We start from the raw sequence: 144,179 nt of genomic DNA on the forward strand, positions 1-144,179 counted from the left end.
AGATCAACGCAAGTTTGAGAAAAATCGGACAAATAATGAAAAAGTTATAAGCATTTGAATATTGCGATCACTAATGATATGGAGATCCTCAAATTGGCAATGCGACAAAGATGTGTGATGTCACCACTGAACTAGTAATACGTATTTCTAGTTCAGCTAGTGGATGTCACTAGTGAACAACTCTCCCCATTATTTTAGCATGTGTTTCACTTAAATTGCCTCTTTTATCACATCTATCAGTAGATCATGTGCTCTTTTTACAGGAGGGCATGTAATAAAGATATTTAAAGAATACATCATGGATAAAGAGTTTGTATCACCATAAGATAAGAAAAAGCAAATAGTGTAATTTTCAGGGCATTTTATAGTCCATAATTTGCACATAACTTTCTCATTATTTGTCCGATTTTTCTCAAACTTTCTTTGTTCTTATTCTTTGATTTTTCTGTTTCGACACAAGCCAACTTATTCCAAAGTTTTCATTCCCCTTTAAACCTGTAGCTTCGCACGGGAAAGCTAATAATATTGTACATTGTTAAAAATAATTTATTTATTTATTCATTTATTTATTCACTAATTTAACATTTATTCAAATATTTATTAATTAATTAATTTATTTATTTATTTATTTATTTATTTATTTTGTTTATTGGTTTTCTTTATTTTATACTCCAGGGTTAATCTGTTCAGTTATGCAAACTGCTTTCCAAAGGCGCCCTGCAGTTTAACAAATAACTCAAAATCAATGAAGTAAAAACAGAATACATTATATATACATATAGAGTGAAATCAACAATTACTCATGGAATCATTACATCAAGTTAAATGCAAAAAAGAAAAATATGCTTCAACAGAAATGGTCGTAATTTTCCTATCCCCCTCCCCTCCAAAAAAAAATAATAAGAGGGGGCCCGGGCACATCCCATACCGCCATATACCTGACAGACTAAGGACTTGAGTCTCCGGGGAGGACAGGGGCAAAATAGTAGGGGCATATAGGGGGGGGGGGTGATCATATCCATGGGCCCCCTCCCCTAGTAATTCTGAAAACCCGAAAATCCGAAATAATTGCAATGCAAATAATTGTGAGAATTGGTACACTGTTAAATATTACAATTCAATGACCTTCTACTAATCCAAAAACATTGATCGATGCCCATACTGACAGTCAAGAAAAAAATAAAATTAAATATTTCCAGAAATCAGGGAACATTCTTATATCTTATATTCAATACCACTGGGGGGGGGGGGATGACGAACTTGCACATCACCAGCTTGCTCATTGCATATTCTTACAGAATGCATATAGGCCGGACTGCTTCACCAAAGTATTGTAAAACTTTAAAATTTCACAATTTTATTTTTCCCTGACATGTCTGATTGGGGTCTGATTGTGATATTTTCAGGTTTGTCTGTTCAAATCATTTTATTATCAACCTGTTCAGTTGTACTTATAAGAAAGTTTGGATGTACTTATAAGAAAGTTATGATATTTTAAAGTTTTGCTCAATTCCACAAAACAGTTATATGCACATCCGTGTCGGTTGCAAATGATGGGAGTGATGACATCCCCAACTCACTATTTCTTTTGCATTTTGCATTCATTTGTGGACCAAAATATTTTCTCCATATCCATGCAAAGGTCGTTGATCTACCTCCTGACTTTGGATGAAGCAGAGAAATTCTGCCAGACATACACGGCGCCCTCTACGTGCAAAGGACTTGGAAAGATAATGCTGTAAATTAAGTTATGACATTTTAAAGTTTCGCTTATATTTTTCACAAAACAGTTATATGCACAATTTTATTTAGTCACATGCAAACGAGAGAATCGATGATGTCCCTTACTATTTATTTTGTTTTTTTGTTGCTGTTCGATTTATACATTATTTGATACGACCGTGGCAGATGAAACCTATTGCACTTTTAAGCAAGATGTGACTCTGATAAACTTGTCGTGACTTTCGAAGTTTTTAACCATTATAGGTCAAGTCAACCTTAGCAAAAATGATGATTTGAATCGATAGAGAAAAATCAGAAAAGTATTACGTTGTAAAATAACTGACATTTTAAAGTTTCGCTTATATTTTTCTCAAAAAGTTATATGCACAGTTTTATTTAGTCACATGCAAACGAGAGAATATATTTATTTTGGTTTTTTTTTGTTGCTCGATTTATACATTATTTCTTTTGAAGATTTGACAATGACCAACTTGACTGAACCATAAAATGTTCAGGGACAAATAAAACTTTGTCACAGGACAATGGGAAGAAAATTAGATTATGTCAGATTTCATACAATAAAATGCATAAGAAATAGTAAGTGAGTGAAGTCACAATCTTATTTTGTGTCCGATTTTTGATGAAATTTTTAGTGTTATGCTTGTTGGATTTTGATCTTTTTATTCAACTCAATTTTTGGTAGGGATAAACTCGTCGTTTATACGGGGAAACCACTCGAATCGAAGCAGAAAACAATTACCACATTTAAAAAAGTGTAGATTTATTGTAAAAGTTTGGGAAATCATGCCAAAAATAAGATTCGATTTACAGTAGATTGGTAGTATACATCTAGCAACCTTGCATAAAAGATAAGTATATAGGCTAGCTGGGTACTGTTAACCTGTACATGTAGTTTATACCAGTGGCACCGCCCACAAGGATTGCGGAAATTTCCATGACGGTCGGCTTCTTTGGACTTGGAATTCCGTGTTTGCTAGTCTCTATATTCATACACTTTGCTGTTTTTTTTTTATTTCGTTCGTGGATATACTTCGGCAATTGCTTTATTTGGTTGAGGAAAACATGATGAAAAAATAAGGCTTCAGTTCGAAAAACTCTGTTCAAGATTTTCATTTGAATTTTGGAGCTGCCCTAGGCCTAGTATGGGCAAAAGTGAAATTATTGTTAAAGTCTCTATATTTTATATTTTGATAAATAGAGTAAAATTCGCAGAACAAAGTTATGTGAATAGAACTGTTTTCGAATAATGTATTTTAACAATGATAACTTTGTTATTTGTTATCCGATTTTTATGACATTTTCAGAATTTTGCTCTATGAATAATACTCTGTTTATTTAGATATAAATATTCTCAGCCCGGAGCATCCATTTAAGACAATATCATCCTGCAATGATTAATTTTCCTGATTGAAAAAAAATATCATGTTAAATTCATACTAATTCCTTCAGAAAAGATGCTGATATGATTATTCTCAAAGGGACCAGAATTAGTTTAGTTTACTCCAACGATGTTGTAGGACTAAGCCTGTTCATCGATCAAATTAGAAATGTCTATTGCTGCTCTCCTTCAGACAAAATTAGATGCGCTACTTACATAATATAGACGGCGGAGGGGGGGGCGGAGGGAACAGTCCCCACTAAAATCTAAGTTAATGACTTTTTTTAATGGCTTGCTTGTCAATTTTTTTTACCTGTGTCCATTACAAAATTTCAGTTGGACCAAGGAGCTTCTAAGCTCCTTGGTTGGACCCCCTTTTTTTTTTTGGCTTCCGCCACCAATGGCTACTTATGTTGGCATGGAGCCCGTAGCAGGGGTATCGTAGACAGTGAAAAATTCCATGGACACCCACAAGAATCGAAAACTACTCAAAGTCATAGGCAATCTTCTTCCAATGCTGTGAGCGAAAAGTTTTACCTAAAAACATTTTTTTTTCAACATAAAACAAAATAATAAGTGCGATGTGATCTTCAACTCGATCTCCATTGCACATTTTTTAATCTCAAACGTTTCGGTATAAACGGGACTGCAAATTTACACTACTATTATGACGTTTGTATGTTATGAATATTCATTAGTATAACCAAATACGCGCGCTTTCAGAGTAAGTACGCATGCATGATAATGAGAGCCGCTTACATGCATTTCATTGATAATCACGATGGCTGCTCGGGTGGAAAAGAGCGGAGAGGTAACTTGTTTTTCGATTTATTTTACATTTATGTATTGATGTTGATAAGAAATGGAATAGGTGGATACTATAATGTATTAACATTATCTTTGAAATATTTTCATCACTTGATTATTTGTGTTAAAGGTGAAATTTGATGATGCCGGGTGTTCTTTTTAGTGGTCTCTGCGTTTGTCATGTTCTTCCGCTCTTGGAAGAGGTTGTGTGTGTGTGTGTGTGTGATTATATACACGTTGTATGAATGCATGCCGGCTGGTTTCCAAATGTGCGCCAGCCTTTATGTCGATTGCACATGGTGGAAAATTTCCATTTGGCCAGAGGGAAAATATCGTAGATTTGCACTTTCAGCATCAATCATATCAAAATTATCAATGATTTAATAAAAAGGCGAATGTATGATAATAAATTTGACTATTTCATGTTCATGGCATATGCTCATTCATTATCATGATTATGTAAGATTTCTTGTTCTCGAGATTATGCCTCGATCTAGACCTTTAATGGGCTTCAAATTCAATTTCAAACTCCTTGCTTGTAAAGTCAAACGATTTGAAGCGGATATGATTCATGAATATTTTATTTTTCATGAAAAATGATTTTGATCAGGTTTAACTTTAACGTTACTTTGTCTTCTACTACACAAAACCATGAAAACAGCTTCTCAACTTGAGTATGATGGGGTGTCCAAACTTCGCGCACTTTTCAAAAATATTCATCAGGCTTGATTTTGTCCACATATCATTCATAATACAAATCATTCATAATTTATACAAAACCAATTCAAGAAATAGTAACCACATTGACGGCAAGATCGTAAACTATAAAATCATGGACGAAAATGTAAAGTAGGTCACGGGGTTTCGCCGGTATCGCGATCTCAAAATTCTATTCCGATCGGCGAATGCGGGCTGTGCTGGAAAACCGTTCAGAAAAAGTGTTACCTAACTTCACGCACCAACGCTTTTGTGGAGATTCAAACAAAGACTCAAGCTCAAAAAGTGAAATATTTATATCAGATTGATGGCAAAATGCTATGGAATCGGTTAGTACCACATTTAACTCACATTTTTTATGATTTCTGCTTGTAAAATGGTGATATCGTGATGCTTGTTGCTTTCTTCAAAACGGGCGCTAACGGTGACAAATTTGCCGATCTTTTGCCAATATTTTCATGAAAGCTGGACTAATCCTAAAGAAACTTTCAGCGAAGGGTAATTTTAGGTCGCTTTTCACATTGATGATGTCAGATTTTAAGGATATTGGCTAGTTTTGGAGATAATGACCGTCCGCGAAGTTTGGACACGCGCGAAGTTTGGACTCACTGCCATACATGCAATTTTGGGTCTTATTTTCAACACTTTTAATAATAGCTCGATCAAGCATCTTTTATATATTGTGAAACTAAATAGTGTTATATTTGATAAATATGGTGATTTTGCATGAAAATTTAATCAGGTTTGAAATGAAGTTACTCACCTTGCGAATGAGATGTGATGATCCAACAATTACTAGGCCTTCATTATATAGAGCTTTCTGATCATTAAGATCTATTAACAGATCTAATCACTAAGTTTGAAAGACATTGTCAAACGGCTCAAGGGACCTTTTTTAAGAAAATGTAAAATATTACAGAGGGAGAGTGCTGTTATAAATTAGTATTAATCAAAACTTTTTTCACAAAGAATGAGTCTTTGATTAAAAAAGTAAATAAATTGGCCCAACCATCTCGAAACTCTCTTCATGTTAAATGTAAGATTAGAATGTCGAGTATGATTAATTCATATTGCCCCTTTTCAAAAAGCTCTAGGCCTAAAAGAAAGTAAAAAGTAAGGTTCAAGATCTGAATCATAAGTCAACTCAAATTCTATGGCATTATGTAGCATTTCAGACAAAAGAATTTGTTTGATTTTGATAAGTTTCTCATAATATTTTTGAGTTTGAATGCAATTGCCTGACATTTTTTAATACTGAGCAGATTGATGCAGAACCAACCCACATGACCCAGGCATCAGCCCCAAAGTTAGCCAAAATTTAATTAGGAGAGTCGAATAACATGAGATAGGTAATGGCAAAAAGTCAAGTTAAAAAAATGTTTTTGAATGCTTGGAATGATGGAAATTGAATAGATGACGTCCTACATGTAAGTGATAAAAAAGAAGGGTTCCCGAACGGAAAGAAGTAGGAATAAGGAGAAGAGTGTGAAAAAGAGAAATCTGGGCGATTTTAGTTGTAGATACTCTACAATTGAGAAAATAATATGACATCACCTGTCTGTCCCCCCCCCTCCATTTAAAATATCCTGGTGCCGTTCCTTTCAAAATTTGAAATCGTGATATTTGCATACATGTTCACTTGAAACCACTAGCTAGCTCATAAACACACAACACCACCACCATGATTCCATGAAACAGATGGATATTGAATTACAAAATTAAAAAAAAGAAAATCTTTCAATTGGCAAACGAGTACATAAAGATCTATGCTTGAAAATATTATGCTCAATGGTGCCCCCGGAAGCCTGTTGTGCTGGTAGTGGTACTATATGGACATGTATGCGATGTCAATAGCCCGGTTACAGTGCAACAGCATGAGTGATTTGATACTGTACATGTGATGAGCATTGTGCATCTTCTTGCGTTGCTGTGTGAGAGCACAAGTGTGTTGGAAGCTCCTTGGTCATTAGCATAGCTTGACATTTAGAAGTACATGTAGTGTAAGCTGTGTGCATATTGGAGATTCACTCCTCTGTGAGCGTGTACTATGTGATATACTGTACAGTATAATGCATGCATTGACTAAATACCCATCTTTCTTTTTTCAGCACTTTCAGAATCGTGAAATAAAAAGCTTTGCAAAATGCTTTTAATGCAATTTTTCATCATGAAAAACAAAAATTAGCTTGAAATATCTCAAGACTAATAGAATTTTAAAAAGATATGTAGGTATTTATTTTTAGAGAGTTTAGAACCAGTTCTGATGACGGTAGCTTACACAGTGGAAAAAATCAAATTACATTTCAATTTCATTTATTCTTTGTGTAGAATTCTTTGCAAATGTCTATGCAAATGTTTCTGTAGCTGTGGATAGCAATAGTGCATACACATCCTGTTTTTGTGGTTGAAAGAATTTTGACTCAGTGTTGCGCATTACAGAAAGGAAATAACTGCTTTAGTGCTTTAAAAAGATAGCTATGTAATGTTTCCTCTCTAATGGGGGTACAATAATAATGGAAAAATACTGTGGGAGAAATGTTAACCTTATAAAAAACAACTACTTAAGTTATACTTATTAGCAGAAACAAGAGACCGAGCTAATGAATCGGTATTCGGCAACTTTAGAGCATTTCATCACAGAGAAACCCAAAGAAGTGTATTTTTATTGATATTCCAGATATTCATTGGGCTTTAAAAACAGTGGGAAAGTCAGAAAGTTGATTTGAAAGATGCATCTATGCACCTTTATGTAGGTAGCCTGCCAGTCCTGCTAATGACGCTTTTCTAATTTCATTTAAGATAATTTTGATTCTATGAATCACCATGCTTTTTGAAAAGAGGGTGGGAAGGGTTATCACCTTTTTAATAGGCCCTACATGTATTACAGGATTCCCCCCCCCCCCCAAAAAAAAAAAGAATAGATGAAATGAAACGAAATGCAATTTAAAATAAAATATAAGAACAAAATATGAAATAAAATTTGAAATGAAATGAAATAGAATTTACGATATAATATAAGATAACAAAGTATAAATGAAATAAAGTAATGAATTGAATCATATTAAATCAAATGAAATCAAAATTATTTGATAATAAAGATAGTGAATTGTGCTCTTGTACAACAGGGATTTGTCATTTGTGAGATAACGTTTCTGGCCTCTTAACACAGTACATGTACATGTACACCATCATTTTACAATGATGGTGTGTAAAAAATTTGCATGCAGAGTTAATGGTTGTCTTCCAATTTAATTTATTTGACAAGCCATTGTGTTTTATAGCAAGGTAGGATCGTGGTTCTTGTTTGAATAGTGACAAGAATAGGGTTATTTATCAGTCAATAAGTCCATGTATGGTATTTACTTTTCCTGTAAGCCCTATTAAACCAAGTGAGTTTAAAAGGCTAATGGTTTGATATAGTAGAGTTTGAAGTCCATTGATTGACTTTGATATCAGATGTACGCACATGTTCAGTACATGTATACACATTAAACTCTGTGACCTGGTCATATTAAACTGTAATTCAAGACAAATTATCACTTGGGTGTGTGGGTGCTACAAATTGAGATGCAGTGCAGAATTCTCAAAAAATGAAATTTTTAGAAAAAGAAATCTGCTTATTTTGCACTCTTTTTCGGCCAGATATTTGTTATCTCATCAATATCTACCACTTAATTCTAAGAAGTTGTAAAGAAAACATGTAAAGAAAGAAAATTGTTCAAATCTCTTAATTGGCAATGCTATTTAAATCATTATTCCATGCAAATTGCAGATTTTTTAATTTCTTCAAAGTTCTTTTGAAAATTAATTCTCTTTATTTCTTGTACCTGGAATTTTTCAACTGAATAATGCTCCATACATGTAATTTAGAGTAAAAATAATTTCAAAATTCAAATACTGACTTTGTGGGACCAAGGACCCTTGGTGAGACAGATATTGCACTGATGTGACTTTGCTTTGACCTTTCTTTTACTGGAATTGATAGCCCCTGTCCTGTTTTGGAGCTGAAATATTTCATAAAATCTGCATGGAAGTCAATTTTACAGTACGCATTTTGACCTACATGTACTGTACACATCTCTTAGTATGTTTTATGAACCTTTCTTCCAATAAAGATTTGATGGATACATATACATGTAGGCCTTATTTGTTATCAAGAGGTATACATGTATCTTTAAACCACAGTATAGTATAATTTAACATTGAATTGTGGATTACACTTCAAAAATGTCTTCCATATTTGGATTGTATTTTATTTTGGTGTTGGTTCTGTGAGGTTGTTCCCAGAAACCATGACACTCACCCTATAAAAACCCAGCTTTTAAGACTTGAATCTTCAGCTCAAAAGAATAGGTTTACCTTTTTAATTTGTAAGGTGTGGCTACATTGGGATTAAAAATGCAGACCCAATTTTAATTGCTCAATTCATCTTGGGATTTATTCAGGCACTAATTCGCAGACAAGTAATCCTAATCTACATGAACTCCTCAATATCTTCTATTAATGAAGGATCATGCCTATTCATAAGGGTTTGTGATAGTTTGCAAACATGAAAGAGCTGTTCTGATTGGTTTTTGCTGGGGTTTTGACAAAAAGGGGTCATGCAACAGTGATTTTGATTGGCTTTTGGTAGCATACAATTGATCTTAGGGCCCTAATCTTTTGTATGGGTGCATGTTTTATCTTCTGGTCTGAATGAAAGGCTTTAGACTTTTTGAGACAAATCAGACAATGTCATTTGCTGAATTGCATTGAGCTTCTAAGTCTGTTGAAGCTCCAACTTCAAGACTTTAGATTTGTATTCCATTCCAAATTGAAAAGGGTATCTGCTTGCGTGATTGAATTGTACTTGCTCTTTGGAAATGTCACAATCACAATATAATAAGTATTCTAGAGATTGTATGAAGTGTAATATGTGTACAGTACAGGAGGATTCTGCCTACATATGCAGTTTGTGAGATTAATTGTATTCTCTGATCAAGTATTTGATGATTCCTCATTTTTTGTGTCTCATTACAGATGCTTGTATTTTGTCCATTAATGGTTGTGCCAAATCTCTAGATTTCATTGGAATTGACATTTACCTCTCTTTTCTTGAATGAATTAATGGTTAAAAGAAAAAGAAGAGAGGAGAAAATAAAGAACAAAAATGCAGGGGGTGTATTCCTTTTGCCTTTTTTTATTTTAGGGTTTGAACTTTGATTGATTTTTGTAAGAGATCAGATCAAATATAAGGTCAGAGGAGGGGTGCTAAATTGTGTTTCATGTTTCTGAGCGAGATGCTAATTGACAATGACTACTTGGAATAGACGGTAGCGTGTGATCTGACCTGCATAACAGGCATGTCCACACTTCCTGGAATGTACGTTTCTTCATGTAGTCTTTTTTTGGGGGGGTGGTATATTGCTTTTTTTAGGTCCTTGACATACCATAGAAAGCCCTTAGTCTAATTGAGCACACCATCTAAAATATTCAATGCGTAAATGTTTAGCAAATTTCCTGCATTTTCACCTTTGACCCTTTTAAGTGTTTTAGGACCAGTGATAGAAAGGCAAAAGTGTACTGACTTCTTGTGGAGTATTCAAGCTTGTGAGGCATGACACTAAGTACATGAGCTATTTCTGGTGAACTCTGGATATTGATAGCAATATGAGAAAATGGAAAGAAAAAAATCTCCATGATAATCAGACAGTACAATTATTTAAAATGAAGATATGTATAAAGAAAAAACTGGAATTGAACTTGAGTGAGTCTGAACAATTTAGCATGACCTGTCTATCACCCCAATGACTCAAAATCCCCCTTCTTCCCTTGCTAACAACTGCCACCTCAACCGACCAATCAGAGCCTCTCCCTGTTCCCTTGTTAATAACCACCTCCTGTAATCGACCAATCACAAGCCAGGAACAATAGGAAGTTCAATTAAAGATTTTCCATGAGTAAGCATCCCCCCATGAAGAGTATGTAACGATGTGCCTTACTTTCTTTGGTGGGGTTCACTGTGTAAGGAGTTGATTTGGGGGCAGCTTGGAGGGAGTTCTTGGTCAAGTTTTGTGGAAAAATCAAGCTCAAATATGAGCACCAAGAAGGAAAAAGTAAGTAGTTTTTGAAATTTAGGATTTTTTTATATACAGGCTTACTACTTTTTAAAAAATGAAAGTAAGAATTCTTCATTTTTCTACAATTCTTAAAAAAGAGCCCATTCTTGAGGAATTCCCTTTTTAACACAGGCCATCCTAAATTAGTTTTGATTTAAATCTCAAATGAATTTATGTCTCTTTTGATGGTGACTTTGCACTGTGAAATGAAGTATTTTCTATCCATTGCCAAATCAATGTTGATATTCAGATCACGCAACTTCCTCTTTATTTCACAGTACGATATCTGTATAATTTTGTACAATGTGTGATGCTGCTGCTGTATGTGAGGTGCTGAACAGTTTTTAAAAATCCTGCCCCCCCATTTATTGCCTAAATGTAGCACAGTAGCAACCAACTTCAAATTTACAATTTTACTTGTATCTGAAACTGTAGGCCTATAGTAGCCTACTTGGTGATTTTTAGAACAAGGGGATTAATTAATCTGCAAAAGGCTGCAATGCCCCTTTAGATATCAATACTGGTTGGTTGTTTTATAATTTGGAAGGGTTTCTGACATTCATTTGTGTACTGTACTTCAGCTTTGTGAAAAGGTTTTACTGTACATTCTGAAGCCACATGGTCTTTGGGATACGCCCACCAGCTAATCTCTAGCCATGAGCCCAGGGTTGTTGTTTGTTCCACATATCTTCCATTATCTGCTTCCTATTGTTAAGTAGTCTGACTTCAAGCCAAAGATTATCCTTTCTGTCTCACTGATTTTTTCCATTCCAATTCCATGTTAATTTTGATTGGAATGCTGTTGATTTTCCCTAAAATCTGTAACTGCATTTACAATACACAGTGTAGGCCTACATTGGTTGTGGAAGAAGACTATCTTCTAAAATATTCTGTTGAAAAAAAACAAATATTTCCTGCCCCATTTTATGAATATATGAAGAGGCTACCTGGGATTGAGACTATTTCATTGTTGATGAACAAATAGAAAGGCATGCTGTGCAAAGTTCGAGCATTGTATCTTCTTACATACTGGCAAAATCTCTTTCTCCCCAAAACCTTTGTACTGTACTGATGAATAAGGATGAAAGATTAGCTTGCAGAGGTGTAGTACATGTATTATCATGCATGAGAGTACAGCTGAGAGGGGGAATCCACTTCATGAATTGATGAATATGATTGTATGGTTTTGTGAAATCAGCAAAATTGCAAAAAAATCCTTAAAAAAAAGAGAAACAGGACAAATGAAGCCAAATTGCTGATTTCACTGAATAATTGAACATGTAGATTGTGATGTTGAAATGGTAGATGTTTGGGGTCATTCTCAATATTTTTTTCATGTCAACCATCTTTCGCCCACAGACGTTTCCTAATCTGAATTAGCAAGCCGATAACCAATATTGCGTTTTTCAACTTTTAATAAATTAAGTAATGTTACAGATTTTACAGTCTAATTTGCATTATCACTGGCCGCCAAGCACAGAAGCGGTGCAGTGGCTATCCATTAATGCTATTGTCCCGACTCCCAACAAAATATCAGATAGACCCTGAGAGGTTGCAAGGCTACCTACAGGCTAAAAAGATATACAGGGTAATAAATTGTTTTTTCCTGTATCTCTCTCTCTCTGAGAGTGATATTGAATTCAAGCTTTTGCTCAAGTTGTACTACCAGCTTTGTCAAATCCAATTCTCAAACCTTGACCCGAAAATGAATCGTCTCGAATGGCAATCAGAGCAATCTGAATTCACGATGGTGTCATGTTGGAATGACAGCTCTCTGTCTTCTTCAAAGTGTTGAAGAGGATTCTATCTTCTAAAGTGGCTATGGCTCAATTCAAAATGTCATGTATTTTATTTATTTTGTTTTCTCTCTTTTGACAGGGCCGTGGCGAAAGCTACCGTGTTGCTGTTCAGACGGAGGTCCCTGACGATGGCCGCAATGCATCTGGCCACCCCAAGAAGGGGAAGAAACAAAAGAAGAAGGATTTGGAGGAGCTCAAGAAGGAAATGGAATTTGTAAGTACAGTTCAACCTTTCAAATCCACCATCTGTACATACCTGTACAGCTTATGCAATTTCATAAGTTACGTGACCACCCAACCCCCCCGCCCTCCAAAAAGATGAATGAATGAATAAATAAATAAATTAAATTAAAAAGAAACAAAACTCTCAGGATATAATGAGTTGCATTGAATCCCCCCCCCCAAAAAAAAAAAAAATCCTACAAACTGTACCTTTGAATGTGCACTTTTATCTTCAGTTGTAAAACATGTTTCAGAATGCACTGTATTCTGTGTGCTTTACTGCCTAAAGCATGCTAAGTAATCAGAGTATCAACGCAAAAAAATTCATACATGCACATGATTAGAAGAGGTTTAATAGCAATGAATATTTCCCTGTATGATGATACTGTTCAAGTACATGCAAAAGAAGCCACTGATCCTAAAATTAGTGACACATGATTAGTCTTGTCTTGCTGTATAAAAGGATCCAAGAAAAAAGAACAGGCGTGATTTGGAAGACTTGAAACAAGAAGTTGAGATGGTAAGAAGAAGAGATTGCTCGAGTTACTGCTTTGCCTGTTGCAGTCATTTCAAGTTGACAAAAGTTACTTTTATATGATAATTCCTGGTTTGAAGGTTCAATTTTCATATTATTTTCCTGCTATTGATGTTTTCCTTGATATTGAAGTTTCAGATATAAACTGGATTGTAAGATCCTTATTGGACTTTACATGTTTGAAGACCGATTGGACACCCCATAGAAATTTGTTCCTTCTATGGGTTTTTGTGTCTGATTCAATTTTGAATTATGCTACATCATTTATCTTGTAATTCAAACTAAACCGAGTTCCTTTTGCTTTTGCCTCTATTATCATGTTTTCTTTTACTAACTAACCATTTAGCCTTCCTTTACATGTTCAATGTTGACAGTTTAAAAATTAGGGTTTCCCCTTGGGGCAAGCTTTACCAAAAATTAATGTCATGCATAAATTAAGTTTTCTTATTTATTTGAAAGGTGTTTTTTTTTTACATCCAATACCAGTGCAGGAAATACATGAGGGCAACAGATGATTTCGCCCTTGGGGTTGATCATTCTTTTATGAGAAGATCTGTCATAAACAATATTCAAGAGTATGGCAGAATGATATTTGCATAAATTAAGGTCTGCTGCATAAATAATTGTTGCCTCTAAAATTTAGTCCTTTAAAATGAAATAAATAGCCCCCAGAATTCTGCAATCGTCCCGATGTCGAGAAAGAGATAGAGTAGCCCCTAAAGAATAAAAATTTCTTCCTATCCTGTCCAAAATATTCTATTTAGATTATTTTGCTTTTCTTATTAAATTTATTACAAAAAAAAGGCAATTTTCAATGCGGATCTTGCACCCTCCCCCAATAAATTAAAAATTAAAAATGAATAAAGATAATATTGTGCAAGCTAGATAACATTTTTATTTTAATGAAAAGGGCTTGACCTGGACTCCAGAGTTGTCGTTCCACTATTTATTGATTGAAAAGTTGAATGTAAAACTCATGAATTTGAAATCAGCCCTCTCCCCAATTGAAATTGTTCCAAAATCCCAAAACAGAAAATTGAATTTGATTATACCTTGGTGTCTTTGGCTAGCCATTCATGTACTTTTGCCACTCTTCACCCAGTTGTTCCAAATACAATTCCATTATTAATATAGGATGTTGCTGAGCAATATCAGTGGAGATGAAAATATTAAGACAGCAGCTATCAGACAGACTACAGAAAACAATGTAAAGATATGTATTTTTTCAGGGGTTGATTACACGACATGAATCATTCTTTATCTTTTCTTTTCATCATCCTTCCTCTTTTTAGTTATCTCCTATTTGTTCACTACGTTTTTGCTTCCAATGATTTGCCCCTCTTATATGTACTAATGAAACGCTGTTGATTGATGGATAATTATTTCTTTTTCCCCAAGATCTGAGCCCTTATGTTTCCATGACCTCTTCTTAATTATTAATGTCTTCATTATTTTTTTTGTTGTAGGATGATCACAAGATCCCCATGGATGACCTGATTGCACGTTTGAAATCCAACATCAACCGAGTAAGTTCAATCTTTGTAATTATGTACCAGAAAGTTAATGACATAGAATTGGGTGCGAAGTTGCCCCCAAAAGCCCTTAAAAACTTAATAGAATCCCAAGAAATTCTTATTGGGTTCAATGTTAACTGTGACACAATGTAGCAGATCTAGGCTCTTGGGCCTGTATGTAAGGTTAGCGTAGATAGTTGCTGCAAACTGGTTTCGTGTGAAAGCCTTTAAAATTATTTTCAATTTTCACCATGTCATGGATGATCTATGTGATCTGGTACATTGGGAAGTGGAACCTAAATCCTGAAATATAAGAATAATGATCACTTTGACGATATCCAACACAGATAGGCACATGTGGGACAGTGATATTTCTATAAATGTTGCATATTATCATTATTATTATATTTGTTCCATTATCCAGGGTTTGACTCAAGATCAGGCTGCAGCTGTCCTTGCTCGCGATGGACCCAATGCTTTGACCCCACCACCTAAGACCCCTGAATGGGTGAAGTTCTGCCAGCAGTTGTTTGGTGGTTTCGCTACTCTGTTGTGGATTGGATCTATCCTCTGTTTCTTGGCCTATGGTATCGAGGCCGGCACAAAGGATGAACCGAGCAGTGACAATGTAAGACATCAATTTCTTCCATAATTTTTCTTTGACATCGTTTATTTCAATTTAATTACAGTTAAATTCAATTAGCTTGTTGTACACTTGCAAATGAGAGGCTGACTGTCAAAATATACCATTGCACGACTTTAGGTGACGTCACAATACCATTTAATTCATTGCGCTCAGTAAAAAATTAGATTCAAGAGTCTGTCTGAAAATGCATGAATACAGCTCAGCAGTCTTTGAGGAGAAAGAAATAAGTAGGGTGGATGTCCACAAAAGTATAAATGCATGATAACCAGCCAAGTGTTCTTATAAAGTAGGAATATTCCTATTTTGGGGAGGGGGGGAAGGAGGGTGGAAGACAATTTACATTTAACCTATCTCAGTGCAATTTTGTTGTGTAGTATTGAATAGGAAATTTTAAAATGTTCCTATTTCTGGAAATTTCTTTGTAATATGTTCATATTTCTTGGCTTTCGGGGTTGACTGGTATGTGTTGATGATGATAGAAATGTTATCTCGATTGTTTTATTGATTGTCTTTCTGTTCTTGTTGCAGTTGTACCTGGGTATTGTGCTTGCTAGTGTGGTTATCATCACCGGATGTTTCTCCTACTATCAAGAAGCTAAGAGTTCTAAGATCATGGAATCCTTCAAGAACATGGTTCCACAGGTATGATCACTTCCTCCGTCCCATTAATGAACAGTGTTTCTAATAGTGTGTTTAGTGTGGTGCGCAATGGGTGATTTCAAGTTCAGTGTTGACCTTTTGGTGTTGGTGTTGGGTCAATTTTTACACGATTATAACACCAAAAATAAAATGAGGATGGTCCCAAAAAGTCGCTCACTAGTTGTTGAGATGTCAATAATGTGATCTGGATCAGTTTTACAAACTCTGAATAAGTTTTGGAGCTAGGGGAAGCAACCAAAATTTCAACACTAACACCAACACCAAGGCCACCACCGAACTTGAAATCACCCAATGTGGTATCACCATTTATTTTGAGCATTTTGATGGTGTGAATCAGTTTCGCATTGTCCACTATGTGAACACTATGGCCTGAATTCACAAAGGTGGTTTTGAAAACCCACAGTTGAGTCCATGGTTTATGCAGACTTCCTGTATAAATTGCGCTTATTTTACTGCGTATATTATTACTAGTATCTTATTCACGAGTCCAATGTTTTCAATTAATGAGTCCACTCTTCAAACAGTGGTCTCATGAATGAGATAGGATATCTAACTATGGTAACAGGCGTCAATTTGGCGCACTGAGACAAAAGCGTGCTTCAGCATTGGACATATATATGCGCGCTAAATTAAGTGTAATTTGTGATAGCATTTTCACCTGAGAAGTAAAGAATTCAAATTTTCCCTTTTGATTTACCAGTGATTAAAAAAATCACTGTCTCTCCATTAGCTAACACTGATTTTCTGTTTGTATCATAACAGGAAGCCCTTGTGTTGCGTGGTGGCGAATGGCACTCTATCAATGCTATTCACGTCGTTCGTGGTGACATCGTCGAAGTGAAGGGCGGAGACAGGATCCCAGCCGACATCAGAGTCATTGAATCCAAGTCATTCAAGGTAAGGGAGGCTTGATTGAAATCTTGTATGAGTTCTGAGGGTAGCAGAGTAAATAGCATTACAACTACAGGACTTCTACAAAACTAAAAATAAAAAGGTTTTGTTTTCTATTCATTAACTCTTCATGCAATGTCATATGGAATGTGTCTCAATAATCTTCATTGAATTTAAAAAAAGGTGGCAGCCCCCAAATGATTGTACACGGTATGTGCTACTGTGTATTATAATTATTCTTAGGCCACTTTCCTCCTCTCTTAAGACATGTCCCCCTCCGTTTTAAAAGACAACCACAAACAAATGAACAAAAAGAAAATCTTCCTCATTGGAACAATTATTTTTCACAGAAATATTATGGATATCTTTTTATTTTGTATTACATATATTTTTTTCTTCAGTCCCATATGCTTGTATTGATGTACCCATTTTCTTACTATTTAGGTTGACAACTCCTCCCTAACTGGAGAATCTGAGCCCCAATCTCGCAGCCCTGACTTCACAAGTGACAACCCTCTGGAAACCAGGAACATTGCTTTCTTCTCCACCAATGCCGTCGAAGGTAACATCCCCATATCACTCCTAGGTCCCATTTCATCATACCTTAAATCTGATTTGAACACCAAGTTGAGAAATTAGGTGGTTTTCTTCTCAAAACCAGTGTCAATGAGGTACTTCAGGGGACCGTTTCATCAACATTTTTGTCTGGCAAGTTGTCAGATCTGACATCTTTCCTTGATTCTGATTGGCTGAGAGGCACTGTTACTATAGTACCTGTCGAATAAAATGGAACTTGTCGGATAAAAAACGTCCAAATCCTTTTATGAAACGCTCCCCAGATGCCCTCTTTATTTGGTCATGTGCTTCGAACTTGTTTATTGTCTGAGCAAGTTAGACCACTTTTGATCAATTTCCAGGATATTTCAGAACTCCTGTTCTCTACATAGGAAAACAAGTAATGATTTTCATCAAGTCGAGTAAATTTCATAACCAATTACCACCTTTCATATAAAGATACTTGAATCAAAACATTCCAATGATATTACTCTTCATTGTTTCAATATGAAGCGCTTGTGGTGTCAGCACTGGACATAACACTGCTTATAATTTCTTGTTAATAAGAACTGCTCGTGATGTTTTCATCAACACTAATAACACCATTCATTGTTTCCTGTAAATAAGAACTGCTCGTGATGTTTTCATCAACACTAATAACACCATTCATTGTTTCCTGTTAATAGGTACTGCTCGTGGTGTTGTCATCAGCACCGGTGATAACACTGTCATGGGTCGCATTGCTAACCTTGCCTCTGGATTGGACGTCGGTGAGACACCCATCGCCAAGGAGATTGAGCATTTCATCCACATCATCACCGCCGTTGCCGTCTTCTTGGGCGTGTCTTTCTTCATCCTCTCATTCCCTCTTGGTTACAATTGGCTTGAAGCTTGCGTGTTCCTCATCGGTATCATCGTAGCTAACGTACCCGAGGGTCTCTTGGCTACCGTCACTGTAAGTTATTCTTCAAGGATTATGTTCTGAGTCAGGATCTGATTTAAGTTCTAGAGCCCGTAACACAAAGCTTAGCAATGATCGTAGAACTCATTTTCATGATTGATTTATTGTATGGACTATAATGTACAATCAATCCCTTATCAGGAATAATAACTGAAGTTTTTTTCTTCACCATTAATGCATGGGGGGGGGGTAGGAAAATAAACATAAGAAACAAACTATGTAAAAATATTTTGGTATGTTCAGCTTCCCATAATTTTAGCATAGAGGTAAACCATGGTTTAGGTTAAAGTTCAGAATGTAGACCAAAGTGATTGTTTTACTTCAATCAGGATGTAACACATTTTCTCTAACAGCTAATGCTGTAATCATTACAACCTTCAGGTCAAGACAGAAATCACCAGACAGTTTAAAGCTGATTGGTCACTTAACAGTCAAAAGCGTCCATATGGGGGCTTGAGACTATATGCTATGGAGGGAAATTGATCAACTCCGCACTTTTTTACGAAGCATGTGATGATTTTCTCTCATAAAATGGCTCTCTCTGCTCCTGTCCTTAGGGACTGGATGGGTAACCCCCTTTCTCATCCATACAGCTGTAGTACACATACATAATTGAAATCCTGTTTGGATGTTGTTCCAATCACTTGTACTTTATTTTTGAAGGGACAAAATGATTTCTGGATGCAATTTTGTTCAGGGCTGCATTGTACATTATCTAGGGACAGGTACCAAATAGGACCTTCGATGTTGAATTATTGTTCGCCAACGTCTTTATAAGTCCATTGTATTTGTTCCCACCCGCAGGTGTGTCTGACTTTGACTGCCAAGCGTATGGCCAGCAAGAACTGCCTTGTGAAGAATCTGGAGGCTGTAGAAACCCTTGGTAGTACCTCAACCATCTGCTCAGATAAGACTGGTACCCTGACACAGAACAGGATGACCGTTGCCCACATGTGGTTTGACAACACCATTGTAGAGGCCGACACCACGGAAGACCAAAGTGGTAAGAATTGATTACAATCTCCTCTCATTTCTTTCAACAGACAGTCTTTCTCATAGTTAGAAAAATAAATCTAGGATCACGAAAAAAGCTCCAGATAAAAAAAAATGTGTGGGACATATATTTTTGTCAGTGGCCATATAGTCCTCTCATTGGTGAATAAAATAGAAGTTTGGCCTTGTCTTCTTACAACCATTTGTAAATGCTCATGACAGTTTTACAAATGCGAGCAACTGTCTGGAGAAAATAATTAACCATGAACTTGTGGACATGTTCAGTCTTCCTTGCACCAAGATAAACTGCTTGTGGCCAGATTGCCCTTCAAAGTGACCAGCAAAGGCAGAGTTTTATACTTACATTTCTTTTTCTTTGTTCATGTCATTTTTATAGGGCTGTACAATCTGAGAGCAGTAAATTTACATGTGATTTGATCAATTTTTTTTGTCAGGTGGTCAATTCGACAAGTCATCACCGACCTGGATGGCCCTTGCTCGCATCGCTTGTCTCTGTAACCGATCCGAGTTCAAGGCTGGACAAGAAAATGTACCCATTCTGAAGCGGTAAGTCAGTTTCAAGATTCTTTGTTTTTTCCTTCATTTGCTAAACACGAGATTTCATAAAAAGCAATGTCATAATTCAGCGTCTTTATTCCTCTGACATGCTTTCTTCAAGCCATGAACTACTCAAGCCATGATATTTTAGAATGTTAAATTGAACTGTTGAAAAAGACTACTCACTTCAAGGAGGTCCTACATGTACACTGTAGAAGGTCATATGTACATATTTTATTGAATGCTACAAAATTCCAAATTTCTTATGAAAGATCATGAATTGAATTAAATATATCCTTATTTATGTTGGTAGTTTCACATTTGCACTTTATGTATTTTGATCAATATCCGTGTGTGTGAGATAATCAGAGCTTTTCATGAAGTATGTGCAGTTATTGGCATTTGCTGTTTATAAAATGTCTTAAATCATTTGACTTTGAAAGAAAAACAACGAAAGATTATGGTTTTCTCTTATTCTGGGCAGCAGAGTTTAGTTACAGCTTGTCTAATATTTCCACATAGCCTACTGGAGGCTCTTCAATATTTGTTTTGTTACAAAGTAATAATTCATGTCCATGCAGTATATTTGATGATTATGCAACATTTGACCTTTGACAGAGATACAACTGGAGACGCCTCTGAATCTGCCCTGGTAAAGTGCGTTGAACTTTGTATGTTCAATGTGACAGAATACCGTAAGAAGAACAAGAAAGTCTGCGAGATTCCTTTCAACTCCACCAACAAATACCAGGTATGAATGAATACCCTCTGCTTTGTTGTTCTACCATTTTTTTAAGGGGTGAACTGTGTGTGATCTCTCATTGACTATACATGTATGTTATAAATACAGTCTTCAAATATACATTTTCAGATATCTACTAATATTACAGACAATGAATTGACCTGTAATTGTATTTGTATAGAGAAACTAAAATGTTTTTACAGGAAAAGTAGTTGTTTTGCTACGTGGTAACATAATTATTGTGGTATAAATGTATTGAGTAGTTAATTAACATGTTATCATTCAAGTGGGTCTATATTACTAGACTACACTAGCATTATGGGTCAGGAAACTGGCCAGGTATGAATAGCTGAAGACTCAATATGGCGCTATTGGTTTGTATCTGCTTTAATGTTTCTATTTCTGGAATGGTATTTCCTGTTGGAACTCGGTAGGGAAGCTCTTTGTGTGATAATTACCAATTACATGGGAAACATGGAACTTCTAAGTTAATCAGGCATAGTTGGTCCCAGGTTATATGGTTGAATAAAAGTTGAAAAAAAAAATGCAAATAGCTCTTGTTTTAAACATCAAATTCCATGTACAAACTGTAGTATGATAGAGAAATTGTAAATTGTGAAAATCTTAGGAAAACAAAAGTTTCAATTATAAAAATGCTCTGCAATATGTAGTTCATTATTATCATCAATCATCACCATCACAATTATTTTCATTATGACTATTTTGGCTGTCATTGTTTTTGTTATTTTGATAGGTGTCCATCCATGAGGCTGATGGTGATGACCGTAACCTCCTGGTCATGAAGGGTGCCCCCGAACGTATCTTGGACCGTTGTACAACAATCCTCATCAATGGCAAAGAAGAGCCGATGTCAGAAGAAATGCAGACTGCTTTCAACAATGCCTATCTTGAACTGGGAGGTCTCGGAGAACGTGTTCTCGGTATGTTCATAGTATGTACTAATACACATCTGCAAGGGCGTTAGTGAGAATTATACACTCACGATACCTATGAAACAGTTACAAGCTTGGACTGATTCAAAGGTGTTGAATGAGGGTAATTATTTCTAATACCAGAGCAAAATGATGTGTAGGATATGTCTTATGAGATAGTGATTTACTCCATGATTTCATAAACCATTCTCATTTAAAAACATGATGTGTCAATAGAACAAGTCATTACTAACAGTCATTAGGGTTTTTTTTCAATTAGCTAAGAAATTAAAATGACTGGTCATGTTATATATTTCTGCCAATCATTTGATTTTGAACCATATCACCATGAGGGGCATCAAGTGTTATACTTTGGTCTTGCAAAATTCTGTGACTCTTGAGAACTTGGTCTATTTCCTGACGGTTTTGTATTTCTTGGTATTTTGGAGCATGTGGTGGTCATTCATCTCAGAAATTCATCTTTACATTATACCATACCATGTAGGCCCAAGCATCTCTCATTTTACATTGATCCACAGAATCACTTTTAACCCTAAAAAGACTGGGGGGGGCTGATTCAGCCCCCCCCCTCGACATTTTTCGCGATAAATCCGCTGCGCAAAATTTTTTGACCGCGTCGCTTGCTGACTTTTTACTTTCAAGTCTCGCGCAACTTTTGAGACCAAAATTGTGACGCCCGGGTATGCGGTTCCAAAATTACGCAACATTTCGTAAGTGCATGCAGACCCAAAATTACTCAAAAACGTGAATTTGTGTACAAATCCAATGCAAATAGTGTTCTTAGCCAAAATTCATAAATGTTTCATTATTTTTCCTTTTACTGCTTAAAATCAATTGATTTTATCTTGTTTATGGTCAAAATAAAGTCCCCGACAATTTCCATTGAAAAAACAATAAAAAACAAAAAGTCGAAAAACAAAGAAATACATAAGAAATTTAGAAAACAATAGAATACATAAGAAAATAAATTTGATTTTGAAATTTTTTTAAAATCAATTTGATCAGATGCCTATCTAGAGTATGTGAAACAAAAATTAGCATTTCAGGGGCATTATTTTATTAATTAGAGCAAACTTATGTTTTTACGCATAAATTAGCATAATTAATGAGACATGAGATTTTTTGCCGAATTTGATGTTATAGTTTTGTAGATAATGCCATGGGTAATGCGTGTGCCAATTTTCGTCGCGATCGCGCGATCAACGGCCGAGATCATAAGGGGGGGCTGAATCAGCCCCCCCCCCCAGTCTTTTTAGGCGTCGAAATAGCCCAGTCTATTTAGGGTTAAAGAATTCTCTGTATCATATTCTCACTGTTGTACAGGTTTCTGTCACCTCTACCTGCCTGCTGACCAGTTCCCTCGTGGCTTTGCCTTCGATGCCGATGAAGTCAACTTCCCGTTGGAGAAACTCTGCTTCGTTGGTCTCATGTCTATGATTGATCCTCCACGTGCTGCTGTACCCGATGCCGTAGGAAAGTGCCGATCTGCAGGAATCAAGGTTGGTAGAGTATCTTGGTGGAGTGATGGTGATGACGGTAGTGATTAGGATGGTGATGATGGTGATGGTGGTGATGGTGATGGTAATGATGGTGTTGATGATATGGTGATGATAGTGATGGTGGTGATGGTGATGGTAATGATGTTGATGATATGGTGATGATGGTGATGATGGTGATGGTGGTGATGATGATGATGATGATGCTGATGATGATGATGATGGTGATGGTGATGGTGATGATGACGGTGGTGGTGGTGCTGGTGGTGGTGATGGTGATGATGACGGTGGTGGTGGAGGTGGTGGTGGTGGTGATGATCATGATGATGGTGATGATGATGATTAAGGAATAATTATGTGATGGTGATGATGCAAATGATGACGAGGAGGGGAGTCGCTTTGAAAAAAACACATCACATTTACGAAGGAAAGGATTGTGCTTTTGCAAATTTTCCAAAGTTTACGATGCATCTTTTTAATTGTAAATCTTCTGGACCAATTATAGTTTGACATTCATTTCTCAATTATCAGGTTATCATGGTTACTGGTGACCATCCCATCACAGCTAAGGCTATTGCCAAGGGTGTCGGAATCATCTCCGAAGGTAATGAGACTCGTGATGACATCGCTCAACGTCTTGGAATCCCCATCGATGAGGTCAACCCCAAGTAAGTGTCTGAAAAACAACTTTTGACAGTAGTGCTTTAATGCAGCACATAACCTGCTTTATTCAAATACAGTCAAACCTGTGTTAGTGGCCACCTGTCTATAGTGGCCACCTATAGTGACCACTAAAACCGATTCCCATGGAGGCAGATTGTGTGTATAAGAACCTGTCTATAGCAGCCACCTGTCTATAAAGGCCACATTTTGTGTTTCCCTTGGGTAGTCACCATAGACAGGTTTCACTGTATTCGGTTCTACAAACTAGAACAGTTTGATCACATTAGTTAACTGAATTACCCCCCCTACATACCTCAATGTGTTTGTATTTGCACTATGAATTTTTCGCTGTTTTTGCTGATATCACAAATGAATAGATGAGCTGTAAAAGTCTATCTTTATTTGCAGAACTTCACATGATATTGTTGAAGATAAAATCATAATGAAATTATTACTGTGATTGTATGTTTTTTTCTTTAAATACTTCTTGCAGGAAACAGTGTCAGCTTTTCATCTTTTCACTAGATGACTTTGTACCCAGTATAGCTATTGCACTTGTTCTTTTCCACATTTCGTAGTGTTTATCTGATGACTTGTCACAAGATTAATGATATTTAAATTTTTGTTGCTTCCATAGGGATGCTAAAGCCATTGTTGTCCACGGCTCTGAACTCAAAGACCTCGCTCGTGACGACCTTGATGCTATCCTGAGGGATCACCCCGAGATTGTCTTCGCCCGTACCTCGCCCCAGCAGAAACTGATCATCGTTGAAGGTTGCCAGCGTGCTGGTGCTATCGTAGCTGTGACCGGTGATGGTGTCAACGACTCACCTGCCCTGAAGAAGGCCGACATTGGTGTTGCTATGGGTATCGCTGGCAGTGACGTCAGCAAACAGGCTGCCGATATGATCTTGCTCGATGACAACTTTGCTTCTATCGTCACCGGTGTTGAAGAAGGTACTTTACCCTTTTTTTTGATCAGTTGATTCTATTGATACTTATAATGATGATGATGGTGGTAATGGAATTTGTGCAAGATGATGACCTATTGTTTTATGATCATGCATTTTTATATTGTGATCTAAGGTGAAACCCCCAAAGAAGAGCTTACATCCCAACTAGAAGGGGATGGGAAGAGAATGCAATATCAAATTTGGCTGCCAATTAGCAATGATTAGCAATTAGCAAAGGGGAACAGTGCTGGTGGTTTCATGTGGTACTTCCTTAAAAATACTGATTTTTAGCTTTAAAAGATACTGAAATGTTCTTGTTCAGGTTGGCATCTCTGGCTCTGAGCGGAGCCATAGTGGTCCCCCCATATTCATGCACTCACAAGATAATTATAACCACTATCCAACCAGGTGAAGTAAATGGATACACGTTGGAAAAGAATACCGTAATTGCTCGAGCACCTGATCAGGGAAGCCATGCTAAAGCCTGGATAAAAGTATGCAGAGTTTCAGAAACAGCACTATATGATGTATTTTCATAATCCCTATGTGAAACCTTTGCTTTCTTTTTATCTTCTCAGGTCGTCTGATCTTCGACAACTTGAAGAAGTCAATTGCCTACACTCTGACCAGTAACATCCCTGAAATCAGTCCCTTCCTCATCTTCATCTTGGCTTCTATCCCTCTACCATTGGGTGTCGTCACTATCCTCTGTATCGATCTTGGTACCGATCTGGTAAGTACAAACCCAACATGAAATCCAACATATTGGACTGACCCATTGGCAAACCTCCATACATGGAAGACAACACATTGGACCAACTAGTTTGCCAACCTCACGACATGAAAGGCAACATACTGATACGGGACTCACTAATTGGACGACCCCCCCCCCCCAATATGATATGGGACTAACCCATTTTTCTGACCACCCAAATCATTTTTAATTTGGAAGAAACCATCTCAATATTTACTCTATACTACTATGGAAAATGCCTTCAAATTTTTTGTGCAAAATCCTACCTATTTCTTTAGTGGAAGATGATGTTTAGCAACTTCTAATGCCACGTCATTTATTCTTCATTATTACCTTCAGGTCCCTGCCATCTCTCTTGCCTATGAAGAGGCCGAGTCTGACATCATGAAGCGTCGTCCCCGTGATCCTCAGAACGACAAACTGGTTAACGAGCGTCTCATCAGTGTATCTTACGGACAGATTGGTGAGCATACCTCTTAACTACTGAACTCATAATAGACTTGTTACTAGGCCTATCCAGGATGTTTGATGTGTAATATATTCTTGGTCTGGCAATGACATGCTGTTTAAAAAAGCCATTGAGTTGCCATTGGCTACCAGTAATATGAGAGTCTGACCCTGGCTTTGAGGTATACCAGGGCCTTGTAACATCAAGCTTGGGAATTGATCTTGGGGCTGGTTTTAATGGTTGATCATCCACATGAACTCAATCACATCTAGAAATCAACCCTACAATCGTTCAGCTTCTTATGATGTGTCCCATGTTTCAGAATTCAGTCCCGTGAAGCAATCCTTTTTCTTATAAATACAACTGCTCTCTGAACTTTCCTTACTGATCCTTGGAATCCCTCTATTTGTAATCACATTCCACTCGGCCCCTCAGGACAGTGTAAGATTTTAACCATGTTCCAACTGTATGTTATCTTCAGTTATGATCCAAGATCTGGAGAGAGTTTCATCTACATTTTTGGTGACAAGTTCTCAGATCTGTAATTTTCTTAGATTTTAATTGGCTGTGAAGCTCTGCACTATGGTAACCATCTTAAAAATCTTTTCAGATAAAATGTCTAACAACCCCTTTTATGAAATGCTCCCTGAGCCAATCATTTGCAAGGATTTCAGGAGCATATGTAATAGTTGTCAAAGTCTATATCTGTTCAAAGTTTTCTCATCTTAACTGTGTTCCAACTCAATATTTTCCTTAGGTATGATCCAAGCTTCTGCCGGTTTCTTTGCCTACTTCGTCATCATGGGTGAGAATGGATTCCTTCCCAATGATCTGGTCATGTTGCGTAGCAGGTGGGACGACAAGGCTGTACTCAACGTAGAGGACTCCTACGGTCAACAATGGGTGAGTAGCACTGGGAATGATGTATTGACATTGGGCTGAAGAGACATGGGACGGGAGGGTTTCATGAAGCACCTCATCAGTGATTTTTGACTGACGGACTTGTGAGCCAATCAGATCCAAGGATTTCTGTACCCTAAGATAGTTGTTTGTGAAAATCACTCATTATTTATTGGAATGTTCCCCTTGTATCTCAAAATGAGTTTGGACAAGGGGCCCGTTTCATAAAGGACTTGCAACTGTTGTAACTTTGCCATTATGGCAATTACCATGGCAACCTTGATTTTGATTGGCTGCTGTGCCCTGTCACCATGGTAGTTGCCATAATGGCAAAGTTACAACAGTTGCAAGTCCTTTATGAAACGGGCCCTAGAACTCAACAAAATGTCCACCAAGTGTTTGTGTTGTATGCATTAATGAACAAAAATATGTGCCTGTATTTGGAAAGGAGGGGTGGTCACATAATTGTTATAAATTAATGATGCTTATTTATGCCTGGAATCTAAAATGTTCTCTTACGCAGTTGGGGTCCTGAAACTCTTTGTGGGATTCTTTTAATATGTACTTAAAACATCAATTTTATTGTTAAAAATATGTAATTTATGTCGGATAATACTGTACATCTTCTTCATTATCAGTCTTTCTTTTCCTATTTAACAGGGTTTCAACCAGCGTAAGCAACTGGAGTACACCTGCCACACTGCTTTCTTTGTATCCATTGTGGTTGTACAATGGGCTGATGTCATCATCTGTAAGACTCGCCGCAACTCCCTCATCCACCAGGGAATGAAGTAAGTAAACCACCTCCCAGGGTGGTGTTTCGTAAAGTTATGCACAACTTGGGACACGACTGGAACATTTTCCTAGTGATAAGTCAGTTATATAGGGATGTATCATTTCGCAAAAGAGGGTCACCAGTCATTAAAGTTTATGAAATGGTCCCTGAGTCCGGAATATCATGAATACTTAATACAGAGCTGCTAACTGTTTGAAATGATATCGTATTCAAATTTTTACAGGAATGCAATTAAGAATTAGAAGTCGAAAAGTGGAAGAGAAAAGAGGGGCTTCTTTTATAGGAATACACTGTAAGAATTCAAAATCTAAAATAGTCATATGTAAACCACATTGTAGCTTGTCAAACAAAATGGTTGTGCCTTAGAGCTGCATGGAAAGGGTCTATAAATTATGATGAAAAAGTTATAGGATGGGTCATTTGAGAAAATACTGATTATGGAGGTTCAAACTACATGCACATACGAAGGTTTACAACAATCAAGTAACGTAAATTCTCAATGCAGTCTTAAAAAAGTCACTCCTTGTTATAGCTTCCTTGAAACGTATTTGTTATGGCAATTTGGCAATAATGTGATATCAATTTTTTTTGAAGTGCAGAAAGATGGTTTTGAAAAATTTGTGTGATAACAAATGTTTGTTTTCATCTCTTTTCAGCAACTGGGTCTTGAACTTTGGTCTGTTCTTCGAGACTGCTTTGGCCGCATTCCTCTCATACTGTCCTGGTCTTGAGAACGGTCTCCGTATGTACCCACTTAGGATCGGATGGTGGTTCGTCGCTATGCCATTCTCTCTTCTCATCTTCGTCTACGACGAGTGTCGTCGGTTCATCCTTCGTCATAACCCCGGTGGTTGGGTCGAAATGGAGACATACTACTGACTTCTTCAATCCCAATGCTCCTACCCCGTATCTGTATCCCCCTGTGATACTGTCACTCCTCCCCTCAAAGCTCCAACTAAGATCCCCGCCAAGCCGAAGCTAATCTCCAAGTCCCTCAGCAAGCCCAATTCTAATCAGGGCCCATCAACCGCTGCCCATTCAACAAACTTCCACCCGTATACTGCAAGTCAGCGATCATACCTCCATGCACACCGCCCTCTGCAGTCTCCGATCACTACAGTCCTTCTCCAATCACTACCCCCTCCTGAACTCCTTGCTCCCAAACCTGATCTCCCCTCTCACCCCGTCAAGGAAGATCGACTTGAAATGTCTGCTGCTCAATCTCTTATTCTCAAGTTCTTTGATAACCTCTGCAGACAAACTCAGCGTTGCCCCGGGAAGACGTTTTCTCGTATTCTCCACGGCACGCTAATCTTTTTACGATACCCAAGCTTCGTGAGGTTATGAAACGTCAAGCTCAGAGTATTTTATTCACAATACATTCAATTTTTTGTTGATGGTACTATTTTTTAAAACTTGAAATTTCTATTGTATATTGATTCAAATAACTAAAAATATGAAACTTATTGAAAAGTCGAGTATTCTATTTGAAATCTATATTAATTTAAAAATATTGATCTATGTATACTGCAACATGTATGCACCAAATGACAGTTAAATGTTTGAAAGGTCATTTGTCTGGTATGCATCTGGAAGTGAGAATGGGATATATTCTAAGGGTTATCAATGAGCTTGAGAGAAAGAAGAACTTCTACGAGGTAGTAGCGTTGGGTTCAGTGATCTTCATATCCTCCTAATTGGTGAATTATTCTGTGAAATTGTGATTTAGAAGCATTAACCTATAAAATGCAGGCTTAGTTTGCGTTGGTGTTCATTAATCATATATTAGTCAGTATTGACTTTTTAAAGTGAGGTACAAGGTTTCAAAATCACTTATCTTTTTGGTTGAAATGTTTGGATATAAGAAATTGAATAGTTTAGTATGTCAGCTGATGTATAATACTGCTGAATTCATGTATGTTTTGATTCATTAAATGTACAGGACATCTGAGTGGGTTGATGCGTAGATCATCCAAAACTGCATCCATGCCAGTTACAATGAGAACTTTTCAAACTTCAGTTTTGTTCATGAAATTTACATATTACTGCATACATGTCTGCAGTTAACTCAATGAAAAATACATTGTTTCAAATAATGGAGTAATTGCCATGAATTTGCTCTTGGTTTCCTGTACTTAATGATATTAATATAGACCCTCTGCCAAAATCAGTGATTTAATATCTCTCCTTTGTGAGTTGGATATTACCATTGGTTCACCTATGGTGCCATGATCCAACTTGGGCAATATATCTCTGCTAGGCTAGTCTATGTTTAATATTTAATCATTATTATACTTCACTGTTTTTGGTGTATTATGCTTTAACTGCCATAAAAACCTGTACCTCTAGGTCCCCAAGGAAAGAAAAAAGAAGTTTTTAATGTTTTACTTTTAAGAATTTATTTTAAAGCTTGTGAAAATTGTGATTGTCAAATGAATTTTGAGTGTTTTGGTTGTCCATGAATATTAAATTGGTTTTTATCATTCCCCTGAGCAATTTTGTTGATTTCTTTTTTTTTCCTTGTCAGAAGTTGATCAGTCTGTGATAATTTAGTTTGTGATTTTTTGAAGAATTAGATGAGTAGTGAGACGTGGATTAAAGTCTGGAGCGTTGCAAGGAACTTGCAGTCAATAACAAGTAATTTCAGGTTCCAAAATCAGTCAAGTCTTGCAATCAATCTCACATTTGCAATTGATCGCTGATGTACGTTTTGTATCAACAACAATAAATTGATCTGCGTTCTATTACTTGTAAATTTACAAGCAATACCGTATTTGCAATTGATCGCAAATCTGTTCTTGCAACACTCCCTGTGATAGTAAGGCAAGCCAAGAAAATGCAGTGAAAGAATAACTGAAGGAGTATTGTGACTGAAGAATGAGAGGTATGGTAATTATCCCAATAACCAGTTAAAAAATTCTAATAGCATTTCATAAAATGAGTGATTTTCCCCTTGTGTAAGCCGCTGAGATTCTTGCAGCAGATTGGCTTGGAGCATAATTTTCGGTGAAAATCATTGTAGAATTAGAGACAGTATGGTAATTATCCCAATATCAATTTAAAATGCTAATAGCATTTCAGATAACAAGTGATTTTACCGACTAAAAGCTACAAAGACTCTTGCAGCCGATTGGCTTGGAGCAAATTTGTCAGAAATATTTTATGAAATGCCGTAAAATGAGATTGGATAGTAGTTATCCCAATATCGGCAATCCTAATAGCATTTCATAAAACTGGTGATTTTCACCGACTATATGAGCTACTGAGATCCTTGCACCTGATAGGCTCAGAGCAAAATAGGCAATGAAAATCAGTTTCACGAAATGCTATGGGGTCTATTACTTATACCCTTTCTCCAATATTTGTGATCCGACTCTACTTTCAATATGGGAAACTGCCTCAGGCACCTTACCAAAAGTGGGCCATTCGTCTTTCATGCGGGGTCTTTCAACATTAATGTTCACATTTACCATAAACAAATGGAAATGTGAGAAAGGCACTGTGAAATGCGCATAATGCTTAGCCTGTATCGCCAGGGTCCTGTAACTAGAAGTTACAAGACAAATTGTCAGGATTCTCAGTGTTAGTTGGTTTTCCTGATTAAAAGATGCAGCTCTGACTTTTCGCAAGTCAAATCTTTTTGATCCATAGAAGTGTAATCAACTCGAAAATTGTGACCATTTTTGCAGAATGAGGCCTGAAAAGGGCGCTTATTTGATTGCTTGGAGGTGTAATCGGACAGACTCAACTTGCTCTCTTGAATATAAATAACAAGAAAAATTCATTGAACACTCTGGTAAAGAATAATTAATGGGTCATAAAATTTGTCTTTAATTAAATACATAATTATCAAAATTGCAGGTAATTATAAAACTATGTACAATCCATTTAAAAGCACACACATTACTGCATAAGAACATGAAATACTGAAATTACACACAATAAATTGGCAATACACATTAAACGTGTACTCTATCCATGGAGCTATTAATAGCTCCATGCTTTATCTTTGGTGGAAAATTAATTCAAATTGTATGACCATCGTTCAGTCCCCATCAAACGTAACACTTAAGAATTGATTGCAGGGCCAATTTTAATGATTAATCACATTTATTGAATACGATTGATCAAACAAATCAGTCCAACTATAATTCTCTTAGCTTTAAAGGGGAAGTTCCCCCTGGCAAAAAGTTCATTTTATTAATAGCAGAAAAAATGACAAAAAATGTTGAAGGTTTGATAAAAATCCACTGAATTAAAAAGTTATTAGAATTTTGATTATTTGATTTGTGACGTCATATGCGAACAACATTCCTACATATTAGCGAATGGTAAAAAGCAATGAAATGTCAATATCTCAGCAAAGTGAAGTGGATTTTACTGTACATCTTGTATAGCAATAGACAAATCATTCCACATCCGATCATGAAAAGAAAACAAAGATCAGTCATCAGAGAAAACTAAAAAAGTGAAATTTATGCATTTTATATTACATAGCATATGGGGCAGCTGCTCTTTCATGATGTCACGAATCCAAAACTTAAAATTCTAATAACTTAATCCTAAACAGATTTTCCTCAAACCTTCACCAATATTTTTTTAAATTAATTTTTCTGCTATTTTTACAACTTTTCTTCAGAGTGAACTTCCCCTTTTAGTTACAGGGACCCAAATGACACTATCTACATGAATGATTCCTTGGTAAATATCATATCACATAAATGCATAATGCATGCAAGAATCCCCAGTTATTTTGTGATAACAGAAAACAGGAGAAAATTGCAAATCATACGTGTAGGTTTTACATCCGTAGCTCAATAAATTCACTTCTTTTAAAATAAATTATATGTGATAAGATTTAGATATAAAAGAAGATTGAAAAGTTCAATTGAAAAAAAGGCAGCTACACAAATATGATATCTGAACATCTAATGCAAAGTATATAAAACCTTTTCAAGGTCAAACTAATATGTACGCTTCATCTGCTTGAATAGCTGATAAAATTTAACTTTTTTATGGTCAACAATTTTTGCTTTGTTTTTGTTTGCACAGATTTACAATGCTCATCAGAAGGCATTATTCAAAGGAGACATTGTTAGGAATGCATGCTCCAACAGTCATATCGTCAAGAGATTTGAAGACATTAATAATACCTTACTCCCTTCAGTTGCGATTTCATTTTATGAAAGTCTAATGACAAATATGTAAGGCACAATAGGTAGCACTCTGCTACTACAAGGCCCCTAATTTCCTTCACTGGAAATCAATTTGTAATTAAACAGTCAAACAACTTTTATTCCATCTGAGTGTATGAACAGACCAATGTATTATTGAAAGCTCTCAATATAATTTTTCATTCAGTATTCATGCATGCGTGTCAATCATTGCAGAACCTAAACTGTGCAGCTGTTATATTTTTAAAAATGGGATCTGTGCATGATTACCTTTATAAGAAATTGTACTCCCACCCATCCTCCCTTCTCAGCTATACAATAAGTGCAATAAAAGCTCTTTATATATATATCCCTCCATGTTTTACATGGAAATAGATGACATTGGATGAAACATTACATCTAGCAAGACTTGTTGGCCGGCATTCTAAAGCAGGGTTCTACTTACGCCATGAAGGTCCAACTCTGTGCTAAAATTATCGAAGCTAAACAATGTCAAAATCTTGATATGTTTCGTGTATTCAGACTATTATTTTGTAATGCTCTCTAATAATATAGGATTTGTATAGCGCACATATCAACCTTGTAAGGTGCTCAAGGCACTCTTATATTACCCGAGCTAAGCTAGTCTACTGATTCTGGTGTGCACAGCTTTTTTAAGAATTATTTCCTGCCGGTACCCATTTACCTCACCTGGGTCAAGTGCAGCACAGTGTGGATAAATTTCTTGCTGAAGGAAAACACGCCATGGCTAGGATTCGAACCCATGACCCGGTTTTAAAGGCGAGAGTCAAAACAACTAGACCACAACGCGCCTAATGGCAAAGGTAAACTAATTCAAGTATTATTACCACTCTCTCAGACTGTTTAGAATGATCTGAGAGTAACAGATTAACTATACATCAAACCTGGGCCCCGACTTACAAAGAGTTGCCATTGATCCAATCAATTGCAACTATGGAAAACCAGCAAAGTCAACATCTAAAATGCATGTTTGTTTGTTTTTTGAATGAGATATAATGCATATTCATAAATTCATTGATTTCTTGACAATTTGGTGTGTTCTCCTTTCTTTACAAGGGACATTTTGCAAATTTCCTGTAGAAAAAATGATGACACTGATGGATTTCCATTAGAGTTACGATTGATCAATCTTAACTCTTTGTGAGACAGGGTCCTGTACTGTTGGAGATTTGTGTCACAAGCTATCCATAGTTAAACCCGGCACAATTTTAGACCAGAGTTCAGATTATGGGCCACTGAATCTGTGAAACACATGCATGACTCATACAGACTGAACTTTACTTTGGATGATAAAGAACTCATATCAAAATGAAATGTTTAAATATCTTGGCAAAGTACTTGGCATTGAATGGCAAATATTTCTGTTCATGGCAGATATACAATGTGCACAGTGATAAATTCATATAAATGTAGATACAAAAGATCACCCCTCATCACATCATAAAGAAAAAATATATACTCCAATTATCCACCCCACATGTACATAAAACCTTTTTATTATGCCTAAGAATCTGAGTTAACTCCGAATCATGTTTTATCTGTAATGTACCTTGGACCTAAAGCCAGGTAACTAAAAGCATGGCGATTGATCATAGCAATGATTAATATGATTGATTGAAGCATATCAAATAATTCTATGATTAATCAACAGGCTTTGTGGTCCAGGGCCCAGGCCCACAAAAATTAATGAGATGGCAAGATGGAGATAAACTAAGAGCTGTAAATTCTATCATGTGGTTCACATAAAAAAATAACAGTATTCTTAAGTAAAATATATCGTAGCTCTTAATACTTCATCAATCTCATAGAATCCTTCATACACGTCATGTAGACTATTGACTGATTTGGCTTCGAGAACGTCATATTTTGATTTGCATATTGGTTAATGGGTGTGAGTTCAAACAGTTCAAAGCAATCATCAGCATACCTTCAAAATCTCTTTAATGAAAATGTGAAAAATCTCAACAAGATAAAAGGTTTAGTGTCATTCGGGAAAAAATCTTGTATCGCAAAATGGGAAAATATCATTTCATGGGTTTAATGGCCAAATACATGTACTATATCAATTGATATCCTCTTGAATCCAAGCTATCTAGTTCAACAAATAAAAGCCACTACTGAAGGCGGAATGTCAGGAGGCTGTATTATAACAGCCATACAATCTCACTCTACTGTGAATGTATCATAAAGCTGTTCATACAAAGTGCCCAACTTTACACATGACTTGTGACCACTTCTAGTGTTTTAACCTAAAAGGCTGTTTCAAAAGCTGAAATACACAGTATTATACTTGACTTTACAAACAATGGGTAACCATTTCTTGGGCTTAATTTGAGGGCTGTTTCATAAAACTGTTCATACAGTAATATAGACCCATCTTTATGCACGGCTAGTGACACTTCCTTCTCCTATATTAGATTATAATGTAAATTTTTTTTTGCAGATTAAAATTCTTGTTCTTAACAAGCACTTGAATGCAAAATTCTAAATGTTATCAAGATTTGAAGAGAACTACACAAAATATTCACTTCCTTATGATAAGGGAATCTGGGAGGAACTCATAAAAAGCAGAAGAAATGATCACCGATCACACATATCATATGAACAACATTCTGGATTGGCTCCAAGATGTAGCAGGGAAAGGGGTCAGCAGCTGTAACTTAATAACAGGTTTATGAAACTGCTCTTGGATATAGTACCTGAAAGGATCAGTAATGAAGCTGTTCTGTAACTTAGGAACTTCTTCATGAATAATCAGCCAATTCAACTCTTTTTGAGATACAAGGTATCCTCACCCCTAGCATATTCACATACTTTTCAGAACTTTTGGTCCTGATAATACCTCGGTCACATTTGATCAAAGGTGGCCGTACGACGAGTCAAAAACAGCCGTTTTTTGTAATAGCCGCATATGGGTAGTTTGAATAAAACGGCTGTTTTCGGCTTGCCATATAGCAAATGTGACCAAGGTAATAGCGGTTAAGGCTTTATGAAACTGCTCTTGGATTTAGCACCAGAAAGCGTTTCCAGTAGTCCTAACTTAGGGACAGCATGGTCACCTCTTTAACTCTTTTGAGGTACCAGGTTTCCTCACCTCTACATTGTTATGTCCTATTCAGAACGGATTATTTTTAATTGGTCTAATACCAGTTTGTCCAATTACCAACTCGTCTACTATCATTTGGTCTATCATCAGTTCGTCCACTATCCACATGGTCTAATCGCCGTTTCGTCCACTCAACATTTCGCCTAATAACCAGTCGGTCAAATAGCCATTAGTCCATATACCATTTGGTCTGATTGGACCAAAATTGGAGTGTAAACTGCCCAAAATGAATCAAAATGAAATGGATATTAGACCAACTGGTTATGAGACGAAATGGTCACAGACGAATTGGTGATAGACAAAGTGATGATTGGACCAAATGGTTGTGAGACGAAATGTTGATGGACGGAATGGCATTAGACTAAAGGAAGATAGACCATGTGATGAGTGGACGAGTGAGCAGTAGATGATTTGGCAATTTACCTTCAGAACACTGTCCTTGATAAGCAATTAATGCATATACCCTATGACGGGCACTCAATGAGAAAAGTATCACCATCGCTAATCTTGTAATTATGTAAAAGCCTATTAGGGTATCTAAACCAGTCGTTATTATACAAGTGGGATGGGTCGGTGGATGCGAAGTACACGCGGAACTTGTTTGGTGGGAGACCGATGATGGCGCTGATTTGCTTGATGAGTTGTCGAACGTTGTCCTTGACGTTGATGGTGATGTCGTAGGATTTGTTATCGTAGGAGATCTTACAGTCGTATGTAGTGCGTGGGGACAGATCCACCTTGGCTAGCTCTTGGATGTTCCCGTGTTTAGCGATCAGTTCATCATACCTGTCAAAGGATTGAAGAGAGCATGAAACGATCTATCATAAAAAAATATAATCATCTGACGACTTCTATTATCGTAATTTAAAGATTTTTTTGTCAGTAATGCCATACCATGACGGATTGATTTATTGTTTGATAGACTGATTAATTGACTAAGGTTTAACAATACTGCCAGTAAAATGTCATATTTGTGTCTGAATATCAATCTGGAAATTTCAGTTAAATGTAAAGACTTGTTTTCTCAATGGATTAAATTACAAGTAAATGGAATAAATATAAATGACAAACGGAAGCAATTCTGTGGAATGAATTTTTAATAGTCGGATGAGGAATTGTGTCATTGTGCTATGTGAAAATACACAGAATACATAGAATTATTTGCTGTTGAAATGTCTACATTTCAGAAATTGGGGGCTATGTGATTCCAATTCCTTTAGTGTCACGTAGAGCGAATAGAAAAAAAAGTCAATTTTAAAGGAAATCAGAGTTGCTGCCTTTTGTCAAGGGATGGCAGTTTAGACATTCTACTGCCTAGTCAGCTTGAAGGAAAGTAACTAAATGTATTGATAATATAGATTGAGAATTACTAGCAGTCGTTTGAGCAAAATTGGATCAGATATCTGAAATTATTAGAATTTGTAAAATGCAGACAATTGGAGTGAGCTTATTGTTAAAAGGAGGGTCCTTGGAAAGGGCTTCGGAACTACAATTTTGTGAAAACTGGGGTCCTTAGAACGGATCGCCAGCGTGTGAGTACGTGTGTATGCACCCCTAAGGAACGGGCATGCGTGCATGATGCAGCTAGCTCGGCCTCCGCCAGGTGCGCTCGCACAGCAGAGACGATGGTCGGACAGCGCTCGGCGGCTGCTTCTCACCAAAATTGCAGCAGATCAACGAGACCGGAACAGCGTAAAGAAAAATATGCGAAGCTTTGGAGCGGATTTCTTTTTTCTTTTTTCTGGTGAGAACAAAATGCTATGCCTTGGAGCGGCTTTCTTTGTGTTTTTTCTCAATAAGACAAAAATGCTATGCCTTGGAACAGAAATTTTGGTGTAAAAATGGGGTCCCCTCCGCGGCACATACCCACTATGCATTATATACTGAGTGCCCCCCCCCCCCGGTTCAATATCAGACTTGAACTTACCTTGTAGGTCTTTCATCACCATCTCTAAACTTCCTAATGAACATTCTCTCCGCTTGCTCCCTCTCCGTCTCTGTAATAACGCTCCTATTCAGTCGCTCCAGCTTGCCCAACCTAGCGACAACCAGCTGCCTAATCTGCTTCTCTGCCTTATCCCCCTTCCCCGTCACACACAGCAATGGGATGCCCTTGACCAGGGCTTCCGTCAGAGAGGGAAATTCATTCAACTTATCCAGTTCGTCCCACGAATCGACTAACGTCTCGCTGAGGCATAAAACCTTGAGGTTTGGGAATGCATCTCCGGGATTACTGCCTAATGTCGTGATAGGGTTTTCCATGAGGATAAGTGTTTCAAGTTCGGGGAACATAGTACCTAGTTTCTCAACATCCTGCCAGTCTCTGACTTGATTGTTATTGAATTGAAGGAGTTTCAGGTTCCCGTGAGTGCAGTCTCCTGGAGTGACGTTGCTCAACTCGTTCAGACTTAGATGAAGCTCCTTTAATCTGAAAAAAATTTAAACCAGTAAATTAACAAAATCCTTTACATAGTACTGTATATCATAATCAATGAGTTACTAGAAAAATAGGGAGAGAGTTTGGACGAGCGACCTAGTGTCAAGAAATTATAACGTTAGAAAAGAAAATATCTCAGATTTTTAAAATCAATTGCAACATCACTTCATGACTCAAATATCAAGTTTTTTATTTTCATAGTATTCATAAATGTACCTCCAAATTGATTTTTACGGACTACTTTTTGATTGGACAGCCTCCGACCAACTCATTCATTCATTCATTACAGCTATTCCAATACTACAGTGATACGGGTATAGACTTTTCAATTGATTGAACAAATAAAATTGGTGTACAAACTGGATTTTGACATGAATACTGAAAAATGAAAGAGAAACGGTAGCATTCCAAAGAACTTCACACAAAAAATTTGTATTGAATACGGGTGTTATGAGAAACAGTCCCACCGAATCTAGAATGCAAACATGTGACTAAACAACTGAGGCCAAGGTTTGTAAACTTTGGCCTCGAGACCAGCCTCACTCAATTCCATCTCTACAGTCTAGTTATATGTGCCTACCTCTGCATAACAGTGAGAAGACTATGTATAGATTCCCAACATAGTTTGGTATTATTCAAAACCAGTCGCTGTACATTATCCATATTGACTAGACTTCTTGTGTTTGCTAAGGGGGTTTCTAGGGGTGGGGCCAGGTGTAATGGATTTGAGCTGAGGTTGATGAACTCTAGACTCGGGAGCTTACTGGTGATATTCACAACCTATTCAGAGAAATTCACAAAAATGACATAATGAATCAAATTATTTTTCCATTTTTGCATGTCCATCGACTGAAATATCATGCAAGAAAACCAAACACATATTAACATTTTTTTAATCCAGTGTTGTCCCCAAGGGCGGCTACTGGCCAGAATTACATCACACTCAAAGAAATTGTGCATACCAACTCGACAATCCCCCGCCCCTCGAAACTGTCGGCTAATTATTTTATCCCTTTTCCAATATCACTTAACTCTCAAAACGCTTTCTTCTGCTTACAGCTAAACCAACAAAACCAACTCCAAACCGACCATAAAAGCTATGTCATAGGTTATGGTAATGTATTTGGTCTATCAGTGGCCCGTAACACAAAGCTTAGCAGTCATCATAGAACATTTTTCTACGATTGATTATCTTGACTCCAATGTACAATCAATCGTTAAAGGTAAATGCTAGTTTTGGTAACGATATCAAAATGAGTTCGTACAGAATCCAATGAAATGACCACTAAAGTGTCTGTTTGTATAAATAAAACGCATGTGCCAAAGGATTCTGGAAGAAATTGTGTAATTGCTGAGAAATCAGCAAATAAGCACGGGATTCGGGTAGGGGGTCGGGCCCGACGCCCTGAGCAATAATTATACATTGTCCCACGTGCGCTTATCTGTGTTGGGGATTTTCGGTGTGAACATTTTTCAGCGTAGATTTCAAGATTTCACAAAGTCCAGTTAATGTAACTGTACCAGATCTAGATCCTCGATGATATACTTGCAATTAAGCCTTGTTTTACAGACTTTCTCATGAAATCAGTGTTAACTGCAACTACTGGAATTTCTCTTTAACCTTTGTTTTACAGACCCTGGAGTTTGTTTCACCAGTGTGTCTATGGTATTCATAAAAAGACTAACTTACCTCTTGCCAGTTATCTAGAGCATTCTCAGCCAAGTCAAGCTCTTGAACACATTTACAGAGCTCAGCCAGCTTTTCTTCATCTCCAGCTCTCTGGATCTTGCATCTATTCAGGACCAAGATATTAGGAAGCTTTAGATCTCTTGTGTCATCTGATGGAGGTCAAACAGAGAGAGAGGAAGAGAATATGTTTGATTCAAAGGGAACGATACAAAGTGAGGAAGAGAACAAAATCAGCGAAATAGAATACCCTTTAAATCTCTCCGAATTGGTATTCTGAGAACAATTTTATCTTCATTTTATCTCTATAAGACACACCTAGTTTTCATCAATATCCAATTAGAAACACACTTTTATAGCTCTCTCATATCACTCAACCCATTCCGCTCGGAGGTGTGGCGAAAAAGCGAGACACCATCAATTTATTGACTTCAAATACGCTTGTACTATAGGCTTGTGCGTCTTAACAGAGATTGCTTTTAGTCTATATCGCATCTTTTCAAGCATCATTTCAAAGACAATATTAGTCAAGAAAATAATACTTCCTGATTGTACAGGAATAATGTTAAGGTGTTGTTCTCAATAAATACATGTATATCATTTTTCTTCATTTTCAATGTCAATATTTGGAGTTAATTCACCTAGAGATATCAACGAAATCAATACCGGGAAGAAAAAATAGCCCCTAGCCCCCTACCCTCTTTTAAATTTATTTCATTTTGTTCTTCAAAGTAACTTGGCGCAAGCACATCACTCGTGTTGCAATGGCCAGATACGCGATAGGTATGTCTATGCAGCCACTGCTCTGTTGCGTACCACCATAGATACGCAAGATAAAATTTATACGCAAGATAAATCTTTTTATTTATCTGAGAGATAAAGTGTTTTCTCAGAATACCAATTTCATTTTAAGAGATGAATTTAAATATTATAAAGACAAAATGACCTCAGAATACCGCCCCTGGGAGCAGGACTACTTTTTTAGCTCACCAGCCAAAGTTGCAATATAATATCACAGTTTACATTGAATCCTGTGAAAATTTCAGGGGTGCATTTTCATAAGTTAACCTGTTGCCAACTGGAACAAGGGTTTTTTTTCATTTCAATTAAATTCTTTCATTTCATTTCTATTCAAAACATAATACAAAGTACCGGTAATATAAAGCAATACAAATAGAGTACAATTTTATAGGGCATTCTTACTTCGTAAAACAGAAAAAAAAAACAGTATAATATAGAGCATGAATGAAAATGAGGGGGATCCACTAAAAAGCAAAGCTTGTAAAGGTTATATCTGTACAAAGTCTATGGGAATGACAGAGTTCAGTATTGAACAGATTAAGAGTCTCCCAGGCAATTGGGAGGGGTAAGTCAAATTAGCACAGAGCCCAATTTACTTTTTTCCTTGAGGAGATATTATCATCAATGTTATCCTAATCAACATTAAAATCAATCATCATCATCTTAATTACTACCATCATCGTATACCAGTTATGATGATCACCATTATATTAATATTGATAAATTATTTGTTTTTATCACCATCATTTTTATTTTCACTAATAAATAGTTAAAATAATCAGGGGAAAAAGATAAAGGCATCGATATAAAAGGATTACGATATAAACAATCATAACAGCAATGTTTACACATAGGTAATTACAGGTATTTCCAATATTGTCATCATTATTATTGAGTCTTTTTTTTCTTTGAAGTAGAAAGAGTAGTAGTACTACCTTGCGTTGGTTGTGATTTCTTTGCAGGAGCACTGAAATAGACCTTTACATCTCCCATATCATGAAGACCAGATTCCATGTTTCCATATTTGGTCAATATGGCATCGATCAATGAGTTATATTCTCCTTCCTTTTCAGCCATCGTCCCTCACATACATACTGAAAGAACAAACAAAATTATAAATCAAAATTAGGTCACAGTTGACCACACCAAAAATTGTCTAAATTGTTGCAATTGCATTAAAGCGGTCAAGGCAGGGATTTGCTGATTCCCTGGTAAAAAAAAGGAGATGGTGAATCAGCTATGCTTTTAAAAGTTACATTTGAACAGCAATGGAACGTTTTGACTCGACCCTATTCGTTCCTTTTCTGGCCTTCCAACAAAATAAGTGACAGTTGCAGTTTAGGCCAGGGCCAGGAAAAAAAGTTTTCAGTGAGGGTACCGGTAATACATTTTATATTCTTTTTTTTTTCATTTTAGCTTTCTCACAATATTGACATTGAAATTAAAGTCTTGCATAGTTGAAATTTATCATGTAATATTTCTTCATCTTGCCTCTAAAGGAGAGGATGGCATCGGGTATGTAAAATGTCTTCAATTTATCATGTGAGTAGTCAGTGATTGCAATTTTTATCCACACTTTTTTGCTGCAGCAAGTGCAAGTGATCTCCATGCAGTCAATTGTGATGACTTCATTGTGGAGATAGCAAAAATGGTAGAAGCCCTTTCTGTGTCCAGTAGGTCTACAACAGATATTCTAATTTAATTCAAATATTTCCAAATCCTGTAAGCTTTTATTTTCTTTTTACTACATGTAGCACTGCAGCTCTACCCATGCCACTCAACACCAAATCACTTTTAGGTATGATGGAGTGACCATAATTTGCGCACATTTTAAACATTATCATGAATTTGAATTTCCATCAAAAATTTCTCACAGTTCACACAAAAGTAATCAAAATCATAAATACCGAACAGAAGGCACTATCCCAAAGTCAAATTTGCTATCTAGACAGAATTGTAAAGTAGATCACAGGTTTCGTTGGTATCGCAATCTCAAAATTTTATGACGATCGACTAGTGCATGCTCAGCTAAAAAAGTGTCATTAAAAAGTGTGACCTTAATTTGCTCATGATCGTTTTGCAAAGCTTTAGAAAAGAAATCAAGCAGAAAAAGGTTAGATAATGTTATCAGATGAAGTTTAAAATGCCATAATTCTGGTTTGTATCAAATTTTACTGAGCACTCTGCTTGCAAACTGGTAATTTCTTGAAGCTTGTCAAGAAGTTCCAATTTTCTCGGAGTGGATGCAAAATGTAACAAAATTTGCAGAAGTTTTGCCAATATTTTCACAAATTGAGGCCTTAACTTCCAGAAAATTATTTATTATACTGAGTAATTTTGGGTCACTTTTTCTTTTCTTGGCCTGGCTACGATTGAAAATGAAGAAAAAACAGAAACAATGAAAGAGTGAAGCCTACATTGTAACTTTTGTTGAATTTTGGAATGAAAAAATAATAAATGCAATCAATCAATCAGCAATGAAAAAAAGGAATTATAAAAAAGGGAGAACTAGAAAAAAGTAGAATAGATCTAACCTCTAATGAAGAACACAGTACATGTCCATGATATTCAGTAGAAATAACTGACTTTAGGTTTGCCCCATCCCCAGTCATGCCAGTCAGTGATTGAACTTTTTCCGAGTTTTTGACTTGAGTGAACTTCTTCGGATCAAAATTTATTCTAACAAGCACACAGCGAAAATTCATGTAGCAACTCACCCAGACCTTTGGCATCAACAACTCTCAGCCCTCCGCTGCAAGCCGCTAGCAACACAGTCTACGTCCTTGAGCTGAAAGTCCTGAAGCTGAAAGAAAAGGAAAAGTGTTTTAGTCTAGAGCATAGAGATCGATCTAGACTACATGCAAGATTTATCCAAAATGAAGATTACCTTTACTTAGCTTAGCTAATCAAAACGAAAAAAAAACATTACCGATTCGAGGTCGACTGCAACAACAGCTCGGGTTCTCCAATCTCTAGCTTCCTTTATTGCGCACGCGCGGCGGCCAGAAATAAATAGACTATTACGTCACAATGATCGTTAAAATGACATCACCTTCCACGTGTCACACAAAGTTTGTAAACAAACACAAAATGTGATATATTTGGGTCCTCCCCCTATGCAGCTACAAACAAAATCAAGAAGAAAGAAATTAATAGAAAGACTTAAAGGGATGGAGGAAGAAAAATATATTAAATTTACTTCACAATGATGGTGAAAAGAAGATGAGGAAAAAATGAGCCTACAATGCAACTAATAAGCAGAAATGAGAGTCAGAAAGGGAGCATGGCGCCAAGTTAGAATAAGGAATATAATCAAAGCAAGAAGAAAATTTCGAGCAAGAGAGAGGGAAAATGGAAGGGATGCAGATGAATCGAATGAAAGGTAACACAATATGACATTAATGGGCAAAATTCAGTTAATTAAAACATTTGTACTATCTAAATTGATATACCGTAAGGGCACTAGTATTCAACCCGGCATAATTCAAAGATTTTGAAATATTTCCAAAAATATTTAGAAATATGGAAACTATCTTAATTTCATACCTTTGTTATTTCCAGGGTAATCTGTTGTCGGTATTTTCTTTATCAATCTGTCGACTGTATGAGCGTAGGATCGAATTATGCCCCGATGGCCTTTTGCACTGAATTGCAATAGTATTCAACCTAGTGAGGATAGATAGCAAATCTCAAAAGGGTTTATATTGGTAAATTAGATCTAGGTAAGTCTCTGGCTTTGATTAATTCCCTGTTTGGTCTCATCTCAAATGGTCTAGTCCATATATAGTCGGATGGGACAAGGGCAGATTGAGAGACAGGACCATCTTTCATCGCTAGGTTGAATATGAGTGCAGACGGGTTGAATACTAGTGCAAAAAAACGTCGCCCTATAATTCGATCGCCCGCGCACACAGTCGACTGGTTGAAGAAAGAATAACCAGCATTTGCTCTTAGAAATAAGACGGGTCTGAAATTCAGGTAAATTCTATGTTTCTATATATTTGAGGAAACTCTCCAAACGGGTTGAATACTAGTGCCCTTACGGTACATTTCTTCTCTTACCATTGTACCGACATGGGTAATAGAGGATCTTAATACACTGATCTTTGGATTTTTATGGGGTGGTAAAGATAAAATTCAAAGAGACATTTTTTATATATTTATGATCATGCTGGTCTAAAAATGACAGATTATTAGTTATTCATATAATACACACAAAATTATGTGGATTAAAAGACTCATGATGGGAGAGCCCAAAATGAAATGGAAACAATATTTCAGATACTTAGCACACGATATGGGAGGATTGCTAATTTATTTTAGTAACCTCACAATTAATGATAGGAATTGAACTGCCAGAATGTTATACAGAAATGTTAGATGTATGGTTCTTTAAGAAATTGTTTTTACTTAATGAAGAGAAGAATAACAGAAATGAGATCATTTTCAATAATAGGTTCATCCGTTTGAAAGGACAAACATAATTATGATAAGCTGTTTTTGAAGAAAATTTATAAACTCCATCATATTGTAGATAAAGATGGGAAGATGAAGTCTCAGTCTCGACCTTTCAAAAAATGGGTTTCGATCGTTTTGAAATAGAAAAGATACTCGAAATTTTTGATAACATTCCATACTTTTGGAAGGACTCGCTGAAAAAAGAGGGTCAAAGTTCCATATAGATAGTGAGTTAATTTTGGATTTTCAATTACCGGTAAAAGGCAGGACTTTTGATTTGCAAGACATCACATCATAACGAAGTATGATACTCTTGTAACTATGAAATCGGATATACCCCAAGCATTTAAAAAGCTTGAGAAAAAATATACTATAACCCAAAAAATATTTCTGATATTTTTCTAAGACCACGAAAATCGACTATAGACAGTATAGGCTCAGAGAATTTTAATATAAAATATTACACAATTTATATTCATTTAAAATAACAACAGACATGACAGATGATTTACGTTCATTCTGCAGTAAAGAAGAAGAAACATAATCATATATTCTTTACATGTGATAAGATAAAAACTATATGGAAGAATGTGGGAACATGCTTCAACTCCCTATCATTACAAATATAGATAAAAAAAGGGTGTACACGTAGGCGTGGAAGATTCTACTAAAGGAGAGGCTCAATTACTAAATCACATAATAATCCTAAAAAAGTATATAATTTTAAAGAAAAGTAGTAACACAAAAGATCCACCGACCCTTAACCATATTAAGGAAAAAATACAAGAAGATAGACTTGTAGAAAGAAAACTAGCTGAACAAAGAGGTCTATTAACAAACCATTTCAGAAAATGGGACAAGTTTCAAGGGATGCTGGGGCTAAGAAAGTTCAAGCGTATACAGTTATTAAACACTCTAATTGCGAGGGAGATGGTCTGGTTCTATACGGTCGCACTCCTCTTGGAGGGGTTCGGGGCAGTCATGTTGGGGTGGGCTTTGTATCTTTGGGGTGCATAGAGGTTCCTTCTGGAGTGAAAATTAAAAAATAAAATATAAACATGTGTTTGTTCGCTCCAGAGGGAGCTATGGCGCGCTCTCGGGGATATGGATTACGCTTCTGGAGTGACGAGTCTCTTATCTCTCTCTGGGAGGGGTGTGATTGGGGGCCGGAGTGGCTCTTTTGCATTTGGAGTGAAGATTCAGGTACACAAGTTAGATCATGCTTGTGGCTCAGAATGTAGATTGAAATGGAGGGTAGCTAGGGTTGAGGGGAGGGAAGCAGGCTGCGCTTCCTGGGCATGGATGGGATGTGGGGGCAGTTGGGTTGGGAGGTTTTTTTTTTTTTTTACTTCGTTTACTCATTCAGTTCAATTGCGTCGCTATAAATTCTTTTGTTGTTATATCTGTTTTTTTTCTTTCTACAGACCTAAGTATTTACTTTGTTCTTGACGGCTCGAATGTTATATTCTGTATTTTTTTGTATTTTGAATAATTATTTATTTGACTTTGTGAACAGTGTTTTGTTAATATACTATTGTTTGTATGATTTTGAACTGATTACTATTAAAAAAAAAAACAATACTGGCTCCACTGTATAGCACCCTGCCCCTTTGTATTGGTTCCAAAATTAAGAAGCACACGTTTTTTAAGTGAATTTTTAGAGAGCGTGTATTTAAAAAAAAAAGAGAGAGAGAAAGAGATAGACGGAGAGAAATGGGGAGGAGGGGGGGGGGGGCGTATTCAAACTTATCTGATGTCATATAGGGTTATATACCAATCATGCAATGACCCAGACCGCTCTTTTTATGCTAACCTTCCCGTTTCTCCCTTTCAACTAACTCCCATTTTCTGTATACTTGGGGGGAAAATCATCGGGGCGCGGCCGGGTTCCCCCACTGATCCTGTACGGTAGCCCCTATAATACAAGGACCCCCAATGGTTTCTATGCGTCTTTTGATATTTCAATGTAGACCCTAGTAAGATTAAAGGGGAATCCAGCCTTGGCCATAAAATGTTATGTTGGGAAGGAGAAAAAAAATTAAACAGAATGGTGAAAGTTAGAAATAAATCGGACAAGCAATGAGAAAGTTATGGCTGCTTTAAAATTGAGATCACTAATACTATGTAGATTTCAAATTGGCAACTGTGTAAGTAGATTATGACAAGGGGCAAGGACAACTTTCCCATAGGCCATGTACTTTATTATCAGGGATTTGTGGTTTTCTCCTAACCATTCCCCTGGGGCAGTAATCTGAGTATAATCCAGGTAGTATATTGTAGTATGTCCTCATGAAAGAAAAATATAATTTGAAATAAAACTTTTGGGAAAAATGACATTTTAGCCATAATATGTATTGGAGTACATGGAAGAGTAGTCCTTGCCTTACATCACTATGACATCCCATATGCGGCCAATTTGAAGTCTCCATGGGTATAGTGATTACCAATATTTACAACTTTTAAAAATTCATAACTTTCTTGTTGTTTGTCCAATATTGTTCAAACTTTCACCTATCAACTTGTCTGATTTTTCTTTTCCTTATAAAAACAAGTTTTTATTTGGGTTGGATTCCCCTTTAAAACTCTGAGCATAAAATATCACTTGAAAAATATCATGAGTGAAATTACGAGGAAGGCCTTAAACATGTTAAAGTTACTTTGCCATAATGGCATATTTCTACATTACAATAGAGCATAAAATATTCAAACAATATAAATAGAAAGTGAGTCTTTAGCAGTCTTGGAATTTGATGGCATCGGATTGGTTTAAGCTATGATAACATTTTTTAGAAAAGTATTGTGCGATCTACTTCATTCTGCAAAAGACCTTATGAATGAAAAAAAATGTAAAAATAATCCTACGTGCCTTAAAGTTTCATGAGTCATGTAAGTGGGGGTAGATAAGTCTTTTTTTTAACAGTGTTTTAAGATCATGGCCGCACGCATGGGGGGGGCAGGAGTCCATTGCCCCCCCCCCCTCCCTTAATTTTGAAAACTCAATTTTTATTGCAAATTTTGAAGAAAAAAAAACACCAAAAGTATGCACAAAATCCATCAATATTATTCAACAAAATGCAAATAAAAAGCACGTCAATCATAATTTTAGTCACTTTGCTCCCTCACTTTTATTTTTTCTCCCTAAAAGTTTGCGCCATGATGCTGCCCCCTCCCAGCTAAAATTTTCTGCATACGGCCATATTAAATAGTGCCCTTTTTTGGTGCCCCCACTTTCAAATTCGCTCTGCCGCCCCTTTTTGAATTATTATAGGCCTATCTGTTTAGTGTAAAATACAGGGTATACAAATAAGATGGCAAAAAAGAGCACCGTTGCAAACGGTATAAAACGGATCCTTCTCAGCTAGATGAAAGGGGCACAGGACATGTTCAAGAGGGGGCATTTTTTTTTTTGGGGGGGGGGGAAGTAGCGCTTATTCGAGAAAGGCACTTGAGGTACCTAAAACGGGTCCTCTTCCGATAAAAGGGGCACAATAATAATCGTGAGGGGGGGGTAGAAATCTTTAGAATTGAAATGAATTTTAATGGATCTAAATCTAATAATCTATGAAAATGAATAGATAGATAGATAGACAGACAGACAGACAGATAGACAGATAGATAGATACATGTAGATAAATGAATAAATAAAAACAAAATTTAATGAACAGATCGAGTGTGCAGAAAGACCGATAAAATTACAGCATTAGCGCCATCTAGCATCAAATTTTATATAGTTTTCAAATACTTAGCTTGGTTCCGGGACAGCCCGACCACCGGACAGCCCGACCCTGGACAGCCCGACCCGCTGCCCTGGACAACTCGTCCCGGTCGAGTTGTCCAGGGTTGGCTCTGAATCGGACAACTCGACCACTTGAATTCTTCTTCAAAATTTCATTAAATAAAATTTCAAACTTTACTTCAAAAGTATTTTCCCGCATAATCCATGTTTCTTCAATATATTCTCGACAGAAAAATTGACATTTCAGTGCATTTTGAGCTATTTTGAAAGAAAATAAAGCGAGTTCCCTTGCAACGAGAAAAATCCGATACCGCCGGCGAACTGTGTTCATTCAACTTACAAATTTGAGTTGATTTTTCCGTCACTTTACATATGTTAATGGTGAGTGTGTGCTATTTTGTATTTTCATATTCCATTTTCACATTTCCTATACTTATTTAAAGTTATTGCATTTCACAAAACTGATACTTAATGCAAACTTTTTGAGATAGTTCACCTGGAAAGGACACCGATACGGTGCTTCGCCGGCCGGCCAGCTGGCCCGGCTGTGCTGTGACTGAGTGGGTACCGACTGAGTGAGGCAGTCAGCTCAACTAGCTAGCTATGGCTATGCGAGGTCAACTTGCTTATTTTAGTTAATTTTCCGTCTCTTGACATATTGCTCATTTTCCAGTGGCGAGAGTGTGCTATTTTTGTATTTTTACGCTTCTTCCACTTATTAAAAAGGTTTTTTTTAATGTCACTAACTAAAAGGAAATAGATTTGTAGCCGGGACATGTACATGTAACTAGTTATGAAGTTTACAATTTTTGTAGGAAAGTGTCATTGTTTATTTTTTTTCTTAAATAACTACAATTTTTTTATTGTTTTCGAAGTTTTGAAGGGCAGTGGGGGGGGGGTAAACAACTGACAATAGATTGGGTATTTATAATTATCAAAATTGAATAGTTTATTGAAAAATGAAATGTATTCTGCCGAAATTGAAAAACTTAACTTTTTATCAAAATCTAAAAACTTGCTTTTCGTTATCGATTACTGTCGCAGCTTTTTTTAATGCAACTTCCATTGGTAACAGTGGGTCTTCTGGAGGATACAAGCACTTGGGCTGTACCAGGGATGAGGAGAAGAGGTTTCATACTCGACAAGCGATGGCCTTTCCATTTCTTTCACGAGCAGAAATATTACCGAGTTCCAATGACTTGGGCATCAGAGCGGCAGTCCCCTGATCGATGAGGTAAATACAGCTTTATAGATACAATAAATCAATTTTTGCGCACTTCATGCAGGCATATCAAAGTGAAATTTATTTTTTTTTTGTATTTTCCAATTTTTTAAAGGAAAGAATGGACAATTGAATTGAATATAAATTAATTTACTTTTTTTCTTTATACATTGTTTGAATTCAACAAAAAAATTACTTATAGGTTTCGTAGAAGTTGTAACATTTCAAATTAATTTTTGGGTATGGTAATGCGAAATTTATGTGGATCCTTTATGTTATGTAAATCTTCCAGAAGATAACAGGTATGGTTCTAGTGTGTTTAGCAAATTAACTTAACTTTGATATATTAAACTTGTATTTGCTTCTAAATTGTTCAAGACAAGTTGAAGATTAAAAATGGTCTAATTTCTTTTATTATCAAGAGGTGCAGACTGCAGATCTTCAAATATTGGAAATTACAATAATTTTGTCAATAATTCATTTCATACTTCATTTCATCTTTCCAGCTGTTTGACTTAGTTGAGACAACATGGATTGCAAACCGTACTTAGCTTGTTTTTATTTATAAAACAAAATTGTAAGGAAGTGCTGAAAGGACAAGTCCACTCTAACAAAAAGTTGATTTGAATAAAAAGAGAAATCCAACAAGCATAACACTGAAAATTTCATCAAAGTCGGATGTAAAATTAGAAAGTCTTGACATTTTAAAGTTTCGCTTAATTTCACAAAACAGTTATCTGAAAATCCTGGCTGTTATGCAAATGAGGAGACTGTGACGTTATCCACTCATTATCAAAGTTCTTTTGTATTCTATTGTGTGAAATATTCTAATTTTCTCCTCATTGTCAAATGATACAACGATTAATTCCTCCCTGAACATGTGGAATTATCATTGTTTAATGCTAATATGGTTCAGTCAAGTTAGTCCTTATTGTCAAATCAGATCTATTTAAAAAAATGAAATATTTATTATTCAAACAATAAAAAATGGAGAAATAGTGAGTTATGGGCATCATCAACTTACCTATTTGTGCATATCACTGTTTTACGAAAAATAAGCGAAAATTTAAAATGTCATAACTTATTTTAAATCCGATTTTGATGAAATTTTTAGCACTATAGTTTGATTTTCTCTATGTATTCAAGTTAGCATTTTTCTGGGGTGGACTTAATTAACCTTGAAAGAGCCCTCTACGTAAGTTAGGGTTAAGTTAGTTGTCATGGTAATCAAATATATATGCAATAAATTTTGAAATGTATATTCTTAAACCAAAAGGGGCAATTAATTATTACATGTTAATTTGTATGGTTACTATTGTAGTTTTAAGATTGTCTATATTGTTACATTTCAGTGCATTTTGAGCTATTTTGAAAGAAAATAAAGCGAGTTCACTTGCAACGAGAAAAATCCGATACCGCCGGCGAACTGTGTTCATTCAACTTGCAAATTTGAGTTGATTTTTCCGTCACTTTACATATGTTAATGGTGAGTGTGTGCTATTTTGTATTTTCATATTCCATTTTCACATTTCCTATACTTATTTAAAGTTATTGCATTTCATAAAACTGATACTTAATGCAAACTTTTTGAGATAGTTCACCTGGAAAGGACACCGATACGGTGCTTAGCCGGCCGGCCGGCTGGCCCGGCTGTGCTGTGACTGAGTGGGTACCGACTGAGTGAGGCAGTCAGCTCAACTAGCTAGCTATGGCTATGCGAGGTCAACTTGCTTATTTTAGTTAATTTTCCGTCTCTTGACATATTGCTCATTTTCCAGTGGCGAGAGTGTGCTATTTTTGTATTCTTACGCTTCTTCCACTTATTAAAAAGGTTTTTTTTAATGTCACTAACTAAAAGGAAATAGATTTGTAGCCGGGACATGTACATGTAACTAGTTATGAAGTTTACAATTTTTGTAGGAAAGTGTCATTATTTTTTTTCTTAAATAACTATAATTTTTTTATTGTTTTCGAAGTTTTGAAGGGCAGTGGGGGTGGGTAAACAACTGACAATAGATTGGGTATTTATAATTATCAAAATTGAATAGTTTATTGAAAAATGAAATGTATTCTGCCGAAATTGAAAAACTTAACTTTTTATCAAAATCTAAAAACTTGCTTTTCGTTATCGATTACTGTCGCAGCTTTTTTTAATGCAACTTCCATTGGTAACAGTGGGTCTTCTGGAGGATACAAGCACTTGGGCTGTACCAGGGATGAGGAGAAGAGGTTTCATACTCGACTTATAAGCGATGGCCTTTCCATTTCTTTCACGAGCAGAAATATTACCGAGTTCCAATGACTTGGGCATCAGAGCGGCAGTCCCCTGATCGATGAGGTAAATACAGCTTTATAGATACAATAAATCAATTTTTGCGCACTTCATGCAGGCATATCAAAGTGAAATTTATTTTTTTTTTGTATTTTCCAATTTTTTAAAGGAAAGAATGGACAATTGAATTGAATATAAATTAATTTACTTTTTTTCTTTATACATTGTTTGAATTCAACAAAAAAATTACTTATAGGTTTCGTAGAAGTTGTAACATTTCAAATTAATTTTTGGGTATGGTAATGCGAAATTTATGTGGATCCTTTATGTTATGTAAATCTTCCAGAAGATAACAGGCATGGTTCTAGTGTGTTTAGCAAATTAACTTAACTTTGATATATTAAACTTGTATTTGCTTCTAAATTGTTCAAGACAAGTTGAAGATTAAAAATGGTCTAATTTCTTTTATTATCAAGAGGTGCAGACTGCAGATCTTCAAATATTGGAAATTACAATAATTTTGTCAATAATTCATTTCATACTTCATTTCATCTTTCCAGCTGTTTGACTTAGTTGAGACAACATGGATTGCAAACCGTACTTAGCTTGTTTTTATTTATAAAACAAAATTGTAAGGAAGTGCTGAAAGGACAAGTCCACTCTAACAAAAAGTTGATTTGAATAAAAAGAGAAATCCAACAAGCATAACACTGAAAATTTCATCAAAGTCGGATGTAAAATTAGAAAGTCTTGACATTTTAAAGTTTCGCTTAATTTCACAAAACAGTTATCTGAAAATCCTGGCTGTTATGCAAATGAGGAGACTGTGACGTTATCCACTCATTATCAAAGTTCTTTTGTATTCTATTGTGTGAAATATTCTAATTTTCTCCTCATTGTCTAATACAACGATTAATTCCTCCCTGAACATGTGGAATTATCATTGTTTAATGCTAATATGGTTCAGTCAAGTTAGTCCTTATTGTCAAATCAGATCTATTTAAAAAAATGAAATATTTATTATTCAAACAATAAAAAATGGAGAAATAGTGAGTTATGGGCATCATCAACTTACCTATTTGTGCATATCACTGTTTTACGAAAAATAAGCGAAAATTTAAAATGTCATAACTTATTTTAAATCCGATTTTGATGAAATTTTTAGCACTATAGTTTGATTTTCTCTATGTATTCAAGTTAGCATTTTTCTGGGGTGGACTTAATTAACCTTGAAAGAGCCCTCTACGTAAGTTAGGGTTAAGTTAGTTGTCATGGTAATCAAATATATATGCAATAAATTTTGAAATGTATATTCTTAAACCAAAAGGGGCAATTAATTATTACATGTTAATTTGTATGGTTACTATTGTAGTTTTAAGATTGTCTATATTGTTACATTCGCACCCAAAGCAGAGGATATTGTTCTCAATCAGAGTTACAAATCAACAAATATAGTATGGGCACACATGAATATGTGAATATGCACAAATAGTATACAAATATAGCAGGCTTTAAGGAAGTATAGCAGGAATTATTTGTCTGAAGTTGGACTGGCAATTGCTTTTTATACTAAGAGGCAAAAGTATGACTGGGCACACATGAATTTGTGAATATATAAATAGTAAACAAATATACCAGGAATGGTGCACTATTTGATTTTCTCTATGTATGTTTTTTTTTTCAACAGCATAACAAGACCATGTTTTGTTATGCTATACTGTTTGTAAGATATAACAGAAAATTATGTGTTACTTAGTAATTTTAGTTGTGATCAAGTTTATCACATTGTTACATAGAAAATAAAGAGTCTACTAAAAAGTATTGTGAATATTGGGTTCTATTACTCCCATGTATTTTTTTCTGCTGAACATTTCACTGTTAAGTGCTGTGGTGATCAGGTGGACATTTTGAGAGAGATGAAGTTGAAATTGGAGGGATGGAGACGGTGAAGTGAAAAGGATGGTAATGAAAAGTGGGTTGGAGATGAGAAGAAGGATGGAGATGATGAGAGGAGGGATGGAGATGAGAGGGATAGAGATGATGAGAGGAGGCATGGAGATGAAAGGAAGGATGGAGATGAGAGGAATAGATGATGAGAGGAGGGATTGAAATTATGAGGGAAAGGATGGAGGGGATGACGATGAGAGATGAAGCTGAGAGGAGCAGAGATGAGGAGGCGATGGAGATGAGGGGATGTAGAGGAGGAATGGAACATCATCAACAGTTCACCACCAACATCATCTCTATCATCGCCACCACGATCGTCACAATCATTGCCATCACCACCATCATCATCACCACCAAATCACTATGCTATTATCATCGCCATCATTATCATCACCATTATCTTAATTATCATCATCATCACCACAATCGTTATCGCTATATTCATCGCCATCATTATCACCACTTATCATCATCACCATAATCACTATCGCTATCATCATCACCATCATCATTCAACATCATCACCAACATCATCGTCTCTATCATCGCCACCATCAATATCACAATTATTGCCATCACCACCATCATCATCACACCAACATCATCATCACCACCAACATCATTCTCATCCATCATCATCATAATCATCGCCATCACCACTATCATCATCGCCATCATTATTATCACCATAATCTTCATCACATCACCATCATCGCCACCATCACCACAACATCCATCATTATTGTCATCGTATCACCAGTATAATCGCCATCATCATCATCATGATCACCAATATCATCATCACCACCTGTCGTCACCGTCATCACCAATGTTCATCATTATCATCACCATCGCCACCAACATCCTTTTCATCATCTCAGGAATATTATTGAGAACCTCTTGGAAATGATGCAATCCATTGACTCGATCTCATCAGTGCATGAAGTAGCTGGGTTTATTCAGCTTTGGGTGCACTGGGGGCCTTGAACTTTTGTAGGGGCACCAAGATAAATATGTTGTGGGGATAATCCTGCAGACCAAAGTTTAAGAAAATCATAATTTCATTCTCAAAAACACGATTAGGTTATCTCAAAAGGCCTAAAGTTGGACCGTCACTCTCTTCCCCTCTTCTCTCGCTTTTTCTGTTTTTTTTTTCCTTTTTCCTCTTCTTTTTCCTTACTCCCCCATTCCACTGTTTCATTCGCTCTGTCTTTCCACTTTTTCTCTTCTTCTTTCCCTCCCTTTTGCTCTTCAGGTGCGTTTTTTTTTGGGGGGGATTAAAGCCCCCCTTCCCCCAAAAAAATCGCTCAAGCCCTACCAAGTTTTTTCGACCACAAAGAAAAATAATCGCTATATATGTGGGCCATATTATGTATTAATGTACTATTTCATTCATGTCATCAATTTGCTCTAGAATCAACTAAGTTTTTACTATTCAAATTCTTCAAAGATTTTCTCCCCGGTCACCACATTCCCTCATAACATTTTTAAGGGTGTCATTGATATTAAAACCTTATCCGCTGCCATGTTCTATCCATGTAGGAGTGCAAAATTGATGTTTGAACTAAGGGGGGGGGGGGATTGATGTTTGAACTAGGGGGTGCCAAATGATTACCAAGAAATTGACTGATTAGGCCGATGATGATTTATTAAATAATTTATTGAAAAAATGAATGTTTGATCAAGCATATTGCACATTGAGTTGATTTATTGATAAATTTTTGACAGAAGGATTGATAGGTAAAAGTTGATGCCCCAATTTTCGGAACTTATCATTAAATTCCGAAAATTCTGCTCTGGACTTCATACGTACATGTAAGAGCAATCAGTCTCTCAACAGAAGGGGAGGGCGGGTGAGAGGGAGTTTTTTTTTTTTTTTTTGGGGGGGCTAAATGTTCTGTTGAACCTTATTCCATCAACCTACTTTTCCCACTTAAGTTCCATCTCACCCTCTATTCTCCCGACTCCCATGAACACATTGCTGAGATCCACATAATAAAGTTAAAATGCTGCCCCAAAAAATGCAATGTGTGTTGAACTTCACTCATGCATTAAAGTTCAATTTAATAATTTATGAAATTTGCTTTAACAACCAAAACTGGCCACGATTGATCATTAATTTATCACCCTTAACTTTGGAGGTTCTAACGGATTTGCCTATCAAAAACTGACTGAAATTGGAAGGCTATTTCCTGCCCAGCCTAATTTTCATATACCCTTTGTTTAAGTGGGAAGTGCTCGCTCAACACATTTTGGTGTCATTTGAAAGTTGGCTTTATCATATATGTAGGCCCCCCCCCCCAAAGTGATATATTTTTTATTCGGCAGCCATGTCAAAAGTTGATAGATTTTGGGGAGCTACCATCAAGTAGATAAAAATAGTATTTTACCCAGGTCAGTCAGGGTCGTATCTAGGGGGCACATTCAGGGGGCGCAAATAAAGAAAGGAAAAAATAATGCAAAGGAATAAAAGTGCAGAAAAGGGATACCACTGAACTGAAGGAAATTAATACCCCGTCTTGTTATTCCCATGGTAATGCCGTTTCCAACACATTACCATCTCCATCCCTATTTCATTTCAATCTCTCATCTCCACCCCCTACTCCTGTCAACCCTTCTACATCATCTCCATTCACCTCATCATCTCTACTCGATCCTCTCACCATCTCCACCACTCCTCACCATCTCCATCCTCATCTCAATCCCTCCCTGCATCATCTCCATCCATCCTTGCATCATCCCCATCCCTCCTCTCATCATCTCCATCCACACCCCTCTCAACTCCATCACTCCTCATCATGGCCATCCCACCTTTCACCATCTTCATCCCCCCCCCCCATCTTCATCTCTCCAATCATCTCCATCTGATTACCATGTGACACAACATTTGCTCCTGCGACAATTGCCCCAGGCTTAATTTTGTCTAAAGCCCCTTTCACAATTGGCTGCGCAACTACTTACGACCCTTCACCGTTGCAATTCTGTGCAACATATCCTAGCTCGTATATTGTGACCAAGTGATCGCAAACAATCGCACGAGCAATTGTGAAAGCCCCTTAAGATAGAGGTTCAGGGTTGCAATATGGTTTTAAGTTAGGTTTAGACCTTACTGGTTGAAGCTGTTCATAAGATTATGGTGTGGAATTTGCCAGAGCAAATGTCATGGAACCCGTCACCGCAGCTCTCAATAAAAGGTAAATATTCAGCGAGAAAAGAGATACAAAATAGTGCAAGAACCAAATATTCAAAATACTTCTTTGGAGTTAAGTGGGTTTTATTAAGTAACATTAAGGTAAACTTGATCAGATCTAAAATTACATAGTAACAAATATTGAACTTCAGTGTATATAAAACATATCCCACATAAAATAAATACTGGTTGAAAATTTCAAATAGGATTACATTACCACAATTATGATAATACTATTATGATAATAAATATGACACAATTCCAACTGGGAACAATATTCTCTGCTTTTGGTGTTTATGTAAAGCTAAAAATAAGGACAATCTTAAAATTACATTAGTGCCAATATAAATTAACATTTATCCAACAATTGCACTTTCAGGAATATACAACCTGTTATACATTACTATATTTGGTTTCCATGGCAATTACATGATCCCTAACTTAGCTGGAGGGATTTTCAACCCTTCCTCATCTTTTATTTTGTCACACAAAAACTGGCCATACAGAGCTTGCAATTCAGGTGGTCTCAAAGAGCTGGAAAGATAGAAATAAAATAAAGTAATTTCAACTATTTGAAGCTCTGCACCTCTTTTGCTACTGAAACAAATCAAATCATTTCAACCTTCAGTTTAGAAGCAAATACTTTTAAATATATTAAAGTTAAATTAATTGCAACTAATTCAATATCATAAAGGGAAAGTTCACTCTGAAAAAAAGTTGGTTGTAAAAACAGCAGAAAAGTAATACCAAAAAAATATTGGTGAATGTATGAGGAAGTTTCAAAACGTTATTCGAATTTTAAGTTTTAGATTTGTGGCGTCATGAATGAGCAGCTGCCCCATATGTTTTGTAATATAAAATTAATGAATTCAATTTTTTTCAATGGTTCCTGATGACTTATTTTTGTTTTCTTTTCATGTTTGGGTGTGAAATGTTTTGTCTTTTGAATATATACAAAAGGAATAGTAAAACCAGTTTCAATTTTCTTAGAAAATTACAATTTCTTGACTTTTTACCATTTATTATGCAGAAATGCTGCTCGCACATGACATCACAAATCCAATAATTGAAATTCTAATAACTTTTCAATTCTTTGATGGATTTTCCTCAAACCTTTGTCAATATTTTTTATTATTTTTTCTGCTGTTTTTACAATTAACTTTTTGTCAGGGTGAACTTCCCCTTCAAGCTCACTTGAACGATACTTTTTATCGCATACATTCGTAATTCCGAAGCTTCGTAATTCCGAAGGTTCGGTTATTCCGAAGGTTCGTATTTCCGAAGGTTCGTAATTCCGAAGGTTCGTTAATCCGAAAATTCGTTCGGCCGCCCTTGCCTTCCCATCCTCATAATAATTGAACGGCAAAAGTGTCCCCCGCCCCCCTCCCCTTGCCCCTGCCTCTGCTTTCCCGGTTTTCATTTTTCGGATTAACCAACCTTATTTTGTTTTCAGATTAATGAACATCGAGGTAAAGGCAATATACGTGTTTCGGAAATTTTTACGAACCTTTGGAATAAAGAACCTTCGGAATTACGAAGCTTCGGAATTACGAAGTGTAACCCTTTTTATCATCTAGATGTGTATGACATAAATGTTCCTCAAGAATTAAGCATAACCCCTACATACCCCAAATTAATTTAGAATTTTACAACTTCTACTTAACCTAAACATGTAGTAGTTACTCACATTTTTAAGAAGCAATTTTGAATTTTTATGAATACAATGTATATATATATAAAAAAAAGTTAAATTTTTGTTCAATTCAAACAATGTATAAAAGAAATAATAAGTAAATGTTCAATTCAATTGTTCTTTCTTTCATTTAAAGAATTTGAAAATACCAAAAAATAAAAATTGAAATTTGATATGCCTGCATGAAGTGCACAAATTTGATATTATCTAAGAAGCTGTACTTACCTCATCGATCAAGGGACTGCTGCTCTGATGCCCTGGGGTGGTATTCTGAGGTCATTTTATCTTTAAAATATTTTATTTTATCTCTTAAAATGAAATTGGTATTCTGAGATGAGATTTTATCTCTCAGATAAAATTTTAGATTTTATCTTGCGTATCTACAGATGATACGCAACAGAACAATGCCTGCGTACACATACCCATCGCGTATCTGGCCATTGCAACGCAGATGATGTGCTTGCGCCCATTACTTTGAAGAAAAAATAAAATAAACTTAAGAGGGTAGAGGCTATTTTATCTCTGCGACGTTGATTTCACCAGTATTTCTAGGTGAATTAACCCCAAATGGTGACATGAAAATGAAGAAAAATTATATACTTATTGAGAATAACACCTTAACGTTGTTCCTGTACAATCAGAGAGTATTTCATAAGACTTTTCTTTACTAATATTGTCTTTGAAAAGATGTTTGAAAAGATGCGATATAGACTTCGAAAAAAGATGAGAGTATTGTCCTTTTTGTTAAAAAGAAATCTCCGTAAAGACGCGCAAGCGTATAGTGCAAGCGTATTTGAAGTCAAAAAATTGATGCAATCTGGCCCCTTTGCCATGTTTGCCACACCTCCTGGCGGAATGGATTTTAATTGGTTGAGTGATATGAGAGAGCTATAAAAGCGCGTTTCTAATTGGATATTGATTAAAAAATAGGTGTGTCTTACAGAGATAAAATGAAGATAAAATGGTTCTCAGAATACCAATTCGGAGAGATTTTAAGGGTATTTTATCTCACTGATTTTAACTGAGATAAAATATTTTATTTTATCTGAGATAAAATGGATCTCAGAATACCACCCCAAGTCATTGGAACTCGGTATCATTTCTGCTCGTGAAAGAAATGGAAAGGCCATCGCTTGTCGAGTATGAAACCTCTTCTCCTCATCCCGGGTGTAGGTGGTTGGGACCAGCCCAAGTGCTTGTATCCTCCAGAAGACCCGTTGTTTCCAGTGGAATTTGCATTTAAAACAGCTGTGACAGATACTGACAGGTAAACCGAAAAAAAATAAGAGACGTGTTTTTCGATAAGGAAAATCAAGTTTTAAAATTTAGATTTTGATAAAAACAAATTTTTCAATTTCGGTACAATACATTTTTTTCAATAAACTATTCCATATTGTAAACTTCATAACTTACAAATGTATTTCCTTAATTGGTTTAGATGTTGGTTGGAAGCACCCCCCCCCCCCGCGGCCTGAAGGCCTCCAAAAAGGGGCGTCAAGGATGGTTACTTTAATTGGGAAGCGCATTCTCAGACCACGCAGTCACTGTCCTAATGATAATCAGCTTAGTGATATTAAAAAAACTTTTTAATAAGTAGAAGTGTAAAAATACAAAAATAGCACACTCTCGCCATTGGAAAATGGGAAATATGTCAAGAGACGGAAAAATTAACTAAAATAAGTAAGTTGACTTCGCATAGCTAGTTGAGCCGACTGCCTCACTCAGTCACAATCACAGCACAGCCGGTCGCCCAGCTGGCTGGCCGGCGAGGCGAAGCACCGCATCGGTGTCCTTTCCAGGTGAACTATCTCAAAAAGTTTGCATTAAGTATCAGTTTTGTGAAATGCAATAACTTTAAATAAGTACAGGAAATGTGAAAATGGAATATGAAAATACAAAATAGCACACACTCACCATTAAAATATGTAAAGTGACGGAAAAATCAACTCAAATTTGCAAGTTGTAAGTTGAATGAACACGGCTAGCCGGCGGTATCGGATTATTCTCGTTGCAAGGGAACTCGCTATATTTTCTTTCAAAATAGCTCAAAATGCACTGAAATGTCAATTTTTCTGTCGAGAATGTATTGAAGAAACATGGATTATGCGGGAAAATACTTTTGAAGTAAAGTTTGAAATTTTATTTAATGAAATTTTGAAGAAGAATTCAAGTGGTCGAGTTGTCCGATTCAGAGCCAACCCTGGACAACTCGACCGGGACGAGTTGTCCAGGGCAGCGGGTCGGGCTGTCCAGGGTCGGGCTGTCTGGTGGTCGGGCTGTCCGGACCGCGCGTTTCCGTTTTACACCCTGGCGAAGGCATTTTCCGGAAAAGTAGCCAAAAAGCGACTAGTGAAGAGTCTACGTCTACGTTTGTTTACATTATCAGCTGGGCGCGCGATCCAAAGTCCGCACCGAAGTTATCCGCAGAACATACCGTATAAATGCAGCTGAGCTTATACTTTCCAGGTTCAATACGAATGTTTGCCTTGATCATTTGCCTTGCCGATTTGCTGAATTTCTCTCTATCTGTCTATATATCTATCTCTCAAATTCTATCTCTATCTATCTATGTAACTGCAGTATCTATCTATCTAATAATCTTCTCTGTCTCTCTCATTCTTTATCTAACATCTATCTATCTCAAATTCTCTCTCTCTATCCATCCATCTGTCTGTCTTTCTCTATTTCTCTCCCTCTACCTACCTATGTAACTACAGTATCTATCTGTTAATTTGTCGCTCTTCTCTCTCATTCTCGATCTATTTGACATCTATCTATCTCTCAAATTCTCTATCTATCTCTCTATCCATCTATCCATATGTCTGTCTTTCTCTATTTCTCTCTATCTATATATCTATCTGTATTTGTCTTGTTAATCTTCTCTGTCTCTCTCATTCTTTATCTTTCTATCTATCTAACATCTATCTATCTATCTGTCTCTCAAATTATCTATCTCGCTCCTTCTCTAGCATCTGTCTGTCTTTTTTCTCTCTTTCTCTTTGTCCGTCCATATTTCTATCTACAACATCTCTCTCTCTCTATCTATCTATCCTTCTCTCTCTCTCTCTCTCTCCCCCCTCTCCCTCTATATATCGACCTCTCTGTCTCTCCCCTGTCTCTGTTTATCTATCTATCCATCCATCTCTCCCCCTTTCTCTCTCTTTCTATCTATCCACCTCTCTCTCTCCCTCTCTCTCTATTTCTATCTATCTATCTGTCTATCTTGTCTCTATTTATCAGTCTTCTATATCTATCTTTCGGCAGCTTCTAAGTGTATCAATCAAACTTCAATTTGTCTTTCCATTAGAAGTATCTGTTTATTTTGATTTTGTCTAACAACGCGACTGCAAAAGCATGTTCGGATTTCACTCCTGACTGCCACTCTCTCTGTACATGAAGTGCAGTCTGTGCTCTGATCAGTAACTGTGCAAATTGCATGCGGTGGTGGACTCGCCTGTGTCGCACGCTGCATGCAACCAGCGACGTGTGTAGACTCTTCACTAGTCGCTTTTTGGCTACTTTTCCGGAAAATGCCTTCGCCAGGGTGTAAAACGGAAACGCGCTTCCGGGGCCCACTTAGGGTTTAGGGTTAAGGTACTTAGCTTTACTCCAACGCATTTGGAGTATTTGATAAAAAGTATTTGATAAAAATGTATAAATGATGTTACTTTTGAAAAAAAGGTTAATTGTGGACAATGAGAGCAAGATAAATGTTACATTATATTTGAAAATGTTTTATTTGCACGATGCAATTTTCACTCATATATTTAAAGTCATATATATACAAATATTAAAAGATCAAGAAAGCCTGAAATAAATTAGCTACTGATGATCAACATCAAGTTGTTGCGTTGGCAGAGAATTTTGACATCGCCCTTTTTCCGTCATACATTTTTTGCATTGTTTACCTTCCTGTCAATGGAGGAAGAGAAAAAGCCTGTGTTAGAGCCAGAGACAGAGAGTGAAGTTGAAAGTAAAATGAGCGACATCAAATTAGAAGGAAACATTGATGTGCCCGCTGTCCTACAAAACACTGGGTAAGTTTTACGTCGTCACTCACTCAGCGCACCGACGGATAAGTCAACAACTCAAAGACAAAGCATGCACTGCCGGGTGGTGTCCCGATGCCCAAGAGTTCGGCATCGGGGACACCTTGGCAGCCGGCAGTGCAGTGCCTTGATTGAAGCTGAAGAACAATTTAGAGATAAAAATTATTATTTCACAAATGCTAGAATTTGATACGTGATTATAAATAATTAATTACTTGTTATAATCACGTACCGGTACACTCACACAACATGCGAGGTTAGTAATAGTAATACTAACGCACAACGCATGTGGTTTCATAGTGGACTTTGACGTTTTCATTCATCACACGAATGTGAGGGAATAAAAAACGCCAAATGTTTCAGTATTTCTCCACTAATGATTTCTTTTTTAATGGTTTAAGTTTTTTTTAAAAAATGAATTGGAAATTATTTATAAAACTGTTTTTATCGCTTACCTCCAAGTCTCAACCAGGATACTCCGTTTGATCCGTCCTTAATACTGCGGTGGAAAGTACGCAAACAACAATCGAAAAGCAATTTTTCGAACATTCTCAATTCAAGTCAACGCGTAATAGGAAATGGTACCAAAAATCAACAGGTTACATCTCATGTATATACTTATTGGTAAAGTACGCCATCTTTTGACAAGATGATGATGAAAGTGGATTGAACGAGCAAGAAAATAATGCTGATCGCCTAGAATGCAGCTAGCTTGCAACACCGTAATACCCACCGTAAACAAAGGTACGGTAGGCACTTAAGAACCAAGTTTGAAAGGACACTCGTAAAATTATGTCACTCTCGCGATGAATATTCATTAGATCGTGGTCGTGCGTGTTCAATACAAACTCTCTGCATGCATGCACTCAGTGTGTATTGAACACGCACGACCACGATCTAATGAATATTCATCGGCGAGAGTGACATAATTTTACGAGTATCCTTTCAAACTTGGTTCTTAAGTGCCTACCGGCTTGGTGAATAATATCGCGCCCTCTTTAGGCAAAAGTTGATATCAACGCTGATCAAGAGGCATCTACGTGAAGATCACGAAAAATGCTCTTATTTTATTAAAAAAAACAGCAAAGAGAATTCAACAAACGATCCATATGGTTCGGTAAGTGTTATAGAAAAAGTATAATTCATAGCTATGATGTAAAGTCATAGTTATTTTAGTAAAAATGGTGTGAAAGATTCGCGTGCACCAGGTGCATATGAATCCTTCACACACGAGACGATTTGAAACCATGAGTGGTACCGGTATAGCGGTACCGGGTATTAAATTTTGTGAAATAATAATTTTTATCTATTATTTATTACATATAAAAAATTATTTCACAAATACCGGTAGGCCCTACTAAAATTTATAGTATAAATCGTTCTCTAGACGGCATCGCTAATTTCCTGCTTTGCTTTTGCTCGCGTTCCCATCTCATTTGATCACCGAAAGTGGTTTTCGAAACTAGGCCTACTTCAAGTTCAAGTAAAGCAGACAGCTGGCATCTGTCTGTTTCGAGGAGTTTTTTACATTTATTTTATTTCTCCTCATACACAGATGGCTCGCTATCGTGCAGCCGCCATTAGGGGTTAAACAAAGCAAATCCCCAGCAGCGCTCATTGATTTTTGTCTTTATTTCATGAAAAGAACTGGGTCAAACTAGAGATTATTATTCCATTTTGGCCTGAAATGCACCAAAACAGGAAAAAGTAAACTTAAATAGGGGGAAAACAGTGAATTATTTCTACTGTCGTGCAACTCACACTTCCTGGTTTATCCCAAGTTAATACATAAACATATATGGCCATTGAGTCCCTTTACAGATAGAGTTCGAACTTTGATCTCTGTAATTGGTGAGTGGAACCAACCGTTACCGGAGTTCAGCAGAACGACCAATATAACAGAGACCGAAGCTTTTGGTGTAGTTGCTATATTATGGGAACACTCTCAGTGGGGTGACATGTTTCGCATGAAATTTGAAACCTCAGCGTTGTTATTCCACATTACACTTAAAGCAATCAGTGTGGAGTAAAACGACTAGGGCGCTTGAAAATGTGCGAAGATTGTTCCCGAAAGCGGCTTCGGCTGTCTCTTCACTTTTTCTCAAAACAAATTGCGAGGTGGTTTTCTGAACCGGTTTGGAAGATCGCTTCCATCGCTCTCATTACACGTTAAACTAGTTTCCACTCATTAACATGACTGCACTAGTTTCCACTTATTCCAGTAAACTAGTTTAGGATGGTAGTGAGAACGGTGTCTAGCTCTCTGTCATGGTCCAAGACAGTCTCAGTCAGAGCCAGGCTTTGACGGGGTCAGAAGGGAGGAGGAGCAAGAGAAGAAGGAGGAAATTGATGAAGAAGATGAAGTGAGAAAAGCAGAAAACGCAAGAAGGAAAATGTGGTCAGGAAAAGAAGAAGAGGCAAGAAAGGAAGGTGGGGGGGGGGGGGGGGGAGAAACTAGTTCAAAAGTGAAGATCTAGGGGGTATCCATTGCCATTTTTCAATCTGTGGGCCAGTCAACAAGCAAGCCTGACAATTTAAAATGTTTTGATTGTCATAAATTGTCCGTTTTGATTAGCCTATTTATGAGGTGGTACCATGGCATGATAGTCACAGTGACTTTTTATGACTTTTTATCAAGTTTCCTAAAATAATTTTTGCCTTGGAAGGCTTGGTCTTGCATTGTGGCAAGAAAAATTCAGATTTTATTTCATCAAAAGATGCAAAATACTTGTTGTTATTTTTCACTATCATGAGTTCAGTTTTCTACTAGGTACCAAATGGTTTCCAGCCGTTGTTTTCTTTTCATTAGCAACTCATTTTAACAAACTTTTTTGTCAAATTTTTTTTTGAAAATGTTCTTTTTCATGACACCTCAATTAGTACATTATCATTTTTGTATAATATTGAATATGTACATGTAAAAGCCAAAGGTTGAAAAAACAATGAAATACATGAAGTGCAAAAAGCAGTTTACTATATAAGAAATTGATCTAATATTGCAATTTTTTCACATACATTTGCCAAGAAAACAACAAAGAGTTCCTACACCAAAAATCAGGACATCTGGAGCTTTATTTAGGGATTTGATATATGCAAAAACTATGATTTTGCATATTAATTGCATATATTAGCATGATTGATTAATTACAATTTGCATCAAATTACTACAATTTGAAGATTATATCCCAGGCAACTTGCATGCCAATTTTTCATCACGATCCCGCAGGCCGCAGCTGAGGGCTGAGAGCTCACTATATGATCTCCCAAAATACCCTGGACTAGATAGGGTTGACCAATCAGCAATCTCCCTTTTTTTTTCTTGCAGCATGGCAGCAATGAACCTATCAGGGTCGTCAGCAAGAGAATGGATTTCAAGACGTCGTCAAACCATACAACCATGGTCCCAATTCATCAGCACATCTCGGTTCACCAAGCCCACATCAGTCACTGTAGCTGGAACAAGGGTGGTCAAAAATATCGAGCATTTCCAGAGCAATTATCTCTTTGTTTTCATCATCCTTGCTATCTACTGCATGTAAGTACTACAGTTTAAATTAATTGACTCAAAAGTATGCCAGATTAGCCAAAAATGTAGGACGGGGTAATGATAATAGCCAGAATAGCCAAAAATGATAGGACAGGGTAATAATAATAGCAGGGCCCGCTGGGAGAACAGTTTTCAGAACTGAAGTGGCTTCCCTGGGTAAATATACTACTATATTATTACTGTATCATAATTCTATTCTTTCCTATTTTTTCATAGTACAGAAGCGGTGACTACAAATGTAATAATGATCTTTTCTGTATCTTGAACACAGTCTTGCTGTATACTGCATGTTTGATGTGTTTTAAAATCAACTAAGGTACTTCTATCTATGTTAGTTTATGGATTATTTCTTTGTTGACTTATATCAGTTTCAGGGATTATGGTAATTCATAATATTATTTTCTCCATTTTTTTTGGTTAATTTTACAGAATGACATCACCCATGCTGATCATCTTTCTTGGTGGTCTCTTTGGAGCCTTTTATTGGATCAATGTCAAAAATCAGAGCAAAAAACTCAAGATCGGAAGTGAGTTTTTATTCTCTGTGAATATTGCCTATATGTTATTGTAAGATGTGTCTTATTTCCGACAGGTCAGAGATTTATGTGCATGTTTCTATTTTTACATAACTTTCAAAAGCGTGACTGTAAAAGTGCCTTAGATTATATTGACCAAGGTGACTATTAAAGGGAAATACATGATTAATACCAAAATTTTGAACAAGCCATTAGAAAATATATTTTGAATTTAATTCTGGGCTCCGTAACACAAATGTTTGCAATGAATTTCAAATATGGAAGAACCGCACTTATTGGCTCCCAGTCAATATTTTAAACAGAGTGCGCATGCAACGATGATCATGATTGGTCAATGGTTATTGGTATTGAGCGATTGATTGCAAACCTTGGAGCCTAGATTGTATGTTTGCTACTAAGAACATCAGAAATATTAGTTCATGTGCAGGATTCTAAATTGTGTTAACATATATGTACTGCAATTTTCTTATTTTAATCAGGTTATGAGTTGACTCTTGTACAGCAGTATGGTGCCGTGGCAATGCTATCTATTCCCTTGTTTTTCCTTGCGGGGGCTGGGTCAGCAGTCTTCTGGGTTTTAGGTATGTACTTCTCATAGATCGCCCCCCCCCCAAAAAAAAAAAAAGTCTTCCAGAGAAACTGTCCTTTTCCTTCATTCTGATAGGTCATCTATCAGAAAATCTATTATTTCAACAAAAAACTTGATTATTTCCAAAGTATTACCAAAGACCAATTCCTTTTCTATGTTTCAAATAGATCATGAAGAAAAAAATAGATACCGGTAAGTCTCTCCTTTTGTGTCAATGCCAACACATGACTACAAGACAAGAGTTTGCATCCACCGGCGACTATTACTGGTATTTCACAGTTGGCTAAGTTATATAACAACATGCCAATGAATTCAAAATAGAAATGCAGCGAATACCTTCATAGAGTGTTCATTGCTGTCCAAATCTTATCACCTGGTCTAAGCAATGTTTGCATCCTGCTATGTAGAAAGGAATGCTTACATAATATCTTGCTCTGAAGTGTATTTCATAATGACAGAATTAAAGGTAATTTGATCAAAATTGCCCATGAGGTAACTCTGAACTGGTCTATTCATTGAGAAAATCAGAGAATAAAGAGGAAACAATGAAATGAAATGAGCACACTTTGCAATCTCAGTAAAAAAACTAAAGTAGTCCAGGAAAGAAGAGGTGTCAAAGAAACTCTTATATCTTTTTTCAGATAAGATATTTACATGTTGAAGACATTGCCGTACGCAAACATTCTTTTTTTGTTGCTGGGGGAGGGGGCAGGACGCCTGAGCTTTTTTTTTTAAAGTGTGGGGCAAAGCGACCGAGGTTGTCATATAGGCGTTTTTGCATTTTGTAACTTTCGGTTAAATTTGTGGGTATATTCAGTAAAAAATTGAAGTATTTCAAAAATTTTTTTTGGGGGAAACTGGTGTGTACAGCCATGGTTGAAGACCAAACTTCTATTTTGGATATTTACTGATGACTTGGTTCTGGGGTGGCAGATCACATATTATCACCCGTATCAGACATCTGAGCTGGTCATTTACAAAACCGTATTGCCCTACATTTTCTGAATATCGGGAAGGGTAGGTATATTGTTTGTATTTTCCTCAGTCTCAGTGTGCGTATTTACTTTGCATGCAGAGACGAAGCAAAATATACCTTTGTATTTTCCCTGGTCTCACATCCGGGAATTTGTGGATGCGTATAAAGAGATACGCTTCATAAGGATCCGCCCACCAACAATATACGTCATAATAAAGACAACGCTGGATCCGAGCGCTTGCAAGTACGTCATAATGGTAAAGAGCAGAGCCTAGACCGATATTAACATGACACAATAGAACTCTATTTTTAAAAGAAATATCCCCATTATCATGATTTTTGCTCTAGATATCTGATTTGGATGATAATAAAAATATTGACTGGCTGTTCTTTCGGGGAACATCAAATATATTGCCCTTAAAAGACCCATATTGCCCTCGTCTAAAGACTCGGGCCAATATGATTCTTTTGCTGGCAATATATTTGATGTTCCCCTCAAGGCCAGTCAATATTATATAAGTATTTTTCAGTCAATTTGATAACACTGTCTTATTTTGTTTGATTTCTAGGTGCCTCGTTCTTCTTCATCATGCTACATGCTGTTTTCTACAACCCACAAGATCAACTAGATGATATACAAATGGAAGAAGTGTAAGCATCCCCATGACAACTTAAACCTCCCTTGCTATCATATACAGGGTTAAAAATTAATCCCATGAAAGCCTATGATCTATCAATAGTGTACTAAATGCTGCTAAGATCTTTCTTTATTCAAAATATATTTAACTGCCGGAAGATCCAAATATTATTTTTGCCAACTATCTGTATCAAATGTATAGAATCGAATGAATTTTACAAAGTGCCTTTTTAAATTAGAAATCATTGCATAATATTGTTCTTAGATTTCTATTATTTGATGTTTATCATGTTTTTTAGTATACATACTTAGAAATGTAATAAGAGTCACAGTGATTCAACACAGTAACAAATGTGGCTATCTTCCTTGATATTCATGCTCATGTTAATCATGTTGTACAATTAGAAGAAGATAGCAAACCTTACATCATATAATATGTAAATTTATATATTCTGAGAATAGGCTTACTTGGCAATTATAGTTGTAACTATTATGGTGATCTAGATAACATTTGTTCATTTTGAATAGCAGTCCAATATCACCTAAACCCCTTTGCATGCATGAATAACTTTTACCTTTGGTTGCTAATGATTGATAAAAATACTAATAGCATTGTCTAAAGGATTGATATCATTTCATTGAAATCAATGTATTATTGGCATGGTTCATAACATTTAGAACCATGCCAATAATGCATTGACTTCAATAGGGCTAATTATGTATTCATGAGTTCATATCTTTGGGCCCCATGGACCGATCCCCACCAAATTTGGGTAGTGGGTTTCTTTCATCATGCTCAACCCAATTATACCAAAAACGGTAAAATACAACAAAAAAGAAGAAAATTGATGACGTCACTCTGTGGTACTCTATTGAAATCTATCTTAAATTCTTCCAAGCCTTTACCCAGGATCCCATTTTCTAACAGCTATCCTATCGATCAAACAATTGATTTTCTCTGATTAATTGCTCATTCATTTTGGCCAGTGCAATCAGTCATAATGACTTGTGTTTTGAAGCCCCTCAGAGCATGTCATGAATTCGTCAGATGTATTTATCCAACAGTCTTTTTTATCTGTCAGTTACAAAATGTACTGTGCTTCTCAAGCCAAGTAAAATCAAAGAAAGTTGTCTGATGTGTGAGATGGCAAACCTTGATACCCCCCCCCCCCCCCTTCATACAATCATGTTATATATCCTGCTTTAACCATTTTCATTTCTCACTGTGCTCTCAAAACACTGAACACCATCACCAACACCGAATTCAAGTGACCTATTTATATGATTAATCAGCTTGCCATAGAAATATGTGTGTGTTGCAACTGTAGATAAATTGTAGATTTCATCATAGTAATAATTTCTCATGCTGTCTTTAGCCAAATAATTTTGTCACATTCCTTTAATCATTGCATGTAAAAAAAATCCATTCCTTCTTCATGGAATTCTAAGGTAATAATGTCTTTTCTTCCTTTTATATTCCCCCTGCTTTTTCTTTACTAAATTCTTTCTCTTTATCTCTCCCTCTGTCTCTCTCTGACTCTCTCTTTCTCTATTTCTCTCTCTGTTTCTCTGTTCCTCTCTCCCTCTTGCTCTTCATCTCCCTCTTTCCTTCTCACTTTCTCTCTCACTACTCATTTGCAGATCATTCGGCAGTGCATGAGGTCCCTCACAACCAAATGCTTCATAACATCCCTTCAATATGTTTGATGGATTCACCCAGCTTCAGGCTTCTTAACATTGAAAACACCTTGCATGCTATGGGATTATTCAATTTTCATTGAAAGGGATTTTGTCAATGTAAACTGCTGAGGAGACATAAGTTTAGAGGACATTTTTATATGTAGTTTTTGTATATCATTTCAGAATAAAGTCATACTTGTACATGTATTTTTATAGAGCTATATATATGTATGTATATTAGCACAAATATAAGTTCCGAGTGCTGAACTGAAGTAAAACGGTGTAAAGGGTTGTTCAGATATGATGGGCAATAATGTTTCCTTATATGTTGTTTATAGCGCAACAGAACTGAATAATAATAATAATTGTAAAAACATCCAATTGAAGAGATTTATGAGTCCAAGGCCACCGCCCCATCCCCCCTCCAAAATAAAAAAACATCTTTGACGTTTTTCCTATCTCCTATATGTATTCATTGACTTTCTTCACAAATACATGTATGTTAGCAGTTTCTTTTTAACAGTTCCTTGGGCCATATCTGAACATGCCTTTACAAGTCGAATGTTATTACTGATTTTTAGTGCATGACACTCTTTCACTGTAGGCTGATAAAATAAGATTCAAACTTAAACATGTATTGTATTCTGGGATTTTATAACTGTTTTGACCAAAGGTAATCTTTGAAACTGGTCGATGTTAATTGCTAGCTTAATCGTTTATATCAAGTGCTCCAGCTTGTTTCTTAAATTATATACATATAGCAAAGTATGAAGTGGGTGTTTCATAAAGCTGTTATTGTAATTGACTTGATGAATGACTGGTGATCCTTTCTCGTAAAAGGATACACACCAAATCTTCATTGATGTTGATTTAGCGCTTAAGAAGGGATCACCAGTTGAGCGTAAAGTTGCTTGTTAGTTACAAACAGCTCTATGAAACATCTACCTGTGGTCTTCGGCCTTGTGGAGTATAACTTATTAACATTTATATGACACCTGGATAGATCCTTGTTGTTTGATATCGTTCATTTAGCCCATTTTGCAGTGACGTCTCCAACCGTGCAATTTTGGATCCATACGATTTTGTCCATTGCACGCGCGCCGAGACTGCAGCTCATAGACAATTAAATATGCATGTTGTACTGACGTAAAAATCAACAGACCGAACTCGCACTGCATGAGCATGTTTTGCATCGAAATTCATAAATTTCACATGAAAAAAATTAAGTTTTTAGGTGTCATATAAACCAAATAATGAATGTTCTTTCATTTGTGCAATGGACAGGATACTTTATTCGGTGAAAGATGAAATAATGATCCATTTAACTCGGCTACGCCTCATTGAATGGATCATTTTATTTTTCACCTCATGAAGTATTCTGTCCATTGCACTCAATAAACATTCATTATTTGTATACTAACATAGATAGATAAAAGTGTGTGAAGTGTACGCGATAAGGATGGAGTTTAGTAAGTATGTCTATTTATACGAATATACACTCTAGTATGACATCAAATTGATGAGAAATTATGTTATGGAGTATGGATAATATACTGATGTATAAGATATTGTAGGGAAGATTTTATGAGAGTAGGGGGATGAATAATGACATTTCTATTTAATGAAATAATGTTAAATATCTATAATTGAATGCATGAAAATTTATTTTGCTATGTTAAAAAGTGTAGGCCTGTATTTAAATTAAAGCCGAGGTAATCCACCTCAAATTGTGTACATCTAATTTTTTTCAGATGTCATCCTAATTACGTATACATGCATGTGAAAAATGATAAAATTCAATAGCTTTAATGGTAAAACAAATTCTGCTCTGCCTTTTTCACTATATGTTCTAATTATTATAGGATGTGTTTGTGGCGAAACAGTGAAATTTAGGGTATTTACATTAGTGCCACAAGCTCAGGGCACAAATTTGGAGTGCTATGCCATGACATTGTGAATAACCAAGATCCCTGTATCACCAATGACATTGCAAACTTGAACCTGTGTATCGTTTGTTTTATAGATAAATTGTATGATTGCTGCTACTGGCTACATCCTTGAGCTTGTTTGATCAATAATTTATTTTTCTCATGCAAATAATGTGCATGGTATTATGGGCTCACTTTTTGACAATGTTGATGTATGTTTCACTTGATATTGCATTGAAAATACACACAATATATATCTTTTTATTTGGGATGAAAGCTGTGTCCATTGCTTTTATTACATTTATTGTAGGTGGGCAGTTCCACGGTTACAGAGTGACATTCAGAAGCAATTTTTTTGCATTCAAACACAGATATCACCCATATTTGAATAGTTATTTGCAAAGAAATGATACCTGACAGTAGTTGATGAAACCCACTTTTCAAAATAATAGAATTCATTATTTTGATCCACTGAATTAATGAGGTATGAATATTCATAATCATGGTTACGGAGTGACGCAAAATGGACATGCATATTTGAGGAAAACAATATATCGCTCAAACTCTGTGAATTTTGAATTGCTATCATAATTTTGATTTATTGATTGGATTATATGTTCTAGCTTTAATATGCTGCATTGCATTAAAAATTGATGTACCGGTATTACTTCATTAATTATGACTTAAAACGTAAACCCATACCCAGTTACTGAGTGACGGTTATGGAGTGACATGAGAATTATCCACTCATGGGCAGCATATAATGAACTCATATTTTAAATTTTTTGTTTGATTTGATGTAAAATGATGACATTCAGATTATCCAAAAGAAAATTTCACAAAACAAACAATAGTTTTCTGTTAAATTGAAATTAAGTAAAAAAAAACGAAGAAGATATGTAGTCCCATGTATAGAATTTCTTGTATGGTTCGGATTCTCCTATAAGGAGATGCGGAAGAAAACAAAATTGTGGCTAATTATGCTCCCCTTTTGTATTTATGAAATTCCATATCAGTTTTGATAGAAAAATTTGATCCAAATTTGAATTAGAGTCAATAAAATTTTTTGGAAAATGTCCACTTTTGCTTGAAACTGCCCAGGGGTATTGGGTAAATTCCTGCTTGGTTTATTCTACACTCACTCTGTCTACTTTCGATTTTGTCCCTTCATATATCCATGGTCAATAAATGACTTTTACTCTGACTATAAATTCATCTAGACCATTTTATCTAATTTTCATTAGCCCATACCACTTTGTCCAATTATCAGTAAGCCTATACATATATTTTTATCTATTATCGACTTGGTCTAACACCACCTAGTTTATATTAGATGAATTACCAAAGGAACAACATGATATTAACTTGGAAACTTAAATTTAAAAAGAAAAGTAATAGAAAATCACAATTTCATGAACGGAACATGTTTCAAGGTAATCAAACCCCGATCTCAGCCTGAAATTTATAGAAAGAGTCATCGGTATTTATACACTTTGGATATTAAGCAAATGAATATATAAAGGTATGTGATACACGGTGAAATTCAATTGTTAAGAGAATTTTGATTGTTCAAGTAATTTTTTACAAAGCAATATTAATTTGACAAAGTGCATAATAATAAGCAGATAAAGAAAAAAAAAACAATCTGGGGACTAAAAAGAATTAGACCAAGTGGGTATTAGACCAAATGAAGGCTAGACCATTTGGCAATTACATGTAGACCCAAACTGACAGTGGACTAAGTCGGTTTTATCCTGATGGTATTAGACCATCTGCTGGCAGACCTAGTTGATGATACACAGTATTTGTATAGCGCCATATCTGTCAAAGACATTCAAAGACGTGGAATAAAATATTATTGCCCTGATGACAAATTTAAATATTAGCAGATAATAAAGAAAGATACTAACTGCTTACTGAAATGTTTGATGAACAAAGAGAGATTTTGACTTCCTAAGCTACAAACAGCTTGTTCGATTTTGTTCAAACTCTCACCAATTTGCTTAAAGAGCAAGAGAAATTGAGAGGGAGAGAGAAGGAAGGGGGAGGGGGGGAGATCGGGAGGGGGTGGTGTCAAATATACCCTTTTCCCATTTCTATTGTTGTTATCTTGGGTACCATTTAGATATGAATATTTAATTCAATTGATTAATGTAGTCTCATTCAAAGCTAATTATTATTTCATGAATTCGTATTCATGTCGAAAAACCAATCTGTTCCCTCAAAAGTACATGTCACCTCTAGCTTGGATATTGGCATAAAATGATGGGCAAACCTCAAGATCGATCGTCACAAGTCCCGAGTTGCAGTGCGCGTGCGCGTGCCGCAAGATCGAAAGACAATCATATCTCACGAATCAACGACAGTAGCAGCTGATTCACTCAGCTCAGGTAAGATTCTGTTGCATTTTTACGTTTCTTTGGTTGTTCGATTTTTTGTACGTACTGTTGTTGGGCTTACCTTTAGAATCCAATGTCATGAATCGATTACAAAAATCTCTAGATTTTAAAACGAGAAAAACAATGGATACGACGTACTTTTTCAGAACTTTATACTTAATAAGTCTTTGAGACAGAAGTGGATACATGGATATTAAGATACGTGGATACACATGGATACGAGGATACGTGGATACTACTGGGATACGTATGTGGATACGTAGGATAAGTGGATACATGGATACGATGATACATGGATACGAGGATACGCGGATACGAGGATACGCGGATACGTGGATACGAGGATACGGCCGGGCATCTGGGATGTTTGTGGAAAAGGGGGAAAGGAAGGGAGAGTCCAGGGTGACCAGATTTCACAAAATGAAATACGGGACAATAAGATCAACAAAGAAGCCCACACAAAGTTTGGGCTTCTGAGAATCCATAGTATAATTATAAGACTTTCGAAAAAAAATATAAATAATTAGAAGGAAGGTGAACGAAAGAATGAAGGAGAGAAAGAAAAGAGATGATTGGGAAGGAAAGAAAATAAAGGAAAACAGAAAAAATAACAAAGTTAGAATAAAAGAAGGATGAAAGAAATAATAAAAGAGATAAAAAAAGGTTTCCGTCATTCTTTGAAATGAATATAGAAAGAAAGAAAGAAAGAAAGGACGGAAGGGAAGATTACTAAATGTCTGAAAGACAAAATAAAGGAGGGAATTAAAGGGGGAAAGGTGAGAAAAAGGAGGAAAGAAAAATGTCCTTCATTCTTTGAAAGAAAGAAACAAAAGAAAGAAAGTGAAAATAAGGGAAAAGAATAAGAAGGGAAAAATAAAGAAAGGAATAAAGAGTGGAAGGGAAGAATGAAGCTAGGAGGAAAGAACGAAAAAAGAGAAAATAATGGAAGGAGAGAAAGAACGAAAAGAAACAGGAGACGAAGAGAGAAGGATGCCAAGGTAATTATAAGGAAAGAAAGAATGAAGGAAATAAAAAAGTATAATGATTAAGAAGGAAAGAAAGAAATATGAACAGACAAAGAGAGAGAAAAGAAAATGTCTAGGAAAGAAAGATAGATGGAACAAAAAAGGCAAGCAGAAAGGATAGGGTATATATAAAATAGAGAAAAAGGGAAAGTTCAAACTTCAAGTAAACAAAAAAATCCAATCATCTAATAAAAATCATAATTTTATTTGGTGTTTTTTAATGTATTTTCAAAATTTTAAACATAAAATGTTTTAGAAATGAATAAAATTTCAAAGTGAAATATATTGTCAAACTTAAAAATTAGATGAAACATCGCGGCATCGTGCACACCAAGACTCAAAACGAAAGCTGAAACAACTAGATCTATGAAAAGTCAATAACATGTTCCTCCGATTACATCTCCAAATCATTAATCTGAGAATCCATAGTATAATTATAAGAATTTCCCGCCGATTTTTCGATCCTCCATGCCTAGCTAGTAGCCTGCCACACACAGGCAGGAGGCCAGTTCGTTTGCAATGTATTAGGTTAGCAAGAAATCACCGCAGAACTTGCAAAAGTTTACAGTTATCGATTTAATTGTTGTCCCTGCTTCGTCAGCTGTTGGTTATTTAATGAAAATTCGCCACTTTTAAATGTATTAACTACATTTTGTTCAATATTCTGAAATACGGGACAAATAGGCGTCCCGGGAAGGGTTTGTCGGGACGCCGGGACACAGGAGCAAAATACGATTTCCACACAAAAAACGCGCTTCGGACTGATTGTGTATATACAAAACGTGATTAAAATATGAAATTTCTGATCGCAAGCCAATAGGCCCTATAACATATTTTTATTCGCGCTTTGCACTCGAATCACTAAGTTTAGTCAGATAACATTCCTCTTCACCACTTCAAATAGCGCTAAGAAAGTCATGTCTTTTCATAAACCGGTCACTTTATTCAATTTTTATCTAGGTATAAACTGAATTCATGAAATATTAGAAATTACATTTCATAATAAAGAATTAAGAATAAAACGAGTCATATAGGACTAATACTTATTCGTATTCATAATCAGAACGAGACATTCACATAATAACCAACCAATGAAAGTCAAATCAAATTTGTGCTCAAAACGAAATATTATATCAAAGGCGTCATTGCATGCCGATGTTCTGTTACAAATGCAGTTCTAGTACTCCATGCTCTTTTGAAAGTCTTCTGGATGTATAAGTAGGAAGATAATTTTTTTAAAATAAGTAATTTATATGCCAATGATGCAGTATCTCATTCACAAAAATTTATTGCACTCCCTTACTTCTTATTCCTATTTTTCTTCATTCTCTTCTCCCTCTTTTCCTTTTCTCTTCATCAAGTTCATTCTTTCTATAATTTTTGAAAAAAATAAATTATACAATGTATGCCATTCATGCAATAACTCATTCACAAAACTTTATATTCACTCCTTTACTTCTTATTCACATCTTTCTTAAAAAATCGGACAAAAAAATAATTATCAGGTCAATTTTGAACTATTAAATCTCTAGTTTTAAGTTAAAAATGATAAATAGAACGACTCATATTAGATAATTCATAATCAGAACGAGACATTCACATTGACGAATGGCTAAGATACACCCAGGGAGTAGGAATGACTGCTTAAATCCGATGACCGAATCTGTAAGTGTTTAAGTAAAATTGGTTCTTTAGCGCTTTTTAAACAACGAGATAAAAGCGCAACAAGACATAGCCCTGAATGAAATTAATTTGTTTAAAAAAGGGATTGTGATGTAGGCCCTATACGATGTGTCTCCTTGCAATCACAAGCAGGACGGGGTGAAATTAATCGTCGAATTGTAAACAGCCAATTTGGAACAATTCACTAAAGTACCCTTTTCTATCTTTCTCTCAAGAAAAATACAAATTAAAAACGATGTAAATTATCTGGCAGAAAGGGTAATTAGGGTGTGTGATGCTTCGTTCTAAAAGTTCTTTTAGTATCATGTACTTCTTTATGTGGCTTCCATGTTCTAGAGTATCAGGAACTCCTTGATGTTCCTTCATAGTACCAAAGTATCCACGTATCAGTTTATCCGCGTATCCACGTATCCAAGTATCCACGTATCCATGTATCCAATAGTATCCAAGTATCCACGTATCCGCGTATCCACGTATCCACGTATCCAAGTATCTAATAGTATCCAAGTATCCACGTATCCGCGTATCCGCGTATCCAAGTATCCATGTATCCAATAGTATCCAAGTATCCACGTATCCGCGTGCGTATCCACGTATCCATGTATCCAATAGTATCCAAGTATCCACGTATCCGCGTATCCACGTATCCACGTATCCATGTATCCAATAGTATCCAAGTATCCACGTATCCGCGTATCCACGTATCCACGTATCCAAGTATCTAATAGTATCCAAGTATCCACGTATCCGCGTATCCACGTATCCAAGTATCTAATAGTATCCAAGTATCCACGTATCCGCGTATCCACGTATCCACGTATCCAAGTATCCAATAGTATCCAAGTATCCACGTATCCGCGTATCCACGTATCCAAGTATCCATGTATCCAATAGTATCCAAGTATCCACGTATCCGCGTATCCACGTATCCACGTATCCATGTATCCAATAGTATCCAAGTATCCACGTATCCGCGTATCCACGTATCCAAGTATCCATGTATCCAATAGTATCCAAGTATCCACGTATCCGCGTATCCACGTATCCATGTATCCAATAGTATCCAAGTATCCACGTATCCGCGTATCCACGTATCCACGTATCCATGTATCTAATAGTATCCAAGTATCCACGTATCCGCGTATCCACGTATCCAAGTATCCATGTATCCAATAGTATCCAAGTATCCGCGTATCCACGTATCCAAGTATCCATGTATCCAATAGTATCCAAGTATCCACGTATCCGCGTATCCACGTATCCAAGTATCCATGTATCCAATAGTATCCAAGTATCCACGTATCCGCGTATCCACGTATCCACGTATCCAAGTATCCATGTATCCAATAGTATCCAAGTATCCACGTATCCACGTATCCGCGTATCCACGTATCCAAGTATCCATGTATCCAATAGTATCCAAGTATCCGCGTATCCACGTATCCACGTATCCAAGTATCCATGTATCCAATAGTATCCAAGTATCCATGTATCCAATAGTATCCATGTATCCAATAGTATCCAAGTATCCATGTATCCACGTATCCAAGTATCCATGTATCCAATAGTATCCAAGTATAAGTATTCATATCCATAACATAAAAATCTCCCAGTATCCCTGTATACATATCAACGTATATCATTCCTTAACCAAAACATAAACATCAACATGATTATATACCTTTGCACATGTCCTCCATCACGCGCCCCCTCATTGATCCCTTTATAAATCTTCCCTTTATAAGTCCTCTCATTATACACCTAATATTGCTGCCACTCTCTCTTATACATCAACCCCCGGGCATCAACCATATTGGACAAGTCGTGTACCCGTACTCCTTACGGGGCTATCCCCCCCCCCCCTATCCTTTATCCATCTCCCTATTTATTCGTTCACGAACGTAACGTAGAGGGCGACAAAATTGCTATCATTGCACAACGGCAGCAACAATTAGGAATAGGATCGGAGGTTGCTCTTGTAATCGATTCATGACATTGGATTCTAAAGGTACTCCTGTTGTTGTTGTAATCGTCGTCATATTTTTTTTCTCATTATAATTTATGGCTTTGTTTTAAAATGATTTGAGTGTTGTGGTGCTGTCGCGATTTCGCGCCGCCGGCCGCCGCTTGCATCCTTGTTGGAGTTGGACGTCAAGCCCACGGCCCGGGGCAGGGGCGGGAGCGGGCAGCATCGGGAGGGTGCTCATCAACGCCGCGCCTTTCATTCATTTCTCATGGACTGGCATGAAGTACTTAAATGCTAAATCATTATTACACATATGGGTAGGAGATTCCTTTTTGCGACAGCCACCTGAATCCTACCCCCCCCCCCCCCCAAAAAAAACATGATTTGAGGGAATTGAGATTTGAGGCATTCACTTTCAGACCATGCAGACTGACATGACAAAATAACATTTTAATTTTTATGAAAAAAAATCCAATAAATTGGCTGCAAAAAGAAGAATGAAATGAGGTAAATATTCAGCATTTTCGGCATTATCGTGAAATAGGTGTCCAGTTTCCTAATTCCCCGGACACTTACCAAATGAAAAACATGTCCTCCTTCATGCTAGGTTCACACCAACGCCGCTTTGACGGCGCTTTAAAGCGGCGTACAAAGCGGCGGCAAAGCGTAGCAAAGCTTAATTTAAGCGTAAAGACCGTAATAGAGCATGAGAAAGCTTTGAGCAATTCGGGACATTCGGCAAGAGCGCCAAAATTGTTTAAACTGTTTAAAAATTTAAGGCGATCTGTCACGGATTGCGTAAAGCGGGGAGAGCGTATTAAAGCTCATCAAAGCGTCACAAAGCTTAACAAAGTCGTAGGAAAGCTTAACAGAGTTTAAGAGAGCTTGGTTCGAAGCGGTGACCCCACTTTTGATACTTTGCCCATAGGCCCTACAGTTAACATGGTTAAGGATTCGTTCAGCCTGATTTTTACCGCTGACAGACCTTTGCAAGAAGTATTATAATACAGCAAGTGGAATGCCTCTGGCCGTCTCACCTGCATCACGCGGTTCAATATAGCAGCAGTGCTGACTTTGAATACTACTCTAACTCGCACAAGATGTTCAGTGATACATGGTTACTCTTATGTCCACTTTTTATGAACTAGACCAACAAACTTACAGAGATATGATGGTTATTTAACAAAAAACCCCAACATTGCCAAAGTTCATTGACCTTACATGACCTTTGACCTTGATCATGTGACCTGAAACTCAAACAGGATGTTCAGTGATACTTGATTACTCTTATGTACAAATTTCATGAACCAGATCCATAAACTTTCAAAGTTATGATGGTAATTCAACAGATACACCCAATTCGGCCAAAGTTCATTGACCTTTGACCTTGGTCATGTGACCTGAAAGGCGCACAGGATGTTCAGTGATACTTGATTACTCTAATGTCCAAGTTTAATGAACTAGACCAATAAACTTTCAAAGTTATGATGGTAATTCAACAGATACTCCGATTCGGCCAAAGTTCATTGACCCTAAATGACCTTTGACCTTAATCATGAGACCTGAAACTTGCACAAAATTTTCAGTGATGCTTGATTACTATTATGTCCAAGTTTCATGAATCAGATCCATAAACTTTCAAAGTTATGATGGTAATTCAACAGATACACCCAATTCGGCCAAAGTTCATTGACCTTTGACCTTGGTCATGTGACCTGAAATGTGCACAGGATGTTCAGTGATACTTGATTACTCTAATGTCCAAGTTTAATGAACTAGACCAATAAACTTTCAAAGTTATGATGGTAATTCAACAGATACTCCGATTCGGCCAAAGTTCATTGACCCTAAATGACCTTTGACCTTGGCCATGTGACGTGAAACTCATGCAGGATGTTTAGTGATATTGTCCAAGTTTCATGAGCTAGGTTCATATATTTTCTAAGTTATGATGACATTTCAAAAACTTAACCTCAGGTTAAGATTTCGATGTTGATTCCTCCAACATGGTCTAAGTTCATTGACCCTAAATGACCTTTGACCTTGGTCATGTGACATGAAACTCTAATAGGATGTTCAGTAATACTTGATTAACCTTATGGCCAAGTTTTATTAACTAGGTCCATATACTTTCTAAGTTATGACGTCATTTCAAAAACTTAACCTCAGGTTAAGATTTGGTGTTGACGCCGCCGCCGCCGTCGGAAAAGCGGCGCCTATAGTCTCACTTTGCTTTGCAGGTGAGACAAAAACCACTGAATGTGATTTTGGTATTTTTGGATTAGTTACTATATGAAAAGTTGGTCTTTTTAATGAAAAAAAAAGACCAGAAGTGTACCAGGCATTTTATAATGGGACATCCTGTATGAAAAATAATAAAACAGGAAAGGCAATAGAATAAAAAATAGATAAATAGAAAAACTCAAAAAGTTTTCCACAAAATTTTTTCTATTTATGTTTTATTATGTTTCAATTTTAATTCTATAATGTTCTATATTTTATTCCCTTTGTTTTATTTTCTCTTTTACAATAAGGTAATTTATCTCACATATAAAATTGATTTTCTTACTATTTTTATTAGTAATAAAATCAATTTGTAATAATGTGTAATAATCAATTTAACAAACAAATGCGTATTTTAAAAATCTTTAATCGCGCATATCTAAATTTCGAATTCTGCAACTTGATTCCTTTAAATTTTCACTCCTGATGTACAATAGTAGTATTATCTGATTTTTAATGTGTGGGGGTCAATAAAGTCTGTATTTATATTTTTACAAGCAGATGAATTACATAACAACAACAATAACATCTTTACAAGTACACACAATACAAAAATTATTTCGAACATGTATCAAAAATAAACGAAGTGTGCGTATGGGATTATGTTCTTATTTCCAGACACAAAAGTCTTTATCTTCATCATTATTTTGCTTCTGACGATATGTGAGTCACTCCTTTCTTGACTCGATCAGGAAGTACCACCCCAGCCATTCTTTGTTGCCAGTCAACAGCACCCACTGGAGAGTATTCTCTGAGCTGACCTCTCTGATGTCTGTCATCCACATTGGCGAGGTTCCGCCTTGCAGGTGGTTGCGGAACATCTTCCCAGTGAGGTCAGCCTCTCCTGGCCCCGAGTGCGAAGCTGTGCTTTTCATCTTCGTGGTCCACCTCATTGGCTGCTAGCGCGCCACCCTCTTCCTCAGTAGGTTGTAGAGCACCACAGCTGTCCCCACCAACTCTGTGACGTTATCTACCTTCTGTTCCAGTATTCCCAACAGGCACCGGAACCTGTTGGTCATGATTCCAATTAAGGCATTCTCCACCACTCATTTCCCCCTTGAGATCCTGTAGTTGCAGATCCTCTGTTCATATGTCATCCCTCTTCTGCTGTATATGGCTTCATCATGTAGCTCTTCAGGGCAAAAGCATCGTCACCCAGGATGAAGTAGGGAATATCAGGCTGATTTTCTCCAGGGAGGGGGCATGATGGGGGCAGCTCTATGAACCCATCTTCTAGGCATTCGAAGAGCTCAGAGTCAGACATGTGTCATTTACCTCCCAGCTCAATCCAGATGAACTTGTACTCTGCATCTACCAATGTAAGCAGTGGTATAGAGAAAAAGCCTTATAGTTTTGGTAGAGACTGTCTGTGATTGCTGGCTTCTTAATGGCTATGTGCTTTCCATCCAAGGTACCAATTGCATGGGGGATATTCTATCTCTGTTGAAACTGCTGGGCAAGGGTGCTCCATGCTTCAGGGGTAGTAGGTATGTTGAAGACATCATCTTTATACGCCTCTACAATCGCCGTGCACACTCCTGGAATCAACTCTGATATGGTTGAGATACCACATCTGAAACCATATGCCAGTGATCTGTAGTTGTCCCCAGTGGCCAGATGTCTCAAGGTGATTGCCAGTTTGAGGCCAGCTGACAAAGGGTGCCTGTAGTTAGTCTCTTGCTTCTGGATGACTGGTTCAACTGTAGCAAGGATCTCATCAAACACCTCAGGGGTTACTCTAGTGAACATTGTGAAGGCAACATGGTCCTCTAATCGCAGTTGTGTGTCTAAGAGTACTGGCCGTACTGCTGACTTCTTTCTTCAGTGACCCATGGCCTGGTACAGCAGCACCTGATGAATGGTCTTCTCCCTCCTGCTGGTAGTTCAATCTCCTCTTGTCTTTGCTGTTCTTTCTCTGCCTCGAGGGCTATCATGTAGTTATATAGCAGGGAGATAAAGGTCATGTCTACATCATAAGATGGTTCTAGCCTGGTACATATTGAACTACCATATCTCGTTCTTCTGCCAAAGATGAAATGATTTCGTGTATCTGCTGCATCTTTATATACTCTGGATCAGAGTCGGGATGCAATCAGAATCTCGAATTTTGTCATTGCGTAACAGAGCTTGACAGACCCTATCAATGCACAAGAGATCTTGATAATCGTATTAGAGCGTTATTTAAAGCGTGATAAAGCATCAAAGCTTATCAAAGAGTAATAAAGCAAATCAAAGCGTGATTTAAAGCGTAATAAATCCTGATCAATCGGCATCATAGCGTGAGAAGCCGTAGCGATTCGGGAAATAATTTGTCGCACAAGCGGGAACGAACTTCGTATCAGAGCGCATCAGAGCTTATCAGAGCATAACATATCTGATGAGATCGTAAGATTTTTTAAAAGTTGAAAAAAAATGACGCCGAATTGATCGCCGATTTAAAGCGCGGCATTCGCCGTTGGTGTGAACTTAGCATTAAAGGCTTTATTTAAGGCTCAGTTTCGGTTCGCCGCGATATGTCTCCGAGCTCCCTCTACTCGTACTCGAGCTCTCGATCTAAATCTCTCGTCTGATATGATGTCATCATATAGCTTTATTTAGTCGCTCGTGCGCATGTATGTAAGGCTTGCTCCTTGCTAAACCTTGTTAACTCAGGTTAACTAGTGATTTATTTTGTTTTTGGTGTCCTATTTCACGACTATATTAAAGCTTGTTTACCCTTGTTAAATTATGATTTTCATTTGTATTTTGGAGTCCTATTTCACGACTAAATTAAGGCTTGTTAAACCTTGTTAATTGGTGGTTGGATGTCAATGAGAAGTTACGTGGGGAAATAGGTGTCCACTGTGTACAACTACAAGTCTATGGAGAGTTTCTCCGTGCGTTTCTACAGACTGGTGTCCTATTTCACGAGTAAATTAAGGCTTGCTAAACCTTGTTAACTAGTGATTTATTTTGTTTTGGTGTCCTATTTCACGACTATATTAAAGCTTGTTTACTCTTGTTAAATTATGATTTTGATTTGTATTTTGGTGTCCTATTTCACGACTAAATTAAGGCTTGTTAAACCTTGTTAATTGGTGGTTGGATGTCAATGAGAAATTACGTGGGGAAATAGGTGTCCACTGTGTACAAGTCTATGGAGAGTTTCTCCGTGCGTTTCTACAGACTGGTGTCCTATTTCACGAGTAAATTAAGGCTTGCTAAACCTTGTTAACTAGTGATTTATTTTGTTTTGGTGTCCTATTTCACGACTATATTAAAGCTTGTTTACTCTTGTTAAATTATGATTTTGATTTGTATTTTGGTGTCCTATTTCACGACTAAATTAAGGCTTGTTAAACCTTGTTAATTGGTGGTTGGATGTCAATGAGAAGTTACGTGGGGAAATAGGTGTCCACTGTGTACAAGTCTATGGAGAGTTTCTCCGTGCGTTTCTACAGACTGGTGTCCTATTTCACGAGTAAATTAAGGCTTGCTAAACCTTGTTAACTAATGATTATACTTTTGATTTTGGTGTCCTATTTTTCACGACTAGATAAAAGCTTGTTAAACCTTGTTAAATAATGATTTTAATTTATATTTTGGTGTCGATTGAAAAACCGTCCCTCGCTGTAAAAGTCGTTCAATAGAATATTGTGTGAGGAGCAAGGAACCAGAAGCGACTGCTCTGTGTGGAGAGTTTCGCATCGGGAACAAAAGGTTTCGCATCAGATCTTTTGAAAATTGTTGAAGCGAGGATTTCTTTAGAATATCATGGTAAGGTAGATCCCGGTTCAAATAAGTGTCCAGTTTCCTAAAGCACGGAATGGCCGCATTTTCTGCCTTAGGTTTTGATCTAGATTGTGTAACTTTATAAAAGTAATGGGACACACATAAATCAAAATTTTTATTTTAGCTTCACAAACATCCCAAACATAGTCATGATAGTAGAAAATCAATTCAAATCTTAGTTTTCTGGCAGGCTGAATTTCCTGGAAATTCCCCCGAAATCAGCCCATTTCATGCTGACAGTTTCATTGTGGCTTCAGACCCCATGTGGTCCTCATTCAGGGGCTTAAGAACTAGATTATGGCACAATCTACAATATAGGACTTGATGCAAATGGGGGTGCTTTGCCTTGCTTTGGGAACTGGAATTTAACATGAAACGGTGGTCTTGACTCTTGAGAACTAATAAATAGTCTTACTTTCATTTCATTCAGATGTAATTGAGGCCTTGTTGGAATGGCTCCCATACCGAGAAACCAACGGCGTCCATTGAAGCTACAATGTGAATGGAATGGTTGCAGTTCGGTGTTAGAGACTACACAAGCCTTCACTGAGCATCTTATGGGCCATGCAGAAGAATTCATTGCTAGTGCACTATCCATTGAGAAATGTCTTGCTGATGTAGACATAGATGATACTGGTAAGCCAGTCATGATAATAATGTTGAATTTACCCACATTCCCATAACTGATTTTTCCAAGTTCCAATGGGTCAGGCTGCTTAACATGATAATGTTAATTTTTACTTTGGCTTTTGCTGAATGAATTTCTTATGAGATTTGTTTGTTTCATTTTCGTTTGCATTCATAATTAATACAAGGCTTGCCAAAGTATAAAGAAGTATACATTTGAAACAGATGTAATAAATAATATAAGAAAAAATCTAGTACTTTTAAAAGATCCAACAAAATAGCAAAATAGGTAAGATGAACTATGCATTAATCATAGTTCATCCATCATTGCATATAAAGTAGGTCTGTATAATCCTGACTTATTTTGAGTAATAATGTGCTTGTAAATGGTAGATATATCATATAGTGTAGATGTGGGAAACAGAGTTACAAATTTTAAATTTACAAGCATAATCTAAAAAATGAATTGAGAATATGGTTTGGTAATATTACATGGCTAAAATATTTTTAATGATGGTCTCACGGGCCTAATCACTAGTGGCAGGCCCTAGATATTCATTCGAGCCAACCCATTGCTATTTTTTTTTATTTTGATATGGCTGATTGACAAAGTGTATGCATATGATTGTCCATCTAACACTGATTCTATATTTGGTAATTACTGAACTTCCTTTTCCCTAATTGGGAAGAAATATCACCAATTTTGGACTATATTTTGACTGGCGGAAGGATTACGGCTATTTTGCTGTTTGAGTTGATGAATCTGCTCCCCCCGACGGTGTCTTCAAACACGCCAATTTATTTTTAAAATGAGCCGGTCGAGGGACCCTTTTCTGGTCAGATATGGATTGCCAGATATAAATCCTATCCACTGGTAGTAAACATTCGACCCCCGAATTTCATCCTTATTTTTATGAATTTTTTAAAGTGCCAATTTAACACATGAGTCTATGGGGAATGAATTAGGCCTGTGAGACCTATAGGTAACCTTGACCATAGCCTATTACATGGGGAATTCCTTAGTGGATGAAATACCTGCCCAACTCTTCAGTAGCAGATTGTTTTTCTAGTAGACATGTTTCAATCATCAAGAGGTCCAAAAACTGAACTTCATGGCTATACAAGGCTACATAGGGGGTATACTACAGGTACAATGTAACAAGTTGTTATTAGTAACTAACTCTTGTGTTTGTGTACCTAGGCTAGGCTGTGTAGGCTGTGCGTGTGTTGTGCACTGGGTTGCTTGCATGTTGTGTGTTTTCGTATACCGACGAGCGCTGCTGTAAATCGTGTATTCATGGTATTGCACCCATCACGAGATAAAGTACACATTAGATAGGCCTTGCATCAATTGCGCTTGTGAAATTGGTTCATGGGGAAGGGAATGAGAAGAGAAAAACTTTAGAATTTGGCTGAAGAGTGATGGATTCAAGAGGGAGGGGGGGGGGGGGGGGGAGAAAAGCATAGTTAGTAGGCCTATGTGGGGGGGGGGGGGCTGAGAATGAGTTCTACTGCTAATCTTGTTCAACTTTTACTGACTTCTAGCCAGACTAGCCCCCATCCATTTAGAATACAAGCCATCTAACCCCCTGCCTCTTTCTCTTACACCCTGGCTTGGGCCCTTGTCATAGGAAGATGTGAATGTATAGTATGCTTGTATGTTGATTCTCATTTCTTTTTATTGTTATCTAATTAAACTCATGTGAATCTGGTATTTATATTGTGGGCAGATCTTGAATCCATATATGCACTCTATTCATAATCATATCTACAATTTGCATTATAGGATTTGGGCCCTAACATTGCATCCATTGTTGAGCTACATATAGGCATGTAGGATGTATGTAAATCCATAGGGCACTAGACATTAGAAGTAACATTAGAAATGGTCATTACATAACACATCTGTATATTTCATGCATTTCTTTGTGGTAAAGTGAGTGTACAGATGTTAAAGAAAAGCCAGGAAGGTAAATTAAAAATAAACCTTCATGTGCCATACATTACAGGTCTCACGGGCCTAATCACTAGTGGCAGGCCCTAGATATTCATTCGAGCCAACCCATTGCTATTTTTTTTTATTTTGATATGGCTGATTGACAAAGTGTATGCATATGATTGTCCATCTAACACTGATTCTATATTTGGTAATTACTGAACTTCCTTTTCCCTAATTGGGAAGAAATATCACCAATTTTGGACTATATTTTGACTGGCGGAAGGATTACGGCTATTTTGCTGTTTGAGTTGATGAATCTGCTCCCCCCGACGGTGTCTTCAAACACGCCAATTTATTTTTAAAATGAGCCGGTCGAGGGACCCTTTTCTGGTCAGATATGGATTGCCAGATATAAATCCTATCCACTGGTAGTAAACATTCGACCCCCGAATTTCATCCTTATTTTTTATGAATTTTTTAAAGTGCCAATTTAACACATGAGTCTGTGGGGAATGAATTAGGCCTGTGAGACCTGATTGGTATTATTTGATCAGTTAGATTTCTTCTATGAAGATATGTTGATTGGACATAAGAACCCCCTCCCCCTTGTGTAGTAGAATATGCATGTCAAGTTTGTTTTCCTTCATTTCAAAGCTAAGATTGAGTTCGTAGTATAGAAATCAATTTTCTATAGGAAATGGCTGGAAGCAATCCTTCAGTATAAATCATTTGCTAGAATTCCTATTTAGATACAAAAATAAACATTTAGCAGATACCATTTATTTATAATTTTTGTAATTCTTTGTACAAGTTTTGTTTAATCTTGTGAACGTTTTGTTATCTGTTTTTACGGATACCAGAGTCAATTTTAAAACCATCACTACTGTTTCTCTCATTTATTTTAGATGACTACCAATGCCAATGGGATGACTGTGGATACGTGACTAACGAAGGATCGGGGGCTCTGCTCAGACATCTGTTATTCCATGGCTACCATACACGGATTAAATGGGCTGGGACTGTAGAGAGAGAAAGGTGTAAGATAGAAACATGTCAGCTGGAACCTCACAGTAGAAACATCATCCCTGAAGTCCCAAGTTCTTTTGTATGTAGCTGGGACGACTGCACGGTAAGAGCTCAAAGCCGAACACGAGCCAGCCATTATTATCCAAAAATTCTAATAACCTGTCAATATTTATGAAAATTAGCTGAATCAGGGGAGCAGAATTTCAATGACAAAAGAGCTTTGAAGTTTGAAGTTTACTGTTCATGAAATGTGCCTTCTGAGCAAGGTTTGTTAAACCTAATACTTGTCCAGAGGATTTTTAGTCTTGTCACATGGTTTGTGGATTGCCTGGGTGATCGTGACAAAAATTATATTCTAAGGTGTTTCATATGAAATTTAACTTAATCATTTTGTGTTATACTACATGAATTTGTTATTCTAATTTATATTGTGAAAATTAGTATTTTGTTGTAACTGCCTGTAAGTTAAATAAGCACCTAAACTGTAAATTTTTTTGTGGGATTCTGATCAAATTTAAGTAATTAAAATGTTAAAATGTTTTCTTATTAATACATATTATTTTTAATGTATCTTGAATTTGAAAACTGCTGTGGGGGGAGGGGGGTGAATCAACACCACCTCACCCCTATAAACATGCTACTATCGCCAATCAGCACCAAATGATAAACAAATCCTGTGTAGCTGCATCTGTCCGGCACATTCTCTCATTTTCTCAGATGAAATTACATGTACTTTGTCTTTTATTTTCTTTCTTTACCGTAGTTTGTGACAAACAATCCAGATTTCTTCTACTGTCATGTAGAGATGCACAGTCAGATGGAGGAGCCTATACATGGTGTATTAGGATGCAGGTGGAGAGGTATGTAAATAATTGTGGAGCGTTGTGGCCCAGTGGATTAGTCTTCGGACTTTGAAACAGAGGGTCGTGGGTTCGAATCCCAGCCATGGCGTAATTTCCTTCAGCAAGAAACTGATCCACAGTGTGCTGCACTCAACCCAGGCAGGGGCGGATCCAGGATTTTGAAATAGGAAGGGCGCCAGCGGCGAGGGAGCGAAGCGACCGAGCGGAGGGAGGGTGTGGGAGGGGGGATACCCCCCTCCCACGGCAAGGACTTTTTCAAAAAATCATGTCCAAAAGTCGTATTTTGAGAGCACCTTTAGAAGAAAAATGCACACTTAAATCACTGTAACTTCATGAATAAAAGACACATACTGACTCATTTCAGTGAAAACGTACATGACCAAGGCAGAATGATAATGCTGCGCACGTGGCGCCCGATATAGGGCTTCATCTTTGAGTGAAGAATAATCTCGGGGATAGACATTATCATTCGCATCGTTGACACTTTCTCTCGCGATCTGTTACTTACAATTTACATGTATTTGCCATAAAGACGGACAAACGCATGTTACAAAAAACACAAAATTTCGGGAAAAAATGATATCCAATCCAACATCTTCACACTGGTCACTGCACTGCAACTCCCGATTACAAGTGGTGCAACTTTCCAACCAATCGGCTTGCGCGCCCTGGAATTCCGGAATTTACATATTGCAATACAGTATGACAGAGGTGCATTTGTGCGAACACAAAGGCCATGAGCGTAAGTTAAAATATAGTTTTGACTAGATCTAGCCTTGAAATTGACTACATTGTACCAATCCAGTAAATTAACCATCAAAAAAAAAAAAAAAAATCCAGGTGAGGTAAATGGGTACCGGTAGGAAGTAATTCCTTAAAAAGCTGTGTGCACTATGAACGCCTAGCTTAGCCGGGTAATATAGGAGCGCCTTGAGCACCTAACAAGGTGGATATGTGCGCAATATAAATATCCCATATTATTATATTATTACAGAGTTTACTCTGCTGTAGACCTGTGATGATGAGCCGTTTTGCTATTCCATTGTTTGCTAGGGAAAACTCAAAATCAGTAATCAACATCAGTAATCAAAGAATCAAATCAGTAATCAATGCAGCCAGTTGCATAAAGCTTTTTACCTGAGAAAACTCCGGCAAAAACTGAAAAGTAAGGTTAGTCTGATTTCTGCCGTTGACTTTAACACAGGGCAAAAACTCAGGTAAAAATACCTGACTTTTCTCAAGTAACAATTTTTTGACTTGTGTAAAATGTAGTGTTCGTTTGCTGATTGTTGATTAAACCGATCTAATGTTTCAGTTGTTCGAGTTTACTCCCAGCCCTACTCTACAGGTAAATAACTGGGTTAGATTGTACTCTAAACTCAACACTGACATAGAATCTGTTGTTTGTCCAAAACTAAGGGTGTTAGATGTTCATCACAGGCATAGAACAGGTTTGAATGTTTTACTCTAGAATACATTTATTATAGCGAACCAGTGGAGGGAATTGACATTTGCAAAAAAGGTACTGTCTATTTTTTCCTTCTACTGGGCTTTCTTTTGTTTGTTTTACATTAATCCTGTTACTGATTGAAAGTGGGCACGTAATTGGGGCAGGAACTGACTGTGGGCCCCCAAAAAAGCATTTAAAATTTAAAAATACAGGCAAATTGCATATTAAATTACCTATCATAAGTCAATATTATGCAAGGCATGTGTTTTATGCCTGTTCAATTAAAGTCAGATTTCTCCCAAGTCAAAAAATTGCATGGCCTTGAATATTCGAATTTAGCACAGTTAACTGGAGGTAACATCAGTTGAGATAGGAAAATTCAGTTATTGACTTGACTATTTCTTTCAGATTGCCAGGTGAAGACCAAGGATAAGTACAAGCTCCGGGATCATCTCCGATGTCATTCTCAGGAAAAGAGATTTGGTTGCAGTCAATGTGGTGGTCTGTTCAGCAACAGAACTAAGTTCTTTGATCACATTCATCGCCAGGGTATACTAGATGGTATGTATTGGTCATCCTTAGTAGTCTGCTGGGCAAACCCTTCACTTGAAATTAGGGTCTGAATGTGCAGCCTACTCATGCCTTGTGTACTGAAGGCTCTCTCGCTCATTGGAACAGCAAGTTTTGTATGTGCTAGTCTTCGCGTGGAGGCACACTTGTTGATCAAAGTTCCAATGAGGGTCTGTGCCTGCAGACTACATCCTTAGTGCTTTTTGATGGATTATGATAGGAAACTTATAATGATAATAATAATGGCATTTATAGGGCACTTTATACGGGTGTTTCAAAACGCACAGGTGGGTTGACAAAAGTAAACAATATATCCATTAATAGGGCTCATCAGACCATTATATATGAGAAGAGTGAAGAGCAGTAGGATATCAATTATGATGGTAGCGATGATGCTAATGTCTGACGATGATCATAAGATACATGTAATGCAGATCAATCATTATGCAGATGATGGTGGTAGTGATGATCATGTGGGGGGGATTGTGATTGGTGATTGTGATGATGATGATGGTGATGATGACAATGATGGTGGTGATCATGATGGTGAGGTGATGATAATTATGATGGTGGTGGTAGTGATGATGGTGATGATGATGATGGTGATGGTGGAGGTGAGCTGGTAATGCTAATAATAATAATAATAGCGGTGTATTTACCCAGGGTAGCCACTTCAGTTCCGAAAACTTCTCCCAGCAGTCCCTGCTATGCTCATTCAATTCCTTTCATTTTTTTTCCAAATTTCAGAGCCTAATTTCCAGTGTTCTCATTGTTCCAAAGTTTTTGCATCTGAAAGATTGTTGAGAGACCATATGAGACACCATGGTAAGAATTCCTGTTTTATAACAAAACTTTTGATGTCTTACTTTGCATTGATTGTTGGTTCAATAATTGTATGAAAGCGATGCTGTCACCACAGAGTTTTAATTTTTCTGTCGAGATATATTTGCACATGAAGTTGCAGTTGATCAATAAATAGAAATGATACTGTCAAGGTTGAGATATTTAAAGTATACAGTTGTCCAACGATCTAATAGGTTTTGAAATTAAATTGGCGGATAGCATGAATTACTTTACATAAAGCAAAAACAAATCATCATCTTCTCTGTTGTGGTTGGAGAACCCCCATCTCATTTGGGTATTTCTCAAGCAGATATGTATTGTAAATCTGAATTTCATTTCTTAAGAGAATTATTTCCATTTTGTTTAGTTTTTTTTAACTCAAATATTTAGTCAAAGCACCAGTCCTTATCAAATGGAGTCATTTGCCATGAACATCAAATTGAAGCAAATTAATTATTCTGCATTATTATTTCTAGTGAATCACTACAAGTGCCCTTTCTGTGACATGACATGCCCGGCGCCCTCTGTGTTGAAGAAGCATATCCAATGGAGACATTCCTCAGATCGACCTTTCTCCTGTGAACTCTGCGACCATGCGTAAGTATTCACCAATGATAATACAAACACGAACATCAATGACAATATTTGTTATTAATAACGATAGGAATGGGTTATCCATTAGGGCAGCGCTTCTCAAATGGTGGGCTGTGAAGCTCGCTCAGGTTGGCCGCGAGTCAAAGTGGTCCTCGAATAAAAAAATGCAGTAGGGCGATGTCCCTAGTTTCTGCGATATAGAAACCAGTTTCAATCTGTTTTGAATGGGAAGGCCAAAGTTGAAAAAAATGTCATCAATATTTTTGTGCACTCTGGGAGTGGCTATACCAGGTTTCACATGTTTTTTTAAATGCTCTCCAATTTTTTAGAACATACATATTTGCATTCCATATTGTGAAATTTTCAATATGGGAAAATTGGTTTTCCAAGTGTCTGATTTTGTGTAATAATATTGAATACCAACTTTAGGGACTTTCAACATTAATTATTCTCTGCAAAGTCGTATTGCCCCGTCTTTGATTTGGGGCTATCCAATTCTATCCAGGGATATAAATGTTATATCTCTCACAAGGCCAGGCTATATTATATTATATTATAATATATAGCCAAGACAGATTTAGATTTAGATGTAGGGCTAGGCCTAAACAAAGTTGATTTGATTAGAAAAGGGTCATTCACTGCGTTAGACTAACGTTACTTAGATATATATAGATCAAGATCTAACGTTAGATCTATACCAGTTCAATCAATCGCTGTGAATATCATAAACATACTGCATGCATTGTAAGGCCTAACTTTATCTTCATCATTGGAGGCTATCTAATATAACAGATATTGACTGATGGGATGTGTAAAAAAAACATTCTTTGTACCACCTAAACGATTAATACTTTCCCTCGTGATCATATTTTCCCTCAGCGCTGCACGCTTCGGGAAAATATAACCCCTCGGGAAAATACAAATCCGGCGGTCCAAAGAATGTTTATATTACACACCCCATTAGTCAATATCTGTATAATATATCATATGATGTCATGTTATGTCATATATTATATTGACTTTCTGATCTTGACAGAGCCAAGACAAGGACAGATATGAGGAGACACATGGAAAGTCACAATGCTGGAGATGCGTATTCCTGTGATATTGAAAGCTGTGCATTCACTGCTAAGACACTGAGTGCACTCAGAACACACTTCAGAAAGTGTCATTCTGTAAGTATATCATTGAAAGTTAAAATCATGCCTTGACAGTGCATACACCTATTCTCAGCATATTTAGGGTATACTTCATCAGGTGTAGATTCAGTATGTAATTTTTTTTATTTATTGATTGATTGCATTGATTTATTTTCATTTCAAATACAAGACAAATTTACAATATAAAGCAACAAAGATATAATATACAAAAATGAAAAAAGGGAACCCACTGAAGCTTTTTAATGTTATTTCCTTGCAGTAATCAATTGATTAAAATACATGTATATCTTTTTACAATGAAATTAAAATCGTAAATCAACAAAGTTTAGTATTGAAAAGAATACTAATGCCTATACACTATGTGAAAATTCAAACAATAACTGTTTGGATTTGTCTGTGATCATTAAATATTCAAAGACTAATACTTGTTACTAATTAGTATGGGATGTTTGGATTGGGCATTAGGAGCTAAGGCAGTAGTTAACGCATTGGGTGGGGCTGTGGTGCCTGTACTTTATTATAATGTTGATTCTTAATTGAATTTTCCATTTATTACCGTTTGTCTTGTAATCTTTTGCCGATTTTTCTCAGGACTTGGAGGAGAAACGATACTTGTGTCACGTCTGCCAATCAAAGTTCGCAAGAGGTCATGCATTGACCAATCATCTTAAAGAGAAGCATCGCTTCAAGTGGCCCTCCGGTCACGTCAGGTTCAGGTAAGTTTCCTGTTTGTCGCCCTCAACATATTGGGCTGCTCAGCTCTTTTAATGTATGGGCACTTTAAGAAAAGTTCAAGCCAGTGATAGTGCTCACTGTGGCTGTAAATAAAAGCTGTTTGCATTACAGGTAAGCAAAAAACAGAGCACCACTCTTTTATATAGTGGAGGCATCGTGGTCTAGTGGTTAAGACCCTCGTCTTTCAATCTGAAGGACGTGTGCTCGATTCCAAGCCATGGCTTGTTTTCCTTCAGCAAGAAATTTACCCACATTGTGCTGCACTCAACCCAGGTGAGGTAAATGCGTACCAGCAGGAAATAATTCTTCTAAAAGCTGTGCCCACCGGAATCAGTAGACTAGCTAAGCCGGAGTAATATAGGAACATCTCGCAAGGTGGATATCTGCGCTTTAGAAATCCTATATTATGTATTTATCATGATATTTTTATGAAAATTACTACAATTTATCATGTGATCAACTTGTCAACAATTTAACCGAATGTTCTATTAATTCAAGGTCCATCAACTTAAAGCTTCTAAACCCTTTGAATTTTAGGACTCACTGTTCCAATTGATCATATATGATAATCAATGCAATTAATCATAGAAATCAGCCCCACCATCAATTGCTAACTATTATATTACAGGAAAGCCCGGGTTATGACTGACATAATTGACTTGTTTCAATTCCAACAGGTATAGGGAGCATGAGGATGGATTCTTGAGGCTACAGACGGTACGCTACGAGAGCATTGAGCTCACACAACAGTTCCTACAAGATACCTCTATCAATGCCCCACCCACAGCCCCGCCTTCAGCCCCACCCACTGCCCCGCCCACTGCCACACCCACTGCCACATCCCTGAAGACTATCCCTGAGGAAGTAACTGCCAATCCCCAGTCGTCTACCACGCAAGAAGCAAAGAAATTAAAGGTGAGTCGGAAGTTATGCTAGATTTTCCAATTCAAACTCAATTTTGAAATCGTAACTTTGAAGGGAAACTATCGTAGAATCATATCTAGGTAAACCTGCCTTAGTGGCCACCTAACTAATGAAAACCTGTATTTTGTGGCCATCAAAAATATTATAGAATCTGTCTATAACTTGTCCCCAGTGGCCAAGTGTGTCAATGAAATAGACTGGTTTCACTTCCGTTGACATCTGTTAGCATAGGTACATGTTATAAAATACTATATTTACCAATGACAATAACCAAACTTAACCTGATGAAATTATTGAACATTTGACATTTTTTAAGTTGAACATGCTCTTTTTGTGTCCTCAGGCAACTAAGAAACGTAGGTCACCACGGAAGGGACGGACCAAGAGAAGAAAGAAGGGCTCCCCTGAGAAAGTCAACGTCGAGGCTAGCAAGACAACTTCACCGGAGGAAGAGATCCTCGAACCAAGCAATAAAAGGTTCTGTGATGAAGTGAACTTTGAACCCAGCAAGGTGCAATATGTGGAAGACTCCCAAGGATCAGTCATCATCGTGGATTACACCCTGGACCTGAAAAACGCAGACAGATCCGGGAGGAGAGTCTTCGATGTCGAAGACCTGAACAGCGCCATCGGTGCAAAAGAAAGACCTGTCCAGTCCACCGAGACAGGGTTGTATAACATCATGCAGGATCAGGACAGTGCCCATGCCATCGCGAAGAACATCCAAGATATGTCGTCGATGACTAGGTCAGGGTCAAAGGTGACGTTAGAGACGGGTGGGTATCCACTCTCTCAGGTGCAATATCGTCAGGATCTTAGAACCGATCACCAGACTCATGTCTTTCCTATTGAGCAGCTGCAGGGGGTTGATGCTGAAGAGGAGAGGAGCAGCGAAGAAAGAACTCCGAAGAAACCTGGTCACGGTGACCTTTCACCGCAGGGTATAGATAATGTGAAGAGCTTGATGACAAGTGAAGATGAGATAAGGAGCCGTTATCCTGGTTTGGAAGACGATAGAATGGCTATGGCTGTTGAAGCGATGACAAACCTCTCGAGGGGGTTTGTTAGCTGATAGAAGTGTGATGTCACAACCTTAGAATCCCCATGGAAATGGGTTCTAAATGGTTTCAAATTAGTAGCACCAGTGTGTCATATTGCAATAGAGTACCAAAATGAAATCAGTCTTAAGTGTGTTGGTTTGTAACTGGCACCATGTATATTTACACATAAAAACCAAAGAAGCAATCCAGTAAATAAAAGAAGTTCTGTGAATTCAATGCAAGTCTCGTCTTCAAAATAAATAAGGGTTAAATTATGGGACAGAATCTGCATAGAATTTTGATCTCAGAGTATTACCTACGCAGGGTGTTTGATCATGTTTTCTTTTCCCAAATGATACCTCAAATACTTTTTTTTTTCAAGACAGTGGTGAAAACTATTCCCCTTTTTCCTCATTTTGGCAATTTTGATACCCTTTTTGTCTCGCCCACCAGAGGTGAAGGCGAGACTTAGGGATCCAAATGTCGTCCGTCACAAACCTGTAATGACACATAACTCTACAACAATAAGTCGCTTTTCAACCAACCTTGGATGGTGGATGGACTTGGGGGACCTGCATGTCTCAGGTCACATGGTAAGGTCAAAGGTCATTTTCAGGTCAACGTTAAAGTTTACATTCAAGACTCTTATGACACCTAACTCCACAACTGTAAGTCGCTTTTCAACCAAACTTGGATGGTAGATGGACTTGGGGGACATGCTTTTCCACCAAACTTGGATGGTGGATGGACTTGGGGGACCTGCATGTTATGCTGCAGTTTGAGGTCACATGGTAAGGTCAAAGGTCATTTTCAGGTCGATGTTAAGGTCTACATTCAAGACTCTCTTATGACACCTAACTCCACAACTGAAGGTTGCTTTTCAACCAAACTTGGGTGGTAGATGGACTTGGGGGACCTGCATCTTATGCTGCAGTCTGAGGTCATATGGTAAGGTCAAAGGTCATTTTCAGGTCAACATTAAAGTTTACATGCAAGACTCTCTTATGACACCTAACTCCGCAACCGTAAGTCGCTTTTCAACCAAACTTGAATGGTAGATGTACTTAGGCGACCTGCATGTTATGCTGCAGTCGGAGGTCACATGGCAAGGTCAAAGGTCATTTTCAGGTCAACATTAAAGTTTACGTGCAAGGCTCTTTTGACAAGTGTTATTCCATCCCAGTCATTTCACAATGAAGTTTCGATAAAATCCTCTTACGTGCCCTCACAAATCATGATATTTCTGGTTATTTTCATAAGTTGGCGAGACACAAAATTGCTTTTGCCTTGTTACTTTTTACAGGCTTTTTGGATCCACCTTGTAATGGCAGTGCCCCCATCCACCCCTGGGTAAGATTTGAAGTAGATCCTGAAAGAAGTTATGATGATGATATGTGTTCATTGCATGACTCAATTCTATTTTTTATATTAAAAATATCTTACAAGATTAAGCATAATCAATAGGTATAAATGAAAAGAATGATAGTAGTAAAGATATTACTTGCTTGTATTCATAGCACCTCTTATTTAAGGCCTGGTCCCACTGACCAACGGACGCAAAACATACTCATAACGGATACAGCGAACAAGCGAAATTTCACGGTGGCTCCATCTGTTTCCATTCGCTCCAGACAATGGACAAAATGGGCAAACAACGAAATCACAGTGGATGCACGCTTGATGGATATAGAGTGTATGAAGAGTACACAACGGATGCATAACATTTTCCAACGGATGGCAAGATTCTTTTCCGTTTTACAGCCTCTCTGCATCCGTAAGTGCAGTGGGACCAAGCCTTTACATTATTGCAAGTCTCTGATTATTAGCACTCTATATATGTAACAATGCAGCATAAACCACTCTGGAGCAGATATTACCTGCCCTGCATTTCAAGAACTACATTCCTATTAGGTCCCCATACATTAGCTAGGTTGATGAATTGTCTCGTATCTTCAGTACATGAACTCGTATTTATTACAACTGACATAGTAATACGTCATTCCACTAATGATCTTTGTGTTTGGTGATAATAGATATTCCCATTGATTGTCAAATATTTCAATTCATTGTCACTTGTTCTTGCCACTGGTCAGTTAACAAAAATTCATACCAAAGTGTACATTTTGAATATATATGCTTATTAATGAAAGTAATAGTCAATGCAGGGGAAGATTGTTAATAGGTTTTTGTCGAGTAAATTGCATATTTGTTGCAAGTGTACTATTAAGAATATTTGTAATTTCGAAGTACATATAACAATATGCTGGCTATGTTATATTTTTAATTCCACCACATGAGGAAAGGTACCGGGGACCCCCCCCCCCCTCGTCAACGATAATCAACAAATTCTTATAATTAATTACATGACAAATGTTGAAGTCATTCTAATCATACCTGTTGTCAAAATCTTTTCACCAAATTGTCAATATTAGAAAAAAAATATTGATCTAATTTTTTCAAGACAGCCTGTGTTTGTACGATTTCTCTAAAACTCTTGGTATTCTTTTTTTTTATTCTCCCCCTTTACCTAAATCATTTTATTACAAAATATTTGATATGACACTTAGATAGATCGCTGTGATTTGATTGGTTGTTTAATGTTGATCAATCATCCCAGTTTACAATGACGTCTTCATTTGTGCAATTTCAAATCCAAATCGTGCAATTTTGGATTCATGCGATTTTGTCCATTGCATGCGTGCTGGCATGGTACGTAAAAACTTTTGTGTTTACAGCGGGTGTAATGAATTGAATTGAATTTATTTGAACATCATTGGTATCTGCCAATATTCTGTTCAAAACAAAAATACAAAGTGGTACAAAACATATATACAATTTGAAGAAAAAACAAGAATAATTAACAGACGTTGCTCGCTCAGCTGCATTGCACTTTTGCATTAAAAAATCATTAGTGTCAAATGACAATGCTTTATTTTTAAGTGTCATATTAAGCAAATAATGGTTCCTTATTTCATTATCATTCTATGACATACTTCATTCTATGAAAGGTGAAATTATCCATTTTGAAACTTAGCTATGCCTCTTTGAATGGATCATTTCATCTTTCACCTCATGAAATAGTGTGTCCATTGCACTCATAAACGATCATTATTTGTATACTGGCTATAAGCAAGCCTAATACATTTTTGGAATAAGTGAGTGAAGTAATATTCAACAAATATGCCAGTGGTTTTTGGATGCAATATACACTCTGTTCCAAAATTCTGTATATGTTTTATTTATCAAAGTATGTTCTGTGTTTGTATGGAGTAGGAATTAAAAGTTATATTTTTATTATATTGCCTTGTGTTCCTGGATGAACATTTTCTGCTGAAATTATAGAGTATGGTAGTAAATACATATTGATTAAAGGGGAAGTTCACCTTGACAAAAAGGTTATTATAAAAATATCAGAAAAAATAATTCAAAAAATGTTGGAGAAGATTTGCAGGATATCCATCCAAAATTTAAAAAGTTATTAGAAATAGATTTAGAATTTTTTTTATTTGTGATGTCTTATGTGAGGCATCTTCCCACGTATCATGGCCTATCTGATATGCGGCAAGCTAGTTGGCAAGTTACTGATCACGTGAAGGAGACCGACGAGCAAGGATAGAGCCTTCAGTAGTTTGCCCACTAGCCTGATGCATATCGGATAGGCTACATATATCATTAATTGAAAAAAATGATAAGTCATTTTCTAAAAAAAAAAAAAATTGAAAGTGGTTTTTATCGTACCTTCAAGTGTATCAACAGATAATTTATTTTGATCCTGCTTCTGAAAGACGAAAATGTTAAGTTATCACAATTCATTAGAAGTTTGAAATTTCTGTATTTTATATTACATAACATAAGGGGCAGCAGCGTGTTTATGATGTCACAAATCAAGTACCAAACTTCTAATTACATTCTTAGTCCCTCATGGATTTTCCTCACACTGTCACCAATATTTATTATTATTTTTTAAAGGGATGGTCCGGGCTGAAAGTATTTATATCTTAATACATAGAGTAGAATTCACTGAGCAAAATGCCGAAAATTTCATCAAAATAGGATAACAAATAATAAAGTTATTGAAGTTTAAAGTTTAGCAATATTTTGTGAAAGCAGTCATCATGAATATTCATTAGGTGGGCTGATGATGTCACATCTCCCCTTTCCGTTTTCTTATGTTATAACATAAAATCATAGTTTTTTCATTATTTCATACTTGTGTGAATAATATGTCTCCCTTATAATGAAATAAGTTGCAGCAATAAATACCTAAATGACCTAAATCAGTTGTCAATCCAATTTTCTAGTTCTTGGAGGTAAAAATTTGAATAAACCTAAATTCATATAATAAAATACAAAAGAACAAGTGGGGAGGTGACATCATCAGCCCACCTAATGAATATTCATGACGACTGTTTTCACAAAATATTGCTAAACTTTAAAATTAAATAACTTTGTTATTTGTTATCCGATTTTGATGAAATTTTCGGCATTTTGCTCAGTGAATCCCTTTAAGCTATTTCTACAGCAAACTTTTCATCAGGGTGAACTTCCACTTTAATATTAGGAATACAGTTGCTTACATATGCGTGCACATAGTAAAATTCTAAAATACTAAAATATTTGGTCAGATTTTTCTCTGTAAAAAAATCAGGGAAATCCATTTCATGTGTTTACCCATTATGCAATCTAAATGTCCAGATAAATGTGAGACAAAAGAAAAAAATAATGTTTTCTAGGAACAAAGAGAAACATAGGAGAAAGGGAGGGAGTGAAAGAGAGAGAGAGAGAGGGGGAGAGAGCGATACATAGAAAAAAGAGAGACAAAGGGAAGGAGACAGGGATATAGAGAGGGAGAGAGAGAAGGGGGTTGGTGGATAGGAGAAAGGACTGGAGTCAAAACATTCAATAAGCTAAATCAGAATCTAATTATAAATACATGTAGAGAGCTGCTACCAAGGTTTTTTTTTATCAGCTCTGTGTTTTATGTCAAAGCTTGATTATGTTTTCTATGTGTTTAAATTATTTATCTAAAAAAACACTACAAGGTTATTTACTTTTGGAATGATCACTTCAAACGTGCCCTTTAGGCTTGCGCTTATCAGCTCTCAAAAAAGGTCTTCTAACATACGTATCGACAAAAACAAACATACACAGATAAAGTACATTGAATCCTGGTGACAGCTCAAAATTATCCTCAGCAAAGTCAAAAAGAAGCCCGTCTGAATTGTATTTCCCCCAATTGTGAAATTTGGTTCAGGCCCCTTGATGGCCTGCTATTACGTATTCCGAAGGCAGGGAAATCCCCCAGAACGAGGTTTATTTTTAGCCTCGTATTTCATCTTTATTTATGTCTCCCCCTAGCGGCATCAAATTGCCATCGCGCTTAAATTTTCCATATTTGGTGTTAATTTGCATGCGTCATGGTAACTGTTTACACTTTTTGAGTGGGAACGCCCCTTTCCTGAGTTCTGATTGGGCAAGCTCCGCACGTGATCAATGTGACGTTTTATTTACTGTTACACACAACGCGCGGAGCTGCTCAGCTGTTGTTGTGAGTTGTTGTCATAGCTTGCTCACTCGCTTCGCGTTCGTCTTCCGTGAATTTGTGTTCTAAGAATGAGTCACGAATACGTTGCAGATTATTCGTTGTTCTTCTAAAAAGACATTCCAAACAGCCCTAACCAGTCATCTTAAGCTGTTCATCCTGTCTTTATCTCACTTCAGTCAAAATTTGCCTTTTGAAGGATTCGAAGATTTAGCGCAATTTGCGATTTTGATCAGCTTGACACAACAAAGGAATTTCGTTCCACCGAGCCCGAGGCCTTATTTTGTGATACACTACACGGAGAGACTACGTGGAACTTTGCACTGGGATTGATACTTTTGGAGTTAGATTTCACATTCATGCAGACATAGCTGACAACATGAAGGACGAAATAGCCGCAGCAGTTGTATTTCTGACGAGGATCGTGAAGAGGAACACGAGCCTAACAGCTGAACAGTTGAGTAAATTCTCAGAGAAGTTGGCATTGACTCTTGTTGAGAAGTTCAGAAATCACTGGTACGAAGACAAGCCCTCGAAAGGACAGGCGTATCGCTGCATTCGAGTCAGCCGAAACGAGCCCAGGGACAGTGTCATCAGTAAGACTGCTAAAGACTGCGGGATTCATTACAATCACCTCAACTTGCCTGCAGAATTGACTCTTTGGGTCGATCCTATGGAAGTTAGTTGCAGGTCAGTTGCCTTCACATATTCATGATATTTTTCTTCTGCAATTTCAGATATGAGAGTTGCTTTCAAATTTCATTGAAACTACTAGTAGGAAGGGGGGGGGGGGATTCTGCCTTACCCAAACAAGAATTTAAAAAATGATGCGTTTTGGATTTGCATATAATTTTCCAAATTTGTGACAATAGACCCTACATAAAAAAACTGAAAAAATCTATGTTTCAACATAGGTCTACATGCTGTTGCTTGCAATTCCACTCTTGCATCATCTTATATGTAGTCGCTGAACAGAATTCTTAAAAAAAAAACGTAATGGAAATGTGAAACTATGCCACATATGTACAGTATTTTCCAAGGACAAGCGACCTGTACTACTGTCAGTAGTGCAGGACGCTTGCCATCAGAAATTAATCAACAATGAGATATTAAACTTTAATCACAATATCAGCAAATCAGATTTATAAATGTATCTTGGTCTTTATCTAATGAAATAAAATTTTGTTGGTTTTAGGAGGAATAATTTATCTGTATTTTATTTCCTTGTACTAGATTTGGAGAGAGGGGAACCGTTTGTGAAGTAGCTACATTCAACCAACAAACGGACAACCGACCATCAACTCCTGTGTCCTCAAACAATGCCAACAATCTCCAACAGGACAATGACAAAAATGCAAATCAACTCGCCATCATTCCCTCCCAGCCTGCCAGCCCCAATCCCGTCATCAACGACAACCTCCGACCGAACGGCGGTCGCAAGACGATGAACTCTCAGTTTGTTTTCAACAGGAATGCAGCCAACACGCCCCGCGTCATCCACCGCCCTCAGAACAAGGTGTGGGTCCGTCAACCCAAACAGGAACAATACAGATGGGTCAACAAGTCCGTGGCAGCCCGGGCATAGCCCTCCCATCCCCTCCTTCAAACTCTCATTCCCTATGGTGCAAATTTTGTGACTCCCCTTCGGGCTCTCATATTTTTAAAACGTTTTTATAGATTTTTAAAATATTCTTCTTTTTGGTGCTTGTGAGAACTGATGCTGCGTGGTTGATTTGATGTTGTTTTTGTATCTTGGAATAAGAGATTATGGAATGGTGCTTATGGCACTCAATTCATGTCTTTTTTCACATTTTTTATATCAATTTGTACAATGTCATGACATCTTTCAATATGTGCATTAGTCGTTTTTTTTTAATCCTTTTTTATGTTTTGTGAATGTTGGTAACAGGTATCGGACTCTGCCATTCATCTAAGCACTTTGTTAAGAAGAAAAAAATATGCTGTGAATTTCCAGAATGTGTGTTTTATAATGCCAAAGTACTGAAATTCTGTATAGACTATGTCTGTTTGTCGGGTGTGACATTTTTTTGTTGAAATCATGCCAAAGACAATACAGACTTGTGTAAAATAATTGAATCATGAATGGAGAAAATATTTATTTCTAGATGGAAAAAAAATAATAAAACATCAAATGACAAATATTAAATTTACAAGTTAATGTTGTTATCATTATGTCCCTTAATAAACATGAATGCTTGGGTGATTGAAGTTTAGTTCTGGATCTGGATGGTTGATATACAAATGCCTGGTGTGGCTATCCCTTACATTTAAGTTCTACATGGATTTATAGACCAATATTCAAACACTTTGCCAAGTTCAAGTGTGTGTGAGCTCAGATGATGGACCCTGTTTCATCAACAAACTTTTTATTGATTTATTATCGACTAAAATCGTGTTATTTCATTGGCAAAGAGTACAGATTGGGACCCTTTTTTAATCAAGCAGTGTTGTACTAGAATCCCTGAACAAATCTGAAACTTTCTCATGTATGTTGTGTGTGTGTGAGATGGGGTGATGTGTGTGTGTGTGTACTGATTCTTTTGGATGTGCATATTGGCATAGTTCCATTCACCTATAAGAATACTTATAATTCAATCAATTCATTTTTTATCTTCATTGCATTGAACTTTGAAGCAGTACTTGCCCTAGAAGAATGTGAATTGCAATCCATTACACATTTTTCATTGGGTGAGACATCTTTATGTGACCTAAAAAACAACAAAATTTCAATTGACAATTTGCCAGAAGGATTGTTAGTTGTTACAATTGATTCAACCACAATATTTTGAATTCAGCTGCACATATTACTTGTTATGTCTGACAGGCTTTCAGATTGCCAAGTGCAACCTTTGTTAAAAAGTATGTATAGAACTTAAATTTGAATGAGCTGGTAAATATAATACCCATATAGGAATACGATACAATTATCACAGGTGAATGTAACTAATATGTGCGCTGCAATCATTTATTCAATTACTACAGTAGCCCGTTAATGAAAGATGGTTGTGGCAGGTGGTCGTTGTACAATGAATGCTTGGCATTGACAAACTGTTGATTTAATGATATAGGCCTACATTAGGTGATGTACATATACTCAGTGGGGGAAAAGGGGGCTCTTTCTCTTGACAACACATGGCTACATATTGTGGTGCTTACATTGTTTGAGCACGGTACATACATTGTATGGGCCCCGTCTTACAAAGAGTTGCGATTTATCCGATCAATCGCAACTATGGAAAGCCAGCAAAGTCAACATAGGAAATGCATGTTTGTTCAAAAGCATTTCTAGATATGAATGCATACCCATAAAGTCATTGATTTATGGACAATATTTGTGTTTTCCTTTGTTTACAAAGTACATTTTGCAAATTTCTTGTAGAAAAAGTTATGACACTGATGGATTTTCATAGAGTTACGATTCATTGGATCAATCGTAACTCTTTGTAAGACGGGGCCATGATATACGTACATGCATAATAGGCCCTACATTTTTTTTTTTTTTGGGGGGGGCGTTGTCAGTGAATGTGTGAACTTACCGTGAAGTGTGTTGATTTAAATTGAAAACTGTTGGTGTGAAAGAGGATTTGAGTTTTCGACAAAATAGTTTTTCTGCAACATTGGTGTGAAAAAAATAGGATTCATACATGTATATATATATATATATATATACATATCCATATACAGTCTTATCAATGATTTTATTCTCTCAAATATTATATGCCTATTCCTGCATGTCTACCCCATGTCCCCAAATCAAACTGCATTTCAGGAGACGTGCTCTTCAGACAAAAACGTTTAAATCACACAACGTTTATTGCGATGGGGGGGGGCTTACTTTTGTTGTTTAGTTTGCTAACCCATCCATGGCTAACCAAAATACCGAGAAACTGAATTGAGATATGAGTCACGGTCGTCCATACAATTAAGTATACTAGGTTAATCTTTGGTTTTGATAATGGTTTATGGCTAAACTCAGATAATGATAGCACCCTTGAATAAGTATTTTTAACCCTGACAATGAGGATATTCTAAGGTTAAGTCAAGCCAGAGAGACCGCTGTTTTGTTCTGTATGTCTTTGTTCTCTTTGCACGGGAAACGACAAAATGAATGAAGAAGGGTGGGAGTGGTGACAAGAACAATATACAATCTAATCTGCGTAGGGCTATAAAATAGCAGGATATATCACATCTTTAGGTTATGTATTCGAATCTTTTTAATGAATAACATTTCATCTCCTCTCCGGAGCTATATCATTCACTCGGGAGAATATTTTCCTTCAGCGCTGCGCGTTTTGGCAAAATATAATCCCTTGGGAAAAAACTCCGTCGGGGAAACGAAAAGTTATATTTAAACTTTAATAGGTCTATTCTCCAATGCCAATATAACACTTCATGGAGATATAATGTAGAAATTATGATTAGAAGAAAGAGTGGAGTTATTAACAGATTTTTGAGAAAGCTACATAATTATACGGGGTTTGAATAAAATGAATAAAACAGTATAATGTACATATGCGAGGATATAGTAAAATGATAGAAGTTTACCAAAAATAAACTACATGCATGCAGCCAAAATAGTAAAATTACACCCGCGCCCTTAAACAAAATCCATTTTTATTTAAACAAAAAACAGACAAAATCAAAACAAAACACCCGAAACAATGAATCCAACAAAAAATTAATTTGTAGAATTGTCTATACTGTCTCTTTTCATTAATTGTTTTCAAAGATTAACTCAAACTTGAATGAGGTTTTATAACAGAACGCCAAAATGTGCATCCATTTCTGATTTTCTTTATATGATTACGTCATCAAACTGGAACATATTGTATTAGTGTCTCAGAATCAATGAAATTCGATTTATTTAGAGGGTGTGGTAACAATTCTCGGCATAGAAGATATCTGGGTTTTTTTATACAACCATTGGAGTGCAACGTGAATGAAGGCAGAATTGCATTGTGAGAATTAATGTTTGCGTCGCACTATTATGGTCGCTGAAGATAGGGCGGGGCGGTATTAAATCATAACAAAAAGGCGAATCGAAAAAAATACCCCGAATAGGCACATGCAGATATTGTAGGGCCTATGATCAGAGTAAGAAAACGAGGAAAAAAATACACACGTATCAAAAAGGAATCGTAACTTGCTGTCGAACATTCTACTCATAATATACTACGTGTCATTATGGCACAAAGCCAGCGTTGGCATCATAAGTTGTTTTTCACAACGACACAATGGATAATTTTTTTAGTCACATGATCAGATGAGTAAATCCCATCGTATCTGATTTTGGTTTCGATTTATAAATAGTACATCATTGGAAATACACACTCCACGTTCATAATATTATTGAACATGCGGGTAGCATATTTTTTTTCCGATAAGTCCAGTATTGGTTGGATTCTCCTTCCCCTAACATCATATCATGCCCCCTCCCTATTCTCTTGTAGCTGATTGTTTTATGATGACTTGTCTTAATGAGTCGGGATTAACACATTAATGCCTATCAGGATAATCACAACAGACTGGCCAAATTTTTCTCAGATATCCAAACGAAAGTTATGCCGCTCTATATAGAGAGGAAGGAAGTATTTATGTCTCTTAATAAAAAGAGAAACCTATTTATTAACACGAGTAAACCACTTCGACTCGCGAATATCGAGGGGTCGGGAGTGAGGTCCGTGCGTGCAGGGGGGGGGGTGTATACATTTATTCCTGTTATCCCATTATTATTGATAAAGAAAAGTAATCAGATGGACATGATCAAAAGAACCATATAAGAACCTTCCAGAATCACGAGCATTGTTCATCGTGTTGCAATAGGGGACCAGCAATTTAAGTCGGTTATTGCATCATTGTATTTCGCAATCATTAATGGCGCCATTATGATGTAGCAGAGTCTACCATGCACACCTGTTGGTGTAAAAGGAGGCAGGTCAACAAAGCATGAAGGGGGGGGGGGGGTGAACGCCCTCTGATTTTCCAATTATCGGGCCAAGGAATAAAAGGGGGTGGGGAATAAGCTAAAGAAAAGAGAGAAAATGTATAGGCCTATGCGGAAACATCAAAGTTTTGAAAGCGATGCTTTTGGATACATATCGTTTATTTTTTTCAATAACAATTCTTTACAGTATCGTAACATACAGAATAATAATCCTTTCTTGGATTCGATTTCAATAATAATTTGCAACCAAATTCGCCTGATCCAGTTTCACCCCAGGGCCCTAGGCATGCACGACCTTAATGTTCAAGCTAATTCCAATATTTTGTGCTAAAACGGAAATTTCAAGATTAAAGAATTCACTTCTCACCATACACGCGTCAAATATTGGGCAACATATACTGCTCACTGTGTTGGGTAATGTATGTCGGTAAAAAATATATATCTTATGCAATTATTATCATATTGAGCAAATTTATTACCCAATTATTAGTTTTTATTATCCAATTTGGACAAATTTTAACCAAGTGTGGATAGTATGTTGCCCATTTATGATTAAAAATTTCGCCTTTTTTGCCCAACCCTTTTAAGGGTGTAACATGTTTTTACAAAAAAAATATACAAGTATATACAGTGTAAATATTCATTTAAATCGTCCCTTTTCTAAATTTGATCAATAGCTATCATCATATTTTGATTTAAAGCAAGTTTCGCTGATGGATAAGTAGAAAGATATTTTATGAAATAAAACGTTTATGGCTTATGTAAGCTTAAAAGTGCCACCGAGATGTTGAGATAATTATCTCGGGAAGTCGACATCTTGATAGCAAAAGATAAGATGACGAGATCCTGGATCTCATCATGTCGACATCTTTTAGAAGAGATGATGAGATGACAAGATCCCGGATCTCATGTCAACATCTTTTAGAAGAGATGTTGAGATGACAAGATCCCGGATCTCATCATGTTGACATCTTTTAGAAGAGATGATGAGATGACAAGATCCTGGATCTCATCATGTTGACATCTTTTGGAAGAGATGATGAGATGACAAGATCCCGGATCTTATCATGTTGACATCTTGTAGAAGAGATGATGAGATGACAAGATCCTGGATCTCATCATGTTGACATCTTGTAGAAGAGATGATGAGATGACAAGATCCTGGATCTCATCATGTCAACATCTTAAGAAGAGATGTTGAGATGACAAGATCATCTCATCATCTCATCATCTTTTCTACAAGATGTCAACATGATGAGATCCGGGATCTTGTCATCTCAACATCTCTTCTAAAAGATGTTGACATGATGAGATCCGGGATCTTGTCATCTCATCATCTGTTCTAAAAGATGTTGACATGATGAGATCCAGGATCTTGTCATCTCATCATCTCTTCTAAAAGATGTCGACATGATGAGATCCAGGATCTCGTCATCTCTTCTAAAAGATGTTGACATGATGAGATCCAGGATCTCGTCAACTCATCATCTCTTCTAAAAGATGTCAACATGATGAGATCCAGGATCTCGTCATCTTATATTTTGCTATCAAGATGTCGACTTCCCGAGATAATTATCTCAACATCTCGGTGGCACTTTAAAGCTTCCATATTTATGGCTTATTACTTCTGTGAATGACTTTATAGGTATGTAGCGACCTTATCGAGAATACATGATCATTGCATAAGATTTAATAATTTTAATTCGCAATCCGCTAGAAGTTGTTTGTCTCACGTACTTGTTTGTATTCAAACGATTCTTTGCCAAGATTGAGGTTTATGATGTTACCACATATTGGGATTCTGTCCAAAAGGCATTGATCAATACATGTATGAGGAAATAAACTTTATGATTTCTTGCTTCTACCTATCTATCGCCTCGCCCCGCTTCCTCTCAACCACCCCCCCCCCACCCGGCCAACGTCTCTCTATCTCACTTTACCCCTTCTCATAAGTTCTCCCTCCCCTTCTTCCCCACCGTTCTTTCACATTTCACACACAAAATCCCTGCGAATACTGTCGGATTATCATTATTATCTATCTTTAATTTTGTATTTTTTCGTTTTTTTTAGGGGGATATGATTGGTCATTCATGATTTTTAAAAACTCTTCATTTTGCGCCATTTGTTCAATCATATTATTTTCAGCGTAGAGACAGAGACAATAGCAGGAATTAACATCTGTCAAAACGTTGCTTAAAATTTAAAGCTTGTTGTTTAAGCCTGACACACTAACAAATATTATTAAAAGTTAAAAAATTATGCTGTTAAACACTTAAATTGTTTGCAAAACGTTTTAGCATTAAAAAACTGTAAAAAATATTGTTAGAGTGTTTAAACTTTGAAACAACATTTTAGCTTCAGCTACACACACGGTTGTCGTGCAGTAAATAAATTATCGTCAAAACTACAACACTCATACAATAATGAACAAAGGGATCTGAGTTCAGTTTGTTCAGTATTCTCATTTCCTGACCGATATCAAACACTACATGTCAAATAACAATACTAATCAATACTAAAATTATCACATCTTATATCATTCATCAAAAGGTTTATGTATCAAGACTAGTCTTCAGCACATGAGTTTAATGAGACCCCTATCATGCCTATATACTCATGATACTGTATAGTGACCTCCACTGAGGACAGTCCCCCTTTAACGGGGGTGACACCCCGTCAAATCAAGGGGCGGCTTTATCCTACCCTCATTTTGAGTTATCCCTGAACAGGAAGTTCTTCTATTGAACAAAATCCTCAGATTTGGCTGATAACCAAGCTCGATATTTGTCTCATTTTACACACAAAGCTATTCGGGTATGCCACGTTTACAATCTTGCTCAAAATGAAAGATTTAACAGTGTGAAGAAAAAAAAACAGTTTGAAAATTGATAATATGATTTTAGCGTCTCGTCTATGAATTTTGGGTATAGTGTTGGGTTAATTAGAATTCCACAGACCGCCAGGAATGATAATATGCTGAGGGAAATGTAACACGTCGCTTACATTTCGTTCTATATAATCACGATATATTTACATTTCTTAAATAAGCGTCATTAAAACTAAGTGGTTTAAGTACTCTTTATATACATTTATTTCCACAGTCTCATCTGTGATGAAAAGAATGAAAATATAGCTCTATGAAAACGAACTCAAGATTTAGTAACTAGAGTGTATCGCAAATTAAGTCCTTATGAGTCGACAAATGCAAGATAAATTATGTCTTCTTCTTATTATTATCATTATTAATATTATCATTATTATAATATTATTGTTATTATTATTATACTCCTACTAATTTGTCTTCTTTTCTTTCTTCCCTTTCCCTTTTTCTTTCTTTCTTTCTTTCTTTCTTTCCTTCCTTCCTTCCTTCCTTCCTTCTTTCTTTCTTTCTTTCTTTCTTTCTTTTTTTCTTTCTTTCTTACTTTCTTTCTTTCTTTCTTTCTATCTATTTTCTTTCTATCATCATATATAAAATATTGTTTAACTATCATAATCATTATTATAATATCTCTTTCCATGACTATTATTATAGTTGTTGTTGTTATTATTATATCATCATCATCATTATGATTATTTATTATGATGATAATAATGAAGATGTTGATGCTCATCAATATCATCAAAATAATATAGATTTCATTTTTTTTTGTTCAAATGCAACAGTGCATGGGGCCTACATAATGTGAGCGGAATAAAGATATCAATATGAGGCTCCCTTAATGTTACGTGAATCACCGTGACCCATGACCCATTATTAATTTTGTTTTCAAAGTAATGAAATTGTCCCATGGGAGAAAAGATGTAAATGGGGTGAGTTCGGGCGGGGGTTAAATTAGGCTGGGGCCCTGGAGAAAAGTTTCTTGGCTTTTGAAGTAAAAAAAAAAAGAGTTAAATATCTCAGCTTGTTTTGATCGTTAATTAAGTGACAGGAAACATTTTGATTGGAGACAAAGTGAGAAGAAGATGCTGAAAGCTGACTCAGGTCATAGTCTTCATCACAGACTTTACTCTTTTTTGTTAACTTTTAAACTTTCCTAAAATAATACATCATTTATAGTGGCACTTTGATACACAGCCCAAAAGGAACTGAACACAAAAATAAAGTTTTGACATAATAATAATATAATACTCAGCGAATAAACAACCCAACCATATTTACTCTGATTTCTGAATAAATGAATAAGTACGGCATAAATATGGCATGAAAAAAAGTTAAGACGAAAAGATTAACTTCTATGGAAAACGAAAAAAAATATGAGGGTACAAGAAATGAGAACGACTTTAAAAGGAAGATATTAACAAATTGTATACAAACTTGGGGCTCTTCATTGCCCCCCACCAAGGACCTATTTCAGTTCTCAAAAGATGCATGATCACAACTTTTGATTACAGTTTCGTGCATTCTTTTCAAGTTTCATTATACACTTTAAAACAAATCTAATCACATCGATACTCAATGGTATTTATATTTAAGAATAGAATAAATTGAATTGGAAAAAAATCTGAGCGTCCTTTAAATGATACTTTTTATTTTCGTTTCGTCTACGAAGGGGCCCGAAAATAGGAACCCAGAATTTTTTGACTAATAAACTTGTAGGTCATCCAAGGGTATGAGGGCCTTTTTTTTTTGCTTGTGTGGTCCTCCTGAAATTTTGGTTGAAATTTTTTTTTGCTTGTCAAAAAATTCAGGTGGACCCCCCCCTAAATTTTTTGCCTTCCGCCGCCAATGCTCCTACCGATCCAGCACAGTACTTAATGTTTTCTACGATAAATTCTGGCGAGGTTGTTTTTAATGGTATAGACTACATGTGTCAATTCAAAATTGCATTCTTTATAGTGATCTATGTATTTTACTGTCACTATGTCTAGCAAACCTCTGGCAAGCACACATTGTCAATTTATAACTATAAGCAAAAGGGCCTAGATATACAGCAGCCGACATATATATCCTGTTTTAAAGAGGAGCGGTATGTCGTGTATTTAGGTCTATATACGAGTGATAAAATTATTTTCTGGCAAAACGAGTGATGAATACCAATAGGTCCACGTGAATACAAATTCATTTTTTTAAAGGAGTCGATTTGCCAAGAATTCCATGATGTTAATCCTATCATTCCACAAACACCTAATCCTTGCATTTACATATACATTTAGTTTAAAATGATAGTCGAGAGTGATTCTCTAATTATTAATCAACCATGGAAATGTTCATGAACAAATGCATTATGTCAGTATGTCAAACTATTCAGATCAATAAATGAAATATATATCTAAATTTATTTATTCAGGTTCAATTAGGACATTAAACTTTGATTTTAATTCCTTTCAGGTAATTTTAATCGAAAATAAATGAAAGAAAACAACGTTCAAGGACTAGTTGTTTATGTGACATGCCCCCCCCCCCCTGAAAATCATCATTGTTACTTTCAGGGATGGTGCCCATACCTATACCTTGAGGAAGGGGTGGGGTGTCCAGTTTTAACCCAAATTCCTTTGCCATGCCTCCTGCAATCCTGCATGCATGGACTTGGATAAAAAAAACATTCTACAGGTAACTGGCGTTCAGATGGGGGGGGGGGCATTGCCCCAAAAGAGAACACACTCTTAAAGCAAATCAGTTAAATTGACAGGACAAGTAGTCAGCTGGGTGCAACTGATATGCCAATCACGCTTCTGACATATATTCTTGTTTGAAATAACTCTGTTCTAGTAAACTATAAATAAAAGGTAGTCAAATATGACTAGAATATAACAGTTGCACCAGCTGTCCCTATCAAGGTTAAGTCCATCCCAGAAAAAAAGTTTTGAATCAATAGGGAGAAATCAATTAGGAAAGTTATGAGATTTTGGATTTTCGCATATTTTTCACAAAACAGTTATGTAGAAATCAGTGACATGCAAAAGGTAAGTTAAGTAAATGGGGTGAAAGGTTATATATTTCATGTTAAAATCTGTCACAAAATTTCATTTTTATATCAAAAGTAAAAAAAATATGCTACCTCGCTTCGCTCATTCTCCACTTTAAAGAAATTTTTCCCATACGCTGCGTTGTCTGGCCCCTCATTATTTTAGCCGCGGCTTATTATACCACTGCCACAGGTACATGGGGTGTACGACAGTATCCCTTTCTTTATTAAACCAAGTAATATAAATTTTCTGATTTAAGATGAGTCTTAAACCTCCTGTTGGCTTTAAATATTCGGCTAATCTGATGCCTCAGCTCATGAGCGTGAATCATTTGACGGATTTAGAACAAGATCAAAATTAAACTACCTTTTACACCTATGTCTGGAGTGAGAGGAACTGCGAGGGAGACAGCCCGATATGCGGAGGGGGGGGGGGGGTAGTGACCAGGAAGGCGATTATTACAATTTAACTACCTTTTTATCGTTATGTCTGGAGTGAGAGGATGTGTGACAGCTCGATTATGGCGGGGGGGGGGGTTAGAACACGATCGGAAATATTTTGTTACACCTATGAGATCGGGGATACTCGGGGGGGGGGGGGGGGTTGATTTAGAACACGATCAGAACTAAATTACATGTCTACATCTATGAATCGGGGGGGGGGGGGATTTGGGGGAGACAAACGGGGAGGGGTTGGATGTAGGAAACATGATTCAGAACACGGTAGGCTATTTTGTTACACCTTTCTTTGGATTTCATAGAATCTGCCTGAGGGGGTGGGGATGGCTATAACCTGGGAAGGGGATGTGGGGGGGGGGGGGTTACACAGCATGCTATGGATTTTGTTTGCATCACATGACCTGGGTCATGTGGGTAGGGAGGGAAGGCGGCTTATGGTGGGGCCCGGGGAGGGGTGGGGAAGGAGGGGACCTGAAGGACAAGGGTTTATCATTTTTTTTGTGTAGGATGTGTTTATTATTCTTTTTCTGTATTATACCTTTTAATTTCTTTCAGTGGATTGGAAAATGAATGGATTAATTTATAAATTCATGTATATGTTTATGAATTACATTTTTACTTGTACCTTGATTTATTATTTATGAATTATGATGCATCATTCATGAAGTTATGAAATATATGAAGCCAGTTTATGTTTCTATTCCCAGGAAGAAGAAATAAAAGAATACTTAATTTGTACTTATTTATTATTCATTTATTTATTCATTATTTATTTATTTATCTTTTTTTTTTTTTGGGGGGGGCAGTGATTTCGAACTAGATTAAACTATTCCATTATACCTAGTACACAATACAGAACGCGAGTCTCAATCTACTTGTAGACGAATTAATGTGGCAAAAATGAGGGGGGGGGGGGGGGGTGTATATAGGATTTGAAACTTGATTGATACCCCTTAAACCTTCGGGATCAGCGTCGATCGGATAGGACTGTGAGGTATGTTATCATTTGATTCTGATATTGTGTTCTTGTTTTAATGATGTTGTGATCTTATTCCTACATTCTCCTTTAGTTTCAATACTCCTTGTTATTATTATTATTATTACTTATTATTTGTACTGCGCTTTTCCCATTAGGCCCAAAGCGCTTACAATGAATTGATAAGATGTAATATATAAAAAAAATTACAAAGTATGAAAGAGATGAGTTTTTAATGACTTTATTATTAGTTATGTGATATTAATTGTTCCAATATCACATAACTAAGGCCGAATCTTATTCAAACGTGGTTCGTCTTAAGTATACCCACCATATTAGATCGTGAAAGGGTCTGAATTTTCAACGTGTGTATTGTTTGGAAGGAAACAATTATTTTCGAATGCATATTCAATTCTATACATGCTGTATAGTCCCTACATGCATCGGCAAGATATCAAAAGAAATTTAAAGGATGTTATGTTGGTAAATGTTTTATAAAAATTCAAATGAAATATTTTTCTAGTTCATTATTATCATTATCATTATCACTATTACTACTATTATCATTATTATTATTAATATTATTACTATATTGCAAGTATTATTATTATCAGTGATTAATTGATTAATTAATCAATCAATTCATTTATTCAGTTTGGGAGCGGGGGTAGCTCCCCTACCAAAGTGTCTATACTCTGATCCGCCAATATAATTTTATAGGTTAAGTTATCTGATTGTAGAACAAACAGTGCTATCGACATTGCACCTGCTCACAAGAAATCAAGTGACGTCTTGTTTCTGATAAAAGATGGTATTTCTTTATCACGTTCAGAGGTCAACGACAAAGAAAAACAATATGTTGTTTAAGGTTGACGTCGATCAAGTACACAGGTCGTGTACACCTTGAAAGTTTAATGTCCGAAGGAGAATGAATACAAACTCAAAAGAATTAAAGCAGGAACCCTCCCCCCAAAAAAAAACGGCCCCCAAAAAAGGAAAAAAAACCCACTTGTACACAGAAAAAAGACAATAACATATTGCACAGTATTGTCATCTTTTCGACAGACACACAAACTAAGAAAACAAAGAACCAAACCCACACAGGAGTGAAGAAAAAATAAACAAAAAATGTCGCATTTCAAATATTAATAAGCACACACACAAAACAAGAAACAAACACAAATGCATCAAAAGAAAAGCTTTGACAAAATTCTTGAAAGCTAACAAAAATTTAAAAAAGGAAAACAAAATCAAGTGTAAACTTCAATGCAACGGGACCTTGTTGGGTTTATATTTTAACAGTTTTTCATTAACCAGTATGAGTACTTGTATGAAATGAAAAAAAGAAAATCCTGTTGCAAATATTCAGATTTGATAACTGTTTTATCAACTGCATGATAATATCTTATCCTCATATTAAACTGTTAAGTAATGTTCATGGAAAAATATATTTGAAATCCAGGTTGACTCAGAAAGCCAAAGAACTTTTTATGTTGTTTATTATGTTAATAAAGGGGAGAGGATGTGACAGCGAGGGGAAAAAAGCCATTACGGAAACCCACACACTTCTGAAACATCCATTGTTCTTTGAAAACAAGTCACATGACATGACGTGTTTATACACCCCAGTCAAGGTGAACTAGATAGCTTTAACTGTAGGATGTAAGGACACGTATATCTCTGTGAACAGGTTAAACATTTTCTTTAAACAGTGAAAACGTTGTTTGAAATGCTTAACGGTACTGAACTTTACAGCACAGTTTGATTTTGGTTATAAACCAAGATTTTAAAGACTTATTTAAACGGTTAAACCACCGGTGCAATAAACTACATTGTACAAAACAAATAAAAAGGGGAATATAGCCTTGGTCATAATATGTTGTGTTTAAAAGGAGAAAATAACCCAAGGATCATATATACAAAGTATGAATTATATACGATGCAAAATATAGAAATGGGAGCAAGTTGAACAAAAACTTTAACATTTTCGAACAGACTAACAGGAAAAGTGATAGGTCTCTGCCGTTCTTCGTGAGGCGAGACAAAAATGCACATCAGCAGCTGCTCAAAGTGATGAGCAAACATGTATAATCAGATAACATTAAGGCTTTCATCAAAATTAGATGTAAAACAAGAAATTTACATCACATTGTCATTCAATACTTAAATAAAGTTCATAAACCTCCAATGTTTATTTTCACAAAACAGTGATTATGCACATCGTTGGCGTCATGTAATCAAAGAATGCGGTACCACACATCCAATTCATCTTTTGTATTATTTTGACAAAAATGACAATATCACATGGAAAGCAAAAAAAAAGCTGTTTAAATTTTATACAACGTTATTAAATGCATGAACTTGACGGTAGTTGTCTATAAGTAAAGGAGCTTAACATATTGAAGATTAATAGATTATGAAATAAACTTTATTGTTTCAGATTTTGAACACTTGTTTAAAAATTTAAACATAAAAAAACATGTAAACAACTACGTTTATTCTATTGAAGATGAAATATGCAACTTCTTTGTTTAAGATTTCAAATACTTATTACAAACTGTTAAACAAATAATTAAATTCAATTAGTATACAGCATTGCAAAACAAAACAATAAACAGTTTTTTTTACTTTGTATTTATTTGTAGATATAGCATTGTAGACCATATTTTCAGCCCTCCAGAAAACAATCAACGTTTTATGAAGAAGGTAAGAACTACGAGTTTTTGTCCCCGCCCGTTCATCATACGTAAAAAGCTCTACTTTTTATCCTGACGTCTGTCAAACAAAGATATCTTTATGTTTTCTTACATATACTGTTGATCTATACTCTTAAAAATAAAATGCCAATTTAGCACTTTATAGGAGCCTGTGTACTGACTGCACTTCGGACGGTGCTGATAACTTTGAACTAAAAAACAGCACTCCGAAGTGCAGTCACCTTCTGCAAGTGCTAGGTCCGTTCTTCGTTTTTTTTTAAGTTTGCATCTCCAATTAATTTCGCATAAAATTTAATTGAAATATCGGTTCTTCCGATGTTATAGGTTTAGGAAGTCCGCTGTAAAGAAGTTTTCATCGTTTCCGGTATTCCGGTAAAAGGAAATGAACAGAACATGAAATATTAAAATATCCGGAGAAAACATTGGTTTCACTTATGTTGTCCATGTTGTCATTGTCTGTACTACTGTATATTCTCTTAATTAATGTAAATCAAGTCAATAACACACTCAAATCCATTTGGAGTAAACTTTTAACCTATATGGAGTGCATTATAGCTCATTCTGGTGTGGACTGTACACATGTTTAGACACTCTCACCGAAGAAAGAAAATGTAGAATCAACTCCAAAAAGATGCAATCCTCACTTCACTCTACAAAAGAATGGTTTGTTTCCTCTCACTCAGTAAGATGTAGATCATTCCTGACACCTGGGACCGAGGTTTTCACCACTGATTGTTAGTTTGCAATGATGTATTGAGAGGGACATAATATTTGGTGGCCATCTTGAAAATGTAGGCTAGGGCCATTTTTCTTTTTTGGGGGGTACATGCAGGTCATTTAAGAAAGTTACATAAGTTCATAGTTCTGGAATGGCGTCAATGGATGTGGAGGTTTCCAGGGTGGTAGCTCTTCTTAAAATTGTTCATGTTGTTAGGGTAATTTGGAAAGTGTTACAAATCTTGGCATCTCTCCTGACGCTGATCAGTATGAGGTGAAGAATGAGTGTGCAAAGTCTAATTCTCTTATCATTTTCTGAGCAATAGTTGTATTTTGCACCCCTTGCCTAAACTATCTTAGCCGCGGCTCTTTTACGTTTAGATAGTTCTTATATGCTATGAAGTGCAGTTATCTTGAAATGTAATTTATTCCTTGATATCTTCCAAAAAAAAAAGCTTTCGGTTCTTGACGACTCTTTCCCTCTCAAGCATAAATCGTGAGAAATGGCGAGGACTGACCACATATACACGTGCCTAGCAATCTCGTGTCTACCTCTTTGTACATATTAACATTCAATTTCACACATACGTGCTGAGAAGCATGATCAAAATGATAATTAACAGGGAAAATATACAAAACCGCGCGAATCTGAAAAGCTTAGACTCGATTATTCTCTACATTCTAACCAAATGAGGATAGCAATCATCGGTAGTATTGGTGAAGTGACAACAATATTGATAATGGGATGAATACACAGTTCAGTCTGCTTTTGAAAATGAACTTTTGAAGTTGGCACGTGTCTCGAAGACATGGAAATTATCGAAAGACAAATCAGCACATAGTCAGATCTTTTCATGATGACTTTAACTTGAGCAACAAGTAGAAAATGCCCCAACACTAAGAAAAGTGCAATGTTTCTAGTCCAAAGTCACCGCCATGGCCGCGGGGGGGGGCTACAGGGGGTGACAGCCCCCTTAGTATGACTTTCAAGAAGAGAAGAGAGAGAAGAAAAAAGGAGAAAAGGCAACTTGAAAAGTTATACCACTTTTTGAATGTCACACCCCTTTTGCGCTGAAAAAGGCAAAACTCAATAAGATTTATTTTTAAAAAATTCTAGAAAATAACTAAAATTTCTTCTTCTAGTATACGTACTTCTTCTTCCTCCTTCTTATTCTTTTCGTCTTCTTGTCTCTCTCTTTTCTTCTTCGCTTTTTTCCCTCATTCTTTTACATTATTTTGTGCGGAACGTCTATTAAGCCATATATAAAATAACGCTCACACGGCACACGGATTTTTAAAGTATTATTTACATTATTCATTATATCACTATCATTATTAACATTATTGTTATCATTATTTCCATTATTGTTATTATGATTATGATGATTATTTTATTTTTATGATAATAACGATGATGATTATTGATATCATGATCATATATTTTTTTTGTAGGGGGGGGGGGGGGGGTCACATTTCAGACGATACTATTACTCACGTCGTTAATATAAAGAGACTGTTTTCCATATCACGTGAGAAAGCATCTCGTGTCTTATAGAAGGCTGATAAAAAGATGATAAACGAGGGAGGGTGAGATTATCGAGTTTAAATCTTGTTTTTGTGCCCTAAGCTTGTTCTATCTTTATCATGCAAAGGATAGATTATTTCGTGATTATCCATTTCTTGAAGAGAGTCTAAAGATTGATTAGAGATAAGATGAAGTTTAAAGAAAAAGAAATGAAATATTCGTCGATTGTATTTCCCCCCGCACTGGTTGAAAAATAAATGGTCATATAAAAATGAAAATAGATCGACGTCCCATGTGGAGTAGCTTATTACGCACTGGTAAATTATCTAACTTCTTATTTTTGTTATTCCCTTTTTATTGACAGTAAAATATATCTATCGTTTATTGGACATGCCATTTCATGCAGTGGCGTAATTACGGGGGGACATGGGGGGGGCACGTGCCCCCAATCGGCTGGCCCAAAAAAAACAGGGAAAAGGAAAAAAAAAAGAGAAAGAGAAAGAGTGAGAAAGAAAGAGAAACGTAGTGGGAAAAGAAGAAATTATGTTCATTATAAATGTTATATTACATAACAGGCATTTCATAACTTTATGAAACATTATTTGCTCAGGGCCTATGTCTCTATTGTTCCTGGTGCTCGCATAGACTGTTTAACGAGATATATAATCCTGGTTTACTAAAAACTCCAGTTTTCAAATCAATATACTGTACACCAAATATATTTCCTCGCAATTCGAGTCATTATGATTTCATGTAGTGACATTTGCTTCTTTTTTATGACTACCTAAAGTGATTGCTCTATTTAAGGTCTTAATAAAAAATATTTACTGTCCGTGCTAACGTTCGCATTAGTTGATTGGTGAGATGTGTGTTCTTCATGAATTCCTAAAATCAGTCCTTAAAATGTCAATTTTTCTGATCTCAATAACAATTTTTTTTTTTCGGCTCGCGCTTCGCGTTCGCATCATTTGGTTAGTGAAATACGCACGGTTTTGGTGAATTCCTGCAAACAGGCCTTAGAATGTCCCTCTTCAGATCTGAATTTCCTAAATTTTCAGCTCGCGCTCCACGCTCGCAGTATTTGATTAGTGAGATGCGTATGATAATCATGATTACCATGTCTACAAAAAGTGCTAAATGTGTTAAGATGTAATTCTAACACATTTAGCAAAAGATGGTACTAGCATTAGATGACTATGCTGAGATATGTGTACTCTTAATGGATTCCTAAAATATATTCCCTGTTTGGGGTCAATATATACACAAATTTCAGCTCGCACTTCGCGCTCGAATTGTTTGTTTGGCGAGGCAGGTACGTATCATGATTACAAAAAACTGCTTATAATGTCCCATTGTAGGTCCGAATATCAAAATTTTTCATCTCGCGCTTCGCGCTTGCATTATTTAATCAATGAGATACATATCCGTTTAATGGCTCTGCATGTAATCAAAATGTCTCTATTAGGTATTAGGTCAGTATACCTGGCAACTGAGCGCGCTTCGCGTGCTCCCTAAGTGACTCGAAATTTTGCTGGTGCCCCCCCCATGCCGTGATCCACGGTACGCCACTGATTTCACGATCTTCAACAAAATATTCAAGAAAAACAAATGAGGCCACATCACAATTAGCTATTATAACAACAACGAAAATCATGTTCAACAAAAATAGCCCACAGGAAAAAACAACCAATTATTGACCCCGACATTATTGGCAACGAAAATAAGCAAAAACAATAGAACCGAACCCAAACAAACAAATTAACTGATGATTTATCTTATTTATAGTCGTACTGAGAGCTTGAGAGAGAGAAAAAAAAAGAGAGGGAGAGAGTGACCTGGATATTTTCTGGCCAATTATTTTTGGAATGGTGTTAATTCCTTGGTGCTAATGCCAGGATGCTATAGAGCAGTTTAACTTAAAGGCATTTAAAGCTGGATGTTTTGAAGCTCAGGAAAGCAAGGAAGCGATGACATCACACACAAGGCTGACACTAGTTTCCTGTTATTGGTGATTCGGCTAATAGATACAGATCACGTGGTTAACACCAAACGTGTTCACACTATAACTTTTTGACAAGTGTTTGCACTGACGTACAGATGTCGAGATGGGTCTTGGGCTTGGGGGCCATGGACCCCCTAAATTTCCATAAAAAAATGAAATAAAGATAAATAAATAAGATATGGTAAAGGGTGAAACATAGTAACATTTTCGAAACAATGCCAAATAAAAAAAAATGCATTAAAAGAAATATAGTTTTACTCAGTCACTTTGCTCGCTCGCAGCTTTTTTTAAATTTCATTTTAAATTTTCATACGCTGTACCTGCCCCTAAAAAATCAAACACAACGCTACTACTCATTTAAATGGTATTTTACCGCCGAAACCGATTAAAGGTTTGTCATTGTCATATATAGCAAGTCCATTATTTGATTGATGAAGAAATATTTGAGAACATTCTCGAAAATATCAAAACAATTGAGGTCTTGCTGATGTGGTTTACGGTACACCATGTGGAGTGTTGTAGAAACAGTGGATAGAAGAAGAGAAGAAGTGGATAGGCGAGAAAGTGGAGATTTGAGAGTAGAGTATTCTTTCTTGAAAATAGTCCTGAAAAGGACTGTAAACCAGAAGGAATGTTGAGTGAGAACAGCTTGAGTATTGAGAGCTGATGAGGGGATGCTGGCTTGAGTCGGCGAGTAGAGATGATGAGTAGTAGAGAGACTCGATGTTTCGGACAGGTCGACTGTCCGTCTTTAATTCTATATTAAAAATTGCTTAATGATATTTCATCTTTATTTATAATCCACTCATAAAGTTAACAGAATAATTCACCGGCTGAAACTGGAACAAGAATAACTTGTCTGGCCATCGTGAATGAATGAATCAGAACACACCTTCATATGAACTTTTGCACAGGTCAACTTTATATTAATAGACAATTTCTTACCATGTTCTACTCGTTAGAGGGGTGACCGCGATCTGTCTAATCATATACATTTGAGTCATAAAGGCAAAATACAGGTTTGGGTTTTAAGATTAATATCCCCACTACAAAATATGACCACAACTTGTTAGAACTCTACCAAGAAAGAAATGTTTGACGGATATCACTTATTCTCCACCTGTCATGATGGGCACCACTCCAAATTAACGCACACTTTGTTTTGAATACACACCCATACACGCATACCCGGGGGGGGGGGGGCACTTCCATTCACGAGTGGATACCATGCGCGACCATGGGGTCTCGAAAAGCACCCTAAACACGTAATTTCCATATTCTGAAAATGCACCCCTAACAAGTATTGGCGTGTGAAACCCTACCCTTAACAAGTATTGGAAACAAAACGATACTCTTGGCAAATATTCCCTGAAATGAACCCCTAAACAAGTACAGGAATGTTTTATTGTTACGGGTCCTTCGGTCGTCGGCTTTACCTTATTTGGTTTAGTACGACCCCACCTTCTACACCTCGCGCAAATCGGACTCTAAACACGAAGTGTTGGGGCAAAAAGGACATCCTTTATAAAACATTTTAATTTTGTTTTATCATCCCCGCAAATTCGACCCTAAACACGTAATTTTCCTAGCGAAATAGATACCCTTTTCATTATTTTTGTGTTTTTGACACCCTTATCACGTTACGTACGTAACGTGCCCTATCGTGAAAAGGACATCCTTTTTACGTGTTTTTTTGGTCGCGCATGGTATCTACTCGTCAACGTAAGTGGCCCCCCCCCGGGACGCATACACGCACACACCCATACACGCACCTTCCCCACACACTCTCACATCGATACAACCACATAAAAAGTAAGAACGAACGCTGCAAAATGGAATATAAAAGCAAGCGAAGAAATGATACTAAAAAGGAGAGAATAAAGAGGGATGTGTATATGGGGGACACTTGTCTAATAACCTCAATTTTTCACTCGTCAGTGTTAGATGGCGCCCCCATAAAGGTGATCACGACCCACATACGCACAATCGGAGATGGACAGTATATACACCTTCACTCAAAATAGCACATCCGCGTAGTGCAGCCAAGTGATTGTCTCACCCGGTCTCACCCACCTCATGAACATACCATGCCCACCTTTACACACTTTCTCTCCCACCCACACACATCTGCGCGCACACATACCCAACTCTTATCACTCTCTCTCTCATACACATACAAACCGTTACCCACACTCACCCTCACCCACGCTGTGACACACACAGCACAAACATACTTAAACAGCTTCAAACCCTCTCCCTCCCTCTCTCTTTATGTATTTATCTATGGAAACATGGATTTTTTTGGTGCCTGTTGAAATATTGCCATATATTTAGATAGTCAAAATGAAAACAAAATTTTGGGTCAGAATTTTTTTTATTTGACAATATGTCAATCGTTTGTAAAGTTAATATCATCTTGACGCCAACTTTATGAAACGGTCTGTAATGTACACATGCGGGACAGGGGCCAATAATTGATGAGGACTTTTTTCTTGATATCAAACAGGATCAATTACAAAATAATTCAATCAATCAATCAATCCACCACCAACCATCCAATCAATCAAATCAATTTTTAATTGATTCAACCGATAAGAAGCTTTGGACACAAGAAAGATCGCATAAATATGAGTACTATTCAACCTTTAATCTTGCTTGTGAAAACACAATTTATTTCTTAACAGTGTCCGCTGGAAGTAGAACCAGTGAATAGTGAAGATAAACATGATAGAGGATTTGATATTCCAGTGAAAGTTGAACTGTACTTTGGCAATTTTCACCAACAAGTTAAAATGACTTGGATTGACATAAATTGTATTTAAAATTACGTAACTTATAAAAGTTAAAAGTGATAGATGGTTTCATTAAGAGAGAATGAAAAAAGTGAATAGGGCAGTATAATCACCAGATTGTGATAGAGGGAGACAATACTGCCATACTGTTTCTATAATGATTAAAATCCAAGATAGAATAATAAAATTCTATAGGTGCCACGAGCCTAATTACATCAGGAGGGCTAAAGATATTCGTTCGACCCAACTCATTCGATTTTTTTTCAATTTGATGTTGCCGATTGACAAAAAAGTATGAATATGATTCAAAATCTAACACTGATTCTAGAAATGGTAACTATCGAACTTCCTTCGCCCAAATTGGGAAGATAAATAAGTGACTTGGAACTATTTTTTTTGACTGGCGGACTAATTAGGGCTATTTTACTGTTTCAGTTGATGAATTTGATCCATTCATAGTTATCTTCATAAATGGCGATTTATTTTAAAATGAGCTGGCTACGGTACCCTTTCCTGGTCAGATATGGAATGTTAGATATATATCCTATCCAATGGTAGTAAATATTCCACCCTCTAATTTCACATTTATTTTTTATGAATTTTTCTTAAGTGCCATTTTAACATACAAGTCTATGGGGAATGTTTTACGCGCGTGACACCTATATGGTGCGCAGGTCGACGTGATGAAGATGATGATTGATGTATAATGATGATGCAATAAACTCCAAGAATAATGGAACAAGTCCTGTAATGAAAATAAAGTGATAATGGTATTAATGATTGAAAAGAATGAATGTTTCCAGGAATATCAGCACTAATTAAGATTGTATGTTTCCTCTGTGATATTATGTGTTAAAATATTTGAAAGCGACAGTACTCCAGCTTTAAGAGGCAAAACAATCCCTTAGTACTGTTGTGAGTGTACAGGTAGCTAGTCCAGAAACAAAAATGGCAAGTTACGATCGGAGATTAAAATGCTTCATAAGTTACCACTTTGCAAAATTGAAATGAATACAGGAAAGTTTATTTTGCGGGTGCATTTTGGCTTGCGACGTCATAAAAAATCTTGAAAAAAAATGTTAAGGAAAGTGCTTAAAGACCCGTGTCAAAAATAAGAGCAAACCTGCAAATGTTCGTGATTTACCAGCGTACAAATATTAGTGTTAACCCTACTCTTCGTAGATTAGAGGGTGTTTTTACGAAAGTACTCAAAACGTGATAGCGCACCGTGACATGAGTAAATGTTGCAAACGTTAATTCTACCACCACCTTCACCACCATCCCCACCACCACTAACGTACTCATGATCATCCTCATTTCCATCATCACTGTCATCATCATCATCATCGTCGTCGTCATCATTATCATCACCACCATCATTGTCATCATCATCATCATCCCTGATCATCGTCATCACTATCATCACTACCACATCATCACCATCACCACCACCACCACCACCACCACCACCACCACCACCATACCACCACCACCACCACCATCACCACCATCACCACCACCATCACCACCATCATCACCACCACCATCACCACCACCACCACCACCACCACCACCACCATCACCATCATCACCACCACCACTACTACCACCACCGCTTCCATCCTCATTATTTTTATCAACACCACCATCAACATAACAAGGAGTACATGCCGAATCTTACCTGTTACCCGTACTGTTGTTTTAAGCCGCTGAGAATGACATTGATAACAATGGCAAAAAAATTGGATAATATTCACGATGATAATAATCATTATATCACATTTGAAACTAATTAATAACAACATGCATACCCTGTCTTGAGTGACGACTACATTATGTAGACGTCAAACTCTCTGCCTGTGTCAAATATAGCAAGCCACATACAGTACATAGTGAATCTATAGTCTCACCACTTCAGTCTGCATCATATACACTACCTGAATTAGGAAAATCAAGGGTCTGTGGTGCAGACTAGGTGATGACTACAAGAAAACATAACAAATCTAATACAAATTTTGATAAAAAATGCATAGTAACGAATAAGAAAATAACACGATTCTTATAAGGTTATTAAGTATTCTAAACATTATTTAAGGAACAGTTTACCAACCTGGATAAAAGTTTGTTGTAAAAAAAACAAAAAAAAAATATACTGGAGAAGGTTTGAGGAAAATCCATCAAAGTTTTTAAACGTTAGAATTATTTTAAAAAATCATTGGACGTCATATGCGGGCAACTTCCTTCCTACGCATGTATCGTGAATTAAAAATATCAATGAAATGCCATTTTCCCCAAAGTAAAAAAAAAATGTGTAATAATTTGTTACTGTACCTTTAGTACATCAACCGATAAAATTAATTCACACTCGCTACTGAAAGAAGATTTTTTCAGTCATCACGAATCATTAAAAATGGGAAATTATGCAAGTTTTACTCAATAATATAGGGGACAGACAGCTCCTCGTATATGACATCACAAATTGAAATCTTGAAATTCAAATAACTTTCTTATTCTTTTAATGAATTTTCCTCAAACCAACAATATTTTCAAATATTTTTTTAATGATTTTTTTTACAACAAGCTTATCATCAGGGTAAACTTCCCGTTAAAGGGGATTCTAACATTGGTAATACAATATAGCGTAGGAGGGGGAACAAGAAAAAAAAGTAGAATGGTATAACAAAAAAGAAAGTTATGTTTATGACACATGTAAGCATTTTTCTATTCGATTGATTGTATCCAGGTCAGGTATGGATCGAAGGTGAACGGAGTGGCCAGGGTAAGGGGTAGACCCCTTTTTGGGCTTGTCAAATAATTTTACATAATTATAGGAGAATGGCTCTTCATAAGTGCTGATGATGGCCTTTTATTCTAATTACTCTTGCTCCTTTTCTCCCTTCACTTCCTCTTCTTCTTCCTATTCATCATTATTGTCAATATCATTATCATTGCTATTATTATCATGATCATGATCATCATGATCATCATCATTATCATCATTATTATTACATTGTTGTTACTACTACTACTACTATTGTGGTTATTATCATTTCTATTATTTTATTTATTTATTTACTAGTATTTATTAATATCATTTTTTTTGGGGGGGGAGGTGGGCATGTGAATATATATATTTTGCTTAAAGGGGCATCCTCTTTTGTATAAACCCTGGACACGCAGCATTTTTCCTTTTTACCTCCATGACTGTATACATAATATACTCACCGATGGTTACGGTAAAGGTGCATACAGCTGAGTTTCCTTGAGCGTCAACTGCTGTGTACACTACAGTTGAACTCCCAACACTAAACTCGGTCCCAGGATTCAAATTTGGAGCAAAGAAGAGCTGCCCAAGAGGAAATGTGGCCGTAGGAGGCGTCCAACCAACGGCGACCTTAGTTTGTCCAGACGGGAGGGTTCCCTCGATGTTTTCGGGGCAGTTCAAAATAGTTGGTTTGTCTGTAGAACAGAACAAAATAGAATGGAATGGAACGGAACGGAGTGGACTAGAACAGAACGGAATTAAAAGGAATGGAATAGAACGGAACGGAATGGACTAGAACAGAACGGAATTAAAAGGAATGGAATAGAACGGAACGGAATGGACTAGAACAGAACGGAATTAAAAGGAATGGAATAGAACGGAATGGACTAGAACAGAACGGAATTAAAAGGAATGGAATAGAACGGAACGGAATGGACTAGAACAGAACGGAATTAAAAGGAATGGAATAGAACGGAATGGACTAGAACAGAACGGAATTAAAAGGAATGGAATAGAACGGAATGGACTAGAACAGAACGGAATTAAAAGGAATGGAATAGAACGGAACGGAATGGACTAGAACAGAACGGAATTAAAAGGAATGGAATAGAACGGAATGGACTAGAACAGAACGGAATTAAAAGGAATGGAATAGAACGGAACGGAGTGGACTAGAACAGAACGGAATTAAAAGGAATGGAATAGAACGGAATGGACTAGAACAGAACGGAATTAAAAGGAATGGAATAGAACGGAACGGAGTGGACTAGAACAGAACGGAATTAAAAGGAATGGAATAGAACGGAACGGAATGGACTAGAACAGAACGGAATTAAAAGGAATGGATAGAACGGAACGGAATGGACTAGAACAGAACGGAATTAAAAGGAATGGAATAGAACGGAATGGACTAGAACAGAACGGAATTAAAAGGAATGGAATAGAACGGAACGGAGTGGACTATGACAGAACAGAATTAAAAGGAATGGAATAGAACGGAACGGAATGGAATAGAACAGAACGGAATTAAAAGGAATGGAATAGAACGGAACGGAATGGACTAGAACAGAACGGAATTAAAAGGAATGGAATAGAACGGAATGGACTAGAACAGAACGGAATTAAAAGGAATGGAATAGAACGGAACGGAGTGGACTAGAACAGAACGGAATTAAAAGGAATGGAATAGAACGGAACGGAATGGACTAGAACAGAACGGAATTAAAAGGAATGGATAGAACGGAACGGAATGGACTAGAACAGAACGGAATTAAAAGGAATGGAATAGAACGGAACGGAATGGACTAGAACAGAACGGAGTTAAAAGGAATGGAATAGAACGGAACGGAGTGGACTATGACAGAACAGAATTAAAAGGAATGGAATAGAACGGAACGGAATGGACTAGAACAGAACGGAATTAAAAGGAATGGAATAGAACGGAACGGAATGGACTAGAACAGAACGGAATTAAAAGGAATGGAATAGAACGGAATGGACTAGAACAGAACGGAATTAAAAGGAATGGAATAGAACGGAATGGACTAGAACAGAACGGAATTAAAAGGAATGGAATAGAACGGAACGGAATGGACTAGAACAGAACGGAATTAAAAGGAATGGAATAGAACGGAATGGACTAGAACAGAACGGAATTAAAAGGAATGGAATAGAACGGAACGGAGTGGACTAGAACAGAACGGAATTAAAAGGAATGGAATAGAACGGAATGGACTAGAACAGAACGGAATTAAAAGGAATGGAATAGAACGGAACGGAGTGGACTAGAACAGAACGGAATTAAAAGGAATGGAATAGAACGGAACGGAATGGACTAGAACAGAACGGAATTAAAAGGAATGGATAGAACGGAACGGAATGGACTAGAACAGAACGGAATTAAAAGGAATGGAATAGAACGGAATGGACTAGAACAGAACGGAATTAAAAGGAATGGAATAGAACGGAACGGAGTGGACTATGACAGAACAGAATTAAAAGGAATGGAATAGAACGGAACGGAATGGACTAGAACAGAACGGAATTAAAAGGAATGGAATAGAACGGAACGGAATGGACTAGAACAGAACGGAATTAAAAGGAATGGAATAGAACGGAATGGACTAGAACAGAACGGAATTAAAAGGAATGGAATAGAACGGAACGGAGTGGACTAGAACAGAACGGAATTAAAAGGAATGGAATAGAACGGAACGGAATGGACTAGAACAGAACGGAATTAAAAGGAATGGATAGAACGGAACGGAATGGACTAGAACAGAACGGAATTAAAAGGAATGGAATAGAACGGAACGGAATTAAAAGGAATGGAATAGAACGGAGTGGAATGTAATGGAATAGAAGAGAAGAACTGAGAAGAAGAGGAACGGTTTGATTTACAAAAATCACTTGCGACCAAAAAGCCGACTCGGAATTACAAAATTTTACATACGTTGAAAAATAATCATACATCGATCATGGCAACTTTGAAAGATGCTGTATACCATAATATTAAAAAATAAATCAAAATTAAATTGCAAACTAAATTTTAATCGTTTGCAAATATATTCATTTTTCTTTTAAAGATTTCTTTTCAAATGCAGTTCATTTTTTTTTCAATTTTGCTTTATTAAATGGCTACTCTTTACATATGAATTGTCTCAACAATCCTCTGTTTTTTAGTTGTCGCTTTTCCCGTCACTATTCTTGAGTAGTTCATGAACCTATGCTTTGCGCATGAGTGGGAAGCTTCTACTGGTTCTCGATCTCGAGTAAATAACTTTTTTTTATTAGCCAACCGTACCCCTCTACGCCTCCAGAAACACCTGGTATTATACAAATTGGCATAGAATCAAGGCATATAAATGCAGGTATATCACAGTCCAAAGTAGAGCTTATGAGTTTGGGAAACATTATCGCATACATTTTGTCGTGTATATTGAGTTTTTTTTGGGGTGAAAACGTATTTTGTCTATTAACCCTAATTCTCCGGGGGGGGGGGGCATATAATGCCCCCCAACAATTTTCGCGATATATCTGCTGAGCAAAATTTTATGACCTCGCCGGTCACTGACTTTTTACTTTCAAGCCTCGCGCAAATTTTGAGACCAAATTTGTGACGCCCGGGTACGCGGTTACGACATTACGCAACATTATGTAAGTGAATGTCAGACCCCAAATTGCTCATAAACGTGATTTCATGTACAAATCCAATGCAGATTGTGTATTAGCCAAAATTCATAAATGTATATTATTTCTACTTTTACTGATTAAACTTAATTAATTTGCCTTGTTTATGGTCAGAATTAAGTCTGGAACGATTTCCATCGAAAAAACAATAAAAAACCCAAAAGTAAAAAAAAACAGAGAAATACATAAGAAATTGAAAAAAACAATAAAATACATAAGAAATCGGCCTTGGTACCAGATTTTTTCATTCACAACTGTTAGGAATGCTAAATAGAATATTTTCACCAAAAAGTAGCATTCTACGAGCTTTATTTAGTGAATCAGAGCAAAAAGTATGATTTCATGAATAAATTACCATAATTAATTAATATAAAATAAAAATATATGAATTCAGTGAAATTTACCAATGCAACTGCGTAGAATACGTCATTCTCTACCATCATGCAAATTTTCGTTGTGATCGCGCAATCCGCCGCGGCTGAGATCTTAAGGGGGGGGGCATAATGCCCCGCCCCCCTCCCGGGAATGACAAGAATCAAAATTCCCCGGGAGATTTAGGGTAAAAGGGGTAAGATTCTTTTAAAAAGAGCGTGAAAAAATGGTATAGATAGAGAAAATGCATGAAAAATGGTAGACTACCGCCCAAAACGGTAGATTTGGAAAGTATGAATCGAGAATGACCATGCGGCCTTTAAATCCACACATCCCGCTATCACACTCTAAAAACAGTAAAATTTTACCTAATATTGAGTAGAAAGGGATTATGCATGTTTGATGGGTATTTCCTTTTACCCCATATTGTGCTATTTCAACGCAACATTGCCTCGTAAAATCTACAAAATAATTAGTATTTTTTATATACCCAATCAACATGCATGTTCCTATTTTACCCAATATCGGGTAAACCTTTTTTTAGAGTGCAACGATTGAAATATGAATATCATTTCTCATAATTTCAGGGTTATGTCTTATCAGCTATGAAGTCTAAGAAGGCGCGGATTAAAGATCTTTCGAAATGGCGGGGGGGGGGGGGGGGGAATCTGACAAACAGCTGAAGCCGAAATAAGGTACTTCACTCCCGATTTTTTCCCACACAGATATTCTCTTTATCATTCTCCAGGGGGTGGCCGGAGGGGGCGTGGGTCCGGCAGTGCATCCCATTCCGTCGGATCATGGTTCGTAATAGGTCCATGGTCGGCTCCGCCACAGATCGAGTCCCAATTTTCTGCTCGCGCTCCGCACTCGCATTATTAATGTGGGAAGATACCCAATTACCCATCCTTTTCATGATTCAGAAAACATGAATAAAGTTTCCCGTTTTGAGGTCTGAAATCTAAAAAAAAAATTCTGCTCGCACTTCGCGCTCGCGTCAAGTGCTTAGTTATACCTACCCGTTCATGGAGCGCCTTGAGCACCTAACAAGGTGGATATGTGCGCAATATAAATACCCTATATTATTATTATGACAAAAAGTGCTTAGAATGCATGGCAATGTCAAAATTTTTCGCTCGCGCTTCGCGCCCGTATTATTTAATTGTTGAAGATCGTCTTCATGTCTAACTGCAAACAGCCCGTAACAGGTCACTTTAAGATTAACTGGGCTTGGCGTTAAAATTATACGTGCTTCGCACTCGCAGTGATAATCTAGTTACATAGGCATCTTGTTTAGGATCACAATATTGCCCAGAATGTTCAATTTCCAGGACAAAATAAACGAAATTTTCATAAGAAAAACTGGCTCGCGCTTCGCGCTCGCACTTTTTAAATAGGGCTATGACGTTATCACATGTTTATGTTGTTTCATGAGAATAAAGATAAAAAGTGTCTGTAGGACTACCCCCTTCAAAGAAACGAACAAAAATCAACTTTGAGCGGCCGATCGGGGAAAATGTGGGTGAAAAAAGAGTTTCGAGCCCCCCCCCTTTTGGGGAAGCCTGGATCCATCCCTGTCATCTGCATTTCATTTGTAACTCACCAGTCGTGACTTCAACTGTGAATGTACAGACAGCAGTCTCTGGGATTGCGAAGGCTGTAGCAACAACAGTCGTGTCACCGACTGGAAACGAAGACCCCGACTCTTTAGAAGTGAAGATCTTCGGCGTCACAGAAAAACCAGAGGTCTGCAGCTCAGGCCAGGTCACAGTCGCCGATTCTCCGGTACCGGCATGCTCGACGATCTTATCAGATGGACAGTTTGTAATGCTCGGTGTGGCTGCGGAGAATGGCAAAGGGGACCGTAAAGTGTAGCGATTTCTACTGCACTCGGTATTTTGCTCCTTTAATGAATGATGAATGTGATTACACTAGTGAATTTATTTATTAAACGAATTTTCTCTAATATGCGTTAACCGTACAATTTAATATAGTCTATTGTTTAAATGATGCTTGTCAGTTATGATCTATAGAGGACATCGTTTCTGATAGGCCTTGGCCTAGCTGCAGACCATTTAAAAAGTAGCCCATCCCTATAGGCCTACGTTTGGGTACGAACCCACCCCACTCAGTGTTATTTAGGATACACATATAGGCTTATAATTATACTCGTTCCCTCCCTATGTAAGCACCCCTATCTCATGTCAGCCAATATTTCTGAACGCCCCCTTTCGCCTTGGACCACTGCTCAATGTACCCCCTATCTCAGGGGAGCTCTCATTCCAACCCCCTATATCAGAAGACACCCCCCCCCCCTTTCATCTCATGTAAGCTGTCATTACCATAGAGGTTCCCTGATGTCATGATGGAGGACAAACCAATACCAAAATAATGAAAACATTGACTTTTCATAGTCTGATGCCCCGGTCTGATGCACAGGTTTTTATTGTTTGTCCTCCAATATGATTGCGTCACGTGGGAACCCTATATAACTTAGGAAAACTTTTGATGTTCAAAATGAGATATCAGAACTCGATGCAGTCATAAGGGAAAAAATGAAAATCTCATGACATAAATGTTTGTTAATGGTAAGTCCTGTTAATAGCAGTTTCAACATTTGTTACTTTCCGTTATCACTTGTAAACAGAATTACAATGGGATAACCTCAATACCCGAGGATGTTATCTCTCTTGCAGATTTCGAGAAGTCCGTACTATCGAGTCGATCGTTGGGGACTCTGTTTTTGATTTTCAAAATGAAATAATCCTAAATGTGCTTTCAAAACTATATAGCAGGAATTTCAGGAGTTTGATCCCGGGATTTGATCATTTTTCTATGATATTCAAGATATTTCATAACCCTCTTTTCAAATTTCTCAGGAGTCCAAAGAGAGAGAAAACACACACACAAGCCCCTTTTAAAAAGAAATCTCCGGGTGAAAAGTCAAATTCACCCCCTTTTTTTTACAATTAGCGGGTCGGACTTGTCCTCGCGAAAAAGTACCCCTTTACCGGAAAGACGCGCATGCGGTCCCTCCGACCCCGAAGTGGAAGGGGGGGGGGGGTACGAAATAGATTAAAGCGCGAAACGTATTCTCTATTCTGCATTTTAAAGACGCTTTACTAAAAATGGAGCCATCAATATCTGTTCCGGCTATTTGAATTGTGTGGGAACTATAGCACCCGGGAAAAAAAATCCATTCATAGATATCAATCGTAACTGAATGTCGGGTCTGTATCTCCCACCTCAGGATTACATCCTCGTATTCACTCCCTATATAATTCCCCACATTTTTCTGGTAATCTACAACAATTCAAATAAAATGATTAAGATCTAAATACAATTTCAGTATTTTACTGATCTCGTGCAATTCTCAACCGATCTGAATTCATTTCAAATTCACGAGATTAAGGTAAAATCGATTTGGGTACTCGGGGTTCATAAAAAGGCCTTTCTTACCTGTCGTTGGGGCTGGTGCAGGAGCAGGTGCCGGAGCGGGTTGTGGAGCAGGTGCTGGAGCGGGTTGTGGAGCAGGTGCCACAGCGGGTTGTGGGGCAGGTGCCACGGCGGGTTGTGGAGCAGGTGCCGGAGCGGGTTGTGGAGCAGGTGCCGGTGCGGGTTGTGGAGCAGGTGCCGGAGCGGGTTGTGGAGCAGGTGCCGCAGCGGGTTGTGGAGCAGGTGCCACAGCGGGTTGTGGAGCAGGTGCCGGTGCGGGTTGTGGAGCAGGTGCCGGAGCTGGTTGTGGAGCAGGTTGGGGAGCAGGTGCCGGTGCGGGTTGTGGAGCAGGTGCCGGAGCTGGTTGTGGAGCAGGTTGGGGAGCAGGTGCCGGAGCGGGTTGGGGAGCAGGTGCCACAGCGGGTTGTGGAGCAGGTGCCGGAGCGGGTTGGGGAGCAGGTGCCACAGCGGGTTGTGGAGCAGGTGCCGGAGCTGGTTGTGGAGCAGGTGCTGGAGCAGGTTGGGGAGCAGGTTGTGAGGCGGGTGCAGGAGCTGGTTGTGGAGCAGGCACGGGAGCGGGTTGTGGAGCAGGCATTTCACTAGATCCCGAAGAAGATCCGGAAGAAGATCCAGAAGAAGATCCAGAAGAAGATCCAGAAGAAGATCCAGAAGAAGATCCAGAAGAAGAACTTCTGCTGCTGACCTCCCCACAAGCCAGTATCATCAACGCCAAAAATGAGATAAACAGCTTCATACTGCTTCAGGATAGCTCTATACTTCAGAACGTCAGGATAAACTTGTCTGGTGCAAGGCACTAGTGTACTGGTATCCATGAAAGGATCATATTTATATTCTCGCCCGGAAGGTTTATTAGTGAAATAAAACAAAAAATATGCCAATAAAGATATATAAACAAGAAATCTGCTGGAAAAAATTAAACAATAACGATGATGATAATCACCAATTGTCCGTTCAGGCGGAGCAGGTGCAAAGGCCAACCGAATCAATTGTTAATGATTAAACTTATACATTGATAAAATAAAAGTAATGATAATGATCGAAAGTTGCAACAATAATAATAAAAAAACAGCAAGACCTTCTATGATGAATTATTTTCTGCATGAAAGACGCTGACTATAGAATAGTCAGGTGATATCATTAGATGGATAAAACAATAATGAGCCTTATGGTAATGTTGACGAAAATCTGGCATTCAGATTACAATGGCCTAATGGTATAAGGTCGTGATTAAAACACCACACGCTTGTTCAATGTAAGGTCATTAAGGTACGCATCAGTAATCTCGGAAAAATGAAAGTGAGAAATACCTGTTATACCCTCATGATCCCCATCCCCTATACCCCGTACACTGATGTCACCAGTCTGGTCAAGATGAAAGTCTGACGTTAAGAGTTTTTTCTTTGCATCAGGGGACAGCGTCTTGACTTGATACGACGTCCCCGGATTCCAAAAAATAATGATACCCCCTGTAATGCTAACACTTCATCTTGATCTTCTCTTTGGTAATGCTGGCATCAAAACTGGTTTTAAACCCTTGATTATCTACCCATTAATGATGGGCGCCAAGTATTGAAAATTTGAGATAGCATAATTTTAATGATCACTTAATTTTCAAGTTTATAAACATGTGGAGCGTCTCTGGCAGTCTCACCTGCATCATGCGATTAAAACTTGCAGCAGTGCTCACTTTGAAAACGACTGTTGAAAAATTATTCGCACAAAATACCCCAACAAGAAATATGATAATAATAATTCTTACTATGTTTATCGACCCTAAATGACATCTGACCATTATCATGTGACCTAAGGCTTATGCAAGACGATCAGCAATATTTGATTACCCTTATGTCTACATTTCATGAACTGGATCCATAAACATTCAAAGTTATGATGGCAATTCAACAAATATATCATGGACCTTAAATGACCCTTGACCTTTGGACTTAAAAGGCACTCTTAATATTCATTGATACTAGATTACTCCTACAATATTCCAGGTTTCATAAACCTTGGCTAAGACTTCGTTGTTGATTCCTCAACATAATCATTGACACTAAATCAACTCAGACATGGGTAATTATGTGACCCAAAACTACACAGGATGTTCAGGAATACTTTTTTTTATAGATTTTTTAAATTCTGTTTTTATTATTAAAAATTGAAATAAATCACAAGATTTACAAATGATTATTAAGTTACTGCAAATTACATAAACACAAGTTGGTTACACAAAAAGACAAAATAACAACCATAATAATAAACAAGTGGAATGCCTCTGGCCGTCTCACCTGCATCATGCGATTCGACATAGCAGCATTGCTGACTCTGAAAACTACTATAACTCGCACAAGATGTTTAGTGACACTTGGTTACTCTTATTTCCACGTTTTATGAACTAGACCAATACACTTACAGAGATAGGATGGTAATTCAACAAATACCCCCAATGTGGCCAAAATTCATTGACCTCACATGACCTTTGACCTTGATCATGTGACCTGAAACTTGCACAGGATATTCAATGATACTTGATTACTCTTATGTCCAAGTTTCAAAAGTCAGATCAATAAACTTGCAAAGTTATGATGGTAATTCAACAGATACCCCCCAATTCGGCCTAAATTCATTGACCCTAAATGGCCTTTGACCTTGATCATGTGACCTGAAACTTGCACAGGATGTTCAATGATACTTGATTACTACTATGCCCAAGTTTCATGAATTAGATCCAAAAACTTTTAAAGTTTTGATTGTAATTCAACAGATACCCCCAAATCGGCCAAAGTTCATTGACCCTAAATGAACTTTGACCTTGGTCATGTGACATGAAACTCACGCAGGATGTTTGGTGATACATGATTGACCTTATGGCCAAGTTTTCAGAACTAAGTTCATATACTTTCTAAGTTATGATGCCTTTTCAAAAACTTAACCTTAGGTTAAGATTTTGATGTTGATTCCCCCAACATGGTCTAAGTTCATTGACCCAAAATGACCTTTGACCTCGGTCATGTGACATGAAACTCTCAGAGGATGTTCAGTAATACTTGATTAACCTTATGCCAAGTGTTATGAACTAGGTTCATAAACTTTCTGAGTTATTATGTCATTTCAAAAACTTAACCTCAGGTTAAGATTTGACGCCGCCGGAAAAGCGGCGCCTATAGTCTCACTCTGCTATGCAGGTGAGACAAAAACCCTACCCACTTATCCTCCCCACCCCCCCAAAAAAGGAATGTGGCAAAGTGATGACTTAATATCAGCGTTATCTAAACAAAGATAGGTGATTTCGTAAATAAAGTAGACAAAACAAAATATAAAAGCTATGATTATGAAGTGGTTTCCAAACAACTATTCATAGGAATAAAGACACAACTGGTTATCCAAGATGTTCAGTAATACTCATAACTTGTCCAAGGTTCATTGGCCGTAAATGACCTTTGACCTTGGTCATGTGACCTGAAACTCATTTGTGATGTTCAATGATACATCATTAAGCTTATGAGCAAGTTTCATGAACTAGACCCACATTCTTTCAAAGTTGTGTTATTTCAAAGAATTTACCCTGGTTAAAATTCCCATGTTGACGACGCCGCCGCTGTCAGAACAACGGAGCCAAAACAGGGCCTTCCTCATTGGTATACCAACTAGGTTCGACGTATATATTATATGTAACTGTTTTTTTTTTAATCAATCGATTTAAAAGTTTATGAAAATCTTTCCGATTAAAATGAGGCCACATACTTATGTCATCAGAAAAGTTCTTTTTCAGGAGTCGGGGGGGGGGGGGGGGTAGGTAGGGGTATTTTCTTTAATCCATAGTACATTGTCGACATGCAGTGAGAAGTGACAAAACATATATGATAAGCTTTAATAATCATATTCATTACGGCTGTCCTTTCCCTTGTTATATCAATTGTAGCAAGATTAGCAAGGACTTATGAAATCAAACTGTCAGTCATTTCGTTCCGCAACCAGATGTTTCTGGTATAGGACACAGGCACCTCCTTGCATTACATATTAGTAAACAAGGCCATGTTTGAATAGCAAACTATCAATAATCATTAATTAATGATCATCGCCAACCACAGCTCATGTTATACCTTAATTCCATAGGTTTTCATCCTCCCCGTTTTCTCTCCCCTCTCCTCTCTACTCTCCCTTTCTTCTTGCGCCGATTACTTTTTTTTCTACACTCCATAATTTGGTAATAAATGTGCTCAATTGGAAAATAATTGCCCTGGGGCCCGTTGTAGAAAGAGATGCGTTTAAACGCAAGGCACTGAAATCAATCGCAAGTCCCAAATGCGTGCCGTTGATTGGTTGAAAATCAAGTTGTGCATGCTTTTTAGAGTTGGGATGGATTGCAACTCTTTCTGCAACGCCCCCAGAAGATATATTTTTACAAACATACATTACCCAACACAGTGGACAGTATGTTGCCCAACATTTTCAGTAGGCCCATTTTTTTCAACAGGTTGGTTTAATTCATAAGACTGAAAATGTCAATAATTCTTACAGAAGCCTTGAAACAGTCAATAGATATGAATACATAGAATGTGTATCGGGCAGAACAAAACTTTATAGATAAAAAAAATAGATGGGCCCGTATTCTGAAGTCGAGTTTAACTTAAACTCAGGTTTAAAGTCGTGGTTTAAGTATGGACAGCCAATTGTTACATAATCATTAACAGTAGAGATATCATGCTTCAGCTCATTCGGCTCTCAAATCATTCATTATTGTGTAGGAAGTATAAATAGATGATTGTCTTCACCATCGATGAATCAGGAAAGAGCACAGTAAACATAAGAAACATAGAACTTAATAAAAAAAATGGATACATTTGGCTTCCCATACTTAAACCAAAACTTTTAGCCTGAGTTTAAGTTAAACCCGACTTCAGAACATGTATGGAGTTTAAACTGACAAAGCTCGGCCTGTGAATATCGAAAGATCACAACCCTGACATTTTTGGCTCGTATTCAGCATTCAGAATCCCCCGTTTTACCTTGTATAATCCGCAGCGGCTATAAACACCTCTCTGCCAAGGGAGTGTATGATGAATTCCCCTGTATGACGAAGCGCTTTGTTTGTGATTATAAAAATTGACAAAATGTTACAAGCTACTGAAATCATTGCCTCTGATTGGTCGAAAACTATTTTGTCAGCGATAGAACAGTTCGGGCGTCTCATGAAAGGCTCCCTGAAGGCTCCCTGATGATTTGGATTTTTCAACAACTTATATTGAAGTTACAAATAGTCTGTTTTTTATACATACATTTTGTCGTATGGGGCACTAAACTGTGACACGAGGATAAACATCATAAGAATGAACAAATTGATAATCAGTGACTTTCAAATAAAGTGATGAAAGAGAATAAAATGATAAATCGCAAATTAATGAATTGATAAATTGAACCAACGTGATGATCGAGAACTTTATATGACATCGTCTCAGATACATGGGACTGTGAATTTTATTATTTTTTAACATTTTAATTCAATTTCACTTAATCTTAATTTGCACGATTAAGAAATATATAAATATACAAAATCATTGACATAAAAAAAATTCTGGGGCTCGTTTCATAAAGAGTTGCAACTGTTGTAACTTTGCCATTATGGCAACTACCATGGTAACCTTGATTGTGGTTGGCTGCTGACCCCTGTTGCTATGGTAGTTATACCATAATGGCAGGGTACAACAGTTGTAACTCTATATGAAACGAGCTCCTGGCCAGTTGATTAGTCTCAGGACTTTGAAACAGAGGTTCGTGTTCGAGTCACAGCCATGGCGTAATTAATTTCCTTCAACAACAAATTGGTCCACAATGTTCCGCACTCCACCCATCAGGTAAGGTAAATGCACTGGCAGGAAGTAATTCCGAAAAAAGCTGTGAGCACCGGAATTTGTAGACTAGCTTAGCCCGGGGTATTATATGGGAGCACATTAAGCACGTAACAAGGTGGATAAGTGCGCTATTCAAATATCCTATATTATCATTATTATTATTATTACTTTGATTTAAAAAAAATGTACTATACATGGCACAGAAGTCTAAAGGAAGCACGATTGCTTGTGTAAATTGGCCCCATCATAGAAATCAAATCAATCATCATTATAAAATAGGAGTCCTTAAATCATCTCAGCATGGAATGTATGGATAGTAATACCTTGGTCACCTCGGTCACATTTGCTCTACGGTGGCTGTACTGCGAGTGGAAAACAGCCGTTTTATTCATTTTGTTATTCAAACCACCTATCATGCCTATGTATAGCTGGAACAACAAATGTTAAAACGGCTGTTTTCGACTCGCAGTAGGGCCATACGGTAGAGCAAATGTGACCGAGGTATAAATACAGAGGGAAAAGTTCCAAAATGCCGTATGCTACAGTATTTCAGAATCTATTTATGTTCGATTAATTGAGGTGGTTGTACAACGTTGATATCCTAAAAATAACACATTGCATGTGTAACATAGTATCCTAACGGAGGCCCTTTAAATTTAAAATAGATTTATCAGTGTAATAGTATACCCCATTCAAGTCGTGTTACGATACAAGAGCTACAATATTTCCTCATTCATATGAAAGTCCGTCCAATTTCAAGAAAGACTATCATAAATCCCTTGCCCTCAAATAGATCAGTTTTTGTTGGTTTGCTTATATGGGCTATTCATTATTTTGTTAAAACAGGAAACAAGGGAAATTGAAACAGCCAAACCATCTAAAAATACCATTTCATTTATTTAGAAAACTATTACCTTTAAAAAGAAAAAAATGCAGAATATAAAACAGGGCATGCTTATTATCATGATTATTGTAATGAATATAATAATAATAATAATGATATAATAATAGCAATAATAATGATAATAGTAATAATAATAATGATAATAAAAAAAAATAACAATACCAGTAATAAAAA

General features: G+C 36.8%; 7 protein-coding genes and 2 long non-coding RNA genes across 13 annotated transcripts; 4 read left to right on the top strand and 5 right to left on the bottom strand.

Annotated features, from left to right (window-relative positions):
* Positions 1-3,824: 3,824 nt before the first annotated feature.
* On the top strand, positions 3,825-30,274 carry LOC121420375 (sodium/potassium-transporting ATPase subunit alpha-3-like). Of its 5 annotated transcripts, none has more exons than XM_041614978.1 (21): positions 3,825-3,932; positions 12,622-12,756; positions 13,228-13,284; positions 14,766-14,825; positions 15,238-15,441; positions 15,988-16,101; positions 16,882-17,016; positions 17,455-17,572; positions 18,252-18,520; positions 19,331-19,529; positions 19,975-20,086; positions 20,696-20,828; positions 21,574-21,760; positions 23,096-23,271; positions 23,800-23,936; positions 24,569-24,888; positions 25,463-25,617; positions 25,978-26,101; positions 26,844-26,989; positions 27,647-27,777; positions 28,439-30,274. In XM_041614978.1, the coding sequence occupies exons 1-21, from the start codon at positions 3,903-3,905 to the stop codon at positions 28,659-28,661; spliced, it is 3,165 nt and encodes a 1,054-aa protein (XP_041470912.1). In that variant the 5' UTR covers positions 3,825-3,902; the 3' UTR covers positions 28,662-30,274. The 5 variants fall into 5 exon arrangements, with proteins under 5 accessions (XP_041470912.1, XP_041470914.1, XP_041470916.1 ...); XM_041614979.1 differs by lacking the exon at positions 3,825-3,932 and adding an exon at positions 10,630-10,740; XM_041614980.1 differs by lacking the exon at positions 13,228-13,284.
* Positions 30,275-36,402: 6,128 nt separating this feature from the next.
* On the bottom strand, positions 36,403-43,977 carry LOC121420376 (tubulin-specific chaperone cofactor E-like protein). Its single transcript, XM_041614983.1, has 7 exons — positions 43,938-43,977; positions 43,726-43,811; positions 41,944-42,102; positions 40,211-40,359; positions 39,101-39,300; positions 38,011-38,511; positions 36,403-36,869 (listed from the first exon to the last, which is right to left on the bottom strand). Exons 3-7 carry the CDS (start codon positions 42,083-42,085, stop codon positions 36,548-36,550), a joined length of 1,314 nt encoding a protein of 437 aa, XP_041470917.1. The 5' UTR covers positions 42,086-42,102; positions 43,726-43,811; positions 43,938-43,977; the 3' UTR covers positions 36,403-36,547.
* Positions 43,978-57,896: 13,919 nt separating this feature from the next.
* On the bottom strand, positions 57,897-59,784 carry LOC121420827. The gene is made up of 2 exons (XR_005970843.1): positions 59,752-59,784; positions 57,897-58,367 (listed from the first exon to the last, which is right to left on the bottom strand). It is a non-coding gene; the product is annotated as an uncharacterized LOC121420827 (long non-coding RNA).
* Positions 59,785-63,342: 3,558 nt separating this feature from the next.
* On the top strand, positions 63,343-72,747 carry LOC121420378 (prenylated Rab acceptor protein 1-like). Its single transcript, XM_041614984.1, has 6 exons — positions 63,343-63,563; positions 66,901-67,110; positions 67,552-67,649; positions 68,138-68,239; positions 69,793-69,874; positions 71,502-72,747. The coding sequence occupies exons 1-6, from the start codon at positions 63,355-63,357 to the stop codon at positions 71,518-71,520; spliced, it is 720 nt and encodes a 239-aa protein (XP_041470918.1). The 5' UTR covers positions 63,343-63,354; the 3' UTR covers positions 71,521-72,747.
* A 3,040-nt stretch (positions 72,748-75,787) lies between these two features.
* Positions 75,788-98,865, top strand: LOC121420379 (histone H4 transcription factor-like). Its single transcript, XM_041614985.1, has 11 exons — positions 75,788-75,858; positions 87,026-87,231; positions 90,067-90,290; positions 90,951-91,047; positions 92,909-93,061; positions 93,818-93,895; positions 94,390-94,510; positions 95,544-95,682; positions 96,259-96,383; positions 97,080-97,317; positions 97,670-98,865. Exons 2-11 carry the CDS (start codon positions 87,048-87,050, stop codon positions 98,396-98,398), a joined length of 2,088 nt encoding a protein of 695 aa, XP_041470919.1. The 5' UTR covers positions 75,788-75,858; positions 87,026-87,047; the 3' UTR covers positions 98,399-98,865.
* On the bottom strand, positions 84,259-84,573 carry LOC121419658. Its single transcript, XM_041614116.1, has one exon. The coding sequence runs from the start codon at positions 84,571-84,573 to the stop codon at positions 84,259-84,261; it is 315 nt and encodes a 104-aa protein (XP_041470050.1).
* Positions 98,866-103,906: 5,041 nt separating the features above from the next.
* LOC121420380 (protein BTG3-like) lies at positions 103,907-106,009 on the top strand. The gene is made up of 2 exons (XM_041614986.1): positions 103,907-104,598; positions 105,142-106,009. The coding sequence occupies exons 1-2, from the start codon at positions 104,288-104,290 to the stop codon at positions 105,491-105,493; spliced, it is 663 nt and encodes a 220-aa protein (XP_041470920.1). The 5' UTR covers positions 103,907-104,287; the 3' UTR covers positions 105,494-106,009.
* A 21,586-nt stretch (positions 106,010-127,595) lies between these two features.
* Positions 127,596-135,630, bottom strand: LOC121420828. The gene is made up of 4 exons (XR_005970844.1): positions 135,397-135,630; positions 130,193-130,426; positions 128,649-128,676; positions 127,596-127,712 (listed from the first exon to the last, which is right to left on the bottom strand). It is a non-coding gene; the product is annotated as an uncharacterized LOC121420828 (long non-coding RNA).
* A 1,551-nt stretch (positions 135,631-137,181) lies between these two features.
* LOC121419659 (skin secretory protein xP2-like) lies at positions 137,182-137,952 on the bottom strand. The gene has a single exon (XM_041614117.1). It carries the CDS (start codon positions 137,950-137,952, stop codon positions 137,182-137,184), a length of 771 nt encoding a protein of 256 aa, XP_041470051.1.
* Positions 137,953-144,179: the final 6,227 nt, after the last annotated feature.

The sequence above is a fragment of the Lytechinus variegatus genome, chromosome 8 (assembly GCF_018143015.1).
Source record: "Lytechinus variegatus isolate NC3 chromosome 8, Lvar_3.0, whole genome shotgun sequence".
Lineage (NCBI taxonomy): Eukaryota > Metazoa > Echinodermata > Echinoidea > Temnopleuroida > Toxopneustidae > Lytechinus > Lytechinus variegatus.

Excerpts from the sequence above, each read along its gene's own strand:
- LOC121420378 (XM_041614984.1), top strand. The coding sequence starts at position 63,355 with ATGATCAACATCAAGTTGTTGCGTTGGCAGAGAATTTTGACATCGCCC. Across the intron at positions 67,111-67,551 it reads ATCCTTGCTATCTACTGCAT|AATGACATCACCCATGCTGA; the intron begins GTAAGTACTACA and ends TTAATTTTACAG. Across the intron at positions 68,240-69,792 it reads AGCAGTCTTCTGGGTTTTAG|GTGCCTCGTTCTTCTTCATC; the intron begins GTATGTACTTCT and ends TTTGATTTCTAG.
- LOC121419659 (XM_041614117.1), bottom strand. The coding sequence starts at position 137,952 with ATGATACTGGCTTGTGGGGAGGTCAGCAGCAGAAGTTCTTCTTCTGGA.
- LOC121420380 (XM_041614986.1), top strand. The coding sequence starts at position 104,288 with ATGAAGGACGAAATAGCCGCAGCAGTTGTATTTCTGACGAGGATCGTG. Across the intron at positions 104,599-105,141 it reads CCTATGGAAGTTAGTTGCAG|ATTTGGAGAGAGGGGAACCG; the intron begins GTCAGTTGCCTT and ends TCCTTGTACTAG.
- LOC121420379 (XM_041614985.1), top strand. The coding sequence starts at position 87,048 with ATGGCTCCCATACCGAGAAACCAACGGCGTCCATTGAAGCTACAATGT. Across the intron at positions 87,232-90,066 it reads TGTAGACATAGATGATACTG|ATGACTACCAATGCCAATGG; the intron begins GTAAGCCAGTCA and ends CATTTATTTTAG. Across the intron at positions 93,062-93,817 it reads TCGCCAGGGTATACTAGATG|AGCCTAATTTCCAGTGTTCT; the intron begins GTATGTATTGGT and ends TCCAAATTTCAG.
- LOC121419658 (XM_041614116.1), bottom strand. The coding sequence starts at position 84,573 with ATGTTCACTAGAGTAACCCCTGAGGTGTTTGATGAGATCCTTGCTACA.
- LOC121420376 (XM_041614983.1), bottom strand. The coding sequence starts at position 42,085 with ATGGCTGAAAAGGAAGGAGAATATAACTCATTGATCGATGCCATATTG. Across the intron at positions 39,301-40,210 it reads CTCTAGATAACTGGCAAGAG|GTTGTGAATATCACCAGTAA; the intron begins GTAAGTTAGTCT and ends TTCTCTGAATAG. Across the intron at positions 38,512-39,100 it reads CTTCTCACTGTTATGCAGAG|ATTAAAGGAGCTTCATCTAA; the intron begins GTAGGCACATAT and ends AATTTTTTTCAG.
- LOC121420375 (XM_041614978.1), top strand. The coding sequence starts at position 3,903 with ATGGCTGCTCGGGTGGAAAAGAGCGGAGAG. Across the intron at positions 14,826-15,237 it reads TGAAATCCAACATCAACCGA|GGTTTGACTCAAGATCAGGC; the intron begins GTAAGTTCAATC and ends TCCATTATCCAG. Across the intron at positions 25,618-25,977 it reads TCGATCTTGGTACCGATCTG|GTCCCTGCCATCTCTCTTGC; the intron begins GTAAGTACAAAC and ends TATTACCTTCAG.